Source organism: Prionailurus viverrinus, chromosome C1 (assembly GCF_022837055.1).
Source record: "Prionailurus viverrinus isolate Anna chromosome C1, UM_Priviv_1.0, whole genome shotgun sequence".
In the NCBI taxonomy this organism is placed as follows: Eukaryota; Metazoa; Chordata; class Mammalia; order Carnivora; family Felidae; genus Prionailurus; species Prionailurus viverrinus.
In genome coordinates, this window is record NC_062568.1 from 142840786 (window position 1) to 142984964 (window position 144179).

At 44.2% G+C, this 144179-nt stretch overlaps 1 protein-coding gene across 3 annotated transcripts; it reads left to right on the top strand.

Annotated features, from left to right (window-relative positions):
- Window positions 1-450: 450 nt before the first annotated feature.
- On the top strand, window positions 451-76031 carry LPAR3 (lysophosphatidic acid receptor 3). Of its 3 annotated transcripts, none has more exons than XM_047868817.1 (4): window positions 451-629; window positions 11605-11705; window positions 26106-26862; window positions 75131-76031. In XM_047868817.1, exons 3-4 carry the CDS (start codon window positions 26127-26129, stop codon window positions 75457-75459), a joined length of 1065 nt encoding a protein of 354 aa, XP_047724773.1. In that variant the 5' UTR covers window positions 451-629; window positions 11605-11705; window positions 26106-26126; the 3' UTR covers window positions 75460-76031. The 3 variants fall into 3 exon arrangements, with proteins under 3 accessions (XP_047724773.1, XP_047724772.1, XP_047724771.1); XM_047868816.1 differs by lacking the exon at window positions 11605-11705 and adding an exon at window positions 18597-18676; XM_047868815.1 differs by lacking the exon at window positions 11605-11705.
- Window positions 76032-144179: the final 68148 nt, after the last annotated feature.

The window sequence follows — 144179 nt, forward strand, 5'->3', positions numbered from 1 at the left end:
GGGCTGCCCGCACCCTGGGGTAGCTTTGAGGTTCAAGTTTTAGAGCAAGCATTTGGCCTGGCAGTGAGCCTGCCTCCCCTGGGAAGGTGGGTGTGGGCTGCACTTACCCAGAGCCACTCCAAACATATCTCTCCCCGACGAGCGAGGAGAGACAGAGGGACAGCGCTTTAATACCGGGCTCCGAGGTATGGCTCTGTAAGCCCTGTGGGTCCTAGCCGACTTCTAGTGGGCACCATCACTCCTCCAGGCCGGCCACCCTCCTGGGGACCAGTCCCAGGCAGGAGGGGATCTGTAGGAGAGCCCCTGTGCGCCGATCCGTGCCTCGCCGGTGGGGGGCGCTCTCTCGTGGGAACAGTCGGACGCCAGGGGCAGGACGGGGCAGGGCGGGGACGCGGCCCCTCCGCCCCCTCGGCGCCACCCCTCGCTCCGCCAAACTTTCCTCGGGCTCCGGGCGTGTAGCAGCTGCCACTGGAGAGGAGGGGCGCCGCTGTCGGCCCGTCTAAACCTTCACTGCTCCCCGCTCCCGGCCGGAGCCCGGCACCCGGTCGCCTCGTTGCGCTCGGCCCCGAGGGCATGCAGCAGCCGCAAGGGCCCCCGCTCCCGGGCTCGGCGGCGGGCGAGCGTGAGCGGTGAGTGCGGGCGCCGGGCGCGCGGGGAGGGTTCCCCGGAGCCAGGGCGGCCGCTTGGGGAGGCCGAGGCGCACCTCCGCCGGGCCCGGCACGCGGTCTTTCGGGTTTGCCTGGCGTCCAGCCGGGCCCCGAACCTACTCCAAGCACCTGGGACAAACTCCGGGTGGCGCATCTTGCCCGCCCCCACTTTTTGTCTTGGGGGTGAAAAGCAACCGGGATGCAGGATCCGCGTTGCATGTGCTGTGGGCTGGTGGGCTGGGCGCCGGGAGCGCGACGCAGGCTTCGCTCTGCCTTGGCACAGGTGCTGCTTTTCCAAGCCCAGCCTCACAGCCCTTGATGGTGAACTGAGTTTTTCCCGTGGAGCCCAGGGATTTAACCTTTTTCAGCCTCGGGTTAACGCCCGGGACGACGGTGTGGCAGGATATAAAGCTCGAAGTCTGCAAGGCATAAAGATTCGTGCAATCGTTGCTATTAACAAACTGGTAACACTGGGGGTGGGGGGGTGAGGGGTGGTGCTTGGTGAGTTAATGAAGGTCCCCGTGATCCCCCTCACCAACGGAAGACAAAAGTGCTTTGTTCTGTAGCAATGTTACTTTATTGCTTTCCCTGAGCAAGTTGTGACTACCCAAAATTGCTTAGAAGTTTCTCAACTTGTAATTGGAGTAGTGACTGAATATTGGCACACAATTTAGTCTTATAAAGGTAATCATTAAAACGGGCCTCAAAAGCAATTTTTAACTGAGTAATTTCCACAGAATATGTCCCTGTCATTTGTTATTGTCATTGCAACACATTTCTCCCTCCTCACTCCTTTGCTGCCCAGAGTATTACCTGGTCTTGGAATGTTACTTTAAAAGTTAAGGGCCACTTAGCTTCTTAGGGTAACTACTTATGTTGTTGTTGTTTTTTTTTTAATGAGTTGGATGATGAAGTAAATGCCAGCTACAAACAGATGATCTCTTCTTTACCAGCGAGTTATTAGTCTATGCATTGCGTGGCGTTTCATCAATGCATGGACTTTTTTATTGTTAAGGAGAGTTGTTGCACTTTCTGGTGAACGATCTATCAGTAGTTGCTAACCCTGCTTTCCCTGAAACTTGGGACCCAATTTTGTGTGGTCTGAGTCCAGTGAGTTAGAATTTTTTCAACTAGAAGTTATACAGTTAGAAACACACAACTTTGGCTCTGTTAACATCATGCTTATCTAAACAAACAGGACCATTCTAAAAAGACCAGCAAACAAATCCTGCCAGTGAGGTTTATGTACTTGAGATAAGCTTCCAGAGTTGTCTCTTGTGCCTTGAGACTATGGAGCTAGTATCGTGTACTAGGACATGTTAGATCTGGACTTCTAAGCTGCTGGCCATATCTTCTATTGACCGTCACTACTGCGTAACTAGAAAAGTAGATCATTTGGGCACATTTTTTGTTTTCTTTTTTCATCTTTCACATTTAAAACTTTGTGCCTTTGATTTAAATATAAATGACACATCCTGTCTTCTAAATCTGACAAATGCATAAATCAGCTACCAGCCCCTGTATGTTACAGCAGATCTATTTTAGGTATCTGGTTGTTGCATAGGATGTTTGGTAGAACAGATATGCCTGTGGTTTCTATGAATGAAGACTGATCTCAGAAGACATAGAAACATGTGATTGTTTCTGTCATGAACCTATCTGAGAGTCTATAACATGTTCATGCTTTCCCTCATTTTTCCAAAACCCACACACAGGACAAATGCACACAGAAGTGTAGCCAGGCAGCAGTCGAGGCACATCCTGCTCAAAGTCTTGCACACATGCCCAAGGCTGACTGCTTTGCCCCCATGTTTTCCATCTTTTTGATGAGGGGGCAGAAATCACCATAACTTAAGTCCAACCTCTTATTTCTTTGGGGTGGGGCAGGGGGAATTGCTGTAACTCAAATGGGAATGACTATAACTCAAATTACCTATTAGCCATTCTCCTTGGAGTGTACATTAGTTCAGAATGCTTTCTGGTCTGTGATTATACCCAACAGAGTGGTTAAGTCTGATTGCAAGCTTCTAAATGGCAGAGCCAGGGGCCCAAGGCATTATTAATGTGGTGTAAGGAAAAGAGCAGGGCTTTGCCGTCAGACCAGCCTTTGTTCCTGGCCAGGCTTTGTGACCTTGGATACTTGCTTCACTTCTCTAAGCCTTAATTTCCTTGTCTGTAAAAGTGAAGATTATGTCCACCTCCGAAAATTAGAAGAGAAAGCACTCAGCACAGTGCCTGATATACAGGAAGTGCTCCTTAAATGCTGGTTGCCATCTTTTCCTCCAAGACTGATATTTGTCTAAACATGGGTGCAAACGCATGTTGTTCTGGTGAGAGTGCCAACAGAGATTCCCGAGCTGTAGGTGACTTAGAGATGTTCCACCCACTTCCTTGCTTGCTTCCTTCCTTCCTGGGTCCTTTGTTCTTCTTTCCATCATTCCTCCTGCAGGCACTGAGCCTCCTCCTCTTTGGCCTTGCTGATCATTTGTTCCTCATCCTGAATTCTGCATGTATGTGGAGGAGTCCCCTGGAACTTAGTCCTGCCAAGGATGGGAGAGGTGGAGGTGAGGGGCGGGGTGCTGTCTGCAGAAACCCTGAGAGTTGACCGAGTTAGGCAGTTGGAGAACATGGGTTTGGTTCTAGTCCCAGCTCCACTTTGTGAGGTCTTGTGACCTTGGATAAATCGCCTGTCATCCTTGGATCAGTTTTCTCATTTACATAACAGGGATAATAACTCCTTTTCTACCTACGTGCATGTGTTGTGGGTGCCGTTAAGCCGTCTCTGTGAAAGAGCTTTGTGCCTGTGAGGACCACATAAACGTTGGAATTAAAGAGGCAGGGCCTCCAGATGTGGGACACCCTAGGCAGGCTGCATGGGGGTGGTAGGGTCTCCATACGGGTGTTGGGTGTGCTAAGTGCTCATTGCTGCAGTCCCTCCGGAGCCTTCTCTCCTGCCCTCCCACGTCGAGTGAGACTTCACGGAGGAAATCCTGCCAGAGGTTGCGAAACTGTGCTATGGGGAACACAAATTTCAGGACTGAGATGACCTAACACTGTGTGATCGAAGGCACAAGGCAATGTTCCGAAGAAGCAGTAATTCCCTCTTAGTATTACCTGTACGGTCTGCTCATCTCAGTTCTTGGTAGACAAGAACACAGAGCTAGCTAACCAGCCAGTGAGTCAGAAGAGCATGGCCACGCAATCACCAGACATGGACTTGGGGTGCCTGATGCCATCCTCACTGGCATGTGCCTTCTTGCTAACTTAGGTCTCTACGGTTCGCTCTGCAAAGCACTGCCCCAACTCAAGGCATTTCCACCCCACAGACAAGCTAATTATTGAATTCATTCTGAAAGATGTGTGGTGCTCTGCCTGATCTGCCTGGTGGGCCAGGTCAGTAGTGCCCAACGAAAGGAGGGTCCTGATTTCCTGGGTTGCACTTGTCCCTCTTCACTCTTGAGGCTGATGTCCTTCTCCTTATTCCTCTTCTCCCTTCATCTGCTGGCCCTGCCTCTGCAGCACTTGACCCCTCTCCTCCTGTCCTGCCGCCTGGTACATGAAACTCCTTCCTTGCCTGTGACCCCTGACATCACCCAGCTCCCATGGACCTTGCCTCCTCTCCTTAGGTGTGAATCACTCATACACCTTAGGCTGGGCCAGACTAGGTGTCACTCTGGAAAACAACTTGCCCAGTACAGCCTGCCCCACCCCTTTCTAAAGATGTTAGCCCCCCTAAATACTCATCAACTAGTCCTGTGTCTTCACCTCCAGGAGGTGCTCCTGGCCCTGGCCTTGACTTAGCCCTGTGCAGATTCTGTGACATCATCAGGGATGGCTTGGCAGATAGCAGGGCTGGGTTGGAGGGCACCTTAGTCTCTGTGTAAGTGCCACCCGTTTGCCCAAAGGCCCTCCAAACAAACAAGCAATCTACACAAAAGCAGTGTGCTTGCTTTGTAAATGAAGCTTTGAGGCTTCCTTGGTCTCCCGTTACAGATAAGCTGCCCCAAAGCCCTTCCTCCACAGAAATTCTGGAGCTGCTCCCAGATCGACTCAGATCATCTAAATCAAAGGTGGGCAGTGGAGTCAGTCAGAGGCATTCACTCCCCAAGGAGAGCTAAAGAAATCCAAAGTTAAGCCCTTGCCGGTAACTGGTTATTGAAGACCGAAACAAGAGACTACTTTTAGAACTCACCGACTCACGTGCCTCCTGCCCTGGTTGATTTTTAGTAGGTTAGTCCTTTGAATGGGGGCCCTTTCCCTGGGGTCATATGGGTCTGACAAAGAGAAAATAAGTATAATCATATCCTATATCCCCATGGCATTTGAATTGGTTAGAGTTCTCCAAAGAAACAGAACCAATAGGGTATAAATAGATGTAAGTGAGGATGTTTATTATAAGAATTGGCTCATAGGGTCCTAGAGGCCAAAAAGTCCCATAACGTGCCATCTGCAATCTGGAGAACCAGGAAAGCTGGTCGTGTAACTCAGTCTGAGTCTGAAGGCCTGAGAATCAGAAGCACTGATGTCCAGGGACAGGAGAAGATATAAATCCCAGTTCAAGCAACAGGGAAGATTCCCCCTTCTTCTGTCAATGGAAGATGACATCTACTCACATTGGGTGATGGCGATCTTTAGTTCACCAATTCAAGTGCTAATCTCTTCTGGAAACACCCTCAGGGACACACTCAGGTAATATTTTATCAGCTATCTGTGCATCCCTTAACCCAGTTATGGTGACATGCAAAATTAATCATTGTAACACCAAATCAGGAAATTGATGTCGGTACAACTCTACCATCCAGTCTACAGAGCCCACTCATATTTCTTCAGCCATCCCCCAGATCACTCTTTTCTTGCTTTATCTAGGATACACATTACATTTATTTGTCGTGTCTCCTCTGGAATAGTTCCTCAGACTTAATCTGTTCCTAAGATCCTTGCATTTGTACAGGTCTTACATGCTGTAGGATGATTCTCCAGCTGGGTCTAGCACGTGTTTCTTCAGAACCAGACTCAGGTCATGTGACCTTGGCAGGACTTTGCTCTTCTTGGTTTATCACATTAGGGACACAATGTTGGGGCACCTGGGTGGCTCAGTCGGTTAAGTTTCTGACTTCCCTCAGGTCATGATCTCACAGTTCGTGGGTTTGAGCCCTGCATCGAGCTCTGTGCTGATGGTGCGGAACCTGCTTGGGATTCTCTCTCTTTCTCCCGCCCTCTCTTCCTCCCTCCCTCCCTCCCTCCCTCCCTCTCTGTGCTCTTCCCTGCTCGTTCTCTCTCTGCCGCTCAAAAATAAATAAAGGAAAAAAAAAAAAGGAAGGTACGCCATGTCAAACTCTCGCTGCTGGAATATTGGCCTTGAGCACCTGCTTATGTTGGTGTCTGCCTGCTCTCCTCGCCTTGAATTCACCACTTCTTTCTTTGAGATTTATTGGTGTTTGTGGGGAAGTACTCTGAGGTTATGTTAATAGCCTGTTCCTCATTAAACCTCCACCTACGGCATAACCGGTCATTGATGACTTCTGCCTGAATCAGCCACCTCTGTGAAAGTTGCCACATGGTGATTCTGTATTTCCATCACTCCCACGTTTATTCATTGGCATTATACTGTAAGGAAGAATTTTCTTTCTCCCTCCTGTATTTACTCATTTATGTTAGAAAGCATTCATGGATTCCTTTTGTATCCAAAATGTTGAAATCTGTTACCGTCATTATTTATTTTGATGCTCAAATGGTCCTCATTTGACCAGTGGAAGCCCCTCGAAGCTGGCTCCTGTGTCCTTTTGATCTCCCCATTATTCACCGAGCATTTTAAAATGTTCTGGTACCACAAGATATTCCAGGCTCACTTTGTACTTTCCCTGACCTAGTTAGTCTCCCTTTTGGTAAAGAATGGTATTTAGAAACTAAGATATGGACGATTGATGTGCCCATTGTTACTGGAGTGTCATTGTTTTAGGCCTCTTGGACGGAGCTAGGAAATATATGTATATACATATGCACGCATATACACTCGTCATTTGTCTACATTAGGCCATATGTTATAACATCATGAATTCATAACAAATACTCCAACTCCAATCCAACACCCAGGGATCTTTCTACTTTTACCCCTTTATATCTTTGTACGTATATTCTCTGGCAGTTAGAAACTTGTGTCTAGCTTCTACTGAAGCCTATCTTCATTATTTTTACTTACATTTTACTTGTTTTTACAGCATTTTACTCTTAGTTGCCCATGGCCCAACCACAAAGGCCATGCTGCCTCCTCTGTGCCTGACTCTGTCCCCACGGCCTCTTGTCCTTGGCTGCCAGGCCTGCTAACCCATGCGCCTAAGCAGCTTTGTTATCAGCCTCCAGCCCCTTTGCTCACCAGTCTCTGTTGCTCCCTAACGTGTTGCCCGTGCCTTGGTGCCACTCCCCAAACTGCCTCTCATCCTACTGCATTCTCCCTCACAAGCTGAGCCCTCAGTTCTGGGGAAGGAAGAGAAAAGAGAAAGCAAAGGAAGCGTGAAGAAGATGGGAATGAAAGCAAAGATCGAAATAGTATAAACAAAGCTTTTGATAACATATTGCCAAATCGCACTCCCCAGAAGTTGGATCAATTTACGTTCTCGCCAGTATGTTAAGGAGATGCCATTTTCCCTCTAGCTTTGCCAACACTGAGTTTTGTTTGCCTATTTAAACGTCAATCTGAGAGCCCTTCACTTTTGTCTCTGTTATAGCTCACACCATATTCAACTCATGGAAGTACTACACTTCCAGTTCTCATCTCACCCTTTAGATTGGGGTTTCTCAACCTTGGCACCGCTGACGTTTTAGCTGCACAATTCATTGTTGTGGGGGCTGTCCTGTACCTTGTAGCATGTGTAGCAGCATCCCTGATGCTAGTAGCACTCCCAGTTGCGTCTGCCATATAAATGTCTGCAGGTATTGGGAGATGTCCTGGGGCAGGGGTGTATGGAGGATTAGCCTCGGTTAAGGCACCCACTGCTCTAGATTACGAGCTTCCTGCGGGCATTTGACCTCTTTTTTTCTTTTTAAATAATTTTAAGTTATTTTTTGAGAGAGAGAGAGAACATGCAAGTTGGGGAGGGGCAGAGAGAGAGAGAGGGAGAGAGAATCTTAAGCAGGATCCATGTCAGGCGCGGAGCCCAATATGGGGCTTGATCTCATGAACCATGGGATCGTGACCCGAGCTGAAATCAAGAGTCAGATGCTTAACTGACTGAGCCACCCAGGCGCTCCCATTTGACATCCTTGTACGTGTTTGTACATCTTTGCCTGTCTTCTGCATATAATGAGCACTGAGGAAATGTTAACTGGACAGGGATGAGAGGAATCAATGGTTGGGTAGAATTCACTATGATAGGACAGTGGAACTTACCCATTACATGTTTGTAACTCTCCATGTATGCGAATTCCATGAATATCTAACAGAGGGAAAAGAAAATGAATGTCCACAGGACTAGGTCATTACTGGTCTTTCTCAGTTAATTTCCAGTCTAATTTCTTACAAGTCAGATGATTGAATTCTGTGGTCTAGTTCAAATGGTAGACTCTATTGTGTTGATGGGGAAAGTACAGTGCTGTTGGAGAAGGTGTTTCTTAAGTTAGATCATTCAGGGTGTTAGAGGTAAATCCAGTTGCTTGTTTTTCTGAACTTTCTCTGAAACAGGCAAACTGACTAATCATTGCTATTTTTTGTTATGTATTTAAAGTTTTATTCTGTCATTTTCATTTCATGGTATGGACTGTTTCCCATAAGCTTTTGTCAAAACTTATAAGTAGAGGTATGCTTACAAATTTTGTTGCTGTTTACCATAATCATATTCTGTTTCTTCTAGAATCAGTAAATGTTTGCAAAAGGCATTAATGTCATTATGGAGAGCAAACCTGAATATTTCATGTCTCGTGGGGGCATAGAATTAAGTACCGAAAAAGGGCTCCATTAATCAGTGTGGTCCAAGGACCCTGGGCCAGAAGGATGAGTGCTGGTGAGAGAGAATCAGTCTGTCCCAGTTTTAGTTTTCTTCTCTGGAACGTGGAGAATGCTACCCTGCCCATCTCACCACAGGATCAAATGGGAAGAGATGTGAACTCACTTTGAACACTTCTTCTGGACCTGGAAGTGGGCCGAGGTCTTTCCATTGGCTATTTCATTCACTTTGTCCTAATCACCCAGTGGCCCAACAAGGTAGAGCTTGTCTCCCCTTTACACCAGAGGAAATGGAGGGTCAGAGAGGTTAAGTAACTTTCCCAAGGCCCTATTGATAATGGCTGTAAAGGAATGAATCCTAAGTGTCAGATTTAAATCTGCCAACAGTCTTAGAAATTAGATACTATTATTATCCCTATTTTACAGATGAGGAAATCCCTTACTTAGCTTGCTGGTGAGTAAGACTTCAGACTCAGGCCATGTAGCTCCAGAAGCCATGCTCCTTTGCATGTGGACATCTAGTTTCCCCAACACCATTTGTGGAAGAGACTGTCTTTTCCCCATTGTGTATTCTTGGCACCCTTATTGAAGGTCAGTTGACCATACACGCATGGATTTATTTCTGGGCTCTCTATTTTGTTCTGTTGGTCTAGATGTCTGTCTTTTTGCTGGTAACATACTGTTTTAATGACTATAGCTTGGTAATACTTTTTGAAATCAGAAAGTATGCAGCCTCCAAATTTGTTCTTTCTCCAGATTGTTTTGGTTATTTGAGGTCCTTTGTGTTTTATATTAATTTTAGGATTTAAAAAAAATGCCACTGAGATTTTGATAGGGATAGTTCTGAATCTTTAAATCACTTTGAATAGTATGGACATTTTGACAATATTGAGGCTTCTTTTCTGTTAACATAGCATGTCTTTCCATTTATTTGTGTCTCTTATTTCTTTTATTGATGTTTTGTACTTTTCAGTGTATAAGTCTTTTACCTCTTTAGTTAAGTTTATTGCTCAGTATTTTACTCTTTTTGATGTTGTAAATGGGAATGTTTTCTTAACTACCTTTTCGAATTGTTCATTGTTAGTGTATAGAAAGGCAATTGATTTTTGTGTGTTAATTTTGTATCCTGCAATTTTTCTGTATTCACTTACTAGTCCCGACATTTTTGTGTGTGTTTGTGTTTGCATGCAACCTTTAGGGTTTTCTGTGTATAAGATCATGTCATCTGTGAATGGACACAATTTTACTCTCCTTTTCTCATGTGGGTGCCTTCATATCTTTGTCTTGCCTAATTGCCCTGGCTGCGACTTCCGGTGTTATGTTGAGAAGAAGTGGCCAGAGGCTACTTGTCTTGTTCCTGATCTTAGAGGAAAGGCTCTCAGTTTCCCACTGTTGAGCATGATGTTTGCAATGGGAGCCACGCTCTTTGTCCACTCTGCTCACCTGCTCACCTGTTGGTGTTTGAACCTAGACGTGAAGTCTGGGTTCTTTTACCACACCGTGGTGTCTCTGCTCTCCCTCCTCTACCTCCTTCTCCATCCCTGCCTCCCTGCTCTGTCTCGGGCAGCAGCAGAAGGAGGTGGCAGTGCCTGAAGCCTAGTCACCGCAGCACTGGGCACATTCTCAGGCAGGGAGAACTTCGTTCCTGGCCTGTAGTTATTTTAGGGTAGATATAGGATGACTTTGTCATCACTCGTTGTTAAATTGAGATGTTAGAGCACAAACAGTTAAACTTCCAGAATGCTGGCTGTATATTCCATTGATTTTTTTAAGAAAATTTGAGTTATCTGACTTTCTTAGGAAGTACTATTTGCCATTGTATTACTTCCTATGTGCTAGGCATCTTGCCAATCACTTTGTAAACATTGCTTTAATTTAATCCTTCACCATCCCCATTACAGTCACTGTAGTTATGGTGCCATTTTTATAGAGAAAGGAAAAGGCTCTGACTGCATCATCGGTGTGCCAGGTTAGAGCCATTTGTGAGTGTGACGAGTCTACATCTGACTCAGGTCCAGCCGATGCTGAAGCTTCCACTCCTTCCCCGTTATTACCCAGCCCCTCCTATGTGACATGGCCCCCCATGCTTTCCTTGAAAGGGTTTAGTTTATCAGACGCCCCTGGTGTGGCCTTTTCTTATCTAATCTCTCTTTTTTATATACTCGTCATAGAATGTTCCTTTCTTTCTTTATTCTGACTGACCAACATCTGGTATATGATGGAGGAGGAGGGACAAGAAAACCACCTAAAAATAAAACAAGCTCCCATTCAGAAGAACAGGAGACACGCAACAGTCACAGGTGCATAAAAAGAATGAAGCCGTGCTGGGCAGGAATTAAAAGCTCTCTGCCCTGGCAGTGGGGTAATTCTGTGGGTGGTCCCTGCGTTTGCTCTCCAGGAGAGGCCTCACAAGGACCCTGACTTTGACTTTGTTTCCTGTGAAGTTTCTTCCTTGTCCGTCTGTGGCCGTATCTGAAATGGGTGTGGGAGAGTGTGCTTCTTGGGGAAGAGTGAACAGGGGCCTTTCCAGGCCCAGCTGTGGTAATACAATACCTTAAAAAGTTCCCTGGCTTTCTGGTCTGTTCCATTAACCAGTTACCACATCCGCTTGGTTCTTGACCAGGTTCTTAAGCTTGCCTTATTTCCTACCTTCTGTGCTTGGCCCACCTCTGTCTTCCCCCTTCTTTGGTCTCTACCTTGAGATCCTCTAAAACATAGCCATGGGCAGGATGGTGCACCTTTACTCTGATCTTTACTGTAGGCCTGTCTTCCTTTGTTTCACTGGAACATCTTATTGACAGACCTTCAAGAAAGGCTCTGAGTGGTGATACCGTTTTTTGCTCTCTGGGGTCACAGAAGCAGTTAACTTTCCTAATCCTCCAGTTTCAAGATGGTGTCCATTCCTGTACACCTACTTACAAACAATTCTTGCCTGAGCTCATCTCTTTCTTGTAATGCTTTGCTAAAAGCTGCAAGGAAGGAACAGCCAATGCATGTCCACATTCTATTTCATTCCAGCACCTTCACCTAGAGCTGCGGGCTTCTTGGGCAGAGTTTCCAATACACAGTGCCTTGAAGAAGACAGAAGTTTATTTTTCTCTCTTGTTGACAGTCCTGAGGTGAGTGCTTAGGGTTTGAAGGGTCCCTTTCTTCTTGTTTTCCCACCATCCACGAGGGCAATGCTTCTCAAACTCTCTTTGTGTAAAGGCTGGTTTTCTTTCTTTCCAATACAGCAAAAACCAATAGTTGTGTTTTGTGAGCCACTGATCACGCACTTTGTATTTCACAGTAATGTCAAAGTGCTGTAAACATTTCCAGGTGTTTATTTGTGATTTCTGTACTTCTCTCCTTACTGATAGAAACTTGTCCTTGCACTCTGTTGAATCATGCTCCTTTAGCGCTCTGCCCTGGTCTGAATGCTTAGTGCCGAATCACAGAGCTGACTGTGTTCCCATTTGCAGGAAAGTGAAAGAGCACGGAGGAGCACACATGGCATGTTTTAGGGCTAACCTGGAAGTAGCTCACTTCACTTATGTTCACATTCCATTGCGAGAACTTAGTCATGTGGCCAGCCTGGCTGCAAGGAGGCGGGGAATGGAGTTCTTTCCAACTGGAAAACGACTTAGCAGTCTGAGCCATAGAACATAAGCTAAATACTGATACAAAAATAATAATAATAATAATCCTGGGCGCCTGGTGGCTCAGTCGGTTGAGCAACCAACTGTTGATTCTGGCTCAGGTCATGATACCAGGGTTCTGGGATCAAGCCCACATCAGGCTCTGCACTGGGCATAGAGCTTGCTTGAGATTCATTCTCTCTCTCTCTCTCTCTCTCTCTGTCTCTCTCTCTCAAATGAGAAAAAAAATGAAATAAAGTCATGAGAGCAGTGTCAGGGCAGTATACACTTATGGGCAAAGGAGCTAGAAGAATGAGTCTAGTGTCCTACCACACAGAACAGGACTTCTTAGAAATGGAATCTAGGGTCCGGCCAGTCCTTCTTTGCAGCCTGAGGGTCAGAGCCCTGCTGTATGGTAAGGTTAATAAGGGGAAGTTTGCTGGAGAAGAGGCTAAGAACCATTCTCTGGGGGAATCCCAGCCAGCATAGACTCAGGTTTGCAGCCGAGTTAGAATCCCCAAGGCTATATCCCAAGTGCTGGAGCAGGAGCAAGTTGAGAGCCTAGAACACTGCAGTAGTTGGGACCCAGTGGGGCATCAGGGAAAAGGTGGCCCTGCTAGTCTACCCTGAGCCTCAGCAAAACATCCAGGAAAGAGAACATACAAGGGCTTGGCCAGTGTGAGTGGGACAAAGTCTGTCCGATTACAGACCTCTCTGCCAACTTCTGTGTGCTGCACCACGGACAACTTGTGAGGCCTGAGACCACCATCATTCTATCTCCCGGCACTAAAACCCTGCTGTTTAAACTTGCAGCTGTAGTTTTCACTGTGGTCCCGTTATCTCCAAGAGCTGAAAGGAAGATGAGAGTTCCAACCTACATATGTGCTGTCTTCATGCCAACTTTCTTCTTGTTTATCTTGAAGGCAGTTTGGGAGCTTAGAATGAGACTGTGTGAGAGGTGTCGGGGCTTGAGATCATTGTTCAGGAGTCATCCACATAGAGAAGATCATTTAAGTAGTAGTAGTTCGGGCGGGAGAAAGTTTAAAGGGAAGAGAAGGGGAGGCTGAGAACAAGTCTAGGAGTACGTATACTGCAGGACTGATGGGAAAACGGGGCAGCGATACAGAGGGCTAGGAGAAAACACCAGGAAAGAATGGGGTCACAGAGGCTCAGGTGGGGAGTATCAAGAAGGGGATGACTATTTGTCAACTTCCACAGTGGACCAAAGGGAAAGAGGATGGGAAGGAGAGGATTGGGGAATTAGTAAAACTGAACACATTTTTATTTTGTGCTGATTATGAGCAAATACTTGTTTGTGTCTCGAAGAACAGGGAGGCAGGATACCAGCTCTGCTCCCAACAGGTTTGGAAGTGACGTTAAGACAAATAAATTGTAATAAAGTGTGTTGAATGCCATCGAAGAGGTACCTAGTATTTCTCCGCTAAATTTCTTGGGAGAATACCTGTACTTTCTTTTCACTCCTGTATCTCCCGAGCATTAGTCAACACAATGTGATCAAGTTTCCACCTCCTCTGCTTCCCACCAGCTGACTGAAACTGACCAACCCATGAGCCAAACATTTGTTGTGTATCTGCTCCATGCCCCTGTATTGTGCGTCCGGTGCGCAAATTTAAGTAAGAAACTGTTGCAGCCCTTGAGAAGCTCACTGTCTGGTGGGAAAGGCTTACTCTGGGGTAGAGGACACGCCTACAGTGTGACCCCAGGAGTCCTTCCCAACAGTGGCTAAAAGGAGTCAGAATCTAGCGAATAAAAAGTCAGTTCAGGAAAATCAGTGTGTATGTGTAGGAAAGTTCCAGTAGTATGGATTTGTCTTAAGTTCCAGAAGCAAGGATTGCTTCTCATCTCCACCAGCCGTGTTTGTGTTCGTATTGGAGGGAGCAGGTGGAAGAGCGAGAGAGAGGAGAATTCTAGAATAGGGACGACTCTCAGTGCTTTTGAGCCTCCAAGCTTCTGTGCCTAGTCAGGGACTATGTTAGGCTGGTGTCTCCAGAGTCTAAAGATCATCAGGAGCGCCTGGTGGTTCAGTCGGTTAAGTGCTCAATTTTGGGTCAGGTCATGGTCTCCCAGTTTATGAGTTCGAGCCCTGCATCAGGCTGTGAGCTGACAGCCCGGAGCCTGGAGCCTGCTTGGAATTCTGTGTGTCTCTCTTCCCTCCCCTGCTTGTGCCACCCCTCTGTTCTCTCTTTCTCTCTCTCAAAACTGAATGCACGTAAAGATCATCTACCAGTGTAGCATTTCCACCAAGGCTGCAGGCCATAGAGCTTCTGGGAGAGCAGCACTTCCTCAGGATTCCCCACAGCTGGCCCTGCCACTGGGGGATGGATCGGTGGTGCCCACCCATGTGTCACCCTTGTCATATGTCTGCAATGCCTTTGCCTCGCATCAGGCAGCAGTGCCCCCTTGGCTCAGGTTGTCATTACCCTCCCCTGCCCTCCACTGATTGTAAGGGAAAGTCTACTGATCCCCTTCTCTGCAGCATCTGGTTTCAAACCTGGCTAATCCTTAGCCCAACTTCACACTGATCCATGCCATCTGTTTCCATGGTGTGTAAGACCAGCAACACAGGTAGAGCTGGGCTGGGTCCTGGATTACACTGAAGGACATCTGTGAGGTAGACTCCAGAATGCAGGGATCCACTGGAATCCAGTGCCATCACCTGTGTTTTCTATAACCCCTATTGCCGTGGGTAAATCACTCGTTTATTAAGTCCCTATGCGTGGAGAAACTTAGTAGGGTTCTGGTGCATGTACCCAGTAGTAGGGTTACTGAGGGCATCAAAAGAGTTGTGATGCTGGTCCATGCCCTCGGGAATATGATTTATTCCTCTTTCCTTCTCTGGGAGTTGTTTGTTGGATTCACAATGTTAAGAAATGTTAATATTACTAAATATTACTAAAAGATTTAAGAAGCTCCATAACATATTAAAAGCTTGAAAATAACCTGTTTTTGTCATGCTACAGTGTACTTTATTTATTTATTTTTTTTTTCAACGTTTATTTATTTTTGGGACAGAGAGAGACAGAGCATGAACGGGGGAGGGGCAGAGAGAGAGGGAGACACAGAATTGGAAACAGGCTCCAGGCTCCAAGCCATCAGCCCAGAGCCTGACGCGGGGCTCGAACTCACGGACCGCGAGATCGTGACCTGGCTGAAGTCGGACGCTTAACCGACTGCGCCACCCAGGCGCCCTGCTACAGTGTACTTTAAATGACATCTGTATCATCAGCGTTCCACAAGAAACAGATGATACGGTCACACTGGTAATTGGAACAGGGGAAACGGTCACTTGGTAACTGGCAGAGGGCAGAGTTCACGGAAACCAACAAGAGATGGTGCGGTGCCAACCGAGAGCTGGAAGCAGCAAGGAGCAGTCAAGGGGACTGACTCAACCTGAAAGCCAAGGGGAGGGGGAGGCTGTCTGACAGCAGCTAACCAGGCCAGTCCACGGCAGCCCGGCGGGGAAGGAGCAGGGACCGTCAGTGTCTCAGCTCTGCCTTCTCCCGCCTCACAGTCTCTTGCTGTGCCTCTTCGTTGGCTGGAGCTGGAGGGCAGGGGAGCTGCTGATGGAGTCCTGCAGGGTAAAGAGCACAAGGAGAAGGCTGGAGCGGGGGTTAGGGGGGCCCACGGATGAGATCAGGCATATCGCCCAGATGCCTTTTGTATGCATTTCCATGACCAGCCACCTATGTGCTCTAACTACCAGACAGGCCCTGCGGGGTGGGAGAGGGAGGCAGGTTGGGGAGGGCTGTGAGATTCCCACTTGAGTGACGAGTGCTGCTCCCTGACCAGGGCGTAGAATCCCTGCAGGAGACCCTCTGGCTTATCGGTTTAGCAGTAGTGGTGCTCTCTTTTAGAACCTCCGAAGCCTTGGGGCGCTTGGTGGCTCAGTCGGTTAAGTGTCCAACTTTGGCTCAGGTCATGATCTTGGGGCTCATGAGTTCGAGCTCTGTGTCGGGATCTGTGCTGACAGCTCAGAGCCTGGAGCCTGCTTTGGATTCTGTGTCTCCCTCTCTCTCTGCCCCTAGCCCGCCGGCACTCTGTCTCTCTCAAAAATAAATAAACATTAAAAAAAAAAAAAAAAGAACCTGCAAAGCCTTGATTAAAACAACTCTTACCTACTATAGCCACATGCTTTGGAAATATGATTTTCCTTTCTATACAGAGTTTTAGAATTCAGTCAGGCACTAACCTGGGCTGGCGTCATCTCCAGAAGCACAGAGGGGCCACACTGCAGATCGCTATGGACCCATCGCTGGTGACAGTGGGGGAGTATTTGGAACAAACTGTATAAAGCAAGAGACTCTTGAAGATCCATTTTAGGACTGGAGGCAAGGGACAGGGCCATGCAAAGGAGTGAGCAAGGGAATGCAGTATTGCAGTTAGGTTGAGACAAACGGTTTGGACCAAAATTTTGTCTGTTGTGGGTTTTACATCTAAAGAAACCTAATCGCCTTCTTCTTCTTCTCCTTCTTCTTTTAACGTCTTTTTATTATTGAGAGACAGAGACACAGAGCGTGGTCAGGGGAGGGGTAGAGAGAGGGGGAGACATAGAATCCGAAGCAGGCTCCAGGCTCTGAGCTGTCAGCACAGAGCCCGACACGGGGCGGGGCTCAAACTCACGAACTGCGAGATCATGACCTGAGCCGAAGTTGATAGCTTAACCAACTGAGCCACCCAGGCGCCCCTCAGAAACCTAATTTTCTTCTTGTGGAAAGTCTTTGCTATAAGCAGGAACATTGAAGTTTCTCAGGATATATTTTCACAGTGACAGGGTTCTTTGTACAAGATACTTCCTTTAGCTATAAATGTCTACACTTTAAATTATGGCACTTTCCTCCTCCAAACAGTAAAGCATATGATTACATAATGGTCTAAGGATTATTTGCTGTGTGATAGAACATGTTCATTATGTGTGAACATTCATTTTAATCATTACGCTTAGCATCTTTACATTTGAGAGGGTCAGAGGACAAAGTGTCTGTCATCTTTCTAGCCTCGTGGATTAGATGGCACTAAAATTGCATAATAGATAAAGCAAACAATGAAACATTCACATTCTATTTGGACAAGTTAAGTCAGGGAATCTGCTGATCACATAAAACCCACATCTCACTTCTTTGGTTTAGTTCTGCATGTTTTGCTTTCCTGTTTAATCGAGAGGTTTAAGACAGACTTCAGTCATCAGCGACATCTGGGGAACAATACATTCACTCACGGTTGTTTAGTAAACAAGTCGTAGATAGAAGCACTGTGTATATACCGTGGCCTCTTATGAATCCGCCCACTCGATGGAGAGAGAGAGCAGGGGTCGAACCAGCTGCCATACAGCAGACAGTCCTCCTTACCTAAAGGGCTCAGAAGCGTGCAGTGGCAGAGGGACATGTTTATTCTGCCAGGCTCCAGCTGTAGCTCTCCCCCGCAGGTCACCACCGCTGGGCCGAGCACGACCGACCGGAGCCACGGAAGTTTGTCATTTCCCAAATGCACCCCGCGTGTGTCTGCCCCTCCTCTGTGTGGCCACTGCCTGGGAACTATACCACCAGTAGAGGCCCTGGGTGCATTGTGGAGGCCTTGTTGTGTGGAGACGGAGGGTCTAAATCAGAACAATTTTGTATGCCCGACTTTACTATTCCTTCTTAAGAGATACTCAATCACAGACAGTATCCATTTAAATTGAATCTCAAACAAATTGCTTCTCCTCTGTGTGTTTTACCCTAACAGAGTACAGCAACTGTTGAAACGTGAGCTTTATTTATCTTGAAATGACGGAAGCATAGTGAGGTTGATAACATCCTCTCCTCTCTTTTTTAAAATCTATTTTATTTTTAAATGTGAGTGTTGTAATTTTTTTTAATGTTTGCTTTTGAGAGAGAGAGAGAGACAGAGCATAAGCGAGGGAGGGGCAGAGAGAGAGAGAGAGAGGGAGACACAGATTCTGAAACAGGCTCCAGGCTCTGAGCTGTCAGCACAGAGCCCGACGCGGGGCTCGAACTCACGGACTTCGAGATCATGACCTGAGCTGAAGTTGGGTGCTTAACTGACTGAACTACCCAGGCAGGTTCCCTTTTTTGTATTTACAGAAACACTGAGCAGATAGTATAGAGTCCCCTTGTTATACTTCTACTCCCGCACACCGTTCTTTCTATTATTTGCATCTCATCAATGTGGTACATTTGTTATAATTAGTGAACCGATATGGATATAGCATTATCACCTAAGCCCGTATTTTATTCAGATTTTCTTCGTTTTTTACCCTAATGTCTCTTTTCCATTCTAGGATCCAAGACACGTATTGTATTTAGAGGTTCTGTCTCCTTATGTCTTCACTGTGGCAGTTTCTCAGATTCTCCTTATTTTTCTTGACCTTGACAGTTTTTGAGGAGTCCTGATCAGGAATTTCGCAGAATGTCACCCACTTGGGATTTGTCTGAGAGTTTTCTCGTGATGAGACTGTAAGTTGTGGGTTTGGGGAACAGTAGGGTGCCATTCTTAACATATATCAAGATTACAGATTGGCAACATCACTTACCACTGTGGCTGTTGACCTTGATCACCTCCGTAAAGTCATTTGTCAAGCTTCTCCACTGAAAAGTGATTCACCCCTCCCCACCCCCTGCCCTTTCCCTGCTGTCCTCTGGGAGGAGTTATGTTCCCCTCTTTTAGAGTAGAATGTCTGTGTAATTTATTTGGAATTCTTCTGCATGGGAAATTTATCTCCTCTTTTTCATTTGTTATTCAGTCATTTACTCACATCAGTATGCATTAAGAATGTTTATTTTATACACTGGTTTATAGTCCAATGCTGTTTTGTTTTGTTACTCAAATTGTTCTAGCTTTGGCCACTGGGTTGCCCTCTCTTTTGAAGTTATGTTCAAAGAGGAGTCATAGTTTCTGATATCCATACACACAAGGGAGAGGTCTCAATTGTGGGACTGCCCTGCAGACCACCCTGTTCAAGGGTGGTGAACTCTACTCCTCACACCTCTCAACCACTGGGGCTTGGAGCCAGGTCCGTGGAGAAAATAAGAGAGTTGTGAGATCTAAATTAGAGGGTACACAGAAGAAGAAAGTAATAACGCTTGGATTGGGTAAACAGTTACGGGCACACGGACATGTATGCACAAGGATTGCATTTAGTTCTACATTTAACAAGTGTTTTACGGAGTGCCTACTGTGTGCTGGGCACTGTTCCAGGTACTGGGGATGACACACCCTAACAACACAATGTCCTTGACTTCCTTCTCATGAGAGGTAGACCATAACCCCAGTAGATGGTGACAGGTAGTCAGAAATGCTGCAAAGAAGAATGAGGCAGGACAGAGGGCGAAAGCTCAGCAGGGTGGCGTGAGGTGCTCCTTTAGAGAGTGGCAGAGGAGGGCTGTCTGATGCAGTGACATTTGAGCAGGAATGAAGTGGGGAAATGAGCCTGTGAGTATGTGGGGGAAGAGGCTTCTGGGCAGAGGGAATAGCAAAGTCCAAAGGCTTTGAAACTAATGGCTAAAATGAACCTCAGGGATCACATGTGGACTTAAATCTCCCATGCTATCCTGATTTTACTATTAACATGAATTATTAAAAAGAATTCAGTGAGCAAACGTGATTGCTTATGCAGAAGTGGTCTCGTTTCTGGCCATTAGCACAGCAACTGACCTAACCTCCAACTCCCATCTGGCTGGGGTTTCCAGAGGGGAGCAGACTATTCCACATTTGCAGGCCTCAGGAAAAGGAAATATGCACAGCACCCACTGACCTCGTTCAGGATGCCCCCTGTTGTGTCCTAGGAGGAAGGGGGAGCATTATTGAAAGCCAGCTAAAAGGCCAGCAGCACCGTGTCTTATGAGATGTAGCCAGAAATCAAAGCTGCTTGAGTGGTTTTCAAATGTCTTAATTTTCATAATTGTTTCCACATTATGGGCTAGCTGAACATTTTTTCAGAGAATCAAGTTTGGGATGGTCTAAATGAAAGCTTTGCTCATGAAGTTTTCATTTGGATTCCACATATAGACTTCCTAAGCCATCATTTTATGAAGTCTTAAATTACTGAAGTTTGAAGTTGTGGTAATAGCTCCAAAGTTTAACATCTTTTGTTTGGGGGGTCGGAACTAGCCAAATCCTCTAAACCTTTGGTATAAAAGAGAAGAAGAAAAGAGGGGGGAAAGGAAAAAAAAAGCAGCTGGGGATTTGGCAGAATTAAAGCTTCGCAACATTAGTCTTGAAATTGACCATGTTGTGTGGCCCACTTCCCATAAAATTTGAAAACAAATTTTCAGAAAAGTGCCTTTTCTGTGCTTCTCAGGGCTGTTAAAGCAAAACAAAGAAACCCAGGCTATTTATAACGCCTAGATTTTTTTATGGTACAGGGCAGTCTTTGAATGTGTCTTGATTGGATCATTCTGTTTTGGTAATTCTGTAGTGATTGTAAGTGTGACTGTAGTTGTTGGGTGTTTTGTTTGCCCGTGGAGACAAAGTGGACTGGCGTCCATAGGCGTGCGGGCCTGGGAACACAGCTGCCTGAACAGAATCCAGGGTTGTCTCTTACTAGTTGTATGACCTTAGGGAAGGGCGCTTGAGTTTCCTCACCTGCCAGATGGATGTGATAGTATGGGCGTCACTGTTGGGAGGATTAAATAAGATGACCCACCAGGCACAAAGTAATCACTCAAATATTAGCAGTTAGGAATAGTAGTAATGACGTGGACATAGGAAGTTAACTAACCCAAGAACAGAGGTAAGTAGTTCTCTAATGGACATATTTAGTGCATGATACGGAGGTCAGCAATGGTGTTTGACCCTTTCGTGTTAGTGGGAGAAGAGTGTAGGACCGAGATTTATTCGTTCCTCCCACAAATGCTGATGCCACAGATGTGGTCGGAATTGGCAAGATCCCTGTTCTCCTGGAGCAGAACAGTCCAGTGGTGGGAAATGGACCATAAATGATGCATAGACACGGAAGAAAATATGTAGCAAATGATAGATGCCGTGGTGAAGATAAAACAGGGCTCTGTGGTTACTTTGGAGTCTTTGGAGAAGGTGTCTCTGCGGAGGAAATGTTTAGGCCCGGATCACAGAATCCTATTTTAAGCGTTTGAGAGAGTTCAGGAGATAATAAATTGATCATTTGTTATGAGCTCATTAAATTTTTTGGTAATTTCCAACTAAGAAAATATGATCTGTCATTAGTATGTACTAGGGACCATCAATAAGCTTGCAGCATATGACGGGGGGAGGAAAAAAAATCAAAAGCACTAATTCACAAAACTTCCAGTTATTCAATTAAAAAAATTTTTTTATATGTTTTATTTATTTTTGAGACAGAAAGTGACAGAGCATGAGCAGGGGAGGGGCAGAGAAAGAGGGAGACACAGAATCCGAAGCAAGCCCCAGGCTCTGAGCTGTCAGCACAGAGCTGGATGCGGGGCTTGAACTCACAAATCACGAGATCATGACCTGAGCCGAAATCAGATGCTTAACCAATTGAGCCCTTCTAGTTATTCATTTTTGAAGCTCTGGGGTGATTGCATTAGGAAACGTTTTACAGGAGAGATGGGGAAAGGGATGTCCTGATTTGATTAGTTGTCAATGTCTGAGGTTTTACGGTTATGTGACATTTGAGGCAGGAAACCATTTTATTTTCATTATCACTGAAAAACTCTCAAGTGTGCTGTGCTGGTGAGAGTAGCAATAATGAACATAGCGAATCCTTGAGGCTTTTCCTTTGAACGTGAATTTTGATTTTTCACAGCCATATTTGTCAAAGAAAGGTAGGATACATTAAGTGGAGTGTATGGTCCCAAGGCAGAATTAAACTAGCATTTAAAAGTCTCTTTACTTATTTATTACAGAAAATGTAGACCAGAGAAAAAACTGGGAAGAATTTTTTCTAAGTGTTTATTTTTGAGAGAGAGTGCTGGCAGGGGAGACAGAAAGAGAGGAGGACAGAGGATCTAAAGCGGGCGCTGCACTGACAGCAGAGAGCCCCATGTGGGGCTGGAACTCACTAACGGTGAGATCATGACCTGAGTCAAAGTCGGACACTTAACCAACTGAGCCACCCAGGAACCCCAGGAAAGAAATTTTTTAAATGATCCCCGATTCTACCATCCTTAATGAACTATTTGCACTTTGAGATTTTTTTTCCTTCTATTTTTCTGTATCTTGAAAGGATAACTCAAGAAATATATGTGTGTAAAGTTTGAGAAATGTAGATGTGTACATTTTTCTGTAGTGGGCTTTTAAAATGAATAAATCTTTTTATTTCCAAAAAAAGAAAAAAAAATGTATGTGTGTGCATATATATGAATATATATGTATGCATGTGCATACATACTTATATAATTATTTACAATTAAGATGATGGCATGTGTGTGCTTTTTCTCATGGTAAAAACAACTTCATGGTAAATACAATTTTCAGTGGCTGTACAATATTCCATCCTAGGGAATCTTTTTCATAGTTTCCCTGTGTGAACTTTATTTGCTCTCATTGTTGGTTTCTCCCAAAAGTAGGGTTTGAGGCTGGGAGGTAGGGAGCTGTTTGGTGAGAGTTCTGGTTAACCATGTTTTTTTCTGTGGTTTCTCCCTCAGCGTGGTAAGACAAAACTACTTCTCAGTCTCAGGATGATTTTTGTTGAAATATGTTCTACGAATGTGCCATTTGGGGTTTGATGGAAGGAAAGTTGAATTTGAAGATTTTTCAAGTAAAAATCATTGAGGTTTTAGGGTATCATATAATTACAAATTCCACCATATTTATGAACCAAAACTAAAATGTTAAGACCCCTTCAAGAGGAAATTCAGGAAATTTAAAGTGTTCTTGGTGGTATCTTTATCCCAGTGTCTTTCTGACCTATTAATTGATATTGCTGATGAGTTAGTCAAGGATAACATAACTTTTAAATTAGAAGTGTGTTTCTCTTGGGGCATCTGAGTTGGTTAAGCATCTGACTGGGGCTCAGGTCATGATCTTGTGGTTCCTGAGTTCGAGTCCCACATCAGGCTCTGTGCTAACAGCTCAGAGCCTGGAACCTGCTTCGGATTCTGTCTTCCTCACCCTCTGCCCCTCCTCCACTCATGCTCTGTCTCTCTCTCTCTCTCTCAAAAATAAAGAAACATTTAAAAAATTATATATATATAAAAATAAATATGTTTCTCTTAGCTATCTAGAGTATATAGCAAAATAAAGTACATAAGTTATTTTTTATTAGTGAAAGAACACATAGTAATTGCACCATTAAGATTCTTCATGTTCTTGAATGGTTTGTCTTGAATTTCCATATACTTTTAAAATTTTTTTTTTTCAACGTTTATTTATTTTTGGGACAGAGAGAGACAGAGCATGAACGGGGGAGGGGCAGAGAGAGAGGGAGACAGAATCGGAAACAGGCTCCAGGCTCTGAGCCATCAGCCCAGAGCCCGACGCGGGGCTCGAACTCACGGACTGCGAGATCATGACCTGGCTGAAGTCGGACGCTTAACCGACTGCGCCACCCAGGCGCCCCGAATTTCCATATACTTTTAATACTGTTGAAAGCTGAATTTTCTCCTTGAATATTTGAATTGAATTACACTAGATTAGTGTCTTCAACTCTCATATGCAACTGGTGGGATTAGAAATACGATGAGTTTGACAATATTTATCAGAAACCTTTAAATAAACTTATACCCTTTACTTCATGAAGTTGAAATCTGTGGATGAATCCTAAGCAATCCTCTTGGGCAAACTACCTGTTGGTGGTGGGTCAGTTGGGCTGCTTCCATCCAGAGGGGACCTTCAACCCCGACTGTGGGGGTGCCTTTATAAAATAAATAAACAAGGGTTTGGTCCTTTTCTTTAAAGAAAGAAATCCTAAGCAAATAGTTGGCCAAGTATGTAGAGATTAATGTACAAAAGTGCAGCCTTGCTTATAGAGGCTAAATATTACAGACAACTGAAATGTCCAACATGTAGGGATTAAATAAAGTGTGTCATGTTCATATACTGGAACCTTATGAAGCTATTAAAATTATATATTTTTAATTGGGGAAAATTACCATGATACAGCATAGGTATGTTCGCCTGTTGATGGAGTTGTCTGCTGTTGGCAGTTAAACATTGGTGAATGTCTGCCAAAGAGAGTAGTTTTTCTTTTGTGATTAAAATTGAGTCCCCTTTCCTTGTAATTGAAAGACACTAGAACCATTTGCCTCTTGAGACCATTGCCAGTTTGTTTATTTTAAGCATATAAAATGATATTTTACTTCGTATTTGCTATGACAGAGAAGTAGGTACCTAACTCATGTTAAAGTATCATTACACCATTAAAATATAAATTAAAAAGGAAACCCAGGGGGTGCCTGAGTGTCTCAGTTGGTTAAGTGTCTACCTCTTGATTTCTGCTCAGGTCATGTTCTCACAGTTGTAAGATTGAGCCCTGTGTCAGGCTCTGCGCTGAGCATGGAATTCTCTACCCCCCCCCCCGCCCCTCCCCCCTTCAAAATAAATAAAAACTAAAAACAAAAAAAGACAGTCTAAGATATATTTCTGTTTTGTGCCATTTCAAATTGGTATCTGCTCTGCTTATCCTGATTCTGGATATGGTATTGGATTACAGCATTTAGGGATTTCTATCAAGCTCTCACTGTTAGAGCCACATCATTCACACCAGTGGACTGCTAGTGCCTGGGCCTACTGGATCTCTGGTTTTCCAGCTAATACATTGCAGCCTCAGTCCTTGAAAGGGAGCCCATAGTCATCGTAGCTCTCGGTTTCCTGGCTTTCAACTCCAGCTTCCTTTGATGGGACCCTTCATGGCTGTGGCCAGACCACTGTGAGGCAGAACACCTGTTCTCTCTCCACCAAGCATAGATGGATAGGGATCCTTAGGCTCCTCTCAACCCCTCCTTGGCCAGAATCCCTTAGTTTTGGTGTCCAAGAGATCTTGTCCTGAGAGCAGCGTCTTCTCTGCCTGCCTGATACCCCAGTTTGGGGCCTACTTTCAGACATATGTCCTGAGGACTCACCCTCACTTGGCAGGTATGTTCTTACATCCTTGGAAGTCTGCCTAACCTCCAGAGCTCACACCACCCGCTGCGTTGAAAGCCCAGGGAAGGAAAGTGATTTAAACTGATTGAGTCTGAAAATCCAGTAAGCAGATCCCCACTGGTATAATTTGAATTAGGACAATAAGGAAGAAGTGAACAAAAAAAAGTAAGGAGGAGTACTGAGAACAAAGTCTTCAGCCCTGCATCACATGCTTAATAAGTGAGTGTTGTTATTACAGCTTGAGACGAAAAGATGGCAAAAGGAGGATCAGGAGTAGAATCAGAAGTGGTACAAGACCGATCTCTTGGGGAGTCCATTTGGTCGTGTGAAGAGTATCTCAGTACTCATTATCTTGGTGAGAATGTGCCTGGCCTTACCAACTTGCCCTTGCCTAGTGAACGGAATCCATGAGTAAGGAATGAACTGGAAACCACCAGGAGAAAGGATTTACGTGCTGTGTTGTCGTTGTTACTGGTGCAGAGTGGATATTGCAGGGCTCAGAATATCTGATCTGTTGCTGATCCATGATCATTCATTCAACCAGCCAGCCATTCAGGAAATACCGGTCATGAGGGAGCCAGGACAGGTGGGTCTTGAGATTTTAATGGTGAACAAAACAGCCGTAGACCATCCCTCACTGAGCTTGGACGTAGCCTGGGAAACAGACAACAATTACTAATGCAAGATAAATGTTGTGATAGGAGGTCAGGGGTCAGAGTCCTGGAGCAAGGGATATTTACACCGGGATCTGAAGGATTAACAGAAGTTGGCTAGAACACGGGGCTTAGCAGTGGCAATTGGTGGTTTAGCGATTGAATTTGCAAAGAGTGATGTTTGTTTCTTCTTTAAATTTCTTTCTAGGATGTTCGGTTCTTCTCCACAATGAATGAGTGTTACTATGATAAGCGGATGGACTTTTTTTATAATAGGAGCAACACAGACACTGCCGATGAGTGGACAGGAACGAAGCTTGTGATTGTTTTGTGTGTTGGAACATTTTTCTGCCTGTTTATTTTTTTTTCTAATTCTCTAGTCATCGCAGCAGTGATCAAAAACAGAAAGTTTCATTTCCCCTTCTACTACCTGTTGGCTAACCTAGCTGCTGCAGATTTCTTTGCTGGAATTGCCTATGTATTCCTGATGTTTAACACTGGCCCCGTTTCAAAAACTTTGACCGTCAACCGCTGGTTTCTCCGCCAGGGGCTCCTGGACACTAGCTTGACCGCCTCTCTGACCAATTTGTTGGTTATTGCTGTGGAGAGGCACATGTCAATCATGAGGATGCGGATCCACAGCAACCTGACGAAAAAGAGGGTGACGCTGCTCATTTTGTTTGTCTGGGCCATTGCCATCTTTATGGGGGCGGTCCCCACACTGGGCTGGAATTGCCTCTGTGACATCTCTGCCTGCTCTTCCCTGGCCCCCATTTACAGCAGGAGTTACCTCATTTTCTGGACTGTGTCCAACCTTGTGGCCTTCTTCATCATGGTTGTGGTGTACCTGAGAATCTACATGTATGTCAAGAGGAAAACCAACGTTTTGTCTCCACATACAAGTGGGTCCATCACCCGCCGAAGGACACCCATGAAGCTAATGAAGACGGTGATGACTGTCTTAGGTAAGAGAACCAAGGGAGCCATTATTCCCATTCATTCAGCAAATATTTATTGAGTGCCTAGTGTATACAAGGTGCTTGCTAAGTGAATGCAGTAGTGAACAAGAACAGTCATAAATCCCCAATGTGCTTGGTGTTTACACTCTTGCAGGGGAAAACAAGTCAAGTATTGTAATGGGGACAAGGAAAATAATTTTGTAGTACATTTGAATATAAATATATATTATATTATATTATGATTTATATTAATTAATATATAATATACAATTATATGATTTATTAATTAAATTATATATGTATAAAATATATAATTATATATAATTAAATTATATTATATTTATAATTAAAAATTATTAAATAAGTTGATGAGTCTCATTGGGAAAAATAAAGCAGGGCAGGAAGATAAGGAGGCTAAGCAGGTCTAGTTTGCAGTTCTAGCTTCCGCTGAAGATGACTTTTTTTTTTTTTTAATTTTTTTTTTTTTCAATGTTTTTATTTATGTTTGGGACAGAGAGAGACAGAGCATGAACGGGGGAGGGGCAGAGAGAGAGGGAGACACAGAATCGGAAACAGGCTCCAGGCTCCGAGCCATCAGCCCAGAGCCTGACGCGGGGCTCGAACTCACGGACCGCGAGATCGTGACCTGGCTGAAGTCGGACACTTAACCGACTGCGCCACCCAGGCGCCCCTGAAGATGACTTTTGAGCAGACGTGAAGGTGGTGAGGAAGCGAGCTATGTGTGTGTCTGGGGGAGGCCATCTGGGCAGGAGATGCAGTAAGGATAGGAACCCAGAACAGCAAGGAGGCCAGTGTGGCTGGAGTAGAGCAAGTGGGGAGAGTGGAAAGAGAGGAGGTCCAGGAGCTGATGAGAGGTGCTAGGGCCACTCAGATCACATAAGGCTGTGTAGTTATCATAAGGACTTAGGTTTTTCTGAGTGAGATGAGAAGCCATGGGGAGGTTTTGAACAAGGAGGTAACATGATTGGACCTGCATTTTAATGGTACCTTTTTAGATGCTGTTTTGTGAGGGGCAAGGGCAAAGGCAAGAAAATATAAGAGGGCAGGCATTTCAGTACTCACAGAGGTGATAGTGACAGGGACGAGAGGGCAGTTGGGAGGTAGTGCCTTGTCAGATTCTGGATGTTTTGTAAAGATCGGGGTGACAGGATTTGCTGATGGATAAGGTGTGAAGCACGGTGACAGGAGGAGGGAGGGTGGGGCGTGTCATTCATTGAGATGGGGAGGCTGTGAAGGAGGAGGTTTGGGGGGAAGATCGGGAGTTTGGTTTTTAGAATCGTATTAGACATCCAAGTGAGTTATTGAATCAGGAGTTCAGGGATTAAGTCTGGACTGGAGATTCACTGAGAGTCATTGAGGGAAGAGATGGTATTTTAAACCAGAAGAGTGGATAAGCTCACCATAGTGGGGTGAATGTGGATGGTGAACATGCAGAAGAGGACCAAAGAACGATCCTGGGGGCCCTCCAGTGTAGGGAGGGTGGGGAGGCAAGGAACAACCAACAAAAGAGCCCTCCAAGGAGTAGCCAGAAAACCCAGGAGAATATGGCGGCCTAGAAGCTGTGAGAACAGAGCCATCAAGGAAAGGGAGTATCTGCAATGTGAATATTCTTGGGAAGTAGAGTGAGATAAGGTCTTACTAGGCTTAGCTTAGCAAACTAGTAGTTTAAGAAAAAAAAAATTTTTTTTTTTAATGTTTATTTGAGAAAGAGAGAAAGAATGTGAGCAGGGGAGAGGCAGAGAGAGAAGGAGACACAGAATCCAAAGCAGGCTCCAGGCTCTGAGTGGTCAGCACAGAATCTGTTGTGGGACTTGAACTTACAAATCACGAGGTCATGACTTGAGCTGAAGTTGGACACTTAACCGACTGAGCCACCCAGGAGCCCCAGCAAACCTAGTAGTTTTTAGGTGACTTTGAGAAGATCAAATCTGGTATAGCCTGATCAGAACAAAATGAATAAAGGGAGAAGAGGCCTTAGGACAGCAAATTTGAACAGCTCTGAGGACTTTGGCTTTGCACTGCGAGCCCTGTCCCTAGAAGAGGTGTTTGGGTGCAAAGAATTTTCCTTTTGTTTTGTTGTAGTCTGGTCGGCTGCCCTGTCGTTCTAGTCCGGGTTACAGGTGGAACTGGTGCTGTGTGGGCTCACAGGCCTTGTCTTCTGTCAGACAGGCCATTTCTCACCATGTGTGGTGGCTGCAGCAGCGAGGACTGTTGTTGAGAGACCCTGGAGTATGTTCCCGTCAAGTCCCAGTACGAAGGAATTATGAAATGAATTCTTGGGAAACAATTCATATTAGAGGATGTAGGGAATCTGTCGTATGGTATGGGAGTCATCGTGATGCCTCCGGGTCCTGAAATTGCTAGTCAGATATGGAAGTCAGCAGATACATAGCGTGATGGTTAAAATGATTTCAAACTGAGGGTTTGTTTTCGTTAACAAATATTTATATAGTACTTACTATGTGTTAAGCATTGTCCCAAGTGTGTTGTAGATACCATCCTGTTTAATCCTCATGGCGATCTTGTGATACAGGTGCCACTGTTATCCCCATTTACCAGATGGAGAAACTGAGCAGAGCTATATGCCCAAGGCCACTCAGTGATGGATAGTGTCACCAGCACTCACCGTGTGGTTTGGCCTTCAGAGCCCACATGTGTAACACTGTACTCTCCAGCCAGTTTTGATTTATTTGGACTTTTTACTGGTTTTCTCTTTATTCTGTCTTTTGCTTTCACCCCCTCATTCTTCATTTCACCCCTTGATAAGAATGTAGACTAAAAGTAAGAAAAGGAAGGAGTCATATTAATCAGTTTTTCCACCCTTGAACTAGATAGGGTATTGATGTTTTTGGTGAAGAGTGATGTTCAGTATTTGTTGGGATCGTCAGTGAATTCTGCTATTTTCCCTTCTGGATTTGCAAGCATCATTGTTTGTTTGGCCATTTGTCTTGAGAGGTTACCTGCCTGATTAAAGAGAAAGCTTTCTGTTTTCAGCTTATTATATATCATCTACAGTCTGTAATCCTAGGTGGGGAGAACGGGACTCTGTAGGATAGTGATGGTCACTAGCTTCAGGTTTGAATGTAACTTTGTCTGGAACGGTTATGGAAGGGTGAAATACAGGAGCTATGTAGTTTTGGCAGGTGTGGTGTTCGATAAGGGAAAAAAACAGAATAAACTGTGAAATTGCTAAGTAGGATAAGAGAAGTTGTGGCACTTAGATGGAACAATGTGGGGGAATTGGTTAATGGCGGGAAGACAGTTTGGTGGCGAGGACCTGGGGAAGTTCCTTAGTGGTGAGACAGAGGGATCTGGTGGAAGATGAGAAGTTTGGGGACAGAGGAAATGAAACTGAAGAGCTGGGTAGTATGAGGTTTTTAGACTTGGAGATCCTGATTTCTTTGGATTGCAGAAGATATGGTTTTAGCCACAACTCTGTCATTTCCTACAAGGGTGATACAAAGCATATTATTAGCTCACTTTTTCCTGGTTAAATTTCATCATGTGAGGTAGATTAGATGATCTTTAAATTCTTTGCAAGTTATAAATCCAATGATCTTGTTATAACAACAAGTGACCAAAGTCAACACAGAATTCAGTGGGTTGACTGTGTATCAAAGCACAGTCTTTTTCCATGAAAGCGTTTATCATAGTATCTCCTCAGGGAGGAAGATACATGTAAGAATTCAGTTGCCTAACACAAGCGTCTCCCAAATAATAGCATCTCTGAAAAATCAGCAGTGGTAGCATCTGTCATCACTGTAGTCACTGGTTCTATGTATGTGCAAATTAGTAGCTTACTACTTATTTCTGTAATGATTATCTGATTTAATCATTTGGACTTTTCTGCTTGCATTGATATATATGTTGTGGGAAAGATTAATATAAGATTGGAGTTTCTTTTCAATATACCCTCTTTTAAAGATTACAAAGTCAGTCAATTAATATATATTAACTGTTGAACAGCATCTAAAAGGCAAAGAGTTGCATGAATTCAGTGAGCTGAATCTCATTTCAGAGAAGGAAGATGGGATGGACAAGTGGAGTTTGGGGACGGCTTCTCGGAGGGCTTGGGATGTGATCTTGAAGGATGGGTGGGATTTGAGTGGGCGAGGGATTTTAAGTAAGAGAAGTAACAAAATCAAAAGGACAGTAGAAACATCTAAAGCTTGAGTAGTGCCACAAGGAAGGCCTCGTGGAACACTGATGCATGTTGTGGTACAACAGAAAATAGCTCAACCGTGAGTCAGGAAATTTAGTTGGCCATCCTCTTTGGAAGGAGAGAGGTAGACCAGGTGACCTTTGTGTGTATTTCCAGCTTTAATTTAGTATTTTGGTTGCATACAAAGCATACAGAGCTGGTTAGGGAGCAGATTTTTTTCCTTGTTGAGGAATGTGATGATAGTGTGAATTTTAAATCTGTATATGAGTGGAAAGGCATCTAGGCATTGTGTGCCCATTTTAGCAGCCCGGAGGCAGAATGCTTGCTCATTTCAGGGTCATAATGTGTGATGAGCCCTTCACATGAAAGAAGTTGCTTATTGAATGTTCTCATGGAAGAGACATTGCGGACACATGATCCCTGCTTTCCACAGGGCACCAAGGCCTTGCCTAAGAGAGGGTCATGTATTTTGAAATCCTACTTGTTAACAAGGCTCATTGGCTGTAGCAACCAGACAAATGCACAAGAAGCCCCCCATGAAAACCTGTCATTTATTGTCAGACAATACGCCATGTGAACTGTGAATACAAGGATGTTATGTTTCCTGGGAAATGGGCTGGATTTTCTTCTATTTTGCAAAGTCTTAAAAAGTAAAAAGGAAAGAAGTCTGAGGGTATTGTGAACCATACTTTTGAAATCTTCCATTAGCCTTGTCTCTTAGGGTGGTGTTTTTCAAACCTCAGGTTGTGACCTGTAATGAAATCAATTAGGAGATTGTAACTAATACTTTGTGTGTGTGTACAGGATTGTAATATAAAACGTATTTTCTTTTTTTAAAGTTTATTTATTTTTGAGAGAGAGAGAGCACAAGCAGGGTAGGGATGGGGAGAGAGGGAGAGAGAGAATCCCAAATCCCAGCTTTGTGCTGGCAGCACAGAGCCCAACACGGGCTTCGATCCAGTGAACCTTGAGATCATGACCTGAGCTGAAATCAAGAGTTGGATGCTTAACAGGCTGAGCCACCCAGGCACCCCTAGAATGTATTTCTTAACATGGGTTATGGTCAAGTCTGCTTGAAAAGCCCCGGTCAAGGTTTCTTTTCCAGCCAATAATGACTGACATCTTTTAAAATATAAGAAACATGATGGGGGCACCTGGGTGACTCAGTCGGTTAAGCCTCTGACTCTGGTTCAGGTCATGATCTCCCAGTTCGTGAGCTTGAGCCCCATATCAGGCTCTGTGCTGATGGCTCAGAGCCTGAAGCCTGCTTCAGATTCTGTGTCTCCCTCTCTCTCTGCCCCTCCCATGCTCCCTCCCTCCCTCCCCCTCACTCTCTCACTCTCTCTCTCTGTGAGTGTGTGTGTCTCAAAATTAAATAAACATTTAAAAATAAAAAAAAAATACAAGAAACATTATGGCTAAAGGACCTTGAAAAAGGTTGTGGTAACTGAAACAAAGAGCTGCATGTTTTTCTTGTCATTTCTCCCTCCTACCTCTCCACTTAGGTCAGTGCTAAATTCCTCTTGCTTTCTCTCAGGGGAGAGAGGAAAGAGGCGAAGGTGGTAAAGAAACAGTGCTGGGGGTTCTCATGCTGGGAGGAAATAGGTGAAAATTCAGTCCATCATGAGCCTTGCTAGAGTACTAGTAATAAGCATACATGATGTTTCTGCAGCACTGTGTCTTTTTCAGGGATTTATTTATTTTTTTAATGTTTATTTATTCTGGAGAGAGAGCAAATGGGGGAGGGGAACAGAGACAGGGAGAGAGAGGATCCAAAGCAGGCTCTGCACTGACAGCCGTGAGCCGATGTAGGGCTCAAACTCATGAACCTCGAGATCATGACCTGACACTCAACCAACTGAGCCACCCAAGGTGCCCCTTTTTCAGCATTTTAATACATGTTCTCATTCAGTCTCAGGGAAATCCTACAAGATAGGTGGGGAAGATATTATTATTCTATTTTTCTGCCTCCCTTAGATATGCCTTATACTCAGCTATAATTATTTGTGGTTTGGTTTGTTTGTTTGGGATCCTAAGCCTTGTGCATGGTGGAATACCTTCCCCCTTATTCTGTCTGGGAAGCTCCCTTTCATCTTGTAAGACTCAACTCAGGGGCCTGTCTTCTCTGAATCTTTCCCTGCCCTACCTAGGTAAATCTGCTTACTACCGCCTTTGGGCCATCTCTATTTTGTCCGTACTTCAGCCAATCCATTTAATTGTTCCATGTTCCATGCCTTCATCTCGAACTAGAGTGGTGCCTGCTTTGCAGTCGGGGATTGTACCTTATTTATCTACCTTTACGTATCAAACGTGTAGCACACTGACTGGAACATATTTGTTGAGATTATAATAGAATGAGTGAGCGCGCCTGGGTGGCTCAGTCTGTTGAGTCTCTGCCTTTGGCTCAGGTCATGATCTCACGGCTCTTGAGTTTGAGCTCCGCGTCAGGCTCTGTGCTGACAACTCAGAGCCTGGAGCCTGCTCCGGATTTTGTGTCTCAGTCTCTCTCTGCCTCTCTCGCTCTCTCAAAACTAAGTAAACATTTAAAAAAAAAAACTATAATAGAATGAGTGAATTAATGAGGAGATTGAAGTTAAGGGAAGTTAAGTGGCTTCTCAAGAGCTACAACTACAAATAGAAACCAGGTTTCCCCGCATCCAGCCTGGCCTTTGGCAGGCTCTGGCCGTGATGTGCCTGTGAGTGGCCAAGGAATGGATGGGTCTCCCATTTTATAATATGGGAAACAGGGGTCTTGGAAGGGTGAGTGGTAGTGCTGTCTTGGGAAGAGAAAAACAAATGAATACTTTTTGAGCTCCTACCATTAGGAGGTCTGGGTGTTACCTGCTTTGGGGATTTGATTTCACTTACCCCTCATAACAATGCTGTGCAGATCTGTTTTGTTGATAAGGAAATTTGGATGGACTTAAGCGTCTTGCCCATAGACCCATATTGGCAAAAATAATAACAGTTAACATTCAGGATGTACTATATGTGGTTCTGAGCCCTTGGCACATTCTGTTCCATTTAATCTTCATGACAGCTCTTTGAGGGAAGTCCTGTTATTATTACTAATTGAAGAAACTGAGGCCCAGGAAGTTCAGTTGCTTGCCTAAAATTAGTAGCAGAGCTGAGAGTCAAGTTCAAGCAGATTGGTTCTAGGACCCCACTCTTCAAGGTTAATTAGCTTCACATAAGTGATAGGGATAGAATAACATCAACCCTATTCATGAGGTTTATAACTTGTGTCTCCCTTGATTTCTGTTTATGTCTGTAAAGTCACTTGAATTCTCAACATTTAGCTGACTCTTGATTTTTTCTAAAGATTTTGCAGTATGGCAGTGACAGTTACGACTATCTCTCTGCAGGGAATGAGAGCCGCACGCTCTTGAAACTTTATGCAAGATGTAGATGGCAACACCAGGGGCCTGGGAATAGGGAAGGAACCAGATTTAAATCCTGGCTTTGCCACTCCAAGTTATGTGACCCTGAGCAATTTACACAACATCTGTGACTTGGCTTCTTACACATGGGGATGATATCAGTGCCTCTGGCATGGCAAGGTTTTGAGGATGCAGTGAGATAATGCACATACAAGCACCTAGTATAGTGCTTGGCACATAGTACGTGCTCAGTAAATATTGGCTATATTGGCTTTAGTTTGACTCTGAAGAGCCTGGCCCTGCATTTAAGCAGAGTGCCCTTTTCCCCAGTAATGTCACAGGTACTGTGGAGAGGGAGCCCGGAGGCCTACTGTTGGTGCCATCGTGATAGCAGGTTTTGTGATGTGGACAAGTGGTCGGGAGGAAGTTGACTGGGTATGTTTCTTCCCAGAGACTGCCTGACAGCTGGCAAATAGCATCAGCTCAGTTCCCGGAGACCGAGGCCAACCTAAATGTGTGGTCACCACAGAACAGAAAGGCTCTGAGTTTGCATTATTGGTCTCTGTAAACACCGACCCCCACCATGAAATGCTGTTAATGATTCCTATCTCTGACAGATGATCTTTGCATTAATAATTCATTTAACTTTTGCAACATTTATGAATAAAACATCCTAAGTGAGACCCTGACCACTAAGTGTTAGCTTAGTAAGAATCCTGTAATACAGCACCAACATCTTTGTGTGTGATCTAGAAGACATTCCTCATAAGAAACTGTCCCGTCTTGCTAATGAATCCTACCAGAATGCTTTCTTAGTCAAGTACTGTTCCCACCTATACTAGTGCTGGGAAGTTTGTTCTTCATCTGAAAAGAGCTGAGACCAGAAGCTAGGCCTTTTGATATTATTTATAGGTTTCATCAGTGAAATATCCTTGCTCAATTAAAACAAAAAAAGTGTATCTGCTCCTTCCCTGCTCGTACTCTCTCTCTCCCTCTCTCTCAAAGTAAATAAAAATGTTTTAAAAAGTGTACACACATGCATACACGCACAAGCACACGCACACACACAGAGGCCAGGAGTCGAGAAGAGCTAATAGAGTCCCAGGAAATTCTAAAATATTTGTTCTCAGCATTAGTAGCCTTTCCGTGGCTTCTGCATCACAGAAGCCTGCTCTCAATGTTTCGCTGCCTTGCATGCCTGAGTTATCAGATACCTGTTGAAAAAAACAAAGTTAAACCTTTGCTTTAAGAAATGTTGAAATGATCAGATGGTTGGCATGCAGTAGCCCTCTTGTTGCTGTGCAGTCATATCAGACAGAGAATGACTAATTCTTTTCAGAGTCAAGCCATCCAGGCACCAATACTTAGTACATTGAGTCCAGGGGTGTTCAAACTTTTGTTTTAAAACAGCTAATCAAAGGAGTGCCTCTTTTGCAGAGACTTGATGTGTTTCCTGGTATTGCAACAGGTGCCTTGGGGGAGAGAGGCGTTTGATTCCAGGGCAAGCTGTAAGTGATCAAGTGGCTCTTGGTTGTTGCCCTCCCACAATACTGTTTGACCCACCCCCTGCGTACTGAGCAGGGACATGGTGATCGGGAAGACCTCACTGTCTGATGTTACAGGGAAGACAGCTTCAAGTTAAACCCCATCCTTGTATGCCACTGAATCCCACTCCATCCCATCTTTTCAGATTGCCTTCATTTCTTTTTTCTTTTCTTTAAATCAGGCTCTTTTTAATTAACGTTTATTTTGGAGGGAGGGAGGGAGGGAGGGGGGGAGAGAGAGAGAGAGAGAGAGAGCGCGCGTGCACACAAGTGGGGGAGGGGAAGAGAGTGAGGGAGACACAGAATCTGAAGCGGGCTCCAGTCTCTGAGCTGTCAGCAGCGAGCCTGATGCTGGGCCTGAATTTACAAACCGTGAGAACATGACCTGAGTCGAAGTTGGACGCTCAACCGACTGAGCCACCCAAGCGCCCCAGATTGCCTTCATTTCTTAAGACCCCTCCCTCTGAGACATGTTTAGGGGTCTTTTCCTCCCCTCTGCCTCTGTCTATGTAGCTGTTTGTTGTCTCCAGTCTGGCTCTTGGTTCTTTTTTTTAACCTCCCACTTGACTGCTTCAGATGCCTCCCTCTGCAGTCAGATCAAAAGTCATTTTTTCCAAATCATTGTTCTCATTTCCAGTATAATCAGTGCCCTGCCTTCTTTCTTCCATTTCTTCCATACACCCCTTCGGTTCTGTGACGCTAAATTCACTCCGCTTCTTATATTCCCCAATCAGACTTCCTCATTCACAACTGTTTTTCTGGCTTTTTTTTTTTTTTTAAGAAACCTGAGACCTTCCTCTTCAGCTGGAACAAACAATTATTAAATATTTCCTGAGTGCAAGGTACAGAAACACCTCTCAAATTCTACCTTTGTGTTTTCCTCCAGCTTTTATTGAGGGGTAATTGACAGAGCTGGATATGTTTAAAGTATCTGACATGATGACTTGGTACTCATACACATTGTGGAATAATTACCAAGATAATTTGCACATCCATCTCCTCATAGAGTGAGATTTTTTTTTTTTTACAGTGAGAATGCTTAAGGTCTACTCTCAGCAGCTTTCAAGTACACAGTATCGAATTATTAACTGTGGTTGTCATGCTGTGCTTAGAATTTACAATTTTTATAACTGAATACTTGTGACCTTTGACCTACGTCTCCCCATTTCCCCTCCCCCCTGATAAACACCATTCTAGTCTCTGTTTCTATGAAATAAGCTTTCTTTCCTCCTCTCCTTGGTTTTTTTTTTTTTTTTTTTTTTTTCCTTAAGATTCCACATATAAATGATAGCATGCAGTGTTTGTCTTTCTCTGTCTGGCTTATTTCACTTAGCAGAGATGTTCCACTACCCAACTACATCCAGTGCTCCTGCCAACACCCAGCCAGCCTCCTAGAAGGTTTAGACTTCCAGATCTCAGTAATACCTTCCCTTAGGGCCTCGATTTCTGCCAAAGGAGAGTGTGGCCATGGCATGTTATTCAGACCATTGAATGTCATACCTACACCAGTAGGTCACATCACTGGGCTGACACCTGGAGTAGCATGGCAGGTACTGACCCATGGTAGAATTTTATCAAGTGCATGTTAACATTGTTTGTATCTTTAGAATTTCAGCTGGGGGCCACTGCATTCGGTGCGTAGCCAAAGCAAACTGGTTGGGTGGGAATTAGGAGTAAAGGTACTTGCTGGAATCATGGCCTCTCAGACCTTGGGAGCAACACAGAAGCTGGGATAAAGGGCAGGTGAACCAGAAGTATTGGCTGGGGGACACCACAGGTGAGCAGCGCATCCATCTGCTCTGACAGCTTTCCCTCTGTTCCAGCCACCCACTCTCCCTCACCACCAGATTGTCGGTATAACTGCAGAGTGTGACAAGGAAAGACCCTGTTACCTTGAAGAATCAGTGTCTGTTGAGAGATGTCCAAGTTCACCTTATAAATCATTGCTAGTATTATGGCCAGCGCTCAGGACTTCCTAGTTCCTGCTTCTTCTAATGGGTCTCCCTTCTTGCCTTGGTGAAATATACCTGTCATTGGATGCCTATGTTACCATGATATATGCCAAGAGTTGTTTGTTTTCATCAAGTCAGAGAGTTCATGGCCCAATACAGGGCCTGTTTTATCCTTTGATTTTCTGAACAGGAAGAGATTTCTGGTTTTTATATTTCCTCATTGTGAACATTTACCAAGTACCTACTGGGTTTTAGGCAGTATACTACTATAAAACGTGGCCTCTACCCTAAAGGCATTACGAATTTGTGCCTGATCTGATATTTTATGGTTTTCAGGAGGTGACCAGGGTTTATGAATCGACAGTTGGGTCGTGTGTGAGATAAATTACACAGAGGCAGATCTGCTCTGTTGGCTTTTGTATGTAAGACTTAAGGGGAACCCTGTTTATAGGCTGATCTGGGGAAACAGGAAGGTTACCCCCAGAAAAGATAACTAATAGGATAACTTAAGGAACAAAGAAACATACAAAAGGGCCAAATGAGGGGCCCAGGCAAAAAATGATGTGGGTTTGGATGGTCTGTGGGGGCTTCCTTGTAGAGGCAGGCTTTGAGCCAGCTCTCAGTATGGCAGGTGGAGAAGAGAGGGTGAAGCATTGCAGATAAGTGGAATGACAGGATAGAAGACAGACATATCTCTATCTATATATCTATATCTGTATATCTATATCTATATCTATATCTATATCTATATCTATATCTATATTTGTCTCCAGGGAAACCATACTGGGGCCAGGAGTGGGAAGGAGAGAAGGGCAGACTGATTTCTGGAAAAAGGGGTTTGCGTAGTAATGACAGTCTTGTTTGAGAGGCATACTGGGGTCAGAGTGGAAGGCCTTGAATCTTAAGATGGTGTGGACTTTATTGTCAAATGTCTACAGAGGCCAGGAAGATGATTTTGGTCCATGGATTGGGCCTGGGGTAGGTACAAGGCATTAGGGAGGGGTGGCACCTGTGGCTAATGGGATAACTTCAACTTTTGTTAAAGGACTCCACAAGCCAAATTATATTTGTGGCCCGGGCCACAGCTAAACTGCCTTATCTGGCAATGGAGAGCCCTTGAAGAGGCTTGAAGGCATTGATGGGTTGAGAGGAAGGTAGGAGTTGCCAAATGCAGAGTTTTAGAAAGATAGGAGAGGGTTGAAGAGGGAGAGATCATTTAGGAGATTGCTGGAATTGGCCGAAGGCTCTGTGGGTGGTATAGCTCAGAAGCCACAGGGAAGGCAGAGCTGGCCCCTTCCAGAGTAGGATGGTTCAGCTGTCCGCAGCAAGCCAAGTAAGTAAGTGCACACCAGCCAGGAAGAACAGCCGGGGAAGCCCAGCAAGGAGAGCAGACGGGGAGCAGACCAGTGGAACGTGAGCTTGCGGAAATCTGGCAAGAGGCAGAGATCCGATAAGCAGATGGCCAAGGTCAGAGAAACTTGGAAGCAGGAAGCAGAGATCCATCCTGGAAACCAAGATTCAGGGGCAGGAATTCATCCTAGAAACTAAGGCTTCTTAAAGCCTTTGAGCGTTGCCCTTCCTCAGCTCCCAGCCGACCTCACCTTCCTTGCTGGCTCTAACCAAGAAGATAGAAGTCACCTGACACAGATGCTCCTGTTACCCCTCCTTCCACCGTCTTAGCCAACCTGCAAAGGCCTCCATTCTTACCTTCTAGCTCTCTATGAGAGCCCATTACTCCCAGCCTCCCCAGGAGCCTATTCTCAAATTCTTGCTCTCCTGTGTATTTGACCATTAAATTATAGCCCCTGACCTTACATGTCTTTCTTAACTACTGTACTGCCTCTCTTCTTCCATTTCTTATCCAATTTTCTTACCGCCTCAAACCATGGTAATCTAGCTTTGCCCCTATTAAGATTGTGCCAATGAAGCCACCGTTGCCCTCCTAACTGCCTGTTTCAGTGATCTGACTGGAACTCCTTATTGCACAGCTGATTCATGCCACCTGTTGATGGCATGAACATCTCTGTGTCTTCAGTTCCATCTCTGTCTCTTGCCAGTCCCTCCCATCTTTGGCCATCCCTGAAATGCCCTTGTTCCTGTCCCCTGTGGCTGCCCAAGTTCTCTTAAGGTGACCTTCCTCCTGTGGCATGGACCAACGCTTCTCCGTGAATGTCGCCCGAAGCTGTGTCTCCATCCTTGGGGCCTCTGTCAGGAGATCCAAATCTCTGTCTCCAGCTGCCGGTCACGCACACACGCCCAGATGCCCCACGGGCACTTCAGACTTCACATTCCCCTCTAAACCTGCTCCGTGGGTTGTATTGCGTGTCTATGGTGGAGGTCCCATCTGCCTTGCCTTCCAACCTGGAACACTTAGTATGGTCATCTTTCCCACCATCTAGATCCCATTAGTCACCAAATCAGCCTGAGTGGTATCTCAGATCTTATTACATCCCCTTAAACTAAGCCTCACCATCCTGCTTACCAGGATTCCCTCCTCCCAGCTTTGCCTGCCCCAGGCCTTCCTACATACCACCAGCTGAGGCATCATCCTAAAAAAGCACAATGAACTCTGTTTAATCTTTTCTTGGCCCTTCTTAAATTCCAGATAAAGCCCAAATTCCTGGGCTGGAATTGTGAGGCCACTTTCACAATTCTGGTCCCAGCCTTCTTTTCTGAACATCCCCCTCCCATACAGCCCAGGCTTCTGTTGTGCCCAGCTTCTCACCATTCTGCAGGTGGACAGGTCTGCTTGATGCTCCTTTTGGGTAATATTTCTTTCTTTCTTTCTTTTTTTTTTTAAATATGGGTGCTAGAGATAGACCCCCCCCCCTCTGTTTTTTTCATTCTTTTTTATTTTATTATTTATTTATTTATTTATTTATTTATTTATTTATTATTTTAAATGATTATTTTTGAGAGAGAGAAAGAGTAAGTGAGCACGAGCAGGGGAGGGGCTGAGAGAGAGGGAGACACAGAATCTGAAGCTGGCTCCAGGCTCCGAGCTGTCAGTACAGAGCTCAATGCAGGGCTTGAACTTACTAATGCGAGATCATGACCTGAGCCAAAATTGGATGCTGTAACGGACTGGCCACCCAGGTACCCTCCCTTCTTTTTATTTTTAAAGTAATCTCTACCCCCAACATGGGGCTCAAACCCATGACCTTGAGATCAAGACTCATATGCTTTACCAACTGAGCCAGTGAGGTGCCCCTCTTGGGTATTTTTAGCATGGCAAACTCCTGTCTATCTTTTGAGATCCTCCTCTGGGACACTTTCTGACCCTTTCAGAGTTGATTATCCAGTGCTTCTACAGCCTACTATTTATATGTGTAAAAATATTTAGCCCATTTCATTATAATTTATTTGCTGAATGCCTGTATCTCTTACTAGATTCAGCTTGTCAAAGATCGGACTGTATCTGTCTCCATTTCTGTTGTGCCTGGTGCACAGTAGATACTCAACAAATGTTTATATAGTGATCTAACAAACATATTCACCAGATGGTCCTAGGACAGGACCTGAGCAGGTGCCCCAGCCTCTGTCCTTGTCCTAGTCATAACCACAGGGATGGTCCTACTGCTGCTTAGGATGCTTCTTATCCTATGGTATCATGACATGATTTGCTTTCTGGAATGCAGGCGCCTGGTGTCCTAGTTCTTACCAATGGTCTTTTTGAGCTGGAGGCATTTGAAGAGGGTACCAAGTAAACCTTAAGTGAGTGACTCAAGGCCTGAAAGGAGATTTCTTTGGTATAAATGGGATTAGAGGTGGAGAAGTCTCCAGAGAGCTACATGGTCATTATGGCTTTAATTCTGTCCCTCGAGGGTTAGCTGGTGACTTGGGAGGCTGTTACTTCAGGGTTGCTGACAGGACTGGCTACACGATTCGTGGGCCCCTTATTTTAAAAAGGCAGGAAAAAAGTACCGCTTAAAGGCACTAAGATCTCAAGCTCTTTCCTTTCTTCTGGATGTCTCTGCTCACACGCATGTTCTATTGTCCTGTCAGATGTCACTTACAAACAACAAGTTCAAAGGTGAGCTTACTAAGGATTTCAAGATGGAGACAGCAGATCTTGAAACAGAGCTCAGGGCCCTGGTGAACACAGGCTGTGTGTGACTGTGCAGGCCGCACACACACCAGGCTAGCGCGGCTGCTGACTATAACCTCCTGACCTTAACTAGCCCAGGACCACTTGCAGAGACTTGAATTTATCCTCCCCCAGGATTATGAGGGCCAGCCTTGTGTGTTGTCTCGATCCATCTCCTCAACTGTGAGAGGTGTTTTCTTAGAAGCTTCCTTGTCAGGTGCCTGTTTCCAGGGCAAGGCTCCTTATCACCAGCTTGCAGCACCGACAGGGAGGTAGACGGGCTGTGTGGCTGAGACAGTCCCAGGAGCTCGAATGTACAGCTCATATGTTACTGGGCTCTCAGAATTAGACTCACCAGTGAAGCAAGGACCCACCTGTGTCTGTTGTCAGCTGGGTCCAAGACAAGACCTGTTAAGTGTTTTATCCAGAACAGTCCCCTTCATGACTGGGCTCACTTAAGAACACCACAAATGGGCCTCATGTGAAAGGTCAGAACTTTTTGTGTGACTTGAACAATTCCTCCGTGGAATATCAGTGTTTTCCTTCCCAGGATGTGTTCCAAGCTCCTGGGTCCTGGGACTCCTTATGGTTAGGCCTGATGTTCTGTTGGGGGCTCTGGGCTCCAATACTGAGTTTACTTTGACTGGAAACATGTGGCAAAGTTCTGGTATCTGTGTGGCCACTTGGATGTCCTGCTATGACTCCAGGGACACACAGCAAACTTGTGAAGCCCTCTGAGAGGAGTTCAGTGCTGTCCGCTGCGGCTGGGGCATTACTGGATGCTGAGGCGGCATAGCAGAAGCAAGTGATTGTGGGCTCTAATTGAGTCTCTGTGGCTTAGAAGCTAAGACTCTCTCTTCAGTAGCATGGAATGGAACCTCAGAAGGACATAGAGGTGGTCCTACAAGAGGCTAGTGCTCACTTATGGGGTAATAACTGGACTCTCCTCCATTTGCTCTAACTTGGAAGGAAATACTGTTCCTTTTTTTGAAAAATGTTTATTTATTTTTGAAGGAGAGAGAGACATAGTGTGAGCAGGAGAGGGGCAAAGAGAGAGACACAGAATCTGAAGCAGGCTCCAGGCTGTGTGCTGACAGCTCAGAGCTCAAACTCATGAGCCATGATATCATGACCTGAGCTGAAGTCAGATGCTTAACCGACTGAGCCACGCAGGTACCCCTGGTTCCTTTGTTTTAAGGCAGCTTGCACTTTAGAGAGGTAGCATTGACATGAGCCTAGAGAATCTTTAGGCTTCCTGATTCTTCTTTGCTGGCCTTTATATAATAAGGGATTGTGTAGACCCTTCTGACTGGGGGAGTCTCAGGATGTGGTCAAAGGGGGACAATGCCAAGGACCAGCCACTTGATTCTGGACTTATATCATTGAGGGGGAGGACAGTGCTAGCCTGAGGGTCCCGCAGGAGCAGTATGGAAGTTCTTAAGTTGAGGGCTTTTTTGAATTCCCTTGAGTTTAGGAAGGGGAGGTAACATAGGGGTCTCAGTGATTGTGGGGTAGAGGGACTGTGGTCTTCAGGATCCATGCAGAAACTTGGGGCTCCTGAGCTGAGGCATTCTCTGGACTTGGCTCTGCAGCCCCTCTGAAGCACCTTGGGCTACCCTCTGGGGACTTACGGACCTCAAGAGGCTTCAGGGCCTCAGGAGAGAGCAGCCATCTTGGATCATTCAGAGACTGGTGTGACCAGACACTGGATGTTCAGAGAATACAACTGAGTCAGTACATGTGGGGCTCATGAGCCAGAGACAGCCTTGGACAACAGAAAAGAGAGTAGACTAGGGTCCAAGGGTTCTGTGAGGGAGTCCTCATTCTCTTAAGGTCCTTTGAAGACATATCGGAGTATATTAATGATGTTCCATAGTTATCGGTCAGGGGAGCAGTAGGCTGAGACAACCCTTTATCCAGTGAAAGAGAAAGCTTGGATGCAAAGCTCACAGCACTTATGTCTCCACAGGAGATAAAGGTCTCTGGCATCCCTGGGCTCCTCTTGAGTTTCCTAGAGAGCTCTCTGGGTATTCACTTCACATGGGAAATAGATACGCGGAGACCTAAGGGGACAGCCGGCCCACTGGTCCCTCGGTCCCCTGGATGGAGCTTCTCCAACACCTGCAGACCAGGGAAGGGTCACAAGGTGGTGACAGAAAGTAGTACAGGTGGGAGCTGCCACATTTGCATGGAAAGCACGTATTCCCTTCAGCCTGGCACTGGTCCAAGCTCTGTGGCAGGTGAAAGGCTGGGGTGGCTGCCAGGCTGAGGCCAGGGCTGTCGGATGGTGCAGGCGAGGCAAGGACCTGGCTGGATCTGGGCAGGCTCACAAAGGTCTGTGCCTCCTGTTAAAGGCATTGCTGAGGGAGTGCCACAGACAGATCAGGGTAAAGTGGCAGGTCCTATATGACAGCACAATAGCACCCTAGAATAGTGCCAGCAGCCACCAAGGAAGGGTTGGGATCCAGGCAAGAGAGCTGGAGACAACAGATGCCACTTTCTCCAACAGCCGGCTACAGGAAGCCACCTTGAAATCAGCGGTTGGAAGTCAGGGAAGCTTGACTGCAGGTAATGGGAACCTGGTCATTGACCTGGACTGCGCTGGGGACCAGGATGGGTGCGGATGCATCCTCTGGAGGGACACAGGTCCCTGGGAGACTGAGAGGAGTCAGGGAGAGACCTAGCCTCAGAAGATCTGGAGTACTGGTCAGGTTACCTTGGAGACCTAATTAAGGGGACTAGAGTATAAAGCAGAGACCAGGAATGTGGCCGAACTGAGACTGGGGGCTCCTCAGAGTCTTCCTGATCAGAGGTAGGCTCTAACTGGTTCCCAGTGCTTGGTTTGGAGGGCTGCAGAGAGAGGGCCCAGACTATTCTAGAAATGAGGTTTCAGGAGGTAGCGTGGTGCGTTGTAGCAGGATCACCCGGGCAATGTTTTCAACACATACACAAGCTCTCCCTCCCCTCCTGCACACGCGCACCGGTTTCTGCCTTAGTGGTCTGCTGGTGGAGCCCTGACCTGCATGTTTTGGAAGAAACTATCCAGGTCCCGTGCAGAAACACTTCACAGGCAACGGTAACTATGGTGGCAGTGAGAAAACAGGAAAAATAGATTTAAAGCACATTAAAAGGATAGATGGCTCAGGAGGGTGAGGCATATCAGGCATGAGGGGAACAGCAAAAAGGATGAACCCAGCTTCAGAGCTTTACACTTGGATGACCCAAAGAACAACAGCAACAAAAAAGGGTGGTTCATAAACAAAAGAAGTTCAATGAAATAGACCCAAAGCAGAATCTCTGATATTCCTAGAGAACATAAAATAGCATTTTTAGAAAACATTTGAAAAATACCCCCAAGCCCCAGTCTCTAGGAGAATAAACTACAGGGTATTCCCTCACATTTGCAGATAGCACACTGTAGTGGCATAATTTGCTCTGAGGGGACCCATCTATTTAATACTCTCTCCTGCCTCTATATCATAAAGAAAAAACAAATTTTTTATCATTGTCTTGTTCTCTTAGTTATTAGGAATAAGCTATTTTGTTAGGTTGAAATTAGCCAGTTTGAATTTGTATCAGATCTCATTTGCTCTGACACAAACAATCCCTTTGTGGGTAATGAAAACAATTTACTGGTGTGGTCTGAAGGAGAAAACAATATTACTCAAGCTATTAACACCAGGAGACTTCTCACTGACCTCCCAGAATGACCTGCAAACTGTGCTTCCAATATTATTGCACTCCTGAGGAAGCATGGAATGAAATCTTGCCCAAAAATGTTTTAGAGGGTGCTTCATGTGAGAAAATCATGAAAGGAAGGAAGGAAGGGGGGGAGGGAGGAAGAAAGGAAGGAGGGAGGGAGGGAGGAAGGAAAGGAGAGGGAGGGGGGAGGGGGAGAGGGGGAGGAAAGAAGGAAGGAAGAAAGGGGGAGCTGAGTAAAGGAGAAAGAAAAGGAAAGGGAAGGAAAGAAGGAGGGAAGGAGAGGGAGGAGGGAGGAAGGAAGGAAGAAAGGAAGGAAGGAAGGAAGGAAGGAAGGAAGGAAGGAAGGAAGGAAGGAAGAGAAAAGTAGCTATAAACGAGAGGGGAGACAGGGCTTCTAACATTAACCTGATGACAAGGTTTACTAGCTCCAGCGACACATCTTCAATATCAGTGTCGGAATTGGGCACAGGAATCTGTTGCGGCAGTATCTTGAAAAGAAAGATTGCACGGGGTTCATATTATGTTTTGAGATTCTCTAATTAAAGACTGGAACTTTCAAAGAAGGGCAGACAAGGCATAGCTTTTCTAACCTTAATTCTCTGTGTTAGGCGACTCATTTTAGAGCAGGGACGGCTGCAACTCATTTGTGTTTATATTGCACAAGGCATTGCACATAGTAGGACTCAAGTGATAAGCAAAGAAGTCTTTATTGCTGTGAAACATCTCTAGATGTTTCCAAGGAAGAGAGAAGAATTACTATTATTTAAAAAATAATACCTAGAATGTAATCAGTAGTCTGGTGTTCAGTTATGTAGCTGAAACGTCTTTAAAATGCCTTTTTTTTTTTAAACAGGAACATTTATCTGGGAATGTTTTTTGACAATCTTTGATGATCAGTGAACCTACTATCTTGAATTCGTTTATTATATTACTAGATGCATGCTAGTGCTGGGGAATTGATAGAACTTTGTGATGATGAACTAAAATTTACTTGCCAAGGGGTGCCCGGGTGGCTCAGTTGGTTGAGCATATGACTTCGGCTCAGGTCATGATCTCATGGTTCCTGAGTTCGAGCCCCGCGTCAGGCTCTGTGCTGACAGCTCAGAACCTGGAAACTGCTTCAGATTCTGTGTCTCCCTCTCTCTCTCTGCCCCTCCCTGCTTGCACTCTGTCTCTCTCTCAAAAATAAATGAACATTAAAAAAATTTTTTTTTAATTTGCTTGCTTGAGGCTGAGGAAATTGGGTCCCACCCACCTTATTTAGAAATGAGCCCTCTTATTTGAAGCCTTGGCAAGGATAATAAATAACTTTTAGACCCAAGGCTGCATGGCACTGGTAGAATATGTTGTCCTGCCTGCTTGTTTGTATATAATGGTAGCATGGCCATAACAAGCAAACTTTTAGAAACTTCCCAGTGAATGAAGTAGCCTTTTCTGTAGTTTGGTAAAGTCACTATCCCTGCTTTTTTCTAAAAGCCTCATTTTTCCTCCAAGCGAAGGCATGTTTGTTTTAGCAAAGCCTACATTTTCTCTTCTTCTTTTTAAAAATCTTGACTATTTATTCTGAAGAGGTTTTCCTAAACTATTATGGCTGGGGGTATATAAAAGCATTTACTGGAGCATAATTAAAGGGATTAATTGGCCTTGGACCAACACATTTGCAGGATAAGGAGCATAACAGTTTTTTTCACGGCAGTTTTATTTCATTTTGTAGTTTCCAGGGGTGCCTGTTCCTGCTCCTGACTGTTCTGGTGCCTTTCATATGGGAGGGATCATGGTTTGCAGAGCCCTTTCCTCTATCTCCTGTCTGGGTAATTCCTGGGATAGAGTGAAGGTTTAAAGGTGGCATAGGATTCTAATTCTGCTGTCCGAGGGAGAAATTTCATTTCTTTCCACCCATTTCCTTACCTGTAAAAGTCCTACCACAAATCCCTCCTAGAGTGTATTCTTAGGAGTAAATGAAAAACAATGCTAACAAGGAGCTTCAACAATAATATACATAGCGGCTGCTTGAATTGACTTGGTAATTTCAAAATGTTCTCAAAACTCACCCTGTGAATTTGATTTAGCTGCCCAATAACCCCAAGCAGCAGGCAGGACAGAAATTCCTAGCCTCGTTTTATGGCTCAGGAATAAATAAACCCTAGAGAGGTGACAGAACATGTTAATCTAAATGTCCAGACTGGAGCTCAGAATGTAAATAGTTTTATAAATATTAAAGTGCTTTGGCTCCAGAATTTAAATGTGTTTAAAGCCTTTATTATTTTTGTGATAATGAAAGTAGTCCTTGCTGGTTGCTGAAATTTACACATTATAGAAACTTATGATTTAGAAGGTAAAAGTTGCCCTCAGTCCTCTCTTTCAGGAAGGACAGAACCACTGTTAACAGTTTTGATGTGTCGTTTTGTTATAGACCCTTTCCTGGCAAATAAGTGTGTGTGTGTGTGTGTGTGTGTGTGTGTGTGTGTGTGTGTGTGTGTGTACTCACACACATAATCATGATTTTTGTACAGAAATGTGTTAATATTTATAATAGTTTGCCAGCTTGCTTTTTTCATTTGACAATATATCTTGGATTTTTTTTACATGTCAGTATCAACATATCTAATTCCCTTCATCCAGTGTATAAGAGTATATAGTACTCCATACCAAATTATTGATTATTTTATGGTCTATTCTGATTTTTCATTCTCACAACTAATGCTGCAGTGAGCATCCTTATGGGTACCTCTATACTGTTTTTGTGGACTATATTATTCGAGAATTAGTAAATCAAGAAAAGGCTCTTTTAAAATTTTGTCAGATATTTCTCAATTGTCCTCCAATAGATTATCTCAGTCCACACCCCCCTTCCACATAGTGCGGTGTCTTTCTCCTTATGCTTTCTGTCAACACCAGGTTTTTATAATTCATATATACCTTCAAATGAAGCATTTCTGCTTTAGCACAAGACATTTGAAAGGGTGAAGCTCTCCATCCATCAACCCTTGTCAGGAAACCAAGCGCAGAAAGCATAGGGGACTAAGTGAAAGCTGACGGGGAGATGAACATATATTAAGCTAGAAATTGAGATATTCCGTTCCCATTCATTCATTCTTTCATTCAAATAGTGTTTACTGAGGGCTGTTTTGGGCCAGGTTCCATTCAGGTTCTGGGAACAGAGAGATGAATAAGACGAAGTCCCTGCCTTCATGAGTTTACATGCTCATGTGGGTGAACCATAAGCAGATGAATTAGAATGTAATGTCAAATAGTGTTAAGATCTCTGATGAAAAATAAAGCAGGGGAAGGGATAAAGAGTGGCAGGGCAGAGACAGGGGAAGGGTAGGCTACTTTAGGCTGGGTGGTCCTAGAAGTTTCTCTGCTGACGTGACACCTGAATCGAAACCCACATGCAGTGAGCCCAGTGATGATGGGGGACAGTTCCACTTAGGCAGGGCTGGTGACAGCAAGAGCAGAAGCCCTGACAGAGGAGTCATTTGGCAGATTCCATGGCCTCAAGCCTCACTGACTCTTGATCTGCATCCAGAGGATAACTGGGCTACTTACTTTCTTTGCAGAAGGCCAGGTTCAAGTGAATGGGCTGGTGAAATGCTTACATGTCTTTAGGAGGGTGGTGCTGTTAGTGTGGACTAGAATTTAACCCCTGAAAGCCTTCGAAGTCTCTTCCAGTGTCTAGCAGATGTGGAGCTCCTCACAGCCTCTTTCCCTAGCAAGAAGACCGCCTGTGTGAAACTGATTAACATATGACCCAGGCCCACAGCACCTCCAGCGTGCAGAAGCTTAGGCCAGCACGCTCATGACTGACAGGTCCTTCTTCCTACATCTTTGCTTCCTAAGAACCCAGCTCACTATTAAATGTGTCTTAACACAACTGAAGAGAAAAATCATAATTTAAAACTAAGTTAGTTGGAAGGCAGTCACAGAGAGAAGTGTCCACTCCCTCCTGTGTCTGAGGGTGGATCCCCACCCACCTTCCTTCCCACTCAGGGACCCCAGCATTGGCTGAGAGCAGTGGCCAGGGGACTGAGGAGTAGCTGTGTGGAGGGGAAGAGAGGACATGATAAAAGAAGGCGGTTTTAAATGTGAGGGCAGAAAAAATAGAATTTTCTACAGGCTAGGGCCTCCATAGGCACTGAACTTTGGGCTCGGTCCTGTCATCCACCCAGGCTTGGCTTAATTTCCACAGCGTGAAGACCCAAGATGGGAGTTTACATTCTCCTCAGCACTTGGTCCCCCCTTTTTGACCTCATCTTGTAAGGAAAGGACGAAACTGCCTTGCTGTTCAGCTTACAGAGACTGAAGTGTTGCTTCTTGGGTGTTTTACGTTTCCTGTGCACTAATTTCTTCATGTCTCAACATGTAGTGAATCTTTTTTTCTTTGCTCTCCTCCAAGAGTCTTATGCAAGAAGGCTCAAACAAGAAAAACCTCCTTGTGAACAAAACAGCACCCCTGGAAGACTTTGAAATCCATGCCAAATATGATACTGAACTTGAAATTCAAACATAGGACTGTTATTATTATCTTCTGCTTCTAAAGGAACTCCCAAATCTACCCTCATTTACCTACATAAAGAAAAAAATGTGCTGAGTCATAAGTACTTTAACAGATAATTTTTTTTAATGACAATTTTTAGGAGGGCTATGAATAAACAGACTGATGAGGTTTACAATCTGCATGAATGTTGTACATTTTATCAAAATGAAAACTCATCTACTTAAGTGTATTTCTTTAATATATCTCTTCAAAGTTCTAATTTATGAAGCTAAAGGAGACCTGAGGCAAATGATTTCTAATTCATTTATACCATTAAAAGCACATGGGTAGCCACGCACTATGTTTTTGTTTCTGTTTTTTGTTTTTCTGTTTCTAAACTCTCTGGGAACTTTTTGGCTTTTGACCGTGGATTGTACTTCTTTTGTCTAAGACTCTAAAATTACAGCAAACGATTGATCTGATAGTGGTGGCTGTGACATATCTGGAAGAAACGATATCTTTTTCAGTTTGGGGCCCTGTACTTAAATTTGGAGTTCCATTTGTGTATTAACTATACTTTTGATTATAAAAACAGGAACCAACTCTTGTCGTTTAGGTGAAAAAGAAGAACAAAAGGTCATAGAACCCTAGGGTGTGTAGATAAACATGCCCAAGGAATAGCCTGGAACCAGAGGTTGAAAAGCCCTGTGCTATCCAGGAAAGTCTGTTCATTTTTCATCTTAGTTTCTCCTACGTGCTGATTTTAGTCTCACCTCCTTCTGCAAACTGCTTTTCTTTACCCCCACCCCTGCCACTACTTCTGTTTATAATGTACAAAACATGGCAGCCACATATATGTCAAGGTCTCTGTCTTAATCGCCTTTACAAATTTTCTAGGAAGGGACTCAGTGGCCCCAGCCTGGAATCAGATGCCAACCTTTAGACCATTCACCTCTGGCCAGAAGATGCTGTCTAGGAAGGGGATTTTAATCGGCCCTTTATGGATCTGGTGCTTCAGAGGAACTAATTTTGGTCCAGAGTAGAATCAGATATGCCAGGAGCCTCACCTGCAGAGCCATGTGGCTGGAGGGTGAGTGTGTATGACAGAGAGACAGGCAGACAAAGACAGTGAGAGACAAGGGATGTGATACTTAAATAGAGAGAGACCAAGAGATTAATTGAGAGGGGTGTGCAGCCAGAAGCAGTCACCAGAACAGAGGGAATCTGCTTACTGGTGTCCATTTTAATCCCACAGCATGAAGCCATGCACACCCAATGGCATCATAGTGTAGAGGTATAAGCTTGGAGATTGACAGAGCCATTGAAAATTTTCTAGAATCTCATTGTGGCTTCATCTATTTTTCTTTTCCACTAAAGGACAAATTCCTCTTCAGTGAAATCCAGGGGTTCTCCAGATTTTTAGTCGTAATGGGGTTTTGTTGTCTCAAACATTTAAAAATTAAACCAATAACGGGGTGCCTGGGTGGCTCAGTCGGTTAAGCGGCCGACTTCGGCTCAGGTCATGATCTCGCGGTCCGTGAGTTCGAGCCCCGTGTCGGGCCCTGTGCTGACAGCTCAGAGCCTGGAGCCTGTTTCAGATTCTGTGTCTCCGTCTCTCTCTGACCCTCCCCCGTTCATGCTCTGTCCCTCTCTGTCTCAAAAATTTAAAAAAACTTAAAAAAAAACTTAAAAAAAAAATTAAACCAATAAGTAAAACAAACATTTGTCATGAGGTACCATTGGCTGTTCTTGCAAACCTCTCAGGCAAATAAAAGTGTTCATGATTTTGCTGTTTTTTGTTTTTTTTTTAATTTTTTTTTTCAACGTTTATTTATTTTTGGGACAGAGAGAGACAGAGCATGAACGGGGGAGGGGCAGAGAGAGAGGGAGACACAGAATCGGAAACAGCTCCAGGCTCTGAGCCATCAGCCCAGAGCCCGACGCGGGGCTCGAACTCACGGACAGCGAGATCGTGACCTGGCTGAAGTCGGACGCTTAACCGACTGCGCCACCCAGGCGCCCCGTGATTTTGCTGTTTTTTAAGTTGGATTTAATGTCTGTCACAAATATGGGAAATGGAGTTTTAGGAATTCACTTTTCACATGTGATTTAGAAAGAAAAGATATGAACTTCAATGAATACTTTACTATTTTCATTGCCAATCATTGCCAAAGGGTGGATTGCTGCTCAGAACTAGGGGATAACGTTAGAGTAAAAGTTCTGGTTGCTGTTTCTTCACTAGGAAATTCCTGTGAGCATTTAAATGGGTTACAGACGTGGGGACCGAGGCTTTGGATTGCTCAGCAAAGGGTCAACTCTGAATAAAACTTTTCTCCATTTCTGTGTCTCCTGTGGTGAAAACTAGCCGCTGTTTTCAGCAAATGGGGCCTTCATTTCAGTAATCTTGGAACAGAGACAATGTTCCTAACAAGGAATGCAATACTTTAATTGTTTCACAAAATCCTGTCACGATGTGTATTCCTTTGGTTCTATCTTTTCTTAGAATTTTTTGTTTTAAAAAGACATCGGCTTTTCTTTTAAGGGCACACAACTAAATCCCCTGTCAAAGTCTGAGGATACAAGTTTTTTTCACTGTCAGCAAGTAATTTGTTCAGGGAATTTTCTCCATAAAACAGTTTCTTTGGTCCTAAACATTCTCACAAATCTGAGACGGTCCTGTTAGTCTTATGAAACATTTCCTGGTAACTTTCTTCTAGATTTGGCCCTCCCATGTAGGAGTTTATCCTTTCTATAATAAAGTGGTGTGCTCTGAAAGTTCTGGATCGTTTTCTCTTTAGACTTGGTGAGGAGAATACTCACTCATGTACTGTTGTCATTACTGTTTTTTAAAAGCCTACTGCTGGTTTGTTTTGTAAGGAATCCTTCAGCTCTGTGTCTCTGACGCATTGTAACAAGTCTTTGGATGATGATATTTAATTTTAGAGCTAGCATATATTTGAGGATTGTCACTTGATCTTGGTCAGCTCCTCTTGCCTGGAAAATTGAGCTAATGATATTCATTCCATTTTACAAGTGGTTTGAGGCCCTTCATTAACATGAATGCTACTAATGGCAAACACTTATATAATGATTACATGTGCCAGGAACTCATCGAAGCACTCTACAGATATTAACTTATTTAACTCTTATATGAAGTATATGTTATCATTATCCCCATTCTAGACAGAGCAGTTAAACAACTTACTCAAGGTCACACAGTTAGTAATTGTAAGAGCTGAAATTTGAATGCAGGCAAGTTGCTTCTAGAATGTATTCCCAACCCATATACCATATTGCCGAGGATTGTCATCATTTATTAGTTTGGCAGACATTTATTGAGCTTCATCTAGGAGACCACTAAAAATCAGACGTGTCTTTTTCCTTTAGGACCTGTAGTCTGTGGAACAGAAAATTGGGGAAATACATAATAGTAAGTTTTATGATAAACCCAGGGGGCTCGGGGAGCACTTAGAAGTACATAACACAGCTTTGAGAGATCATGCAAGCTCTATAAAAGGGGAACATGATAATACCTACCTCAAAAGGTTGATGCGAAGATTAAATAACTAAATGCATGAAAATGTTTTGAACAGAACCCCTCACATTGAATGTAAGCTGCTATTTTTAGTAAGCCAAGTGCTGGAAGCTGTGGAATTTTGTGAAGAACTGGGCTATGGATCTGTGAAGCGTGTTGAAGGCAGAGGAAGCTGCGAGGACAGAGACCCAGAAATGAAAGACAGCATGGGCAGCTCAGGGCACTGCAAATAACACAGAGGGCAGAGTAAAGGGTCAGAGGAGCAAGGAGTGTGGGAAGTCAGTCAGGGTGAGGTCATGAAGGACCTACGTGTCAGGCTATGTACTTTGGACTTGTCCTGAAGACTTTTAAGCAGGGAGTGGCTTCATCAGACTTGCATTATATTCAGATTGCTGACCACATTTTGGAGAATGAATTAGAGGGGGTAAAGACTGGAAGGCCATTTGGAAGGTTATTATATTAATCCAAGCTACAGATGATGGTGATCTAAGAGGCGGGTTGGATGTTTGGAAAGAAATTAATGGAATAAGGGACATGAATGAGGCAGAACTGACAGTACTTGGTGACTGTTGTCATGTGTTCTATGAGAGAGGGAAGTCGGGGATGACACCCAAATTTCTGTCCTGGACAACTGAGAGGAAAGCGATCCTATTACCTGTAGCTCGGATCATGTAACCTGTATATATGAGCACAGAGTCTGGAATCATTGAGAATGGGACCACAAGAGATGGTGGAATTTACAGTGAAAGAAGGTGATCTACAGAGGAATCCATGGGAGACCTGACATCAACACTGGGTGGCACAGATTTCTTAGCATTCCTGCAGAGAGGCTAATAACCAGACTGTTGGCACAGGTTTGGTGGCAACAGTGATCCTTATCCAGAGATCCCTTTTGCTCCAAGGATCCGCATCTTGTCCCCTGGCCTCCAGAGTCTTCCCTGGAGGGAGGTGAGTACAACTTTTTTCTCCGGGAGTTGGCCTGATGCTCTTTATACCCCAGTATGTATTAGACCTGTGTTTTACAGAGCTCTGGTGTTCTAGGGAGATTTTACAAAATCACATCATATTATATCACGGGGGACCTTAGAGGCCATCTTGTTCACCCATCCCAGGATGGTATTTCACAAAGAAACATGATAGCACAAAATTACATGTATTGTAAGGATACCATTTCTGAATCATTTTTCTTCTAGCTCCAAATAATATTCTTTTCATCCTAGTTCTTGTGCAAATAGGAATGCAAGTTTCTAACCTTTGATTTTACTGTGGCCCAGCAAAAATGTGGTATGTAGAGCCTCACTACCCTCCTGTTTCCATATCTGATTACAACTGTTAGTATTCCCTTTTCCATGACAATTGACTAATATGAGGTGTGTGTGTGTAATATATATGTAATAGCGACTTTACTAATGAATCATATTGCCATGTTTCACAGTGACAAACTCCTAAGTTTGGCATTTCACATATTTTCTGTTGACTCCATCAGAATTAATGTCACCTTGTTTTTCTCCTAGAATGGGAAAGGACCCCAGGTTCTTTTTGCTGGCCCTAACCTAGCTCAGAATCTGCAGAGAAGCACATCTGCTGACTATGTGGAATCAGCCTAGGGGAATTTTCTGTCTTTCTTTAAATAACTGAAGTGCTGTGTTCATATAAAGTGAGTTAAAAAAAAATTTTTTTTTGATGTTTATTTCTTTTTGAGAGAGAGAGGGAGACAGAGCATGAGTGGGGGAGGGGCAGAGAGAGAGGGGGACACAGAATGCACAGCAGGCTCCAGGTTCTGAGCTGTCAGCACAGAGCCCGACATGGGGCTTGAACTCATAAACTGTGAGATCATGACCTGAGCTGAAGTCGGACACTTAACCGACTGAGCCACCCAGGTACCCCTAAAGTGAGTTTTTAAATTAATAACTGATAGAGTGTTTTTCTTTCAGTGATAGAATTATCTTTTTATTTTTTTTATTAAAAAAATTTTTTTTATATTTATTTATTTTTGAGAGACAGAGAGAGACAGAGCACAAGTTGGGGAGGGGCAGAGAGAGAGAGGGAGACACAGAATCCGAAGCAGGCTCCAGGCTCTGAGCTGACAGCACAGAGTCCAACATGGGGCTCGAAATCACGGACCATGAGATCATGACCTGAGCCGAAGTCAGATGCCCAACTGCCTGAGCCACCCAGGCACCGCAAGACTCACTTTATTTTAAAATCCTCTGGGATTACTTAGGGAAGAACAGGACTCTTACATCTCCTATAACTCTGCTACCTTAGTATCTTTTTCACTCTTCTGAGACTCTTGAGTTCGATTTTGACCATCTTTAAACCTGGAGAACAGGGTCAGTACAAGGATGGCCAACACATCGAGTCTCACTCTATGCCAAGCACTTACCTGTATACTTCATGTGTAATCTGTCATTTGGCCCTTAGGGCAACCCTAGGAGGTGGTATTCTTATTATCTTTGTTACAGGTAAGGGAGCTAAGGTATAAGTGGGTTAAATAAGTTTCATGACAAGTACCCAAGGGTACCTAAAAGCAAGTGGTAGGTCTTGGATTTGAACCCAGAAGTCTGTCTCTAGAGGCCAAGCTGTGAAAACACATTCATATTATCCCTCTGACCAGTGCCATTGTGGATTTTCCAAATATTAGATCCCAAAAGGTCTTTCCTAGAGCAATAATAAGAGATAATGATCATGACAATGACCCTGTGCCTAATGCTGCACTGAAAGGCCTTATATTCGTTCTTTCACTTGGGCCTCACCAGCATCATGATGGGGATTTTATTGCCTCTGTTTTACAGATGAGGAAGCGAGGCTTAAGTTTAAGTAGATTATCCAAGTTTACCAAACTAGTAAATCCTTCAGTATATGTGTATCATTAGGTAACAATATCGGGTAGTCATTGTACACAATAATAAACACATTTGTTTCAGTAAAATAAAAAGGTATGTTGAAAGAGGAAGCATTTAATGTTTTTCCTGGGGGTGACTAAGGGATAAAAATGGCATTTGTGTTATTTGAATATTATGATGCTTTTAGTTCCATTGCTGGAGTGACACGGTATTCTGGACTTTTTTATTTGCCCTTTATTGAATTTAGGGTGTTTGGTTTGTAAAGAGACGGTCTAATTCAAGGAGTCCTCTAAACTTTGAGCGATCTTTCTCATTATCTATATGTGATTTAGATGTTTCTTCTTCACTGATTAACAGTTTATAAATTATTGATTGTTGTTTACACATTTGGACTTACTAATCTCATTTGATTACTAGGATAGTAAAAGTAGCTTTTTAAACAGAGGATTCTTTCAACAATGACATAATGTGGCTTATGTGACTTCTATGAGTTGGATCAACCCAAATATGGAAAAACGTGAACTATAAGAAGAGCTGCAGATTCCTCTGTTCTAGATTATAATAAACCATCCCAATTCAGAAAAGGAGTCCTTAGCTCTCCAGGTACCTGTGATGATAACATGGCTTACAGTTCCTTTGGGTGAGATGCACACTGGGAGTTGTCTCAGCTTTCTGTTCTTACAGCACCAAGGTGCCTGATCTCAAAGGTGTTTGGTGTATTTATATACTAGGCATTTAGCCAGGGGCTGGGGGACAAATGAAGAGTGTTCTTCCTCTCTAATAATTCCTGCATTTCCATTATGCACCCCCTTGAGTTCTCTTCTCTCCATCAGGTCTTCAATCACCCCAACATGTGGGGATTTCTTCTCTGAGTTTCTGTATTATCTCCCCATTCCATTCATTTGCTATGTGTCATTTACTGCCTTAATTATTTTTATCTGTGAGCCCTTTTTGCCATACCAGAGAGCAAACACTTCAAGAGCAGGAACTGCATCTTATTTGCTTAACTCTTACTGCTGAAATGAATAAATGTGTTAATGATTACAGGAAGACACAAGAAAGAGAAGAGCTATTAAAGATGGCGTCTCAAAAATCCTATATAAAATTATAGCCATGCCCTACACAAATCTTTTCTTTTTCTGTTTTACCCTGAAAAAAAAAAAAAAAGAACATTAGCATTTTGTATAACTATTCTTAGATGGGGAGGAAGCACATTTATGATTGGCAACACAGATTGGAACCATGATCATCATCCTTGTCCATAGGAGAGTGTGAGGACTGGTTAGGTGATACTGCATTGTTAGCACAGATGGTCCTCACATTTAAGTTTGCTGCTTGCTTTCCAGGATAAAGTTAAATAAACTAAGTTCAGTCTAATTTTCACTGTCTTAAGAGGGAACTCTATTCCCACCCAATGGCCTGGAATGTTCAGTCTTTCTCTAAAGGAAATTTTTAGCAGCAAAAAAGATTTTTATCTTACCAACTCTAAATTAAATATTCATATATAACATAAAACAAGTGTATGTACTTAAAGTGTGCATGTATACGCATACATCTGTGTACATACATTATACAGGGTAAATGGAGTAAGACATTCTATGTTTTAAGGTTTAACTTAGTTTATTTTCAAACACAGAGTGTAAGAGGTATATGGAATTGTGGGAAAGGAGTGAAGGAAGGGTCTTGAAGAAATAACCAGAAGAAACAGATGCACCTCTAACCCCCTTTGCGGGAATTGGAGGGGCCTTAGGCAAGGCAAGGCTCACACTTTGGGTGGAGACTGTTGGGAGTTATTTCACACATTAGCAAGGGTAAAAAGGGTATAACTGGTCAAGAATGAATCAATGAAACATCACTGCAAATCAAATTGCAGTAAGCCTAGTAATAATTACCTACAAAGTAACCAACTATATATGGGTGAAACGGGCTTTTAAGAGTAATTCAAAGCCACATATATCAGTTGTGCTCCTGGCAAAGTTTATTATCAATTCCAGCCAACAAACTTGCACAGTTTGGGAAAAGGCTATTGAGTAAATTCATAAGGAGGGTCTCCTGAGGTGCTGTAACCTTGAGCTTACCTTGATGGCACAGAAACGTGATCAGGGCCGATTGCCTGAGATATGTTCTGTCTGAAACCAGTACATGGGGCTGAGTCATTTTAAGTGAAAACCCAGCAGAGAGAATATTTAATTTTCTCTTATGTCACCTCTGGTTACTGTCTGTGACATTCCAACTCTCCTTGCTTGCTTGCTTGCTTGAAAATTGAGCACCTACTAAGCATCCAGTCCCAATCAGGTGTCGGAAATCCAAGGTGATTGTGGCAGCATTTCTGCCCTTCAGGTGCTCTCAGTCTAGCTGGCCATGGAGGGACAAGCCATTCATGGTGTCTGATTTGACAATAAGCATGTGGAAAGTACCATGGAAACATGGAATGGGGAACATCTGACTCAGCCTGTGGGGAGTGTCTGGGGAAAGCTGTGAAGAGCAGGTGACAAATGAGCTGGACTTGAAAGAATAAGGAGGAGGTCAACAGGCAGTAAAGGTGACAGAGGCAAGAATATGAACAAAGCATAAGTGTCACTACTGATTGCTTCCTTCCCCCCTATGGTCGGTCCTCTCTCTTAATTACCAAGAGGTTCAGATACTTAATACCTGGCAAGTCCAGTTACACTCAGAGGTTGCCTTTTGCACAGAATCAGAACATTAGAGACCTCCCAGCCACAAGAAGAGACAGCTTGACCAGGAACTTTTCTCCCTAGGAATTGCATAAGGTACTTCTGGACATCCCTGGCTCTGGCGACATTCTTTCTCCTGAGATGTTACCACCTTCAGTCAGATTTCAGTAAAGGTGTTGCAGGTCCAAGGACCATATTATCTCTTTAAGGTGACTTTGGTTTAGGGCTTAATTCCAAGACCAAGTATTTTTCTCTCATTTCCAGATTCTTACAGGATACCTTAATGTCATCTGCATGTACTTCTTACAGTGTCTGTCTTTCCTTTCAGTGTTATCTTTTTTTTCTGTTTCCATTTGACATTTACTAGTGACTTTGTTCCCTTTAAGTGATTTCCCAACATTAAAAAAAAACTATTTATTTTTTAATTTACATCCAAGTTAGTTAGCATATAGTGTAACAATGATTTCAGGAGTAGATTCCTTTAATGCCCCTTACCCATTTAGCCCATCCCCCCCCCCACAACCCCTCCAGCAACCCTCTGTTTGTTCTCTGTATTTAAGAGTCTTTTGTGTTTTGTTCCCTTCCCTGTTTTTATATTCTTTTTGCTTCCCTTCCCATGTGTGCATCTGTTCTGTGTCTTAAAGTCCTCATATGAGTGAAGTCATATGATATTTGTCTTTCTCTAATTTCGCTTAGCATAACACCCTCCGGTTCCATCCACATAGTTGCAAATGGCAAGATTTCATTCTTTTTGATTGCCGAGTAATACTCCATTGTATATATATACCACACCTTCTTTATCCATTCATCCATCGATGGACATTTGGGCTCTTTCCATACTTTGGCTATTGTTGATAGTGCTGCTATAAATATTAGGGTGCATGTGCCCCTTCAAAACAGCACACCTGTATCCCTTGGATAAATACCTAGTAGTGGAATTGCTGGGTCGGTCATAGGGTAGTTCTATTTTTAGTTTTTTGAGGAATCTCCATACCGTTTTCCACAGTGGCTGCACCGGCTTGCATTCCATCCTTCCAGTGTTATCTTTTGCACATATTCTACGTAGGTCCTCCTACTTTACTTTGCTGTATACATAAGCCACCCATTTCCTCGTATTCCTTCTATCAAACTTTGCAGATTTGCTCAATGCTGACTAGGAATATGTTTCCAAATATTTTTTTTTTCTTTCTCTGATGGCACAGTTGATCCATTATAATAAGTTATTAGGTTGTACTTTACCAAATATTTTTTCTTGAATAGAGGCCTGACTGGTAATGGTTTTTCATAATTTCCTATAGGTCTATCCCATTCGGTATTACCAAATTACATTTCACATGACTCTACAGAGTCTATCAGAATTAAAGACTTTTCCTTTCCAACAGAAGGATCCCTAAGAAGCCATTCTCTTAGTGGATGGTCATCAAATGTTTGGATTAGTGGATGAAAATTAAGACTTGGGTTTGTATAGAATCTGGCACTTTGCACATTTGCCCTGAGTAGGAGAGTCTCTTGGAGTATTTGTTAAACATTCAGGTCTTTGGGCCCCACTCCAGACTTAGAACCAGAACCTCCATAAAGGAACTAGAAAGTGCTGTATACATGGAATGTGCCTGCAGATGAATTCAGTGGGCAAAGGCCCCACTTTCATGTTTACTTTCCAGTTGGGGTGATGGGCAGTTAGTAAATCCGTCAGTCAACCAGCCAACAAATAAAGATCAGTGCAGAGAGTGATACAAGGAGACCAATATTTTAGGGAATGGCTGGACTGGGCACGACTTTATTTGTCACAAAGGAAGACCTCTCCAAAGGGCATACTTGGAACTGAGAACTAAACAATGAGAAGGAGCTGGTGAAGTCAGGACCAGGGAAAGAGTTCGTGTCCATCTTGTTTACTTCTGTGTCCTGGGTAATTAGCACTAACATTGGCTCCTCTTGGGGCTCAATAAATTTTTGTTGGATGATACACACACACACACACACACACACACACACACACACGCACACACAAACACACACATACATATGTATATGTTATATATATATACACACACACATGCTCTTGTGGGGAGGAGAAGTGATCATTTGGGACCTTTTGGCTCAGTGAGTATAGTACATCCTCCTTTCTTTACCTGTTCCTCTTGCGATTAATGTAAAACTAGTGGAAAATGTTTTTTAATTAACACTGCGATAATAAACCTCACGTTTTACAGAATTGACTTTTATTGGTTCTCCTTCAAGGTTTATGACATGGTTTTACCATTTCATGATTTTCTCAGACTCTTACTGTGCTTTTTTCTATTGAGCAAACTATCTGAAGGTAACATGGAGTGAAACTCCTATTAAGAGATTTGTTAGGGGGCGCCTGGGTGGCACAGTCGGTTAAGCGTCCGACTTCAGCCAGGTCACAATCTCGCGGTCCGTGAGTTCGAGCCCCACGTCAGGCTCTGGGCTGATGGCTCAGAGCCTGGAGCCTGTTTCCGATTCTGTGTCTCCCTCTCTCTCTGCCCCTCCCCTGTTCATGCTCTGTCTCTCTCTGTCCCAAAAATAAATAAACGTTGAAAAAAAAAAAAAAAGAGATTTGTTAGGAGAGGCAGTCTTGACCTTCTTGTTTTTCAGCTACATAGGATCAGTCTGATGGCATTTCTCGCAGTAGAAATCTAGTGCATGTAGATATATTTGTACCCAAAATAGAAACAAAAATAGCTTCAGTGAGAGCTTTTTATAACAAAAGATATGCTCCTAGCGAAGAAATAAAGACGATAATGAAAGATATAAGGAAGAAGGTAAATAGCACTTGGCTCATGCTGCCTGGAGATTATTTTCGCTAGGGTATTTGGAAATACTGTATATTTTGTGGTCTTTTCTAAGTGCACACATGTTCATACACAATGCATGCTTAACTTCTTTTTAATCAGAATGAATTCCTACTATACCCATAGTGTTTTGTAACCTGCTTTTTTTTTTTTTTTTTTGTAAATTCAACAATACATTATGAACATCTTCTACATTGGTAGTATTATTTTCAGTACTGTTATTGTTTATATCAATATTATTGTCAACTCTTTCAGTGTTTCAACAAGATTGTTTTTAATATATCAAAAATATTGTTTATGTTGAAAACAAGGTAATAATAGCTACACTGCCATAGGGTATCCTTAACATCTCTGTCACTTTAAAAACTCAGTCCATGGTGACCCTGTAGAGAACAGGGTCAACTTCAACTCTTGTGAAGACCCTCAGGCAGTATGCTCTTACAGTATCTTGTGCACACCCTGCTTGGTAATCAGTTACTCCTCTGTCTCCTTTGTCTTGCTATTCCCAGTGATCAGCATAGTGCTAGCATAGTGATTAACATAGCGCATGACACTTAAGTGCTCACCATACATTAATTGAATAAACATTGGTATCTGAGAGCATTCTGGGCGTCCCCACCTAGACACCAGTTTCTGCTGGAATCATGTAACATGCACCTTAGATTTACCATAAAATTCTCTCTCTCACTTGGCACCGTAGAGAGCATCCGTCTTTGCTTTTCTGTTCAGTTACTTGGGACTACACATTGGCCATGACTGAAGGAAGCTCTGCGTGCAACTCAGACAATCAAATGTGAGGGCCAAAAGGAACCTTGCAGGTCATTCTAGTCCAATTCCATTAGTATACAGGTAAAGAAATTGGGAGCAGAGAAACATAACGACCTTTTAAGAAGCATACTGTAGGGTCTGGATTCGGATTGAGATCCCTTAACTCCTTCATGTAGCGAGCTTTTGGTAAGTACTGTATATATGGTGCTTGGCTAAGCACTGGGTATCCCAAGTTGAATAAGACACAAAAGGGATCTTGAGGATCGGCTAGCAGGGCAGCCAGATGCGAATAGGACCGAGCATCATAAATCGTGTGTGTGTGTGTGAGTACGCGTGCATGCGCGTGCACAACAGCGACTGAAGTGTTCTACCGGATTGTGTTTATGAATTGCCTTAGGAAGCACAGCAGGGGAAATAAGCAACACTGAGTAGTCAGAACTACCATTTTCTGGGGAGTTTCTGTGTTGGACACTCCATGCATGATCTCATGACATTTTCACAAAAATCCTGTCAAATCAGTATCATTCCATAGCTCAGAAACTGGTAGGAGGCCCAGGAAGGTGAATGGATTCGCCCGTAGTCAACTCAGTGTCTGCTTAATCTCCAGCCTATCCTCTTTTTACTATAACAGGAAGGTTAAGTGGGTTTCCTCCCAAAGGCAAATTCCATCTGATTGCTAGAGGCAGCTTAGAGCTGTGCTGTGAAGGAAGGATTGGAGGCCATATGTGGATTCAGAAGCAGGTATTGTGGTGGATTAATGATGGCAGCCAGGGGCATAGGAAGGAGGGTGACGGCTCTTGCGTCATGACGTTGTAAGTCCTAAGCTATAACATGCTGTTGCTCTTCCAGGTCCAACTTTCTCTAAGTCAAGTGCTGCTCCTACTAATTCCTGTTCCCTTCCTCTGAATTCAGAATGGTATTTTGTGCCATCTGGTATTTCATCCAGAATCTCATATTCTACGCAAGTCAACTTTTTTATGCAGTGTCCCATACTTTAGAAAATGTTCAACCCTCGTTTTGAAAATGTTCAACCCCATCAAAGATACTCCTTTAACGTCCTCTCAGAACCCCGCTCCGTGCTAATGACAGTTTGTGTGATAAAATATTCTATGCCTGTAGCTTAATAATGTTAACATTTTTAGGTAGGGTGCAACAGAGACCTTTCTAATCTGAAGGAATGACTCCAGCAAGAATTTCAGATCCTTGGGCAGACTAGTTGGGATCTCTCCATCTTTAAAGTCATACCAAGCAAATAGCTGTCACTCTCTCAATACACACAGCTGACCTCACACCTTTTCTTAGATGCTAGAGAGTTCTTGATATACTAGGGAGGTTCTGAGGTATTGTTAGTCCATACATATTATGCTTAAAGAGGAGTCTGGAGGTGGAGATGGTGTTTCTTACTTATTCAGTTTATGATTTCCAGCTGTGGCCCAGAGTTAAACACTAGAATTAGGTCTAGGCTGTGGTTCTAGCTGCTATGTCTCTCCTTTAAATTTTATCTTGTAACCCCTGGGCACTGAGATTTTCAGTTTTCCAAAGCTGGCCACAAATTTAAAACAAGTGTCTAAAACCAGTTGTTAGAGTCAAAAGGCCAAGCAGAAGTGACAATAGTGTTAAATGAATCATTTGTGGAATGCTTAACTGCTCGTCTTCTATTTGAAGAGTCTTAGCGTTTTCTTGCTTTCTGTAGTAAAAATAGGTTTACTGAAAGTATATATTTTCATTCCTTTCACATATGTGACAATCTATTTTCTGAATTATTGGATTTCTGAAACACTGTGGCTAAACGAATATGAATTTAGAGTCAAACCACATCTGGTAGTGTTAGTTTGAAATCATTGAACAAATTACCTGATGCCACAAGAGCATTCCCACTTAAATACTCTGTTAATGTGTGACTTGAACATTATAACACTTCTGACCAAGAATAGCTTTTTACCTTAAAGTTTTTACTTTTAAAATTTCTTTGCAAATAAGAGGAGGGCCTCCCTTGGATGAAGTTCGCAACCTGACTTTTATGTAGAGTTGTAATTTTCTATTTTAGTAAATCAGACAGCCCTGTGGCTTACTAGGTTAGCATTATTGCCTGTGCCCTGCCACTTTTTCCTGGACTGAAAACAAAGGATAACAGACTGAACATATTTAAAATACATCCTCCTGTGTGATGAGATGAGTAGTCCATGTGCCAAAGCGCAACAATTCGGTGTGAGTGATTGCTTTAATTGGTATAGATGTTTTATTTGTGTGCCGCTCACATGTCAGGATTTTTTTTTAATTGCATGTGTGATTTTTTTTTTTTTTAATTTTCAATGTCTGTTTATTTTTGAGAAAGAGAGGGGGAGAGAGAGAGAGAGAGACAGAGCACCAGCGGGGGAGGGGCAGAGAGAGAGAGGGAGACACAGAATCCAAAGCAGGCTCCAGGCTCTGAGTTGTCAGCACAGAGCCCGACGAGGGGCACAAACTCACAAACCATGAGATCATGACCTGAGCCAAAGTCAGATGCTTAACTGACTGAGCCCCTGCACGTGTGAATTTTTAAACAGAGGAAAATATGGCTACAAGCGTGACTAGCGGAATAGAAAAAACTATGAGTCCTGAAGAACAGGTTTCATGCAACTTGAAGTCTTTGTCTTCTGCACATCCTGTCACGAAAACCCCAAGAATGTTGAACTATCTTAAATATAGTCCCGTGAGGGACCCTTCTTCTTAGATGGACTGGTGTTCTTCCTTCCGATGTCCTGTGTAATGTGGGGGTGAAGTATTAACCGGAAGGTTTTTTGAGGTATTTTGAAAACTTCCAAAGAAGAGAGGAGGGCTGTTATAGACTGTCTAACATGATATTGATTAGGGACTTGGGAAGATCTTTTATTTCACTTGTCACCAATATTTTCATTTGTAATTCTATCTTCCTAAGTGTTAGACATTCCTTAATTTGATATTTCTGATTACCTTAAATTGCAGTCATTAAATATCATTTCAGCACTGTAATTGCATATTCTAGTATATGATTCACTGTACTTTAAAAATTAACATTGAACTCATGATACTGGTTTTTGAGTATGGCACTGAAACTAGTTTATTTAATTACCAGAGGAAAGCTCATTTATAGTCTAATTGGACAATTAGCGAGTCTCTTAAACAGGTACTGAAGGAACATAGTGCCTCATTAAAATAAAACCTAATTGCTTCTTGTCAACGTAACTGACCTGTCACTCGGTAATAGAAGGAAATTAGATTTGTTATGCAAATGTAATCATCATGAAAATGTTCACTCTTAGTAGCTGGCACATGGTAGGTGATTGCTTAGTAAATATTTATTAATGGAAGGACATATGGCCAAAGTTGCCACCTACTGCTGGTGACTCCCAAGTCAACATTTCAATTTGGAGCTCTCAAGCTGCCGACTGCCTTCTACACGTCTCTGGCTGGAGGAGCCACGGGTAGTCCACACACCAGATGCATATAAAACCGGACCCTGTCTCCTTCTAAACCTGTCCCTCTGCTGCCCCCTCTGACTGGTTATCAGAGCCACATATGACCCAGTCACCCAGATTCTTTCCTCTCCCTCTGTTCTCATATCCAGTCCTCCTGACCGTCTGCTTATAACCATCTGCTTCTGTCCATCTCCGCCAGCACTGCTCTTCCCATCCTTACCATTCTCGCCTGAATTGTAGCCAGCCTTCGGGGGAGTCTCCCGGCCAGAACAGTGGGTCTCATGCTTGTTACAGTAAAGCATTCCCCAGGGAGCCGGCTCAACCTGAAGATGCCCAGATCTTACTTTCATCAGTTTCTCACTTGGTAGGTCTGGGGAGGGCCCAGAAATCTGAACTTTGAAGAGCCCCCACCCCTGCCAGGTGGTTCAAATGCGGACTTTGAGATCCACTTGTCCATCCCCAGCACTGAAAGCTTCACTCTAAAATTTAAGACGTATCCGTGCTCCTGATCAAAAACCTTAAAGGAACTACCATTCTGCAGCAGTCGTTTTCAAACAGCAGTCAGTGGGACTCCCAGGGGTGCCTCAGTGTGTGTACATGTGTGGAGTGGGGGTCGTAGTGTGAAGAGGTGCATGGGTTCTGCTGTGAAGGGCTTTACTCAACTCCTTCTCACCCCCTGCTGCCCATCTCTGTCTTGAGTCAGAGGAGTTTGGATTTTGAACTTTGACAAGAGGTTTCCTTTGGGAAGTCTGACTTGAAAAAAAAACACTGATCTATAGAAGTGGGTTTTCCTTTTTTTTTTTTTTTTTTTTTAAATCAGGACCCACAATAAGAAATAGTGTGCATTCTATATTATGGCCCAGTTCACACACACATTTTTGTGTGTAACTGAAACAAGTTTCATGAAACATACCCTTACTATACTTGCTGCACTCTGATGTTTTCTGTTCTGTGCCATTTCATCTTTTAGAAAATTGCTGGTTACAGCCCACTAAGTTGATTTCACAGCTCGCTAATGAGTTGCAATGGAGTCTGAAAAACCTCTGATCTAAGCTTTCTCAATGGGATTCCTTTATGAACCACAGAAAGTAGAGATATTTCTAATCTTCCCAAGGATGATATATGACTCATACCATTCTAGGCACTTGGGAGAGAAATTAGTTCATTACTACAATGGACACCTGAGGGCAAAGGCTTATGGGGTCTGATCTTTACAATAAATCCCAACTCCTGAGTGTTTCCCACAGGGCCCTTGCTCAGAGGTGCCTGGTGTGTGTATATGTATTGGGGTGGGGGGTGTGTTATGAAGATGACAGTGAATCGGCAACATGGGTCTGGCCTGTGTCATCTGTCACACTTTACCCATACTTCCTCAGTCACAGCTCTGGGTTAAAACCATTCTGAACTATTTGGAACTCTCCCAATGCATCATGCTGTTCTCACCTCTGCACTGCTGGTCTTGACCTTCAACACCCAGCTCAACTGGCTGCCACTTCGCCTGAGACTTTCCGTGACAACAGTCAAAATCATCACACATAGCATCCAGGTTCCCTGCCTGTCAGCCTGTGAAGGCCGGGACTGTACAACCATTCACAACAGCAGATGTTAACAGCTCGTGCAGTACCTGGCCCTGGGAGGGCTCTTACTAAATTTCAGTCACCTTCAACTGACTCCTCTCTGCTGAGCGTGGGGCTTCATACTTAGTCCTGAGAATACAGACTGTGATGAGGCAGATCCACATGCTTAGAGAGCTTACAACAGGCCTGAGAAAGAGGGCGTGTGTATTAAAAACTACCTCCAGGGGCGCCTAGGTGGCTCAGTCGGTTAAGCGGCCAGACTTCAGCTCAGGTCATGATCTCGCCGTCCGTGGGTTCAAGCCCGGCATCGGGCTCTGTGCTGACAGCTCAGAGCCTGGAGCCTGTTTCGGATTCTGTGTCTCCCTCTCTCTGACCCTCCCCCATTCATGCTCTGTCTCTCTCTGTCTCAAAAATAAATAAACGTTAAAAAAAAAAAAAAAAACAAAAAACTACCTCCAGGATAGCCCAGTGCCCAGGGGTTTGCATGAGGGAGTTCGCCCCAGGTTCAAATTATGACTCTTGTATTTGTTGGCTTCTGGACCCAGGACAAATTCTTGAGCCACTCTGAACTTCAAATCACCATACGTAAGCTTGGGATAACGGTAAGAGTGGCAACCTCACAGGGCTGAGAGTGTTAAATGACCGGTGTGTGTAAAGCCTTGAGCACACTGCCTGGCCCAGAGCTCTCGGGAAATGTTAGAGTGAATGAGGCAGGCAGTGAGCTCGGTGCCACGTGGATGTTGTCGGTGAAAATGCCACGGGAGCTGAGAAGAAGGAAGGATCACTGCGGGCTGGATGAAGGCGGAGGTCCATGGAGGAGGCAGAAATTGAGCTAAGCTTAGAAAGAAAAGTAGACCGTGGATTAGGAGGCAGGAAGGCATTCCCGGCAGGGCAAACCAGAGGGCCCATAGAGGCCAGAGGAGGACTGTGCACGCCTTGCCTGCAATCCAGCTTTGCTGCTAGTGTTTGCACGTTTATTTACGTATAGGATGTGCTCAAACATTTTTCCAAGTGGAAGCTGAAGATATTCATGTGTAGAGGTGCTTATTTGCTTATTTTAAAGAAATCTGCCCCCCCTCTCTCTTTTTAGTTACTTTTTGCTATGTATCTGTGAAGTCTACAGTTTTGCTCACGGGGTCGGCTTGATTAAACTCTTTGAGTCAGCATAGAGAAATGGTTTGCAAAACCGGCTGTGCACAGTTACCCCCCAGGGAACTTTTGAGTCCTACAGATTTCCACATCCCACCCCCGACGTTCTGACTGTTGGGTCTGATGTGGGACCAGGGAATCTGCATAATCAAAAACCTGCCCTGGTAATTTGGATGACCAGTCGGGTTTGGGAACAGTTAACTCAAAGTACTCATCTCCATAGTTTTTAGCCATACTGTCTGATCATTGTGTCCAGGAAACAAACAAGTCAAATTTGTTTGAATTTTATGAGAGGTTGAAATTCCTAGTCTCGTAGAATGTGGCAATTTTCTACTTGGAAAAGAGTTCAGAAGCCACTTAACCATCTCTCTCAATTAGGAAAAATCCCTTCCCTTTGTATATCTCAGGATGGTCTAGGCAAAGGAGGTAGTCAGCTGAGGGAAGGCTCTCTGCTCACTGAAGAACCGGTTCCCCTGCTAAATAGCTTCATTACTTAGAAAAAACTATTGCATCCAAATTTTGCCCCTTTGTACTTTTCCCTCTGTTTCAGGGTGACCTTTTGCCATGGCGCAGGATAAGTCTGCACTTTCTTTTTCTTTTCTTTTTAAATGTTTTATTTACTTTTGAGAGAGAGAGAGAGAGAGAGACAGAGACAGAGTGCAAGCTGGGGAGGGGTAGAGAGAGAGAGGGAGACACAGAATCTGAAGCAGACTCCAGGCTCTGCGCTGTTAGCCCAGAGCCCGACGCGGGGCTCGAACCCACAAACCGCGAGATTGTGACCTGAGCCAAAGTCGGACGCTTAACCGACTGAGCCACCCAGGCGCCCCTGCACTTTCTTTTTCTACATGATGGTCTTTCAGGCTTTTGAGGCGGTTAGCACATCATGTCTTTCCTAAGCCTTTTCTTCTCCAGGGGGAACATACTTGATTTTCTTTCTACTGGTTCCCAAATAGGCACCTTGGATCCATTTCTATTTGTTAATGCCTGATTTAAAAAAAAAAAAAAAAAAAATGTTTAGGACTTGTCCTGACCTCTCTTTGAAAACTCTGATTCCCAGCTGGCATGGTCTGAGCATTGAGTTTAAATACTCAAAAAACATTTGCGTTAGCTTTTTCTTCCAAAACTTTTTGGAATTTGATAGGGGACTGACTGATCTATATTTCCCAGGGTCCATCATCTGTCCCCTTTTTAAGGAATAGGCCAGTTGCCCATCTGTTTGTTTTTGACATCTCCTTCATTCTGTAGGAATTCTCCAAGATGACAGATTCCCAAGGCCAAAACCATTGCCAACATGTTCTTCTCCTTTTAAATTGTTTTGGGGGCCTCATAACTAGCTGTCGACCTACATTAACCGCCTCCCCCGCCAAAGAACAAACTGCTAGGTAAACCGTGCATCTACCCTGAGATGTGTTTGGTGGGAGAACTTGGCTGCCGAGTGGAGGAGTCAGGAAGCGGCGTGTTTCCCAGGCTTACTGCCCTGTGTGCAGCCATCACCTCAGACGGCATGCCGAAGCACGGGTTCTCTGGCAGCTCAGGGCGTTTCGGCTGCTCCAGCAAAGAAGGCTTGCGTTCTGTTGTTCTTGGAAACAGTATAAAGAAAAGGTCAGCAGATTTTTGTTTCTTCTTACTCCTGCGGCCAGCCTATATTTTTGTTGGAATTCTTTCTCCCTTCTTTCCCCCCGTCCCTTCCTCCATTCCTTCTTTCTTCCCTCCCTCCCTTCTTCCCTACTTTCCTTCCTCCCTTCTTCCCTCTCTCCCTTCCTTCCATCCTTTCCTCCATCCTCCCTTCCTTCCTTTCTCCCTCCCTCTCTTCCTCTCTGCCTTCCTTCCTTCCTCCCTTCCTCCCTTCCTCCCTGCCTGCCTGCCCGCCTGCCTGCCCGCCCGCCAGGAAATCTTTATGCTAGCAAACCAAAGAATGACTTAATCATGACATATGCAGCTTCACAGTCAGACATGACATACCATAAATGAAGCTTCACAGGCTAAAACTACCCTTCTGCCTTCCCCATCACTCTAGTAATAAGATTCTGTGTCCATTGCTGAACAGCCTAGCATGTGGACGAGAGCACAGGCTCTGGTACCAGGATGCCTGGGTTTAAATCCTGGCTCTTCCATTTATGAGCAGTGTGGCTTTGAACATTTTACCTTGCTTCGCTATGCTCCAGTTTCCTTGGGTTTAAAATGAGAGTAGCATTGGTATTTTTAGATAGTGTTAATAATACTAATAGGGTTGTCATGAAGAGTAAATGGTTAATTCATATAAAATTCTTATAATCATTGCTCAATGATAGGTTTGGCAAGTGTTGATTGAATGAATTATTTTATGCAATTCAATACAAAGGGAGAATATGTATGAATCACTGCATTATGACAAACAAGGCATCACTTTGGAGATTTATTTAGAGTCTTCAGGTCCCCTGACTAATCTAAACCAGAGTTTCATGCTGGGGGAAAAAAACAAAAAACTTTTGTGATTTAAAAAAAAAAAAATCCCATTTTAAAAACTGTTTTCAAGGGTATCTGGGTGGCTTAGTGGTAAACGTCCTACCTCAGCTAGTTTCATGATCTCACGGCTGGTTGGTTCGAACCCCACATCAGGCTCTGTGCTATGACAGCTCAGAGCCTGGAGCCTGTTTCTAATTTCGTGTCTCCCTCTCTCTGCCCCTCTTGTGCTCATTCTCTCTCTCTCTGTCTCTCTCTCAAAAATAAACATTAGGGGGGGCGCCTGGGTGGTGCAGTCGGTTAAGCGTCCGACTTCAGCCAGGTCACGATCTCACGGTCCGTGAGTTCGAGCCCCGCGTCAGGCTCTGGGCTGATGGCTCAAGAGCCTGGAGCCTGTTTCCGATTCTGTGTCTCCCTCTCTCTCTGCCCCTCCCCCGTTCATGCTCTGTCTCTCTCTGTCCCAAAAAATAAATAAACGTTGAAAAAAAAAATTAAAAAAAAAAATAAATAAACATTAGGGAAAAAATGTAAAAAAACAGTTTTTAGGAAAAGATGTTGGCAATTTACTTTTATCCTTTTTTGTCATGTGTATGTGTTTGTGTGAAATATATCATTCAGACAAAATTATATAAGATATATCTACAGTACAAAGAATAACACTTAAAAGAATAAAAAAAACAAAAAACGTAAAGAATACCTGTGTACTTGCCACCCAGTGTAATAGAACGTTACCAAGATCTTTAGGGTGGCCTATGTGTCCTACCCCAGTGACCCTCTCTCCTATAGAAATAACCGTATCCTAAATTTCATGTTAATCGTCTTGCTTTCCCTTTTGGTTTTACCACATATGGATGTAATATTCGACATCAAATTGTTTAGGTTCGCCTGTTTTTTAAAAAAAAACAATACCACAATTAACATTGAATTTGATTATCAGTGTTTTAGATTCATTTCCAGTATCTTCTTTTATTCTTTATTTGTCCTACTTTGCTATGTTTGACCGTATCCACTCCCCCCCCCCTTTTTTTTTTAATTGAGATCTTTTTTTTTTTTTTTCCTTTCCTTTGGTTCCATTCTTCGCCTTCCATTGGTTTGGAAGTTATATACTCTATTAAATTTTGACATGCATATTTAACAAAGCATAAAGTTAATCAATATTTTTCCCTCTTTCCCATTAACGCAAGGACCTTGGAACCCTCCTACCGGGATTTCTTTGGAATCATGCAATTTCACACAGAAAGGAGTCTTCACCTCAAAATTGGCAGCTACAGCTTTTGATGTCTGGTTTTTTTAGTTCTTGTCCTTTGACAACATAGTAATGCTCTCTTGGGAATAGCAGAGAACAAAAAATGTTACCGTTATGGGAAATAGAGACCGTTGGAGCTGGATGGGGCCTTAAAGATTATCTACACTAACATTTTTCAAACTTTCTGACAAAGCCCAACAGTCAGAAATAATATAGTTTACTTCATAAGCAATACACACAGAAAACATAGTATGTAAAACTGAAACATTGCATGAAACAGAACTTCCCTTGGTCTGTACATACACTCTGAGCTGTTCCATTCCATTCTTTCATTTAAAAATCCCCAAACTTGTCCAAATCCATTAAATTGATTGCATGCCCACGAAGATGTCCTGGCCCTAAATTTGAAAAACCCAAAACTTGCCTACAGTCCTCAATTTATGGCTTAGGAAACCGAACCCCAGCCAGATGACATGGGTCTCCCAGAGTCGTACAGTAAGTGAATGTTAGGAGCCATTATCTGATCTCTTATCTCCAAGGTCTTTATTCACATATGTCAGCCAGACCAAAAATGATACAGGAGGGAATGAAAAGGGAAGCCTTGGTGAGCTGGAATTAGGAAATGGGGACTTAAACCCTCCTGATAACTCCTAAACATCTAATATGGCAGATGTCTTTGACAAAGCATCTGATGATAATCACTACTTGGCGAACCCAACTCCATGTTGGGAACCACTTTCCATTACTTCTGACCCCTCACAACCACCCACACAGTCAGGAGTGTTATCCTTCTTTTGTACACGAGGGAATGGCCCAGAGAAGCACAGTGATTCGCCTCATTCATGGAGTTCATAAAGAGGAGCTGGGCACACCTGTCTGACCCCAAAGTTCATGGCATTTCACAGCCTCACCCGGCCTTTTTACAACTCTTGACTTGCCTATTGTATCTCTCAGAATGAAGATAAAGTGACAAGAGGGATACAGTCTAGGACTAATTCTAACCAGTAGGAATAACTAGTTGGTGATATGATTACAGACTTGCTTGTTTATTCTGTCTCCTCAGTAGCACTTTAGCTCCCGGATGCATAGTCCTTGCCTCATTCAGTGCCTAGTACAGTTCCTGGCACATTGTTAGCTCACAATGAATGTTTATCGAATGGATAAGCAAGAACATTTAGAAATGATAAGGACTTCGGGGAAAAGAAACCATATGGAGAATAACTGCCAAGGTTCAAAATTAGATGTTTGATGGTGACCTACTTACTTATAAGCTGTCTGATGGTGAGCTGGTTACTTCTCTTGTGCCTCAGTTTCCTGGGGATGATAATAGGGTCTACCTCACAGTGTGGTTCTGTGAATTAATAGAGGAAAAGCATTTACACCAGCGCCTCACTCATAGTAAGCATTGTATAAATGTGAGCTGTCACTGTTATCTGAGGTTATGGCAACTAAGGGAATTTTGAACCTAAGTCTCATATTTTAGGAAAAACATGTCAGAAAGCTTAGTGGTAAGCTAAGTGTGATCAGATATCTGGCGACTCAGAAGAGATTACCCTTCGTGTGCACTTGGTGCTAAAATTGTGCTAAATAAATTGGCTGCAAGCACATTTTTATGTCATCATGAAACAGATTTCTTTCTGACAACAAGAACAAAAACCTAATCCAGAGCAGAGTATTAAGTAGGTGGCCTATGAATATATCAAAAAGCAGACAGTGCTTTCTAACTGTCAACATAGTTTTATAAAGAATACAATTTGTGAACAGGTGACTTAAGAGACCAGGAGAATGCCACAGATGCAGTGTGTCTTATTGTCAGGAAAACATTCAGAACATCTGATTTAAATTCCTAATGTTTATTTATTTTTGAGAGAGCACGTGAGTGGGGGAGAAGCAGATTGAGGGGTAGACACAGAATCCGAAGCAGGCTCCAGGCTCTGAGCTGTCAGCATAGAGCCCGACGCAGGGCTCGAACTCACGAGTGGCGAGATCGTGACCTGAGCCGAAGTCGGATACTTCTCCTACTGAGCCACCCAGGCGCCCCAGAACATCTGATCTAGCAAACAGCAGAGGTGTGAGGCCTCCCCACACAGACTCCTGGAACTCGGCCTCGTTTTCTCCTCTGCAAAGTGTGTGTCATGACTGCAGCAGCCTTCTAGTGTGGTTCAGAGAACTGACGGAGAGAAGGCACGAGTGGTGCTTAGCAGGAGGGAGGTAAATGTGAGCCCCTAATTAGGAGCCCCGGGTAAGCCGATAAGGAGTTGAAAGAGAACGTGGTTAATAGGCAAGGACGTGCCCAGCTGTTTGCCTCTAACGAGCCCAGGTCTCAAGTGCTCAGAGGAAGGGTGGAAGTTTGCTTTGCAGTTGTCAAAACAAATCCTTAAGGTCCCTTGATGCCGCTGACTGAAGGCCGGGTGAGAAGAAATCTAAATAAGCAGCCCGGCTTCCTTTTCTGTCACTGCAGGGGCCTTCGTCGTGTGCTGGACCCCGGGCCTGGTGGTTCTGCTGCTGGATGGCCTGAACTGCACGCAGTGTGGCGTGCAGCACGTGAAAAGGTGGTTCCTGCTGCTGGCGCTGCTCAACTCGGTCATGAACCCCATCATCTACTCCTACAAAGACGAGGACATGTACAGCACCATGAAGAAGATGATCTGCTGCTTCTCTCAGGAGAGGAACCCGGAGAGACGCCCCTCCCGCATCCCCTCCACCATCCTCAGCAGGAGCGACACGAGCAGCCAGTATAAGGAAGACAGTATCAGTCAAGGCACGGTCTGCAACAAGAGCAGTTCCTAAGCTGTGGGTGTCCCTGTGCCCACCCAGGCCTCCTCTGGGAGAGGAGCTGTTAAGAATGGCTGCCTGCCTCTGACAACACCCACCTACAGTGTTATTTGAGGTCTAAATTAATCACTGGCAGATTTTTTAAAAATCACTTTACATAGTTTAAAAGCATGAGCAGTAAAGAGGGGACACAGCGCGTTTAGAGAAAATGCACAAAAGAGGGAAGACAGCACAGCAGATTCCTGAGTGATGTCCTGTGAACCACTCAGAGGACCATTCTGGGCCCTGCCGCCATCTTGTAGCCATTCTCTTTGTGCTTTAAAAGGATGTTGTTCAAGGGCTTAGACCAAGATAAATAACGATGTTACTTGAGCCACTTGCTATAGCTGCTTGGAAAGACTATGTAGTTCTCTCTGCATGCATTTAAAATTTTTTAAATGCTTCAGCTATATTTGTTTCCTCAAAGAAACCGTGGCCAGTAGCTAGGTGTTCAATAGGAATCTCAGAAAAACAAATCAGTAAGGGCTCCAGATTAGACTTGATTTTTAAATGAAAGAACATTCTGAGGAAGAAGATTTACTTAGAAACAAAAAAAAAGGGTAAATGTTAGAAACTTCTCTTAGAGCAGGAAAAAAGGCCTTGATGTGATCGCCGAAGTGTGCATGGGTGTGTATACACATCTGTGTGTTTATACATTTCTAATTTGTAGTTAAAGACCTCAAGGACAGTGGTAGTGAAATAAATTCACTGGCCATCTAGACTTTTCAGTCTAGAACTATAGCTGTAGAAATGACCTGTTGTGCTCTAAAAGAAAAGACAAAGAGGTGATTCATTTGCAAACAGACATACAGCAAAGTAAAAGGTATATTGATAAGTGGGCCTGAATTCCTTTCATATAGGACCATATATGAGCTTGACTTGAGTCCTTATTTTCAGTTAACTCCATACCACTGGTGGCTTGTCGGATTTTAGTATATGGAATAATTTTCACATTTCATATTTTGCTTACAGTTATTGACATATTTCTGGTACTTGTCTTACATATGGACTGAATTTTGATCTGAGTTCTCTTTTAAAATTTTCGCCTTCAAATACGTAAGCAACATGAAAGGCAAGTCAGTAAGAAAAATAAAAAGCTTCAGACACACGGGCTACTGACCAAAGTTTTTTATATAAAGCATTTAGAATATATTCTGATTTTAAAATAAGAATAACTTCAAGGCAGATATTATAATATTTATGTAGTTTGCAAAAGAAGTTTACATTTTTTTTTGCTATTGTGATGTAACATTTATGTGCAAGAACTACTTGTAATAAAAGGATTTGAAAAGTCATGCTTTTAGATATAATGGCCTAAAATAGAGTATTATGATTTGAGGTGTAGATGTCACAAACTCCATGTAGTAAGTGGAGTATATCTGAAGCTTATATCAAGAACACCTATAAAATTAAATAAAGAATTTGTTCTCTCTTGTTGAGGTGCATTATTGCTTTGTATTTTCTAAGTAAAAATATAGTCTGTGGTAACTATAACACACATTTCTATTGCAGAAGAAAAATCAAATTTGCCATGAAGTACATACTCTCAATGTTTTATGTAAGCATCTCGAATCTACAGCTGGCCAAAGGGTGGAGGATTGAAATTGAATCCCAGTCCCTGAATAGCTACTAAGGGATCTTTAAAGGTTTCATTTTGAGGAAAGCACTGTTTTTAGTACCCTGCAGCAGAATGTAGTGTTCAGAATAGTGTCTGGAGGGGATCCAAGTGTGGGAAATTCGTGATGGAAATATACAGCTTTTGTTTTTATGTGCACACTCATATCTCAGTGATGGCTCAAGAGTAGAGAGGTCATGTATATTTGGAATTGACAAGTGGCAAGGGTCACAGGGCTCCCCTAGAGCATGGCAAGTGCATCTCTTAGTTGGAGAAAAAAACGAAGAACCAACGCTTTTCCCCTCAAGCCTAGGACCCCAAGCTTACCTGCAAGTCATTGAGATGATGGTTCTAAAAGTTCGACCTAGACCTTTTCAGACCAACCCTTGACTCAAAACTTGGGTTCCTCCCTAGCCAAACAGGATTCAATTTCCTTAGATTTGTAGCACTGCCCAAGGTGTTCACATATCTCTGTGTTGGTGAGAGGATTTGGTTCTTTGTGAAGCCTGCCTGCTTGGAAAGAGAGCATTTTTGGAAATAAATTGGTGAAATTTTTTGGTGAAATATTTTTTGAAGTGAGTGGTAGACTTGGGGCCATAATGTGATCTTTAGACGCCCTAAGCACTGAGATGATTATGGCCTCCATTTGTGTAATTCCAAAGACAAACAATACTGAACCACAGAATAAATGTAAACCTCTAACAGAGCTCTAATTGCCCTCACAATCAGCCCTTTGATGCTTTTAATAAACACTAACAATCAAAATTTAGAAATTTCGCTGCCCCTGTTTTACCAGGCATACTGATCGTGTGCACAGCCCATGATCGGATGACTCAGGATCCAGGATGAGGCGAGGTCAATTGTATCAGCATCAGGTAGTGGGGGGTAAGGGAGACATGGAGGCAGGTGGTACAGCTGTGTTCTTCTGATGCCACCCCACACGCTATAGGGCATGTCATGCCCCAAGTCTGTAGACTAATTTCACAAGGTCGAAAGTATTTTGTGCTTATTAGCCCATTAATTCTTCAATCATTCAGGGTGGGGGAGAAGAATGCTTGGCCCTCTTTTAATTGATTGAATAACCATAATGATGTTAAGCCTGTGAAGACACCGTGAACGTGACTTAACGAAAATCTCAAGCCCTGTTAGAACCTGGAATAAAAATAACCAAGGTGTTATTCTACATGATGATCCATCTCACGGTGAACTAAAAAGAATTTAAAACTCGAAAACACAGATCTGACTTCTGGGATGCTTGTCAAAGAATTATATCCCATTGGTGGACCACTAAATGTGATATTAAATTGGAAACCCCTAGGGCTCCTTCCAATTTTACACACTGTCTTTCAGGCATAGGCATAGGGGTTAAAATCACTTGACCTGAAAATTTTTTTAAGTGAGGAAAATTTTATTTCGTGTGAGTGATGCTCTCCTGAACGCATCACTTAATGTAAAACACTCATAATTTAAGACCAGTTTTCACAGAATAGTGTTAGAATGGGAGATGCTGTTGCTGTGGGGGTTGGGTTTTTTGGGGCCCTAATGCTGTATTTTATTTTTACAGCATCCTCACCAGTGCTTTTTAGAGTGTGCTTGCTCCTAAATTAACAGATGGCAAACTATTAATGGCAATGATTACGAGTTCAGAGTGTTTTATCATAGATTACTTCTGAGCTAAAGGTTTAATAGTGCAAGCAATTGCATAATGGTCACCAAAATCACACGTGGAGGTTCCAGGGGACATCGGTAAGAGTGTGGGTCACTGTATACAAGGCAGTGCCTTTGCATGCCAATCCATGAGCACAGTTTGCGATTCACTGGGGTCAGCCAGTCTTGGGATATGCAGTTCTTGCCAGCTTTTTAGAGAGTTGCAATTTTGTACAGCCAAACTTTATAAAAATTTTCTATATCAGCAACTTCAAGTTTGCACAATTCAAATTTGCATAAACCATCTGTGTTGTATTTGTTACTGAGATTAGAGCCTGTACATTCTATATTAGTATACGGTTATATTGAAAAAAGTAGGGAAAACTGCTATCCCTTCCTCACGATACTCGCATCTGTTGGAAAAGCATCTGATACCCTAATTTTGTTAGAACTTTACTACTATCAGGAAACTGTACTAATGTATATGCATGTCCACAGTATGGTTGGCACAGAGTTCTTCAGTTCACCACCCGTGCAAATGTACATGACAGCCATCTTAAAGAAAGCGCTAGATTGAAATTCAGGATACCTGGGTTCTAATTTCTGCTCTACCCTAAATGGTCAATGAAACTCTATATAGGATTAATTTACCAAATGAGGGGCTTAATGATCCATAGGGACATGTTTAGCTCCAAAATTCTATTATTCTATACATCACCTCCCAGATATGAATCATGGAAAGACCCTAAGTCTTTGGATTCTTTGAATTTCACTCCTGGTGTGGGTATTTCAAAGAGAAGGAACTGTGCTTTCATTTATTACAATGGTTCTCAAGCTTTAGTGTACGTAAGAGTCACCTAGGGAGACCATCTAAAATCTATGAGATTAAGGTAGGTGTGAAATGTGTAATTGTAAATCTATTAATATGGGGGGAAAGGATTTCTGGAATAAAACTGCTCACCAAAATGGAGAACCTTAGAGACCTGATGGCCTGCTTATGTGTGCTAAAGTGAAACTTAAATGTGAAATGTGTGAGCTGGTGTTTACTCCAAGGCAAATAGAAACATTTATTTTTACACTTAACCAACATCTTCGAACATTTCCTAGATGCTAGGGAACAAAAAGTCCTACCCTTAAAAGAATTAACAAAATCAGGGGTGCCTGAGTGGCTCAGTCGGTTAAGTGTCCGACTATTTTTTTTATTTGATAAACGTATTTATAGTGAAATGATTACTACAATAAGGTGAGTTAACACGTCTATCACCTCACAGTTACTTTTTTTGTAAATGTGGTGAGAGTATTGAAGATCAACTTTCAGCAACTTTCAAATATACAATATAGTATTTTTTGCATGTTTGTTTTGAGAGAGAGTGCAAGTGGGTGAGGTGCAGAGAGAGAGAGAGAGAGAGAGGGAATCCAATCAGGCTCCATGCTGTCAGTGCAGAGCCCGACACAGGGCTTGATCTCACAATCAAGTGAGATCATAATCTGAGCCAAAGTCAAGAGTCAGATGCTTAACTGAGCCACCCAAGTGCCCCAACAATATAGTAAACTATAGTCACCGTTCCTATTGTATGCTAGATCCCTAGAACTTACTCATCTGACATGTGTAACTTTAGACCAATATCTCTTCATTTCTCCCACCTCCTGCCCCAGGGAACCACTATTCTACTCTCGGTTTCCATGAATTCAGCATTTTTAGATTCTACATATAAGTGAGGTCATATAGTATTTGTCTTTGCCTGACTTATGTTACTTAACCTAATGCTCCCAAGGTTCATCCATGTTGTTGCAAAAGGCACGATTTCCTTTTTTGTGGTTGAATAATATTCCATTGTGTGTGTATAAGTGTCCAACTCTCGATTTCAGCTCTGGTCATGATCTCTTGGTTCACAAGTTCAGGCCCCCCATCAGGCTCTGTGCTGACAGTGTGGAGCCTGTTTGGGATTCTTTCCCTCTCTCTCTGCCCCTCCTCTGCTCACATTCTTTCTCTCTCTCTCAAAATAAATAAACTTTAGAAAAAAAGAATTAAAATCATAAACATATATGCAAATAATCCAAGAGAAATCAAGTGAAAGGGAGCTGAAAATGCTAAAGAGAGACATGAATGGATGTAGCCATCCTCAAAGTATCACTTGGAAACATTGGTAATGTTGATGTTATATTTTTAAGGTCTTGACTCTGTTGTATAATTCTTTTAAAATTTTTTTCAAGTTTATTTATTTTGAGAGACAGAGCACAGAGGAGGGGCAGAGAGAGAGAGATTGAGGGAGAGAGAGAATCCGAGGCAGGCTCCACACTGTCAGTGTGGAACCCAATGCGGGGCTGGAAGTCACGAACCGTGAGATTGTGACCTGAGTGAAACCAAGAGTCGGACGCTTAACCGACTGAGCCACCCAGAGGCCCCTGTTGTATAATTCTTGATGTAGAATTCCCCAAGACCTGGGGGAAGAAAAGGAAATCACATAAAGGGGCTACTTTTGGGGTTAAAATCAGTTTACAGCTTGTGGGTTAGGGATCTGGTACTGGTAATCTAAATTAGACTTGTGTTTCTCTTAGGTGAATGCCTGATCACAGGTTTATATAAATTGGGAGATGGGACCTATCAGTCAGCCTTCGGTTAGGAAACCAGAAACCATTCTAGGTACTTATAACAGGAAGGTATTTAAAATAGGCAGTTAGGTACTTATAAAACAGTTGGAAGGGCTAGAGGAGAAAAGGTAAGGGAAGCCAAGCCCATAACTGGCTCTCAGGTCGGTAGCTAACTTTCTGGGAATTGCTGCCACACATGGGGGGCTCAAACTTTTGGACATGCCCCCTGAGGCAGGTAATTTGTGACACACAGAGACCACTGCAAAATCTACTGCTGCTGCTAGAGGAAGAATATGGCCTCAGCTTCCCTTCTGCCTTCCTCATCTCTCATAAACTTCTGGCACTGGCAGAATCTAGATTAGGGTATTGGCTGGCTTTGTATTCTGGGAAGTATAGTTCCCAGGCTTCCAACCTTTCACATTCAGGGGAGATAGATGAGATTTTCAGTCAGAAAAAGATTTGCAAACTGCCAATCCAGGAAAAAGGAAGGAGAGGGGGCTTCTTAGCTTCTGAGAATTCCCCCTTTCTACAATATGGGTCCTTTGTTTTTTGTTGATTAAGGGTAGAAGATAATAATATAGTTAGTTCTGGACTAAGAGGTGAAAATGCACTAAAACATGAAGTGTTGGTACATATAATTTACAGGTTCCTGTAAGATCTTATGGATCTTCTGAAGGCTGAATGGGAATGAGACCCCCCCCCCAAAAAAAAACCCATAAAAGCAGAGTTCACCTATTATTGGCTCTTCATTATCCAAACCTATGCTATCAAAGTTGAGAACATGAGATAGAAAATATTGGTGTCAGAGTTGATATACAAACACAACAAAGATAGCTCTATTTAATCTCTCCTTCAGGTCCAGATGGTGTGACTAGAAGAGGATCTTGAAACAGGCCAAAGTAGGTGTAAGACTCAGATTTGTGAGGTCATTTCAAAGTCAGAACTCAGTGTCTGAACCGATGGCAAGAGATCAACCCCTTTCTGGACTAGAGCAGTCCTAGATCTGCTTCAGAGTCTGTGGTTTGCCTGGTGGAAAGTAACACCGAATTCTCTTCTTTTGACAGAAATAAGGGCCCGGTACAGGCATCTTTGTGAGAAAGGTATAACCTAGGGATTATCTTGATTTTACAAATGAGGGGAAACTGAAGACCACAAGATTGAATGAGTATGTAAGATACACAGTGACCAACTCAAGGATCCAACTTAGCTATTTAAAGTTCTTCCTCAGCTTTTCTTCTCTATTCTGAAAACATTGCTTAATAACTGTATATGACTTCAGAATCAAAGAGCCAATGTTAATTAATAATGGGTTAGCCATTTTAGGGCTTAAGAATGTTTATGCTCTTTGAGCAATTCAGCTTCTGAGAATGCATGCTAAAGAATGGTTCTAAATTAAGAAAAGGCTTTGTGCACAAAGGTGGTCAAAGCAACATTTACAACACTGGAAAGTTCTAAACATTTTAAATAGTAAATGTAAAGCATTGTGGTCAAGTGCATGGATTCTGGAATCCTATTGCCTACATATCTCAGCTTTTTCACTTGCTACAAGCTATGTGACTTTAGGCCAAGATCCTCTTTGGGCAATTGCATCCATCATAGGCTTGTTATGGAGATGAAAGAAGTTATATGTCAAATATTTAGCATAGTACCTGGCACTGTGTATGTGTATTTATTGTTATGTATGCAATGCTATTTAACATTCTTTTTTTCTTTTTTAGAGAGGAGACAGCGTGTGCACGAGTGAGTGGGGGAGAGGAGCAAAGGGAGAGGGAGAGAATCTCAGTCAGGCTCCACACTCAGTCAGCACAGAGCCTGAGGCAGGGCTCGATCTGGACCCTAGAATCATGACCTGAGCTGAAATCAAGACTGGGACACTCAACCAACTGAGTCATCCAGGCGCCCCAATAAATTAACACATTTTAAATTATCAGTTTGGTTTATCTAATATTGAAAAACATGTATGATGGTGATTTGCCGATGGACTGGATATGGTAACAAGAGATGCATCTTAAAGAGACTTCCAGCGTTTGGGTCTGAACACTACAAGAGTAGAATTTCTTTAAAAAAATTTTTTTTAATGTTTATTTATTTTTGAGAGAGGCAGAGACAGAGCGTGAGTGGGGGAAGGGCAAAGACAGAGGGAGACGCACAATCCCAAGCAGGCTCCAGGCTCCAGGCTGTCAGCACAGAGCCTGATGTGGGCTCAAACCTGCAAACCACAAAATCATGACCTGAGACGAATTTGGATGTTTAACCGACTGAGCCACCCAGGTGCCCCATTTTATTTCTTTTTAGACAACAGTTTTATTGAAAGTTGGGAGCAGAGCTCCCTTCCCTCCCAGTCAGTCCTGGCCACGTGGGCCTCAGGGTCCACATACGAGTCCTACAGGCAGAACACGGGTTGGGGGTCAGCGGCCAAACACACGCACATGCAGAGTGGCGAGTGTTGAGGCCTGGGTTTCACGTTCTTCACGGTGACTAGTGGGCAGTGAGGTGAGTATCCCAGCAGCCAAAGTCGCAGGTGATTTTCAACCAACGCCGACCAACCCCCCAGCTACCACCCAGCAAAGCGTTCAGGCAAGGGGTCTGGGGCACGAGGAGTAGACCTACCCACAGCCTCCAAAAGTAGAATTTGTTTTTACTGAGATGGAGAAGTTGGTAGGAACAGAAGATATGGGGATAGGTGGGAATCAGGAATTCAGTTGTAGAGTGACATTTGATGATGCCAAGACAAAACCAGGTGGAGGTGTTGGGAAGGCAGCTGGAGAAACAAACCAGTCCAGGCTGGAGATGGTAATCTTGGAGTCACCGGTATATGAATGGCACTTAGATGTATGGGGTTAAACTAAATCGCATAGACCGTGAGTGTGGATAAAGCTAATAAAAGGTCTGAGAACTGACTCTTAGGGATTTGCAACGTTCATTTCAGAGAAATGAAGAGTCTGTTAAGAAGACAGAAGGAGCAGCCAGTCATGTAGGAAGAGAGCGAAGTGACAGTGAAGACCAGAGTCATCAGTCGTGTCAGATGCTACAACGTGAGGTTTTGGCCTTGGAGGTTTTGGTCACCTTGACAGAGGTGTTTCAGTGCAGTGGGGGGGGAATGAAAGCCTGCCTGAAGGGAGTCCAAGGGAGCCTGAGAAGAAAGCACTGGAGACAAGTGAGGACTAGCTAGTTTCAAATTGTTGCTCTTTTCCTAAAAAGGGACCAGCAAAGCGGGACAGTCCCTGGAGGGACATGGGCAGTGGTGGGGGAACTTATTTTAAGATGGGAATTATTACAGCGTGTAGTTGCAGGTGGGGATGATCCAGTAGAGAGGGAATCCGTAATGATTCGAGAGCGTTGTGGTGATGATTGCTGGAAGGAATGAGCTCCAGGATCTAAGTGGAGGATCTGGTCTTTCACAGCGACAGGGACATTCCATTCACAGTAAGAGGAGAGAAAGCAGGGTATGCATGCAAGGAGTTGGGACATGTGCTGATGGGGTGCGTTCACGGTTTTCCTCCTATCTAATCAGTGAATGCTCCAGATCCTTAGCAGAGGGCAATGATAAGGCAAGAGGCGTTGAGGGGGGTTGAGCGGAGAAGAGGAAGTGAGACGTCCCTGTTGAGGGGAGTGGGACAGTGAGTGGACCAGGGAGCTCAGTAGGACCGCCAGACCAAGCCCACCTAGTGACGCTAGTGAGCCCAGATTTAAGACCATTCAGAGAGTTCATGTATTTCCCTTTGGCCTGTCTTTCGGCTCAGCTGCAGAGAGCTGAACTGTCTGTCAAGCAATGTCTGGGCTTCATCCCAACCAATTAAATCAGAATCTCTGGGGCTTGGACCCAACCATGGCGTGTATGTGAAGTGATTGCCCTGTGCAGCCAGGGTTCAGAACCATGGGTTAAAGCAAAAAGGTAATGGGAAGGTTCACAGAAGAACCTGAGATCCAGGACATCCTGCTGTGAAAAATTCAGTGTCTGTTTAATTATTTAAGTGTGGGCTAAAAACTTAACTGAGAAAAGGAGCCCAAGAGGGGGAACTAACAGTGAGTGGCTACAATGGGGTAGAAATTGTGCTGTGCGCTTCACACGCTTGGTCCTGAAAAAGATACGAATTAGATAAGAATCTTGGAGTTAAGAATTTTAGCCTCTGCTTTATAGTAAATGAGCTGAAGCTCAGACAGGTGATGTGAGTTGCCCTCAGCTCCCCTGCTAATAAGCAGTAAGAGCCAGGATTTGGATCTGGACCAATTTGCTCCCAAGTTGTTGCTCAAGATTTTGTGAAAGATGTGAGACTTAAGCTGTGTGTTCAAGTAGTAGGAGCATTTTGATTTTGGATGTGCAAGAGGGCTTCCCAGCTGGAGGGACACTCTGAGAAAAAAGACCCGAAGGCAAGAAAGAACATGATGAATACAAGAGATATTCAGGGAGACAACACCTCCTGCGGCGGGTGGGTTGAAGTAAATAAGAGAACAAATGATTCCACCAACCAACAGATAAATGAGTTGGGGGAGTGTCTGTCCTCCGTGGCCAGACAGCTGGGCAGGCTGCCAATGTACTTGGGGCCCAAGGAAGCTGCATCGCAGAATTGCTAAGCAAATGTTCCCTGCATTGTTTGTACAATTCATTATTTTTAAAAAATGATAGCTGTTGGGCTCCATTGAGATAAAAGATGGCCTCTGAGTATAATCTCATTATCATCTGTCACCATGGCTGGGGAGCTTTATGTGTCCGCAGAATCTCAGAATCTATATTTCTCTAGCTTTAATCTCAGGGTCGATATCCCAACACAGCACTGCTCATAATAAATAGCTAGTAGTAAATGATAAAGTAGGCTACTGTGTTTTATTTTATTTGGCTTTCAAGCCAATCAATTTTATAGCTGTCTGTTTGAGGGCTGAAAAAAACTTCTGGGGACAGCAAAGAATCATATGAAAAACTAGAACACGCTGACAAAATGAATCTTTATCTCCCTGGCTTCTCCCATGGAAAGACGCCCTGGGTAGACTGTTGATTATGCATCTAATAAGGCAGCTGCTCATGGAAATGATCCTTTTGATTGGTTTGCAGACTAACTCGGTTTTATGCCCCTTTGGCCAGTGATATAGCTTCTCATATACACTTGTGTGGTATATTCACTGATGACATTGGTTTGCTTGCCTTCTGTCAGCGATTTTTTTTTTACTTTGAGAATATGGAAAATCATAATTCATGAAATGGTAGCAAGAGAGAGAGAGAGAGAGAGAGATGAAAAATAGAATAGCATCTGTCCTCAACAATACTGCTAATTAAAAAGCAGAAGTTACCCCCTTTCTGCCTAGTATTCTTCTTGGAGCTACATGTGGTTCAAATAAGGTGGCAAGTGTCTTCCCTGTCCTGGGGTAGAAAGCCTACACTTTTGAGGGGTTTTTTTATGTTATAGGGGAAAAAAAAGAAATATCAATGATCCAATAAAAAATATGCCATACACTCACCAAAAAAGGCAACTTCTACATGTAATTGCTGTGCTTGTCTGCGTTTCAGTTGCTGACCAAAAAAGTCCATTTGGTTCAAGTTGTTCATCAGTACAGCAAGCACTTGATTCATTCATTCTCTGAGCAAACTTTTGTAGAGTATCTAGTGTGAGCCAGACAGCGTTCTGGGTATTGAGAAAGATGTCAAGGGAAATACGATGGACCCTGAGTTCAAAAACAGCTTACACTAGTGACTAAGGCTCTTCCACTAGATAATCATGGGACAAGGAAGGGGTTGCCATCACTGTCCAAAACGTATGACCAGAGTTATGACTATTCAAAGTGCCATTTGGGTTGCCTTTGTACAGCTGGCAGGGTACGGTACGAAATCCATTACTGCCATGGAATCAACAGGATTTTCCTAAGAACCAATGAACGCGAGGGCATTTGCATGTGATGTGTATATTTTGTGTAGCTTATGTAAATGAGTTATAGGCACACTTTACAAAAATTATCATTACTATCCTGAGGTGTATTTCTTGATTTTTGTTTCCTTTACTATTTTTTAATTTTTAAAATCCATTTGATTCCCCTGTGGAAGTCTACGCAGAAAGGCAAAAGATGTTTAGCTAGAGAGGAAGAGTCAGGGGAAACTGGGAGAGCTGCAGCAGATGTAACCTAGACTGCTAAGGGGCTCACTGTCATCACACGAAGGACATTCCCAGCGTCGAATACAAACTGGAGCACCGTGCAGGACACGGCTCCTTCGCTTCCAAGGCAGCATGTTCTCTTGATTGCCCCTTCTCCGTCTCTTTTGCTGGTTTCACTTTTCTCCCTGGCATCTTAATCATGGCAGGGTCCACCACTGGTCCAGCTCTCTTTTCCTTCTCCCTTCACCCTTGGTCATATCATCAAGCTACATGGCTCTGAGTAACCATCTATATACTGGCAACTCCCAAATATATATCTATACCCAGGACCTCTGTCTCTCTCCAGCTCTAAACTCATATAGAAAATACCCCTTCAATGTCTAGTAGTCATTTCTTCCGACCCCAAGCTTGCTCTACGCATAGCCCTCCCCATCTCAGTCCTTCGGGTTGCTCAGGTCAAAAATCTTAGCGTCTTCTGTCACCTCTCTGTTCCTCGCCACCCACACCTAATATATCAACAAATAGCGCTTTTCAGCATAAAAGCAAAATCTGACCACTTCTTACCACCCCCAGTACTATGTCCTGGTCTTTTGTCTGGATTCCTACAGACCCGCTGATTAGTCTCCCTGCTCCCCCCCTTTCCCCTCTTACTATCTATTCACACTGTAGCCAGAGTGATCCTTTCAAAATTCAGGTCAAATCACATTATCCCTCTGCTCTTGGCCTGGCAATGGCCTCCTGCCTTATTAAAGTGATGCCAGTGACCTTCATTATTTAGTCCTGTCACCTTTCTATCTTTTCCCCTTCCACTCCCTGGCTCACTCACAGCACTCCAGTTACACTGTTGTCTTGCTTGTCCTTGAACATGTCAGCGATGCTCCCACCTCAGGGCCTTTGCATTGTTGCTTCCTCTGCCTGAAATGCTGCCTCGCAGCATTTCTGCGTATAGCTTACACCCTCATCTCCTTCAAATCTTTACTCCAATGTCTCCTTCTTCATGAGATCCTCCCTGACCACCCTAACCAGTTTTCAACCTACCCCACTCCTGGCACTGCCCTGACCCCTTTCCTTGCTCCATAAGGTTCCCCCCACTAGAATTTAAGCTCCATGAAACAGGAGTTATTGCCTGTCTTGTTCAGTCATCATCCCAAGCACTTAGAACACTGCCTGGCAAATAGTAAGTGCTCAACAATTATTTGGATATAAATAAAAATGAATGAATATATAATACACAGGAAGGAACCTCCTTTTAAGGAGTATTTCTATCAATACCAGATATCAAATTTGTGTTCAAATAGTCCCTAAGGGAACATGGAAACACTCTTCTGAATAGTTATCAGACACACAAGTTCTAGTATTCCAATCACTAACACTTTTGGTGTGTTTGTTATAAACTGGGCCCTGTGAGAAATACTCTACACGCATCATCTCTTTTAGCATTCACAGCCCAGTGAAGTAACTTGGAATGATGTTACCTCCATTTTATATCAGGGGTGCACCGGCTCAAAAGGACTAAGGAGTTTTCCCAAGCCACCCAGCTCACACATAGAAGAGTTTCTTTACCACTCTACAAGGCCACCTCCTTTCAGTAAAGACCTAATGTCGAATTGGTTCTTTGAGATTCATTTTTCAACAGTTTGTTCCAAGTCCTAAGAGAATCCCTAACCTATTGTTTGAAATTGGCAGTGGAAAGATCTGAGAAGTATGACCAACTAGCCAGACAGAGCCATAAGACAGACACAAGACTCATTTGGATACTGTTTTAATAACCCTTGATACTGATGATTCTAACAGATTGGAAGGATATGAAAAGAATCCAGGATTCTACCAAGTATAAATGTCTTCAGAGATAACCTGACAATATATTTATATATGTTAAGAGTCAATAAATGCAAAACGTAATCAACTAAAGTGTGTAGTCTGGGTGGGAGGAGGGTTAGTGCAGAATTCTGGGAGAAGGTAAAGAAATCCAGTAACACAGAATGTGAACGCAGGGCTGCGAATGATGAGATGAGCTCGGCTGAAAGGCACTTGTAACCTTGCTTTAAATAGAACTACTCTGTTCCAGTAGTGCTGTTCCCAGAGAGACACTCAGTTACCACCTCTGGGTGTTCTGAGGATCCACTGGAATGGCAGCCTCTTTGTGTATAGAATGGGTTGAATGGTTCCCCCCCCCCCCCCCAAATGTGTCCACATCCAAATCCCTGGAACCTATCTATGTTCCCTTCTTTGGAAAAAAAGATCTTTGCAGATGTAATAAAATTAAAGATCTTGAAAGAAGACCTTCCCCCAGTGGGCCCTAAATCCAGTGATGAATGTCCTAATGAGAGATAGAAGAGAAGACACACAGAGAAGGTCATGTGAGGCTAGAAGCAGAGGTTGGAGTGGCTTGGCTTCCATAAGCCAAGGAAGACAATGCCTGGAGCCACCCAATGTGGAAGGGCCAGGGAGGGATTCTCCTTTCAGGCCTCAAGAGGCAGCAAGGCCCTGCTGACACCTTGATTTCAGACTTTCAGCCTCCAGATTGAGGGAGAATAAGCTTCTGTTGTTTTTTTTTTTAAAGAAATTTTTTTCAACGTTTATTTATTTTTGGGACAGAGAATGAACGGGGAAGGGGCAGAGAGAGAGGGAGACACAGGATCGGAAACAGGCTCCAGGCTCTGAGCCATCAGCCCAGAGCCCGACGCGGGGCTCGAACTCACAGACCGCGAGATCGTGACCTGGCTGAAGTCGGACGCTTAACCGACTGCGCCACCCAGGCGCCCCAAGCTTCTGTTGTTTTAAGCCACCCAGTTTGTAGTAATTTGTCACGGCAGCCCTAGGGAACCGGTAAAATGCTTAAGTATCACTCAACTCCAGGCTGGTTTAGATGTAAGTATGGGTGTGTTTAAGGAAGTCAACACATTGTAAATATTTTGTGTGAGGGAGAAGCATACATTTGGTATATCATGTGCCCGTAATGTTTAAGAAAATTTGACCTACTATTAAAATGAAGAGAACTTAAACTCTATAACATATGAATAATTGCTTTAGATTTTTAAGTTATACTTTTACTAAGTTTATACATACAGTATTGAAATAAAAGAAATTAAGGGGGCGCCTGGGTGGCTCAGTTGGTTAAGCGTCCGGCTTCGGCTCAGCTCAAGATCTCGCGGTTTGTGAGTTCGAGCCCCGCGTCGGCTCTGTGCTGACAGCTCAGAGCCTGGAGCCTGCTTCTGATTCTGTGTCTCCCTCTCTCTCTCTGCCTCTCCCTCGCTCATGCTCTGTCTCTCTGTCTCTCAAAAATAAATAAACATTAAAAAAATTTTTTTTTAATTAAAAAAAAAGAAATTAAGGTTAGCCCTCCTTGTAAGTTTGACTTATTAGTGTTCTGTGTTATTTGAGCACTCAGAAAGTTATATTAGTTCAATCAAAACATTGAAGTAATAAAAAAATAGAATGCATTGATTTATAAATACAATTTAAAATGCTTGAAGGTGTTAGCTTAGAAATAGGATCACATATTATTCAAAGGCCTTTAACATAGTTTAAATATATATGACAGGCTATATATACTATACAGAGAACAGTCAGATTTGATGCAGAACTTAAAAGCTTCAGGAAAAATTAGTTTTTTTAATCTGTAACCTTAATAAATTGAATATTAATTTTTAAAAACAATGTTAACCTCTGAATAGTTTTTACTGCCTCAGAACCACTCGAGGGCACCAAAAAGCTCACATTTAATAGAAGCGACATAAAAGAAACTTTCTAACTGTGTCATCCTTCAGGAACAGGGCCACGGGAGGCAGCCATCAGGAGTGAATCAGTGTCTGGACAGTGTGAAGGTGATCTGTGCTCTGGTGGGAACAGCAGAAGGCCGTGAACTTCGCTGGTGGGTGCCTTTGTTCTGACTCAAAGTGTTCCTTGACACGCGGAGGAACATCAGGTCCAAAGGCCTCTAGTGACTGAACAGATAACGTGAGTTCCCTCAAAGCTCGGCACCACTCATCCCTGCCTCTCCTCCCCAAGACAGTGCAGTGAGTGTGGCGTTCAGGCAAGCATTCGATGTTCTCTTTCTTTATTAGTTTGATTTGAGGAACCAACTCTGTCCCTGCAGAGAAAACTCTAGAATGATCATGTTGAAATGGTAGCCATTTCTGGGTGTAGTACTTAATGTACTTAAACACCCCCTCATTGCTGCATGTATCATTGGTTTCCTTACGTGTGGCTGGTGGTCCTAACATTTCCATCTGCTTCGACGTTGGGCCTTTGGTCAGGTCCGAGAGGTATGGCCCTGAGCACGTGCTGTCATGAACCGAAATACAGGGTGTTGGTCTTCGCTTTATCGGTAGTCTGAAGAATCACAGTGGGTGACTGAAGGCCTGTAACGTGGAAACCATAAAGAAACAGAAATGATTTTGTATGAAGAAAATGAAAGGGGACTTGATAATGGTCTTAAATGTATAACCAGTTTTAAGACTATCCTTAGTTCTGTCCACTTTTTTTTTTTAACGTTTATTTATTTTTGAGACAGAGAGAGACAGAGCATGAATGGGGGAGGCTCAGAGAGAGAGGGAGACACAGAATCTGAAACAGGCTCCAGGCTCTGAGCCATCAGCACAGAGCCTGACTCGGGGCTTGAACTCACGGACCGTGAAATCATGACCTGAGCCGAAGTCGGACGCTTAACCGACTGAGCCACCCAGGCGCCCCTATCCACTTCTATCTTATATTCACTTGAAAGTTCTTGGGCTGCTCCGGGGACTTGTAGAGGACAGCAAGGTGGAGGAAGCAAGGTGGTGGGAGGAGCCTGGGGCTCACATTGCCAAGCTGGCATCACTCAGCAAGCCCTGCAGACAGGTGTTCCCCAGCGCTGGATGCTGTCTTGACCTGGACCGCAGAAAGCTTAGCACTCTTTCTCTTCTCTGGCCTCTACTTGCCAGTTCTAGAAAAATAAGAAACACCCCACTTGCCACCTTCCACTACCGTAGTAAGAGAACAAGAACGCTGGTTTTTATTGGGTTGAATCAGCAGGGTGTTTTTGTTTTCATCTCCATGGACATGACTCGGTCGGAAATCAAAGCACAGTAAACCAGCGTTTTTATTACATCTCGTTGGAAGTTGTCCGTGAAGCCTCTTTTGAAAAGTTCAGTGTCCAGTTCTAGCTGAGTGATGGGGAAGAGGACACATGTGACTTCTCTGTGAAGTCTTCCCCATGCCTCCTCCTGGCTCCCCCACGTGAGCTGGTTTTGCTGCCATCTTTCTTCCATTGATTTGACAAACACTGGTTTGGCACTTGCTATACTGGGGACATAAAAATAAAAGGTTTAGTCTCGGATCAAGAAGCTTTTAGTAGAGTCAAGCGAGAGAAAAATAAACAGATCACCCACGGAGTAAAAAAGAAACATAATTTCATGGAAGCGGCAGGGCTTCTGCGTATCGTCATGCAAGGCGTGCACTGCACAACCCTGGAGGGGGGTAGGGTGCCTTTCACACTGCAGTCAGGTGAAGGCACAGCCACCTGTGGCAGCTCTGGAGGCAGATAGGAGGGGCCGCTAATCTGGGCAGATGAGGAAGAACAAAAGGCGGGAAGACGCCACGGCGGTTCCTGTGTTCACATCTTTCTGTAAGCCCCTTCCACCCACAGTGTGGCCAGACCTGTGACTTCATTTTAGCTAATATAAGTCAGCAAAGGTGATAGGATGTCCCTTCTAGATTGTTACATTGACTAGAATGCCCCTGTTGCTAGGAGTGCCTCTCCTTGGCCGGCTTTGAGGAAGCAGGCTGCCTGCTACGAGCTTCCCTAGGGAGAGGGCAACTGGCAGGGAATTGCAGGCAGCTAATAGCTGACAGCCGGCAAGACCCTGAGGCCTTCAGTGTGACAGGCCACAAGAAGCTGAATGCTGTCAACAACTACAGGAGCTTGGAAGTCTTCAGATGAGAACCCAGCCCTGGCTGTTGGCCCGACCGCAGCCTCGCGAGAGACCTGGAAGCAGATGATCGATCCAGCTACGCTGTGCCCAGACCCCGATTCCACAGATGTGAGAAAATAAATGGGTGTCGTTTGAAGCTGCTCATTGGGTGGTGATATTGTTATGCAGCACTAGATAGCTAATACAGAGGGTTAGGGACAGCAGCTCAGGTCACCTATACACTATGTTCCCATGGCGCTTTGGAAAATGCTCAGAAGGGTGGAGGGCAAATGTCCGTCTTCCCTCTTGAAGCCATGGACATTGTCTTATTCACCTCTGAGCTTCCTCATCTATGAAATAGGGTAATAACAGTACCTACTACGTAGGGCTGCAAGTTAGATAATTTAAGCAATGTTATTAACACAGTGACTGTCTTAGTAAGTGCTCATTAAATACCACCTCTAAGCCTCCAGGGCTTAGTACAGCACCTGGTTCATACTTTATAAATGTTTATTGCATGAATGGTTCATTGCAAGAACTGAAGGACCGTATATCAGCACCTGATGGCAGTAGGAAAAGTATCAGCAGTTTGGCCACCGTCCCTCAGGGTCAGCCAGAAGGAACCAGAGATGTACAAAACCATGGTGTCAGGGTGACTAAGCAAACCCAGACAGGAAGAAGCCTAGTCAAGGGAGCTTCTGTTGGGAACTGCTTTCTGGTTCTGCCCACTGCAGACACCAGATTTTTGACCGGGATAGATATGTGGGTTTCAATCAGTTCTTTTATTCAGGTTTTATGAATCTACACTTTGTGTCGAGAGCCATAAGCGGTTTACATGCCTATCTGTAGGCACACCTCATTTTATTGTACTTGGCTTTCTTGAGCTTTGCAGATACTGTGATTTCTTTGCTTACAGATTGAAGGTTTGCGGCAACCCTGTGTTGAGCAGGTCTGTCAGCGCTGATTTTCCAACAGCATTTGCTCACGTCGTGTCCCGGTGTCACATTTTGGTAATTCTCACAATGTTTCAAACGTTTTCATTATTACTTTCTTCGTTACGGTGATCTGTAATCAGTGGCGACAGCTCACTGAAAGCTCGGATGATGGTTAGCATTTTTTAGGCAATAAAATATTTTTTAATTCAGACATGCACATTGTTGTTTTGGACATAATGCTCCTGGACACTTAATAGACTGTAGGATGGTGTCAACATAACTTTTGTATGCACTCGAAAAGCAAAGAAATTATGTGACTTGCCTTGTTGCAAAATTCATTTCATTGCAGTGGTCTGGAACCAAACCTGCAATATCTCTGAGGTGTGCCCGTGTAAGAAATATATGAGAATCAGCAGATTCTGAGGTGACTTTTTAATTCCTCCTTTCTACGAATCTGATAATAATCTTTAATGCTCCCCTTGCTACTTCTTTCATTCATTATGCATTCATATATTCCACCCACAAACATTTATTGAGGACAGCTCTATGCCAGTCTTTGGGTTAAGCACTTGGAATACAACATTGAGTCAAACAGCTGCTCACGGTCCTGGGGCTCATTAATGACACATCCAGTTGGAATCTCTTCTGTATGTTTTGAGCACCCCACCCCCACCCTGCACCCTTGCTGTTTGTGCTGTGCTGGCGTGTTCTACTTTTATTTGGGGGTCCTTAGTCTTCTTTGCAGTCTTTACCCTTTGCTTATGCACTTGCATCAAGAAGAGTCTTCATGTATTGAGTCTTCATCAATTAAATTCTGTGTAAGGTTCTTCTCCCTCCAGTAAGCTTCTCCCCATGGGACTAGGCAAGTGATTTTGCAACTAATAGCCTCTTTAATCTGGATGTTCTCTGTGATCTCTTTTCTGATGTTTTCTCTGAGGAGCTGGGGAGATAAGAAGGCCCTTTGATGGTTAAAAACTCTTTTATTGCTTGGAGCATGAGCTTAAAGTGGGTCAGGCATTGCGTAACACCCCGCACTTATGGACACTATGGAAAGAAGATGGTAGGATACCCTACCTAACTGAGCCAAACAGCTCTATTTAGTGGCAGCTTGGGGGTGAAGTAATGACCAACAGGAGCATGGTGAGCAGTAAGGAGAAAGCCCAGCCACAAGAAGTTTGATGTATCTTCAGGTGGTCACGGAAGACCAGCACCTCGACACCTCGGTCTCACTATTGCTGATTTTTTAGCAAAAGCTTTGGATCCACCAAGTGGAATTGTGGACAGCGGCAGCCTTGCTTTAAAGTTTGTTGTCTGCTTTTAAAAAACCAAACCATATGGGGCGCCTGGGTGGCTCAGCCGGTTGAGCGTCCAACTTCGGCTCAGGTCATGATCTCACGGTCCGTGAGTTTGAGCCCCGAATCGGGCTCTGTGCTGACGGCTCGGAGCCTGGAGCCTGTTTCCGATTCTGTGTCTCCCTCTCTCTCTGCCCCTCCCCTGTTCATGCTCTGTCTTTCTCTCTCTCAAAAATAAATAAGCGTTAAAAAAAATTTTTTTTTTAAAAAACCAAACCATAACTTGAGCAGCCATGAACCCACCACACAACCTAAGCAATAGGATGTTATCAATGTCATTGAAGCTCCCTCTGAGTAGGGTTGCCAGATTTAGCCACAAACAAGCAACAACAACAAAATACACCCTATTAGCTTTACATTGCAGATGAACAATAAATAATTTTTAGTAGAAGCGTGTCCCATGCAATATCTGGGGTATAATTATGCTAAAAACATTATTCATTATTTAAATTCAAAGTTACCTGAGCCCCCCTCTTTTTATCTGGCAACACTGTCTTGCCAGTCACAGCCCCATGTCCCTTCCCTGACAGATAATCATTGCTTTTCAATTTGGCTTTATCATCCCTTTGCTATAGAGTTTATAGCTTACCATATACATATGTATATGCATCCCTAAACAAAATATTGCTTTGCTTGTTTTCCAAGTGTATTAAAATGCCGTCTTTCATGTATTCTTTTCCTCTCAACATTCTATTTCTGAAATTCAGTTATGCAGTTGCTTCCTTTTTACTGTTACAACCATTTTCTGAATCTACCACAGTTGATTTGTCTCTTCTCCTGTTGAGTTGTGTTCAGTTTTTTGTTACTACACACTGTGCTGGCTCAAACATATCATCTGATGCTCATGCGCAGAAGTTCCTCTAAGGCATAGTCCTAGGAATCAGAGGACATGGGCTGTCACAACTATACTAGAGGTAAGTGTTTTCCTCAAAGTGATTGCATCACCCAGTACAAGTATTTTGAAGATCGCATTGTACTACTTAAAATCTTCAGGCTTTATCCAGTCTGGTAGGTATAAAAATGCCTCTCACTGTGATTTCATTTTGCTTTTCCTTGATTACTAATGAAATTAAGCCACATTTCGTATATTGATTGGTCATTCATGTTTCCTCTCCTGTGAAAAGCTTTTCATTACTGTTGCTCATTTTCTCTTGGGTTCTTTGTGGGGTTTTTGCTGATTTTTAGGTCTTCTTCCTGGATCCTGTATACTAATTTTTAGTTAATTCGATGCATGACAAATATACCTTCTCAATTTTTAGTTTGCCTTTTTACTCTCTTTCCAGTGTTTTTTGATAAAAGGAAATTTATAATTTGGTTTTCTCTAATTTATCAATCTTTTCTTTATGGTTTGTATTTTCTGGGTCTTGTTTAGAAAATACTTCCTTACCTAAAGTCAAAATATTTTCCTGGGGCACCTGGGTGGCTCAGTTGGTTAAGCGTCATCTAACTCTTGTTTTTGGCTCAGGTCATGATGTCATGGTTCATGGGATTGAGCCCCACATCAGGCTGTGCTGACAGTGTGGGGCCTGCTTGGGATTCTCTCTCTCTCTCCTCTCTCTGCCCCTCCCTCTGCTCACATGCATATGCTCTCACTCAAAATAAACATTAAAAAGTATATTTTTCTATATTGACACAAATTTTTTTTTAACGTTTATTTATTTTTGAGACAGAGAGAGACAGAGCATGAACGGGGGAGGGGCAGAGAGAGGGAGACACAGAATCGGAAGCAGGCTCCAGGCTCTGAGCCATCAGCCCAGAGGCCGACACGGGGCTCGAATTCACGGGCCGCGAGATCCTGACCTGAGCTGAAGTCGGACGCTTAACCGACTGAGCCAACCAGGCACCCCGACACATAAATTTTTTAAGTTTATTTAATTATTTTGAGCGAGAGAATGCAAGCGGGGGAGGAGCAGAGAGAAAGGGAGAGAGAGAACCCCAAGCAGACTCTGCGCTGTCAGCACAGAGCGTGACACAGGGCTTGATCCCACCACCTGTGAGATCATGACCTGAGCCAGAACCAAGAATTGGATGCTTAACCGACTGATCCACCCAGGTGCCCGACACATGAAATTTTTAAGGTTTTTCTTTCCACATTTAAATCTTCATTTCACCTGGATTATAGTTTATATATGATGTGAGAGAGGAATCCAATATCTCTTTTTTCCAATATGGATAAACTCTTGTTCCCCCACTGTTTATTGAACACCTCATTCCCTTGCCATCCAGCTGCTCTAGAGTGCCAGTAGATCAGTTTTCATATATTTATGGATCCATTTCTGGGCTTACCATTCTCTCCTTTGATCTATTTGTCTATCCCGTTTCTAATATCACATTGTCATAGTTAAGTCGATTTATCAATCTTGCTATTTGGCAGAGCTACCCCATCTTACACACACACACACACACACACACACACACAAAGGCGTGCACAACCTTGTTCTTACTCAAGAGTATCTGAGTACTTTGACTCTTCGTGGGGCTTTGCTTTTCCGTGTAAATTTTGGAATCGGATTAATGAGGTCTGTGATAAACCGCTGAGATGCCGATTTGAGTTGCATTGAATTTGGGGAAGGTCGACATATTTATACTGAGTCTCTCTACCTGAGAACATGGTAAATCTCTCTGTTAGTTTTGGTCTTCTTTGATGTTTTTCTCCATAAAGGTCCCTTTATTTTATTATAGTGTTGTTTCTATTGTAATGGTATCTTTTAAATTACATTACTATAATTTTTATGGCTGCTGTCTAGAAATGCAATTGGTTTTATATACTTAGCCACTTTGCTAAGTTAGCTCCTCAATTCTAATAATTTGGTTATAGATTCTTTTGAATATTCTCTATAGGCAACCATATCAATCTGCTAACAATGATTGCTTTATTCCTTCTTTTCCAATTTGTATACCTTTTATTTATTTTCCTATTTACGTTTTAGTCATGAAAATCACTAGAATAATGTTGACTATAACAATGGCATTGAGCGTCTTCAACTTGTTCCTGGTTTTAAAGGGAAGGCTTGTAAGTTTTACCGTGAAGGATCATACCTGCTATACGTGTTTGCTTTTGGCTTTTATCCTGTCAAAAAGTTACCTTCCTCATTATAATCTTCAGAGTTTCTGTCACAAATCAGGATGCTTTTACTCAAATGCCTTTCCCTGCATTTACTGAGATGATTAAATGTTTTCCTCATCTGATCTGTTAATATAATACATTAAATTAATTGTTTTTGTAAATTAACCCAACTTTGCATTCCTGGGATAAACCTAACTTAGGATGATGGGTCATCTTTTTTGTGCTCTGCTGGATTGGTAATAGTTTGTTTAGAATAGTTTGTTTTTTGCAGTTTTACTTATGATTAAGTTTAACCTATAATTTTCCTTTCTAGTTCTGTTTTGTTTGATTTTAGGATCACTGTTATACTAATCGCATAAGATGAATTGGAAGAATTTAAGATTCAGTTGTAATTGAAGCACCAAGATTCAAGATACGAACTTCCAAAGTGAGATGGTAGGCCAAGATGCCTTTTCAAAAGACATATCTAGGAATTCGTTCCTTGGCATTAACCACCCCTCATCCTCTCAAGCATGTGCATGGCTTGAGAGAGGGAGTATGATGGAAATTTTGCAAGAAAATTTCTTTGGCAAACACTGCTGTTATGAATTGAGACAACTGAAGAGGGATTCGGTAGTTCCCCTTGGTCCTTTGCAGTGAGGGAGGTCTGGGGGGCCTGTGGCTGGCTCTCCTCTGAAACACAGGAAGCAACAACAGGGTTGGCCTGCTGCTTTGCCGATGGAGTGAAAGAAAGGTGTGCCTGGGCTTGAGTCAGTCTGCATTCCCCAGATTTGCCTGGGCAAAGGATCCATGAGTGTTTCCTTGGCTCAAGTACAGCCAGATGCACACAAAGGAGCTGGCACGGGGTCATCTTATATGGTCTCAAGTAGAATTGGGTCAGTTGGAGAGGTGAGCAGGCTTCATTACAGGAGAAGCTGGATGCTGCTTTTGGGGGCATTAAATGGGGGTTAATAAGCAACGCCCAGAATAGAGTGTATTCATTTAGATCAAAGGAAATCAGCAGTGATGGGGTAAGAAAAGAGGTTTTGCAAAGTTCACACGAAAGCCCTCCACGAGAGAGAGAATCCGCTTCAAATATCCAGTAGGTCCAGAGAGAGCAAAGCACTCTGATAACAGTACCAGTTAAGTAAGGACTTTCTCTTCTCCTCCTTCTCCATCTCCTTAACCTGGAGAGGACCAGAAACAGCAGTCAGGGAATGGGGGTCTGTCATTTAGGAAAAGCCCACCCTTTCATTCTCTGCTCTGTGATGCTAGCGCCACAGCCCCGTAAGCTACATTTCTGCTTTGCCAGCTTTTCCCCGTTGGGCTCTGCTGCTCAAGGTACCGGAGGGGGACTGGAAGGCTGGGGGAGCAGAAGGGCTGTGCTCCTCCCTGCCTCCTTCCTGTCTGGTCCTGTGAGTGTCACAGCGTCTGACCCCATCAGGGGCAGTTCCTCCCATGGCAGCAGCCAGTTCATTCACAGTTTCAACAAGACTTGTAAGGCCAGGCTGCTCACATCCACCCCTTCTATCCCGGAACAGGACCACATCCACTTCAAAGTTTGAGTCTGGCCTCATGGGCTCCTTCTCTGAGCTCAGACACACCAGCACCAACCAAGTATCACTTCCTCCTCAGGGTCGAGAGTTTCAGCTCTGCAGGCTTCCTTGTCTATGCTTTGAAGTTTCAAGAATGCTAACATCTTTCTTTCATTCCCTTAGCCCTGGGGATGGTAGCTGCTGTTGAAATCGTGACACTTAAAGATACCTTAGAAGTTTCTTCTTGTCTCATCAGTCACCTGGTTAGTGACTTCTGTTCAGTTAATTTTTTACATTATTTTTTTCTCAAATCGCTGGTAAATTTTCAGTCTCTTATAGATGGTGCAGTGGTGGTGGTGGGATAGGGGTGGGGGTGATTGAGAAAGGGGGAGAGAAAAAGAGAAGACGCTGACTCCATTTCCTTCCCCCAAAACAGGTGGTCAGTCTGCCACAGCCTCTGAGTTGGGGGAAGAGAAATCCTAACTTTTAAACCGAAAGCCTATCTTGTATTGTACTGGTCATTTTACGTTACTAATTTGAGTCTGGGTTTGTGTCTATAAGTAAATAGAGACATTTCTATTACTCATTAATAACCTTAAAAGTCAAGGGGCTTGCCTGAGTTTTCATCCAGTGTCAGGGGAAGGATTACCTTCACTGAGAAAATTTAAAGGGACAGTAGGAGACAACCACTTATTTGATGACATCCCATGAATCCTACTTAATTTAACGTGCTGGTTATAATCTGAGGCTGTAATTGAAATGTCTCCTAGAACTCACAAGTAAAACTCTCAAAGCCTAGGATTTCTTTCATGGGAAGATTTCTGCTACTGATTATGTAGGCAGCCTATTTCTTTCTGGTTTTTTAATGTTTGTTTGTTTATTTGTTTGTTTCTGAGGGTGAGTGAGAGAGAGCATGAGCAGGGGAGGGGCACAGAGAGACTCCCAAGCAGGCTCCCTCACTGTCAGCGCAGAGCCCAATTTGAACTCACAAACTGTAAGATCTTGACCTGAGCTGAAATCCAGAGTTGCCTAGGCACACCCTATTTCTTTTAGAGTCAGTTTGGTAAGTATTTTGGGGGGAATTTCCATTTAAAAGGTACATCTTCAAAGTTATTAGCATAAGGTTTTTCTATCTTATATTTCTATTATATTTGTGATCTTTGTGTATTCTTCTTTTTCATTCCTAATGTTATATATGCCTTCTCTCTATATATATCTATTTAAATGTTTATTATTTATTTTTGAGAGAGAGAGAGAGAGAGAGAGAGAGAGCATGAGCAGGGGAGGGGCAGAGAGACAAGATGACACAGAATCCAAAGCAGGCTCCAGGCTCTGAGCTGTCAGCACAGAGCCTGACTCAGGGCTCAAACTCACAAACTGAGATCATGACCTGAGCCGAAGTCAGACGTTTCACCGACTGAGCCACCCAGGTGCCCCTATTTGTGTCTTTATTCAATCTTTGCAGGGGTTAGTCTCTTCCAAGACCCAGTGTTTGGTTTTGTTGATCATCATTATTGTATCTGTTATCTGTTTCTTTAAGGCTATTATTTCCATCTTTTTACGTTCTTTGGGAATATTCTGTTAGTTTCTCCCTTCTTACATTTAATGCGTTTCTTGCTCATTTTAAACCTTTCTTCTTTTTCCAAAGAAACATTTAAAGCTGTGTGTCTTCTTTTATGTGTACTTTGGAGACCTCATCATCACCCTTTGCCACATCTTATTTCCCTGATCTGAGTGAGTTCACTACTTACCGTAAATTTTGGGCATAGTGTCATGCAGGTCTTATTTTTCAAACTTTATAATATTATTTCGTTCTGTTGATGTTTTTCATTCTTAAATTCTTTATTGAAGCATAATACAGAAAATATAAACATATATACATACTGTACAGAAAAATGTACATGTCATAGTTATGAAGCCTGCAAAAGTCTCACCCATGTATCCTTTGGTTAGGATTTAAACACGGAGATAACGAGCAGTTTTTTGTTTTTTTTTTTACGGACTCGAAAATCCATACAAAGATAACCAACTTGAAGTGTACAATTTAGTACACTCACAGTGTTGTAACAACTACCACCTCTATCGAGTTCCAACACGTTTTCATTACCCCCAAAGGAAGCCCCGTACCCGTTAAATAAATAGTCAATTCCCATTCCCCTCTCTTGCCAGCCCCTGGCAACCACAATCTGCTTTCTATCTCTGGATTTTAAGTGTGCTTTTAAATTTCTGGATGGGTAGAGACTTTACGTTATAAGTTTTACTGATTTCTAACTTAATTGTGTTGCAGTGTTATGGTACTGGTTCTTTGAAATTTGTGAAAATTTGGTACTGCTTTATGCCCTAATTCATCATCAGTTTTCATAAATGTAATACGTGATTTGGGAAAGAGAGTGTATTCTCCAGTGGTTGAGTGCAGTGCTCTATATAAGTCCTTCACATCACACTTGTTAATTATGTTGTTCAAAATCTTTATAACTATTCTGAATATTTTTGGCTGTTTGATCTATCAATTACTAAGAAATGTGTGTTAAATCTCTCACTCTAATCAAGGAATTGTCAGTTACTCCTTGAAACACTGTCAGTTTTTTGCTTTCGCGATAGGCTTTTCAGGTAACACAGAGAGGCACTAATCAAAGCAGAAACTTCAAATGTGCCACATTTGCAAAAAGACTATCAGCTGCCTCAGTCTGTTCTGCCAGATTAACCCAATTTGGTCGATGTCTTCCCAGAACAAGGTGGCCCTTGCTGTCACTCTATGTCCCACCCCCTCTCTTTTCCTTCCTCCCATTCCAGAAATGCATTTATTTAAAATCAAAAGAATGGCCTAAGATGGAGATGAACAAAAATACTCCAGATCCTTGGGACTTCCTTATTTCATTTCAGCAACAAAGTTAAAAATGTCTGTCAGTTGTCGTTTCCCTAACCACCATCCCACTTCACGGCTTGCCATTTTCCTCCGGGGTCACTGTGCGCCAAAGGCAGTATTAGATCGAGGGTGGGACAGGCACTGTTGGCATCTCACGTCTGCGGATTCCCCAGGGTTGTGCTGTCTCTTCATCGGGCAGCGAATGATGAATTGTGAGTCAGTCCACATTGGGGGAAGCCTCTATCATCCCACAGCTGAACTCACTCCGTTCATTTGCTACCTTAGAACAGGAAAGAGAAGCATATGTAGCAAATCATTGGGCTGGGTCCAGCATCTTTATTCCTCATTACCTTCTACATCTAATACAATTGCTCACTGAAATAACTACTGTCTTCACCTGGTGGCACCATTCTATTTTGCTTATAAGACAGGCTGGCAGCAAAACCTCTTTCACTGAGCTTGGATTCATTTCCCTTAGCAGATGATTTCAATAACTTCACATCATTTTTCATCTGGCAAGTCAAGGGAAGCCAAGTTTTGAGAGAAATAAAGCTTGTTCCTTGGAGTGGAACCGTGCCAGGGAAGGTGAAACAACTTCATTTTCCACGCGGACATGTGGGCCCTTCTAGTTTTTGCGCAGAGAGCTGCCTGGATTTGCTCAAATCAACTTGTGGTGCTCATACTAATTGGTTGTTTGAAGCGGGCTGTCCAGCTGGCAGCCGTTTGGGCCGCTAGAATGGCCCTGGGGTTGCTGATTCACTTCTCTCCCAAAGACTGAATGGCCTATTATTTGAAAGGGAGGACGGAGCCAACCCAGTTTGCCCTGGCTTGCTGCGGGTGACCTAGGAGGCAGGCCGCCTCTCCAGGGTTTCTCCTGAACTTTGAAGAAGTCGTTTGCACCTTAGTGCAATAAACTAGTGCCTCAGCTGGTGCCCTGGAGCCTGGAGGTCAGAGACGATCGGGAGCCCGCAGGGACAGTGGATAGTGTGAGACAGAGACACAAGGAGAAGCTGGGGTGTGTGAACCGGTCAGCCGGGATAGTTTACAGTCCTCTGCATTTGTCCCCTCACCCAGGACCCTCCTCCTACTCATTTTCCTGAGCTGAGAAGCAGTGACAACGAAAGGGACTGTGGAGCGGATGATGCCAACTATTATGGTATTTTGTATTTTATATGTGGTACTTTAATATTCATTTGTAGAGCCTTGTAGAGCCAATCAATGCATAGAGATATATTTACTGGGTGTCTGCTATTTGCAAGGAATGGTGCTAAGTGCTGTGAGGGAAATATAATAGAAATCTAAGATCACTGCCCTCACACTCCTTTTAGTCTAATTAGGAGGCCCAGATGTAAGCACAAAACATTGAAGAACAATACGAGAGTTCAGTGAGACCAACGTAATATACATAAAGAAAACGCCAAACTTATTTCTCATAGCAGATAAATTTCTATCCACCTCTAGAGGTATTAATGAGTTGAGTCCTCAGCAGAACTATCTCTTAATAATAATGAACATATGCAACGTTACTGAGAACTTACCAGATGTAGAGCATGTGTAAGCAGTCTACCCTTTGTTTTATTTCACCTTTAGAAAAATCATTAAAATGTAGCAAAAATCTTTTTTTAATGTTTTTAATGTTTATTTAGTTTTGAGCGAGAGACAGAGCATGAGCAGGGGAGGGGCAGAGGGGGAGGAGCAGAGGCAGAATTGGAAGCAGGCTCCAGGCTCCGAGCTGTCAGCACAGAGCCAAACGCGGGGCTTGAGCCCATGGACTGTGAGATCATGACCTGAGCCGAAGTCAGGTGCTTAACTGACTGAGCCACCCAGGCACCCCATGACAATCTCTACATTTTTTTTTTTTTATTTTTTTATTTTTTTTTATTTTTTTAAAAAAATTTTTTTTTCAACATTTATTTATTTTTGGGACAGAGAGAGACAGAGCATGAACGGGGAGGGGCAGAGAGAGAGGGAGACACAGAATCGGAAACAGGCTCCAGGCTCTGAGCCATCAGCCCAGAGCCCGACGCGGGGCTCGAACTCACGGGCCGCGAGATCATGACCTGGCTAAAGTTGGATGCTTAACCGACTGCGCCACCCAGGCGCCCCTCTACATTTTTTTTTTAATGTTTATTTTTGAGAGGGAGAGAGAGACAGAGTGTGAGCAGGCGCAGGGAGAGAGAGAGTGGGAGACAGAATCTGAAGCAGGCTCCAGGCTCTAAGAGCTATCATCACAGATCCCAATGCAGGGCTTGAACTCACAGACTGTGAGATCATGACACTTAACCGACTGAGCCACCAAGGTGCCCTGACAATCTCTACATTTTAATTGGCATGTTTAGACTCTTTATATTCAATGTAATTTTCAGTGTATTTGGATTTAAGTCTAGTATCTGCTTTTTATTTCTTATTTGTGGCATATATTCTTTTTCCTGATGTTCTACCTTAATTTATTAAAAACATTTTTTTTAATGTTTATTTACTTTTGGAAGACAGAGAGACAGAGTGCAAGCAGTGGAGGGGCAGAGAGAGAGGGAGACACAGAATCTGAAGCAGGCTCCAGGCTCTGAGCTGTTAGCACACAGCCTGACACGGGGCTTGAACCTACGGACCGTGAGATCATGACCTGAGCCTGAAGTCGGACACTTAACTGACTGAGCCACCCAGGCCCCCAAAAATGTGGAAAAAATCTTAAAAGTGAAACATGATTCGGGTTTAAAACTAGATGTTGCAATAGACATTTTGAACTTTAGCCTTGACCCAATTGATGTCAAAGCCTGGAACTAAGATTCTTCTTTATGTTGTAACATGATTCATGTTGCATCTGAGAAGCTGACCCAGGTCCAGGCCATAATTGGGATATAGACCCACACGTGTATAAATAGGACTATGTCCTGCGAGGACATGCTGGGGCATGTTCCCAATTGTGGCACTGCATGATAGGGGGTTAAGGGCAGGAGGCAGCAACAAACCCTTGTTAATAGGAAAGCTTCATGAAGAGAAAGAATTTCAAGAGAAGTAAAAACTCTATTTACAGATTAGGAACTAAGGTAGAGATTGACATTCTCACCCTATAAACATTCGACCCCATATCTCAAGATTAGATATCCATTATCGAATTCGTTTAACCAAGGAGCAACGTGAATCTCATACGGCCGGGAACATCTTGGAATACCAGAGTATAAAAACCATGATCGTTATAAAGGCTCGACTCTTCAGTGTTCTCAGGAGGCTCCCTCTGGGCAAGTACTGGAAGGAGCAAATAAGTTGTAAAACTGCACCCATCACCCGTTTCCTTCAGACTCTTGTCCTTAATGACCAAGTCAGGCCCCATCTCCTTCAGGAAGATTCCTCTGTGCTTCCATTTATTGCAGTGGCGTTTCTGGGTGTGACTGAACCCTAGACTCTGTGCTCCCTAAGGATAGAGACGTGTCTTATTCATTTTGTATCCCTAGCGCTTGGCAGAGAGGTTGGCACATAATAGGTGCTCGATAGATGCTTGTTGAACTGAACTGAAGAGGAAAGGGTGGTTGGGGTCCCAAGTGAGGGTCTGATGTTCAGGTTCCCCTGGGAGAGATAGGGATAGGGGGAATTGGGGCTATATGGGTGTGAAGTGACTCCCAAGGAGGAGCGTGGTGTGTCACAGATTACTCGGCATCCCTTTCCATGGGAACCTCTGCTTTCCGTGGGCTAACCTCCATGCCCACTGGAGATATGTCCTACTGTAGAGAGGCCGTGTAGACCTAGGCCCGGCCCTCTTCTGCACACTGGGGGAGGGTAAAAATGAGAATAGGTGTTACCGACCTAAGTGGATTAAAGATGAGGATGGGGAAAGAGGGAGGACGGAGGTCTAAGTCACAATCTAAGATGCTATGGTGGGTTGTGACCACCTGTACAGCAGTTATTATGAGGAAGCCCAGTGTGGAAAAATGGAGGGACAGAATCCCCGAAATCCCGTGGCTCGCTGTCTGCCAGCAGTTAACAATAAGAATCACAATGAGAATAATAAACACTTACAGAGGGCTTCCTATCAGGGAGGCACAGTTCTATGCACGTTATTTATTTACTAGGAATAGCTGGGGAAGAAGAGGTCCAGGTCCGTGAAAGGGCTCTTCGGAAACATGCTCACTACTCAGAGAAGGAATTGGCACAGTTTCAAACATCTCCTCAGGGGAGGGCAAGATTAGAGTGAAGAAGGCACATGTGACCCTGAGGTTGGCCTCGAAGAATTAGAGAAGCCACTGGCCTGTGCCCCCGACCTGACACAACAGCTAAGCCTCCAGTAGGGGGGGCCTTTGGGGACCTTTTCCGCCATGCATCCCTGTGAGCTTAGGGCGGATCCTTTGCAGGGGCTCACCCAAGCCCTGGCCCCTGGAATCTGCCTGTCAGGATTAAGCGCCCTGCTGGGGAGAGTATAAATATGGATAGAGCATGGCATCTTTAGACATTGTACAAGAGCAAAGGGACAACCAGGTCCAAATGATAATATTTTGAAAAGCCACAGGGAGCTTCTGCTGCTGTTGGGTTGGAATTGTTCCTCTCTCACGTGATTAAAGAAGCCCTTGTGGGTTTTTTCTTTTCCTTAGAGACGTAGCAGGGTTTCCCCCCTCCTACTACAGCGCGGAACGATTTCTAAGGTTTCTAAGTGCACTGCATTTACATTTACTGCTCGTTCGTTCTCTAAATGAAAGGCAGGCTGAAACACATTAATGAGCCTCCTGATTACTGCAGCCCTTGAGAAATTAATTAACGACAATGCAGCATACACTTAACATCCCTCCTACTCTCCGGGACCGGTGCGGAGCTTTCATCCGCACCCAACCAAGATCACCACGTATCTTCAGCCACGGAGCGGAGTGGCCTTTCCTGGTACACTTTGGATTGCTTTCCCTAGGGAATGCCGTTCCCTGGATAATTAAGTGATAGCATCTTTCTCACGGCCTGGAATTTTCCTCCCTAAACCTGGTCCGTTCCTCATAATAATGGCCAAAGCTTAAATGTTGCTTAATTTGTCAGGGACTAGTGTGTGTGTGTGTGTGTGTGTGTGTGCGCGCATTTGCTTATTAAATTTCATAATAATCTGGGGTAGGTACTACTATTCTCCATTTTACGAAGGGTGAAATAAAGGTACAGAGATGGCAATTAAGTCACCTGAAGTCACATAGCTAGTAAGTGGCAGGGCCACCATCCGAACTCAAAGGGATTGGCTTAAAATCCATATCGTAACCACTAATCACATCCACAGCTACCCCATGCATATTTGTATTTGGGGTCATTTTGGGCTTGTTAAATCTAAAATGTGCTTATTGAGATGTTTTCTCACTCATCTGGACTCAGGGTGCTTTCAGTTCCACTTCTGTCTTTTTAAAAGTTATTCTTGGGGCGCCTGGGTGGCTCAGTCGGTTGGGCGGCCGACTTCGGCTCAGGTCACGATCTCACACTCCGTGAGTTCGAGCCCCGCATCGGGCTCTGAGCCTCAGAGCCTGGAGCCTGTTTCAGATTCTGTGTCTCCCTCTCTCCCTGACCTTCCCCCATTCATGCTCTGTCTCTCTCTGTCTCAAAAATAAATAAACGTTAAAAAAGTTATTCTTTTTTTTTTTTTAATTTTTTAAAGTGTATTTATTTATTTTGAGAGAGTGAGAAAGAGCACAAGCAGGGGAGGGGCAGAGACAGAGGGAGAGAGAGGATCCCAAGCAGGTTCTGCACTGTCAGCGCAGAGTTCAATCCCAGGAACTGTGAGACCATGACCTGAGCCAAAACCAAGAGTCAGATGCCTAACCGACTGAGCCACCCAGGCGCCCCTGGAGAGAGATCTTTCAGTGACCTTGCTTTGCCTCCCCAAGGCAGTGGAAGAGCCAACACACAAAACTACTGTTTGGGTGTGGATGAATTCCAGGGCGATTTTATAGCCTTCAGGCTTTTCACATCTAGGAGACAGGAATTGAGCTCCACACCAAGCTCTTTGTTTGTGTTTTCTCTTCTCTTCTGGGGAAGGATGAAGGAGCTCCTTCACGAGAAACATATTCTCCTGGGGATACTCTCTTGTCACTGCTGAAAAGGGTAGAAAGAAGTAGGCATGATCATTCCTGTTTTGTAGATGAGGACTCTGAGGCTCTGAGAAAATTACTGATTTATCTGCTCAGGATCAGGCAGATTTTTTTTTTTTTTTTTTTTTTTGGTCTGACTCTGCAAAATTGCAGAGTTACTGATTCCAAATTGGTATTCTTTCTACCAAACCGCACTGTGTCCATGTGGTCCTGCTAGATGAGGCATTCACCAAGATGGCTGTCCTCTGATAATCACTTCTGATCTCAGGGCTAACGTAAGAACAAAGCAGTCTTACATTTCTGAGCTCCACATGCCAGGTTCTTGAGAGAGCACTGCAACTTTGTGGCACCCCTAGGAAGCCCGGGAATAAAGGTGGGAACAGAGTGGCATTCGTGGGCATCCTGGGAGCAACCACATTTGCCTTGTAAAAGAGAAACAGCGGGGCGACTGGGTGGCTCAGTCAATTAACCGTCTGACTCTGGATTCTGGCTCAGGTCATGATCTCACGGGTTTGTGGGTTCAAGCCCCAGGTTGAGCCCCACTGCGCTGTCAGCGCAGAGCCTGCTTGGGATTCTCTCTCCCTCCCTCCCTCCCTCTCTCTCTCTCTCTCTGCCCTTCCCTGGCTCATGTTGTCTCTCTCTCTTTCAAAAATAAATAAATAAACTTAAATTTTTTAAAAAAAAAGAAGAGAGAAGCAGCAAAGACTCAAGAGACCACCCAAAACGCAACTTTGTCTGGACAATGTTTCTAAGTAAGAGAGAAAACAATCATACAAGAAAGCGGTTTGCATGATGAGCAAAGCATCTTCCGTGCAGCTGGCAGTCAAAAGTATTTCCTCCACACTAAACCCTGTGGGTCTGGGAGTGCTCTCCACTACAGCAGCATAGGGCACGATATCTTAAAGGTTAGGAACGTGGGTGTTTGGACTGAGACCAGACCCAGGCTCAAGCCTCAACTCTGCCATGTCCTAACTATGTGATCTGAGGCAAATTAGGTCGTGCTTCAGCTTCTGTTTCCTATCTGTAAAATAGAATAATTCTACCTGGGTCATAGGACTGTTGTGACAATTAAATGAGACAATGCATTAAAGCAGCACAGGGTGTATGTAAAGTGCTCGATTACATACATAGTAAGCACTTAACAGTAGCAGCTGGTTTTAGTGTCTGCCGTGCTCTTTGCCAGGTTCTTCCTTTTGCTGAGCACCTGCTGTTCCCTCTGAAATGCTCTCCGTTCAGGACTCCCTGTTCAAAGGGCGGCCTCGTCAGCAGACCTTCCCTGGCCACCCCACCCAGAGCAGCCCATAGCCTTCCCCTTTGCTTTATGCTTTCCATGGCACAGATCACTACCAGCTGCTATATTATATATTAATGTGTTTATTTGTTTCTTGTCTGGCTGCTTCCATAAGAACATCAGCCCCATGATGACGGCAACCGTGTTGGGTTCACCTCTGAGGTCTCGGTGCCTGGAGCGGTGTCTGCCGTGTGGAGGGGACCGTGTAAATGCATAATGCAGGCAGCTGAGTATAATGCATCCCTTCTGAACAGATTAGGATTCTAGATAATGATGCAGCCTAAAACCAGATGTCAGGCACGGGCGCTGTTGTTTATGTGGGACAAGCCTCCAGCAGAGTGCCCGACAAGGCCTGACCCGCTGAGGCGCTGAGCTGTGCTCCAGTGAGCCCTGCGGCCCTGAAGAGCAAAGCAATCCAGGCTGGAGGGGATCTGAACCGGCTCAGCCATTTTCTTTGCTTGGAAAGTTATAGCCTGAAGTGACTGCTGCGGGAGCTCCCCTCCCTGGTCTGCTTCCCGCCCTTCTCCCTCCCTCTCTCCCTCCAGGAGTCATTACCGATAGTGCAGCTTCCTCAAGGAAAAAGAGCATGTCTTAAAAGTAACCTGTGGCCATGGATAGTTTACTGCTTTTAAACTCGCGAATTATTTTTTAATGGCAGCACACAGCTCAGATCACGGTTTTCAGTAAGCAAAAACAAAAGCAGGTTTTGCTCCTGGCTCTACCTGGTGGCTGCTGAGATGTAGCAACCTGTGTCCCTGATGTTATGGCCCCGTGGATGGCACCTGCTGGGGAGACATGATGGGGCTATGTGAACAAAGAGTTTCTGTCTAGGGGAGGCCAGAGTAACCAAGGGGCAGTGAACGGTAAACATTCCGGCACTGCCTCACCAAGGTTTCACACATCCCATTAAGATCCGGATAGAGAGTGAATTGGACATAATAAGGCACCTCAGAACCCCTAGTGGAGACTGATTTAGAGGCTCCTTAGAAGAGCATGGAGTTTCACCAAAGTGCAAGGCTTGTAAATTCTAAGTGCTTTCGGAGATTGCAATGAGCAGATGTGTGTTTCCCAAAGCCTGCCCAGAGCAGGGACATTAAGCTACAGGGAAGACTAAGTTAAATAAAATAACAAATAGCAAAAAGGAGAGCATGCTCCTTGAACTCCTTTGACCTTGCAATTCCGATACTTCATGTTAGAACTGAGCTTCTTTGTATCCGCACTGAGCAGTGAGCTTGGCAAGGTAAGGATTCTGGAAGCCGTCTTTGGTCCTTAGCTGTGAGTTATTGTCTGTGGTGTAGACATTTTTCTCCATGTTAATATATATGCTACGTAACGAAACTATCTACGGTAACTCTGCTGGATAGGGTGCGTGAATGAATGCAATCATGCATTTGGGTGCATGGAGACCCCAGACTGTCACTGATGATGTGAGGTAGGCCCAGAAGTGCTCAGGGCAGCTGTTTTCCCTTAGCCATACCATGTGAAATCACAACTCTGTGGCCCGCTGACAAACCTAGCTGGATTTCCTGGGCCTTGTTCAGGTCTGTGGCTATGGATGGGCTGCTGCTTCTTTTGATTGATTGATTGATTGATTGTAGCCCGAACTTAGAGTATTTCTTAAATAAACATAGCTCCTTTTTTTTTCAACGTTTATTTATTTTTGGGACAGAGAGAGACAGAGCATGAACGGGGGAGGGGCAGAGAGAGAGGGAGACACAGAATCAGAAACAGGCTCCAGGCTCTGAGCCATCAGCCCAGAGCCTGATGCAGGGCTCGAACTCCCGGAAAACATAGCTCCTTTTGAAGAAAACATCTGTTTGGGATGTCCTGGGCAAGACCATGCCAGAGGACTGGCCTTTCCTCAGACGGCTATACTCTCTTAGGGACAAATAGAGCTCCCACTGTGGGAAATTAGGATACTGACAATCTTGTCCTACCCATCTTCTTGGAACTTGGACAACTTGACCCATGCCCCAGATGTTGGTCCCCCACCAGGCTGGGCAGGCAGACATCCGGGACCACGAGGCCTGAAGCCTGGCACGCGGATTTAAGAGTATACAGAAGAGCTCCACGTTGTGACTTTCATTTCGAAAACAATTGCAGGTGGTGGGGGATGCTTTCCCCACCCTCTTCCCTTCATCTCCTTACCCACAGAGGAAATACTGGCTCCTACTCTGTGCCCTCCCCACTGAACACAATAATTACTTCTAACTTGTCACCTGTAACACTTTATGCTGATTCCCCCTGCCCCCATATCTCATATCTCCTCTTGAGGACCCACAGGGCTCCCTGAGGCTGGCACAGAGCCTGGAACATAGTATTCGATAAAACCTTGTTCACTTATTTGTCCGAGGGCCCTTCCTCCTGAGGATGGCAGGGAGTGTTTATAGGCACAGGGACAGCCTCTGCCTTGCAATAAAATGCAGAGAAATGCATGAAAGAAGGCCAGGTGTAGAAAGAACTCTGACATGGTCGCTTGGATCAGGAATCCTTCCAAAAATGTCCATACCCAATCTCGAGAGTAAGGATGGCTCAGGTTGTGGGGATGCAGCTTAGCCTAAACAATGGCGTGTTTGCTCCTGCCCCACAAGGACCTCCATGGAATCCCTGGAGACAGAAACTTAGGGCCATGTCTCCGCCGATGGAGAACAAATTCACCTTTGACAAGTAAACTCCCTCAGGACCCAAAATATGTTCGGTTACTAACCCTGTGTCGATAATCCTGCTATGGAAATAAGCATACCGTGTGTTGCAGGCTTCTGGCCTCTTGGCGCTTCCTTGATTGAAGAATGTAAACCAATGGTGGCAAAGAAAGGAATAGTCTTGCAGGAGAAAGACAAGGCACTTTGGAGTGTGAGTACCAACGGGGTTTCTTTTATCGTTGGACTTCTTGGCCAGTCAGCCTCCGGGCCCGTGAAGGCTGTTACTTTGTGAGATCAGAGTCAGGTGGGAGCTGGGTGGGTCCTGCATTTGACCTAAGGAGGATCCTGGGAGAGGATGTCCGGAGGCGGACTCTAAGGCGTTTTGCTCCAGGAAACCCAGGCCTTTCCCAAACCTGAAGCCAGGATCCAGAGCCCCTTTTCTGAAAGCTCTGAGACATGGCTTTGGTTATTATTCTTCACTGTGGAGTTACCTGCCTGCAAAGAGAGGTGTGTGTGTTGGGGGGAATCCCATCTACACTGCCAGCCAGGCCCAGGCCTTTCCTGGAGACGGTTCGAGGCCCACAGAGCTTGAGGAATTCTGCCCCTCCCGCCCCCACCCCAGCAGCACGGCTTTTTACCTGGGACTTTGGCCACTGGATGCTTTTTTAAAGGGTAGAATGATTTCGTTGCAAACAAAAGGGCATTCAGGCTCCAGGGCCTGGGATGGGCCCCCAGCCTCCTATGCCTGGAGCCAGACCAGACAGCATCCTCCACCCAGGCAGCATCCTCCCTCCTGGGCCCTGTGAGGAGGCTCCATGCACAGCTCAGGACAGGTGGCTGCCTCCCAGCGGAGAAAGACTGATAGACCGCCCCAGGCAAGGCTGCTCTGTGGGAACAGAAAGCCCAGGCATCTGCTCCTGGCAGAAGTTCCAGGGTGCCCCCACATCAGGGCCCTTGGTGTGCAGTCAGGGGAGGCTGATAGGCTGAGTGCTCACTGCCAGCCGAGGAACACAGAATGTTCCTTCACAGTACAGCAGGTCCATCTGGGCGGGGAGCCCCTCCACAGTGGACCTCGCTGGGACCGTGCCTTTGCCATTTGGAAGGCCACAGGCTTCCAATTTGCCATTTGGAAGGCCATCGCTGTTCGCTGAGATGCCCCTCTGTGAGGCCAAGAAGGCTGGCCCCATTGTCCCGCTGCCCTCCACTCCCCTCCGGATCCTCTCCACCTGCTACCTGTCACTTGTGCAAGGCATTATCTTTCAGGAGTCTCTCTTGGGACTGGCCAGGAGGAGAAAGGAGGACATGAATCTTTGGAACACTTATGAAAGGCACCTGGCCCATCTCCTGTCGAGGGTTACGCTCTTCTCTCCTGCAGAAAGGAAGAAACACATCTATGGAGTACCCACAACTGCACGGGCAGAGAGCCTGCTGTCACAGCCATTAGTGTCATCATCATCATCGTCATCGTCATCAAAGAGCATCTTCTAAGCACCTGATTGCCAACAACCAATAAAGAGGGAGACCAGGTGGGAAGTACCTGAACTTGAAGGGAAGAGGCCTGGATTCCCATCCCAGCTCTTACTTCCAAGGAGCTCTGTCACTCTGGGCACAAGGGGCATGGTTCCCCTTGCCCCTCTCAAATTCGTCACTGCTATCACAGATACAGACCTCACCCTCCACATTTCCCCAGCCCATGCCCACTGCAGGCATGGCTAACCAACCACTATCCCATGGAGCCTCAGAACATGGCCTCAGAAACCTTCACACAGATCTCCCAACAGCCATTGCTCACTGACTTGAAGGGCGCTCAAGTTGAAACCTATTAGCCATTGCTGTCCTGAAGGAATTTATAACCTGAGAATGGAATTCTGTACCAAGAACAGGCCAGGTCACTCAGAAGAAAAGAAAAACAAAAAACTTAAAAATCAATAAAGCAATAAACCCACCTGAACAATCTGGACTAGCCAGGTGAATGATACTTAGTTACTAGGCAAAAGTAACCTCACTGAATTGTTTTGTTTGGATAGATCCAGGGTTAAAGATATTGAAACACACCCCAAATCAGAAATGCGCTCTCTTTATTTCACAGATAAGGAAATGAAAGCCTCAGTGGTTGTGACTTCCCAGGCCCCCCATCTTGGTGGTGGCCACATCAAAAACCCAGCTTTTCTGGTCCCCAGCCCCATGGTCTCTCTACCCAGTGACCACATTGTCTTGCTTGGCAGGGGAAACACACACATACACACATGTGCACACACAGCTATTTAAGGTACAGGCAGGGGCGCCTGGGTGGCTCAGTCGGTTAAGCGTCTGACTTCGGGTCAGGTCATGATCTCGAGGTCCGTGAGTTCGAGCCCCACGTCGGGATCTGTGCTGACCGCTCAGAGCCTGGAGCCTGTTTCAGATTCTGTGTCTCCCTCTCTCCCTGACCCTCCCCCGTTCATGCTCTGTCTCTCTCTCTGTCTCAAAAATAAATAAACGTTAAAAAAAAATTTTAAGGTACAGGCAGTTAATGGTTCTCAATAGTGTTTGTGGTGAAAATTAATGAACCAACGGCCCCTCATTGAGACCATGAAAAACGAATTTCCAAGCAGAATTGAACAGGGAGTCAGAACTCCTTTGTTTTATTGTAACCCTGCCACTCCCTATTTGCATACGTGAGGAGAGTCACCTAACGCAGTTTTGTCCTTGCTTTTCTTGCCTGTATGAAGGGCACCAACAATGCTGTTTGTACTTGCCTCGCCAGGATATAGAAACTAAAAAGCAAAAGATTTGGAGCTTTTGGCTCCAGGTGATCTGCAGTTACCGTGAGAGGAACGATGAGCCGTCAGGTAGTGGCTGTCATTCTGGGATTAATGGCAACATTTGGCAAATGCCAAGATGTGTGGGATAAGTGCACCACAGCCCAAGGATGACTCAGGTGATTCAGCCTGGGGTCAGGCTGACTTCAGAAGTGATCTTCATTTAGATGAGAATGTCAGGAAAAGGGAAACTCCAGAGGGACCTTCCAAATGGGAAGGATCGCTGTTCCAGGTCAGCAGGAGACCCAAGGGGTCCTTCCGTCCTCTTTCTGCTGCAGATGTCTGGAGGAGGGTTCTGACAGCGGGGCCAAGGCTCAGGATGGAAGCACTACATGCATGCTTAATGAGTGTTAACTGGGGAGCAGCCGAAAGCATAAGGACCAGCGGGTAACAGATTAGCACACAGGGAGCAACCCAAACACATCGCCTCCCGATTGCATTTATCAGAGCGCCTCTCTGGGTGTTCCTGACATCGGGAGCCTGGCTTTGTAACCACATGCCCACCACACCACAGCCTGTGCCATAGGAAGTAGCAGTGTTCGCACAAAATATCTTCCTAGGACATGAATTAAATATGTGTTTCTCCTTGGTCTGGCAGTTTGCCGCACTCCTGCAAAGAAGGGCAGAACCTGCTTTGTTCTCTTGCTTCAATTGAGGCGAGACCTGAGAGCAGAAAGCCTTTTAGGAGAAAGAGTCCTCTGGGTTGGCCACTAGATGGCGCCAGAGTTCTACCAATGAGCCTGGGGATGGCCCAAGGACCTTTCAGGGAAATTCTGAAAAGGAATTTATAGTTTCCAAGAATTTCAAAGGAGGATGGGGCCTAAGAGGTCATCTGGCCCGACCCTATCATTTTAAGACCAGGTAAGAGGAGCTCAGAGAGATAAAAGAGCTTGCCTGTGTAAACAACCAGTTAGTGCAAATCTGGGATTAGAAATCAGATCTACCTCTGGATCAATCTCGTTCAGTCACACCACCATGTTTTCCTTTCTCTACCTATGCTGTCTTGGATTCTTAGCCACTACTAACGGAAGCAGGAAGTGTTACAATATTGAGGATTAAACACAGGAGGGACAGGAAGAGAGTGGAGTTGCTAGGTCTCTTCCCAGCAGTATAGACTAACCCAAGGGCCTGGGCCACAAAGTACGGAAAATTTGTCTGTGGTCCTGCCGACCCAGGCTCACTGTCTGGGGATACTGTCATCCTGTCCTGCTCAGATAATGACGCTCAAAGGCAGATGGGATCCAGCCTGAAGACCTCAATTGTAGCTCCACTCTGCTCCCACTTGCCAAACTCAGGTCCCTATTCCTAAGCCTTGGTTTCCTGGCTTACTAAAGCAACATGGCAAAGAGAGGGTAAACCCCGCCATCACGTTTCCATCCAAGACCATGGGGATCCGAAAAGTGAACCTGCCCTGGCATTTTTTTCTATGTTCTTTATTACTTTACATATCCCCTACCATTTTCTGGAAAGGAATTAAAGCACACGAACCATAGGATATTTCACAGAGACCAAGAAGTATTTGATGATGATGATTCATTCAACAAAGTCAATCCAAAAACACTTATGCCAAGGTTGTTTTTATATATAAACCTACTTTATATGACATTCCATCAACCAGAAATCACATTTATCTGGCACATCTGCACTTTTTTTCCCAAATAGTAATTCATGTTTTTAATAAATGAGGCATATACACTAGTAGAGAGGCTCAGAATACAGGATCCACCCTGTGTAACACTGGGAATCATGTAACCTCACAAATCCACATACTTCTTATCTCTAAAATTGGAATCATATTTCGATTCTAAATTATCTTATAATGAGAGTGCTACTGAGCATCCAGATCTTGTTTTCTAAAACCATTCTCCAATGAAAGGAACCAGGGCCCATTGGAAGAGTGGTTGATTGTAGAACCGAGTTAGGGAAAATAATGGAGAAATCTGGAGCAGTTGTGTGGTGCAGGGAAATAAGGAAGTAACCTCGAAAGGACAATAGCATGTCAAAAAGGCATAGGAACTAACACGAAAGAGCTTTCAACAGCCAGAGCTGTAACAGTTTGTGAGCAAAATAAAGAATGGTAATATTAGACTATAGCTCATAGAATGAAATAACTATGAGTCAATACAAATATAAATAAATCGATGAATAAATAAATGGGGAAGGGACAGATCTTCTTTGCAGAAGAATTAGAATTATACACGAGGGACACGAGGGACATAGAAAATCACCTTAAAACACCACAGGCAAGATCCACAGATGGATACTAGAATTACATGCAGAAGTTTGAAGGGAAACACATTATTTGAGTAGTCTCAAAGCATCTCTGCCAAGACACTTAGTAATTACAAAGAGAAAACAATAACTTCACAGTGCGGAAATCCAGCCGACATCACCTTCTCCAAAGGATCGTGGTCAGCATCGCCAGTATTAAGACATACCCATATTCTCTGCCCCCTGGTATGATTGAGAAGGACAAATCACTGTTTAAAAGAATGTATGCATTTAAATTCAAGTTAGTTAACATACAGTGTAGTATTGGTTTCAGGAGTAAAACCCAGTGATTCATCACTTTCATAGAACACCGAGTGCTCATTCCAGTAAGTGTCCTCCTTAGTGCCCATCACTTATTTAGCCTATCCCCCCACCCATCTCCCCTCCAGCAACCCTTAGTTTGTTCTCTGTATTTAAGAGTCTATTATGGTTTGCCTCCCTCTCTGTTTTTATCTTATTTTTCCTTCCCTTCCCTGTGTTCATCTGTTTTGGTTCTTAAATTCCACAGATGAGTGAAATCATACGCTACTTGTCTTTCTCTGATTGGCTTATTTCACTTAGCGTAATACACTCTAGTTCCATCCACGTGGCACAAATAGCAAGATTTCATTCTTTTTGATCACTGAGTAATATTCTATTATATATTATACCACATCTTCCTTATCCATGCATGAGTGGATGGACATTTGGGCTCTTTCCATAATTTGGCTATTGTTGATAGTGCTGTTATAAACATTGGGGTGCATGTGCCCCTTTGAGCATTTAAAAAAATTTTTTTTAATCTTTATTTATTTTTGAGAGAGAGACAGAGTGTGAGCAGGGGAGGAGCAGAGAGAGAGGGAGACACAGAATCCAAAGCAGGCTCCAGGCCCTGAGCTGTCAGCACAGAGCCCAACGCAAGTCTCGAACCCACGAACCGTGAGATCATGACCTGAGCTGAAGTTGGACGCTCAACCAACTGAGCCACCCAGGTGCCCCATCTAATGAGCATTTTTGTATCCTTTGGATAAAAATATCTAGCAGTCAATTGCTGGGTTGTATGGTAGTTCTATTTTTAGAGGAACCTCCATACTGTTTTCCAAAGTGGCTGTACCAGTTTTCATTCCCACCAACAGTGCAAAAGGGTCCCTTTTCTCTGCATCCGTGCCAATATCTGTTGTTGCCTGAGTTGTTAGTTTTAGCCATTCTGGCAGGTGTGAGGTGGTATTTATGGTTCCGATTTGTATTTCCCTGATGATGAGTGATGTTGAGCATCTCTTCATGTGTCTGTTAGCCATCTGGATGTCTTCTTTGGAAAAGTGTCTGTTCATGTCTTCCGCCCATTTCTTTACTGAAGTATTTGTTTTTTGGTTGTTGAGTTTGATAAGTTCTTTTTATAGATTTTGGATACTGATCTTTATCTGATATGTCATTTGCAAATCTCTCCTCCAATTCCATTGGTTGCCTTTTAGTTTTGTTGATTGTTTTCTTTGCTGTGCAGAAGCTTTTAATCTTGATGAGGTCCCAATAGTTCATTTTTGCTTTTGTTTCCCTTGCCCCCAGAGACATACATGTCTAGTAAGAAATTGCTGCAGCTAAGGTCAAAGAGGTTGCTGCCCATTTTCTCCTGTAAGATTTTGATGGTTTCCTGTTGCTCATTTAAGTCTTTCATCCATTTTGAATTTATTTTTGTGTATGGTGTAAGAAAGTGGTCCAGTTTCATTCTTCTGGATGTTGCTGTCCAGTTCTCCCAGCACCATTTGCTGAAGAAACTGTCTTTTATTTCTATTGGATATTTTTTCCTGCTTTTTTGAAGATTAGGTGGCCGTGCATTTGTGGGCCCATTTCTGGGTTCTGTATTCTGTTCCATTGATCTATAAGGACATATCACTTCTAAGGCAGTCTTGATAAAAAAAGTATAACCTCAAACTAATTCTAAGAAAATGTCAAACAAACCCAACTTGAGAGACACTGCAAAAATAACTGCCTGGTACTCTCTGAAGTATCAAGGTCATGGAAGACTAGGAAAGACCAAGAAGCTGTCACAGACAGGAGGAGGCTGAAAAGACAGGCCAACTAAACGCAATGCGCAATGTGGGATCTTGGATTGGAGGCTGGAACAGAAAAAGGACATTCGTGCTCCTGGCAGAGAAAACAGCATAAGTAAAGAACATGGGGCCAGACAAGACGTGGGCCCCTCCACCTCTGGTAGGAGGGGGCCTGGATCAACCTCTGTTACCCCATGCTGTACAAATATGAGCACTTTTTAACATGTGCCATGATGGCAAAGAAGTTTGGCAGCACTGAGGTTGAGGACCAGACCAGTGGTGAACCTTTTCACTGCCCCTCCTCCTTCCGTCATGCAGATTGGGCAAGGACCAAAGGAGCCTCTGAAATTAGTAATCCTGATCAGGCTGGGCCGGTGTGTTCTGGGGGAAGACCCCACACATCTGTAGGCTCCGGTTTGGGCCTAGTTTCATTTTGGGGAGACAGTGCAGAAGTTATTTAAATATACAGTAGGAAAGACTCTGGGATAAAACACATCTGTGTTCAGATTCTCCTCAGAGCTATGTGATCTTGTGCAACTTACTTAACTTCTCTGATCCTTGATTTCCTCATCTGTAAAATGAAGATTAATAATTGCACTTACCTCTTAGGGATGTTAGCTGGAAGGATCGAGTGGGACATGGTAAGACGGCTCAATTAACAGGTTGTTTGCTTCTTTCTGTACCTGTCTTTGGTGGTGTTGGCAATTATGGCAGGTTACCCCGGAGGCATTAGGCTTCTGTCTTAAGTGAGAGTACCATCAAGCTGAATGGAATAGCTCAGTCTGTTCTGATTGATACACATCACTAATGGGGTGCCTGGGTGGCTCAGTTGGTTAAGTGTCCGACTTCGGCCCAGGTCATGATCTCACAGTTTGTGAGTTTCAGCCCCACATCAGGCTCTGTGCTGACACTCGCAGACTGAAGCCTGCTTCAGATTCTGTGTCTCCCTCTCTCTCTGCTCCTCCCCAACTTATGCTCTATCTCTCACTGTCTCTCAAAAATGAATAAACGTTAAAAAAATTAAAAAAAAAATACATTACTAACAACACCACAAGTGGCGTCTCTGTGCAGGGAATAGATAATAAACATTAAAAGTTCAACACTGGTTTAAGGGAGAACAAAACCCAAAACAGATCAGAGGTCGGAACTCAGATAGATCTTGGGGGTGAAAGAGCAAAGTAAAGATGAGACAAAGCATATACTGACTGTTTCTAGTCTACATACATCCTCTCCTACTTCCCTAATAATGAGCTCAAGTTGTGTGCAGGGTGGCAACACACCAGCCAAAAGACTACATTTCCCAGCTTCCCTTGCAAACAGTTATACCCAAATGACTAACTTCTGGCCAATGAAATATAAATGGACGCTACTGGGTGGAACTTCCAGGAAGGTTCCTTAAAGAGGAAAAAGAGTTGAGATGCATTCCTTTTCTCTTCCTCTCTTCCCTCTGCTTTTTATCTGGAATGCAGGCTTCATGGCTGGAGTCGTGACCAATCTTGGAACATAAGGCAGCCTCAAAGTGGAAACCACATGCTAAAACAGAAAGATAGAAGAGCTTCAGTTCCTGCTGACACCACAGAACCACCAAACCAGGGCTAGACCACCCACCTCCAAACAATATATTCATTAAACATTATTTCCAGTCTAGAATTAGCAATAAATAGAAACTCCTTACTGATACAGGAGTACGGAAAGACACGAGCTAGAGGAAAATGTGGTGACTTCTGTTGACCATCACAATGTAAAAGTTAGAGGATGAAATCTCTTCGGTGGTCTTCACCTGCAGAATTTCAATGCACAAGAAAGAAACCTTGGAGGTAAGAATGGAGTGAAAGCACACACACACACATACACACACACATCCTGATTCATTTGCATAGATGAGGGATAGCAGGCTATGCAGGAGAAGAACAAGTGATAAAGTGATATTGTCTGGGCTAATTGATCAGAAGCACGGTATGAGCATCTCGCATTGTTCCTCAATCCTTGCTTCAACATCTATTCCCTAATTTAGCAATCTCTTTAGCAAATGAGACAATAACTATAGCCATAGACATCAGATTATCTTGGCTCGTTGAAGTCCCAACAGAAGTTGGTTATTGTGAACGTTTCTTTTTTTTTGGGGGGGGGGGAGGAGAGGGCAGTCCTGTGGGTATAATAAAAATCATCACTTTTACTTTGTAGTAAGCAATTTTCTTAAGACTCCTCTGTGCAAGTCATTTCTTTCCTCTTGGATAAAAAACAGTCCTATTATATAAAGGACTTGTGGTAAATTTAGGTGTTCCATCAAAGCAATAGACAAGTTTGCTCATGCTGGGCTGGGAGAATACTCAATTGCATTCTTAGCCTGGGTAGAAACCTCACTGGGTAGATTGTAAAACATCGCTGGTTACAAGTTTAAAATAAAAAATGCCAATTCCCATAAGAGTCTGATGTTCAGGTTTGGTATTATACAGACAAGAAGCTTCTAGGCCTGATGATGGGTAAGAGGGTATTCTGCAAAGACTCTGGGGTTTGATTACTTGCCCATCCATCCATCCATCCATCCACCCAAAAACATTCACTTAGGGCATCCTACATGCCAGGCATGGAGCTTAATGATGAATTAGACACATCCCCTGCCCTTGGGGAGCTCCTATTCCAGGAGCCCAAATAAGGATATAAACCACTCAACAAATGTAGTCGAGCCTCTGAGACCTCACTGTATTTCTCAGCACAAGCATAAATTAGTGAGCTAGAGATATTGAAAAGTAGGAAGTTAAAAAGCAAATAACTATAGATCCTAATTTCCCCCATGTATTGATTATTACTATTTATGGAATGATAGTTTTGTGCTAGGCACTTGACACGCACTATCTCAGTTAATCTTTACAATGATCCCCCCCTGAGACAGACATTTGTATCAGCAAGAAGTTTTAAGTCACAAGACTTTGGATTCTATCCAAGTATTCAGCTCTCAGTGGCCTAAACCTTAGAGTCATTTAACTGTCTCACGAGGGGAGAGGTGAGCAGTTCCAGGGTAGTCGAGCTGCTCAGTGGTGCCAGGGTGATGGGTGAGAATTTCTATGTTCTCCTGACCTTCTTTTCATGGTGACATGGGTATAGCAGCCCTAAACATCGCATTCTCTGCATCCAACACAGAAAGAGAGAAAAGTAAGAGAAACTCCTCCCATGTCTTTTATTACTGAGAAAACTATTTTTCCAAGCTCCCTGGGAGACTTCCACTTTCAGCCCATTGGCCAGAACCGTATCATCTCCAGCTACAAAGGGGGATGGGAAAACATGTGTCTGTTATACTCCGCTCTTGTGTGAGGCAGGCAAGGAAGACGGGGCTGGGTGTGTGCCATCATTATCTCTTTTTACAGACAAGGAAGCCGAGACGTGGGGAGTTTTTACTTATACTTGCTCTAGTCACACAGTTGGAAATGGCAGAATTGGGATTAAAACTCAGGAAGGTCTGGTCTGGAGCCCAGACTCAATCACCCACATCTGCTATACAAGACTGCATCGAGTTTAATAACTTTGCCCATTAATTGTATTTCCCTGCTCTTTCCATTAGCCTTTCATTGAGGTCTGATGTTGTCCATTCTTTGTATAAGGCAGGAGGCATCTGCAGTGTCTCCCCAGCATCATGATGGAACGGAAGTGACTGTTGAAATAATAAAATCCCTGGGAAGGGAGGAAGTGAACAGATGATAGTGACATGAGTGTGGACCAGGCAGTGTGGTGACAGTAAATTCAGCACAGCAGCTAGAAAACTGCCGTGCAGGCAGGGATGGCTAATAAATGTTTGCTGTTCAGCAGAAGTTTTGCCACTGAAATGAAGTTTAAGGTGAGGGGCAGATCTTGGCCATCCAACAAACTGGCTTAGCATGTAATGTGCTCAAGGTACATTCAATTTCAGTGATTTCTCCTCCCCATAATTTTTAATTCTGCTTTCATTGGGAAATGCATTTTAATTTCTAAAAAAGTATGCCAGGACTCAAATGCCCCTTAGCCATGGTGATTCAGGGGTTTCTTCTAGCAAATGGGTAAGGAAGAATGAGTGGGAAAAATAACTCATTCACTGTATCTGCCAAGCCCCAGGCGAGGAGCCAAACTTGAGGCATCACAGGGAAGAGCCTGGGGGGTGGGGGGCAGGCTCAGGAGTATGGGCACGGAGGGTCCAAGCTCCTTGTGAATTGTCTACCTGGAAGGTGCAGAAGTGCCAGGTTATTCCAGGAACCGCAGCTCAGGAGTCAAGGTGACCATGAACTAGACGGGACCAGTGGGAAAAGTGCTAGAATAAAGAGATGCTAGCCACACAGTCCAGCTGGTAAAGAAGGCCAGCCATACCATCCCCTGGTCCCACCTGGCTCACCTTCACCCTGGAATTTGTGCCGTTCTGGGTGCTGGGTGGGGGAGCGGGTGGACGTGGTAGGCGGAATAATGACTCCCCAGAGATACCCAGTCCTAACCCCAGGAACCTGTGAATGTTACCTTACTGACGAGAGGATCTGGCAGATGTGATTAAGCTAAGGATCTCAAGATGGCAGGATTGTCTTGGGTTATTCAGGTGGGTCCAATATAACCTCCAGGGTCCTTATAAGGGAAAAGGGTGCAGGAAGAGGAGGCTCAGAGAGAGAAGATGACGTTCTGCTGTCTTTGAAGACGGAAGAAAGGGTCATGAACCAAAGAATGGAGGCAGCTTCTAGGAGCTGAAACACAGGAAGTGGATACTCCCTTAGAGATGCAGCCTTGCTGACACGTTGATTTTAGCCAGATAAGACCCGTCATGGACGTCTGACCTCTGGAACCGTGAGAGAATGAATGTGTTTTGTTTTAAACCACTCGGTTTGTGTTGTTTGTTACGGCAGCTACAGGAAACCAAGACAGGAGCAAGGATCCAGCTGCATGCTTGTAGACAAGGATGGTATGGTCAAAGTGCCGTGGATGTGGCAGGGAGGGGGTCTGTGTGAGGACACAGCCTCAGCTGCCCTGTGCCCTCTGTGCTCCCCTCCATTGCCGGCTACCTTTGTAAATTATCCTTGCCATGCCAGACCCTTTCCCCCAAGCATGTGGGAGACTCCTGATTGGAGCCAGGCACCCACCTCTAGTCTCTGTGCTGGAAATACACAAAATAACTTCTTTCAGGGCTAAAGGGCTGATAACTAAGCTTTTGATTTCGGAGCTTCTGCCCATTTCCTGGGTCACACTGAAGTGCCCCAGTATGCTTCTCTTCCAAAGTGTTTTCCTTGCTCTAGTTTTAAACAATTCAGCTAATGGGACCGTTCTTCCCCCCCCCCCCCCCCCCGCCCCCCGCCCCCGTCTCTCTCTGGCTTCCTGGGAGTCTTGGTTCATTACATCCATTAGCACTTCCCTGTTTCTCCCCCAGCAGGAGATTTTCAAACGCATTAGTTCAAATGGCAGCCGCCTCCCTTCCAGCAGAGTGTTGGCATCTTGGACCTTTTCTGGTGCCCTCCGGTGCACTCCCCTCTCCCTTGGCAGTGGAGACATCCCAGGTGTCCTCTCTGCATTGTGAAACCTGTTTCTGGTTAGAGAAAGCTGTGTGCCCTTGGGCTTTACAACGAATGCATTCCTTTGCAGTGGTCGTTCCCTGCTTGGGAAGATAATCACTTTCAGAGCCCATGGAGAAAGTGGACAAAATACCCAGGATGCGTTAAACCTGCTTTCAACCTTAGCTCTGGAGTTTTCCTTGTTTTACCTGAGTTGACTGTGATCACAGGGCCCTGCATGCACTGCCTGACTCAGGTTAGACGCCTCATTCGGAAGTGTCTGAACAAAGGGGACTCTTCTCCAGCTTCCGGCACAAATTCCCGTGCTGTGGGCACCCAGTCAGATAAGGATGGGCAGAGGTAGATCTGGTTTATTGCAAGAGCCATTTTGCTCTCTGAATTGCTGGATGAAAATCCGACCATGCTTCATTGTTAAGCATCCAGAACACATTATTAATTCAATGTAGAGGACAGCATTAGGCAGGATTGGCTATGCAGATAACCAGCAGCATTGGAGGTTCAGAATATTGAAAACTAAGATTTCAAATAATAATAATAATGCCTTCATAATTCCAAATGTCAGTGGAAGATACTTACGCCAACTGCATTTTGTTTTTAAGATCCTTTTCTCATTATTTAGCTAGAACTATGGATGATAGAAACTTTTATACAAGAGGAAGCCTCCACGAATCTAGGGGCCAAATGTCGATGAAGTCCATTGGAAGGGAACAGCTGAAAAGCTGGCTCCTGACAACCATGAACATATTACAGTGACCAAAAAATATATACAAACAACCAGCATTACGTTATATTAACAACAGCAACAAAAAGAAGTATGTGTCCTTTGGAAGCTTCTAGTGAAATATTTTTTTTAAATTTTTATTAAAAAAAATTTTTTTTTTAATGTTTATTTTTGAGAGAGAAAGAGACTGAGCACAAGAAGGGGAGGGGCAAAGAGAGAGAGAGAGAGAGGTAGACACAGAATCTGAAGCAGGCTCCAGGCTCTGAGCCATCAGCACAGAGCCCGACTCAGGGCTCAAACCCATGAACCGTGAGATCATGACCTGAACCGAAGCCAGAAGCTTAACTGGTGCTGACCCCAGGCACCCCTGAAATAATTTTTAAATGGCATGCGTGCTGCCACCCACTCCTGTGACAGTGGCAGACATCAGTAATCAACCACCATACTTTTCCCACTAGACCAAACTGTTGCATCAAAATCCTTCTCTGCACCATCAGGGGACAAATTTTGCCATGCAAGATGAAACTCCAGTCTGCAAATTAGCCCCCCATTAGAAACTTCATTCAAAATCCCTTTAGAATCTGAGGCTTTAGCTCAGTAGGATGCCTACGTGTATAGAGCAGTGTGCTAGGCACTGGGGCAAAAGGAATACAAGGGATGTTTTGTTGAGCTAACCAGAATTTGTAAGATAGGGAATATCTTTCTGGGAAAGATAATATTTCAGTTGGCCCTTTAAAGGGAAAGAGGGAATAGAGACCATAAGAAAGGGGCAAGAGTATAAACATCCAAGAGGATCAAAAGAATGCTCCTGGCATAATCCAGGTCCCATGAGGATGGGGTAGGAGATACGACTAGGAAAACAGGCTGAAGTCATTCTGTGAAGGGCTTTGAATGCCATACTAGGAGTTTTCTGAAGCAAATGAGAGCTGATGATGGTTTGTGAAGAGAGACCCAAAGCTATCTGTGTTTTAAAAGGTAACTCTTGAGGTGACTGGGTGGCTCAGTTGATTGCACGTCCGACTCTTGATTTTTGGCTTAGGTCATGATCCCAAGGTCATGGGATTGAACTCCACATTGGGCTCCATGCTGAGCATGGACCCTGCTGAAGATTCTCTCTCTCTCTCTCTCTCTCTCTCTCTCTCTCTCTCTCTGCCCTTCTTCCCTACTTATGCTCTCTCTCTAAAACAAAAATTTTTTTAAAAATTTAAAAAAAGAAAAAAAGGTAATTCTTCCTGCAACATACGGGTAGGTTTGCACAGGGTGGACCTAGAGAAGGGAATCAAATATCTTAAAGGAAATGATGTAATCCCGTCATCTCCCTCCTTCCCTCCTGACATTACCAAGCCTATGGTCAGCTCATTCTTGGATCGATAACGTTGATCTAGATGCCTCTTCCCGAATTGTGGGAGTGCCTCTCCTGCTTCCATTCTCCCATGAGTCTGGAGGCTGCTGGTGACCTGTTCTACCCTAGGCTCACCCACCAGATTGTAAGCTCCTTGAGAGCAGGGACCTGGAGAAGCCCCTTGCCATGCCAGAATCAGCCTCTTCCCCACCCACAGCTAATGCCCCACAGACATCTGCTGAACTAATTCACTGTAGGGTCTTCCTCTTTTTATTACATACACCCCTACTGCACATTCTGCCCCCGCGGAGCAGATCTTGCTATTTTCCAAGCAGGAAAGCCTATTCCCAGGCTCCTCTCTCTAATCCCCTTCCACCTGAATGGAAGCTGTCTTCCCTCCACTCCCACAGAAACCCAGTTCACGCTCTTCCTTTCTAAGAAGTCTATTCTGAACAACGTGCAGACCAGCCCCATCATTCCAGAGCTTGGGCTTTATGAGTGCACGGTGCACGCTCCTTATGTGCCCCTGCCCACAGGGGAAGCTTTGCTGCCCCTTTGTTTCCGAAGGCTTTGTTAGCTCAGACTCACAAAATGTTATAACTAGAAGCAGCTGCACACAGCCACCTCCACTGCAGTGTGGTGGAGGGACTGAGGCCCTAGTTTACCCCGTTTGTGAGTGGCAGAGTCAGAATTAACTTGGTCTCCTGACCTCTCCACCATCTATAAAAACTCACAGCTGTCTCTCCTATTCACTGAGTACATGATCCGTGAACTTTCTACAAATAGTTCTTAATGGAGGTGACAACCGTATATAGATTACCGACTTTGAAAGAGACATTTTTTTTTCAGATAAAATCCATTTTACACTACAATGGCGCGGAACATGATTTTCAGTGCTTCCGAAGGCACTTGACAGTCTTGTCTCATGGTGTTTGCATAGATCCCATTGCTGTCGCGGTGTTGGCAATGGGGTCCCTGCAAATTACCACTGCAGGGGTAGAGTTTCTAGAAAGGCCGTCTAGATGAGGTAACCACTATAAAACACCAACCACAGGCCTGGCCTGGTCTCAAACTGGTTTACTTTGTTGTTGTTGGTGGTGGTGGTGGTGGTCTATCTTCCTGTTTCCAGATACTGCAGCTCAGGCCTAAGATATACCATTCACCCCAAAGGGTCCAGAAGATACCTGGGCTGGGGGGACTGGACTGATGGTTGACTTTCACTTAAGTCCCAGCTCAGAGCCAGGGGCAGTGCTGGAGACTTCCAGATCTCATTTATTACTCTCAAACCCAGCGAGGCAGGCATTGTCTGTGATTCAGGGGGACTTTATTACCTTGGTCGCACGTCAGGGCCTAGTTGTCAGCTACACGCTACTCTTGGGGAAAGTGTTATAAATTGTACCTTGTATTCATTTGTTTATCTTTGCATTATGCCTACTGTGTTAGAACATAAATAATTTGCATTAATTGGTTTCCATAAAAGGGGTTAATAATAGTTCCTACTTAATAGTGTGGTCATGAGAATTAGGTGAGGTAACATATGAGATATTCAAGAACAGTGTCTCACATGTGGCACCCACTCAAAGTTTCTCGTAAACTGTAATTACGATAACGGCAGTGGTTGATATTGTTTTGGTTTGTTTAATGTTACATGTTTTCTTTCCTTTTCAACACGAAGCTAATTTTTTCTAATAACAAAAGTAACACAAGGAAAACATGAGACTAGCAATAAATCTTACTAAACACTGTTACTACCTTGGCTAGATTATTTTAGATCCTTTTGGTATACATATGCATGTAAATGCAAGTACACATTCAGAACGTGTTTCCAGGGGCACCCGGCTGGCTCAGTTGGAAGAGCATACGTAGGACTCTTGATCTCGGGGTTGTGAGTTTGAACCCCATGTTGAGGATAGAGATTGCTTAAAAAAAATTAAAAAAAGAAAGAAAGAAACTTTCAAAAAAAAAACCCCACTTATTTCCAGAACATTATAAGCTATCAAGAATTTAACCCCCAAAGTACCCATCCATTGGCCACTTATTCATTTATCCAACAGCTATTACTGAGAATTGATGTGCCCGGCACTGTTGGATAAGGTGTTGAGCAAGGCTGTGCTGCCTTCTCAGAACTTTCAGACACTTTTCATAGCTTGAAATGAGTGACTTTGAGAAGCATGTAGGATTTTTGTAAGAGAAACAAGCCTGGCTGGCTGATGGCAGAACAGACTTGCAGGCTCCTTCATTGGATACTCCTCAAGAGCCTGGAGGAAATTCACCCCCACCCCAGTGTGCTTCTACTTCAGCACCCCCCCTTGTCACCCCCCGCGTGCTCTCATACCTCCCCTATCTCTACCCTCATGCACTCATACCTCAGACCTCCCTTCTCCCCACCCCATGCACTCACACTTTAGCCCTTCCCTCCTCCCCACCCTCCAAGCACTCACACTTGGGGCCTCCCCTCCGCCACCCCTGCCCTCCTCAGCCCTCCTCTCCCCCTCCCCTGACCTTTCAGCCTTCCCCTCCCCCCACCTCCAGGCCCTCACCTGTCAGCCCTCCCCTCCTTCCCACCCCTCCAAGCATTCATAACTCGGACCTCCCCTCCCCTCTCCTCCCCCTCCTTGCCCTCACACCTCACTCTCCCCTCTCTGCAACACACACATTTATCAAGGCGGTAGGGTTGGCCATTTTTCCCACTGACTTTGTGAGAAGAAAACAAAGGTCTTAATTTTTATAGGGGAACATGATCGTCTCAGCGAAAAGCTCATTCACTGATTAAATAGAAGAAAAGCAATAGGGGTACTATTTACTGCTGGCAATTAATCAGACTTAACCCATCTGGTCGAGGCCAGCACGCGTACCCAGCGGTGTTCAGGGAGCCATTTAGGCACTTGGAGCCCCCACCAGGACTGCCGGTAAACTCTGCCCAGATTGCCGGGGAAGGAGTAGTGGGTGTGTATTATTTATGTTCCCCTTTCAAAAGAAACCCAACAAAAGAACAAAGCTTCCCTTCTGCTGGCAATGTTAGCAGCTCCAGCATATGGCGCTCCCTGGCTCTTTCTGCTGAGGAGTGGGCGACGGGGCTGCGCGAAGGTACCGCCGGCAGCCATCTGCTGAGTGCCACCTTTTCACTCTGGGCTGAATTCTAACTGTGAAGCAGCACCTCAGGAAGGAGGGGCGGGGACGAGAGTGGCTTGGATGGAAGACACGATTTTGTGACAGAGGACATGTGCTCGTCCAGATTGCCACTCATCGCGTACGTGGCCCAAGTCCATTCTCCAGGAGAGGCGTGAGGTTGTGTGTGTGAGAGGAAAGATGCTGAAGGGCAGGGGCGGAAAGAGAAGGGGAAAGCGGGGAGGCAGGGGACAGGGAGGCTTGGACCCTCCGAGTGAAGCGATTTGTAGGTTCCTGGCCACCGTTTCTCTGTCAAAGATATTTTCGTATCTGCAGCCTCTCTCACGGATGTTTATGAAAACAGTCACAATGAAACCAGCCGCGATGGGTGAAGACTGTGTTTCAGGAGTGACTGGGGCCACACAATTAACGTGTAGTTCAATGTGGCATAACAATAATCCTTTTGTGCTCAGGGTTCTGAAATGAAAGACCTGGAGAAATCCATGCAGGGCTTGTGACATTAGCCTGGCCCTTTTTGTGCAATCAGCTTTGCTTCCGTGGCCCTGTAATCTGACATACAGCAGAGAAGAACGCAGCGGTAGAAGTCACAGAGCACTGAGCTGGTGTGTGTGTGTCTGTGTGTGTGTGCGCGCGCGCGCGCGCGCGCACAATTGCTTGAGGCAATTAAAAATACTTACAATGTGTGATTTTAAATGTCGCAGACTGCATGCTGTTGTGCCCAGAGGGACTTGCCATTGTCTAGGCACACTGATGCTAAGAAACATGCATAGACACGTGCACATTTTAAAAACCAACACGAAACACTTATGTGTCCCTGGAGATGATAAAATCCCCTGACGACTGGTGTTTTCTTGGCTCAAATTCTGAGCAGTGGAATTTATTACCTTAAGCTAAGATTAACTGGGTTGTGTCAGAGGTTTTTTTTCCCCCTCTTTGTTTCTCCTCCTCCTGGAGATCCAGGAATCTTACTGACTTACTGAAACTGTCACCTCACACCTGTGATAGTCATAAGACGAGCCCTTTTCTTCTTGCCCCCAGCAGGCCCAGAGACCAGAGCCTTTCAAGGGTTGCTAATCCCTCAGCGAAGACAGAACAGGTGGAGATGGCATCTTCCTAAGTTAAAAAAAAATAAAAAATAAAAAGGAGGAAAAAAAATTAGAGGAATTTGAGCACTGACATTTTCTAAAGGGTATTTCTCTTTTAGAGTAGAAGTGACATGATGCTCCCTGGCCTTGGCCTCTACCTTCTTCCCTGGAGGAACTCCCTGGAGGGTGGTGCAGGGACCCTCAGCCCTTGTATGTGGGATGCCCTGGGAAGTATCCCATTTCTGCTGCTGGGAGGGGAAATCTGGTTTCTGTTACTTCTATTTCTGATGTGCCCTGTTCCTGACGTTTGTCTTGGGGAGCTCGTGGAGCTGCCTTTCTTCCCAGCCAACGAATAAAATCTGAAAGTATAAAATTTAATTTGCAGGCAACAGGAGAGAAGGAGGAAATGCAGTATTTGTGTATCCTCATACGTATTCCCTAATATTAGATCCAAGTTTGGTCCCGGAGACAGTCCGTGTCTCCTGTAGGGACGCTCTACTCCACAGTGAGATAGCTTTGCCACTTGGATGAGGCTTTGTCAGAAAATGAGCTGTGCTTCAGATCCCAGCGCCTCAGCATTGGGGGAACTTCAATCCCTTAAAGCAGGGGTCTGCATGCTTTTCCTGTAAAGTACCAGATAGTAAACGTTTTAGGCTTGACAAGTCAAGAAGCAACATGTAGCAACAGTTCTCCCTGAAAAGCTAACAGACCTCTGGACATTTTTACAATTTGCATGTTAAAATGTAAAAGACATTTTTTAGCTCTCAGACAATACAAAACATGTGGAAAGCCAACATCTGCAGTCCCCTGGCAGCCTCCCTGTAAGTGACTGTCCCCACTTTGCTTCCACCTTTAAGCCATAGGACACTCGCCCCCTCTCAAAGTCACCCAATCCACTGAGGGGCAGCTAATAGTTTGAGAGAACACTTCTTTGCATTGACTACAACTTGCCCTCCTGCCTTTTATCATTGAAGAATTATGTGAAGAACCGATTTTAATCATTTTAAGAACTGATTTGAATTCCCAGACAAAGCATTATTATTATTTATTTATTTATTTGTTTTATTTATTTTTGGTGAAAATCACCTTCTATTATTTATTCCCCTTCCTGGCAGCCATGTTGTAACCTTTTCTTAGTGTGTTGGGGTCCTTATGAAATAAATGATTGAGGGGCTGCTGGAGTTTGTGGAGCTCTTTGCGCTGATACTAAATGTGCCCGCACCGCACTGCTCTGCGAATTCATGTTTCTTTTTTCAGTTAGTCATCCTGATCCCTTATTATAGGGATTTCACCCATGTCCTTTCTCATCATTGTCTGTGTGCCTACTGAAGCAGTCCCCCCTCCCCCCCCCCCAACCTCTAATTAAATGCTTCTAATCTTCCAGTGGACTCACCAGGAGAGAACAGAGAGCCTAGGAGCCCTGGGGCCTTTGGTACTTGACTCAAGTACTTTCATCAATGAAGTATTTAAACCACTCAGAGGCAAATTCTTCCTCTTTCTCCCTCTCTCTTTGCCTCCCACTCTCCCTTAATGCCAGCTAGGTTTTTCAGTAAATGTGAAAGTTTGCCCAAAGTGTTGACTGCCATTTGTGTAGTTTGCTGATTATGAATTCCTAAGGGCAGTGACTTTCTTTCTCAACATCTTAGCCTTAGATCCTGGTCCAGTGCTTCATTATTAGGAAGATTAGGATAATATATAATATGGTTTAGTAACCAAAAGAAATCAACCCTCAGGGACATAACAGAAATGACCAGCTTCTGGTATGCTATCTATTTCCACAGATCAGTCATTGACTGTCATGAAACCCAGTATGCAATATATGTAATGCATATATATGTAAATGCAATATGTGTATGCAATATATGTAATGCATATATATGTAATGCAATATATGTAAATGTGACCATGCTGTGCTGGTCCTGCTGCTATACTACGTTCAGGGCTCCAGGCTTGGCTGTGTGGATGTGGTCTCTGTTTGTAGCTCCAGATTCTGGGAGGTAACGGTGAGCTTTAACTAATTACACCTCGCATCACCCCCAGGAGGTAGGTAATGATTATAGATGTGCTTGGCTGAAGTAACTCTGAATGTCTTAATAATCACTTAATAGAATCTTATCATGAGAAGCAAATTGCATTAAATGGGCAAATGAAGTTGACTGTGAGAAGCAGAGTTAGGAAATAAAATGCTATGGGGGTTTTTATATGGGAAAAATCCAATTAGCACCTTTTTAAAACAGTTGGCCCCATGGCTTTTTCATATCCCTCACAGTGCCTATCACAGGGTTATGCCCTGAGTGAATACTTTCTCAATCAATGTGAAAGAAATTATAGGTAAAAAAAAAAAAAAAAAAAAACGTAGGGGGGGGTGTTGTGAAGGGTACGTGGGGGATGGGGATGCAGGTGTGAATGCCATCTGAGATCCCAATTCTACTTAGCAGCAACTAGCAAAATGATTTGATGGTGAGGCCATTGGGACAAGCTTGACAAAAAAGAAACACTTTTTCCCCTCATCTTACTCTTCACCACAATGGCTATTATGCAACATGCCAACCAGGTAAATTGTGTGTACGTGATGGATGTGCCCTTCATTTATCCAAATCTGGGAAACCCTAATGTTGAAAGAGCCAAGCCTGGGTATCAAGGCAGGAAGATCACAAAGTTGGTGAAGAGAGAGCTCAGGTGGGGTAGGGTCCATGTACACACCCTAGGGAAGACGGCTGGAATTGTGTCACACTGGAAGATAGGGAGACCTCATGGAAGCTTCAGTGACACTCTTGTGATCCTGAAGATAAAGAAGGCAGGTGAACCTTACTCAAGTGAATGATTCTGGGGAGTATCGTGGTCAGTAACAGAGCTGGGATTTCAAAACAAAACAAAACAAAACAAAACAAAACAAAACACAACCTGGAAGGTGGCAGAAAGGCAAGCACAGAATCCAGACAGCATGTCCAGGATATACAGACCCAGCATGGTGTGTAGGGAGATCAGCATGAAGTGGCAGGGGGTGGGAGAGCCAGGTTCAGGGGGGCAGACAAAAGGAGCACCCAGAGAAGGAGGTCTGTGCCTGACACTCAAACTGGACCCCAAGTTAAAACTGCACTCCAGAAATAGCACACGGTCTCACTGAGTCCTTAAGCCTAGATTGTGTATGTAGACATATATACGCACATATATTTACGTATGTATAGGTAAGTCTATATATCTGGAAAACTCTCCAAGAGAGTCCTCCAAGAGGACCTCCTACATAGAGGTGCGTAGAAAGGGGATACGAAGAGTGAGCCTTCGTTTTTCCCACACGCGGTTCTGTGTTATTTGATTTCTTCCTTTTTCCAAGGAACACGCCTTCAGGTAACGCAACTACCACCTACTCTGTTGAAAAAATAAAATGGGGAGGTAGTGGAAACACACGCCACTTAACAGAAAGGGCGCTGGGGCTTTGGTCTTTGCTCAGAGAAATCGCCTCCCTTTTTACTCGAAGCACAAGACGGACCCTACAGCTGCTTCCTAATGTTGAAGAGGGTTCTGGGATTTATTTTTCTCACAATGCAAAAAAATGTTTACCTTTGCCTTTCTCCTGGAGGCTCTCACAGCTCCACCTCTATTAGGAGCCTTTTTTGTAATCATTGCTTGCCAGCATTTCCTTTACTTAGCACTTCCCTTGCCCACTGCAGGGATGCCCTCCTGCGCCGCAAGGCCTCTCTAAATCAGCCTTGTTTCCTCATTCCTGAGATGGAGGTGCCGCTCTGGCCATTACCGCCTAATGGCATGTTCTGTTGCTTATGTTTGTCTCATATCTGTGATGGACAGACCTCGGGGATGCATTTTCACGTCATTCTAATTGAGCACGGAACATTCTGTTTTCCTGCCTTGTCGGGGTGACTAATGAGACAAAACAAGCAGGTGCGATGAGCAATCAGGGTCGCTCTCCTCGTATGGAGGACTGTTGGCCGCAGAGGGCAGAGCAGCAGAGGCGGTGATGGGCATAGGGAATGAAGAGGTGACGCAGGCTTGTCCAGCATCACCCAAAAACTGGAGTTGCCGGCTGCAGACTCCAGGCCAGCGCTGATTCTGTCCGCGACAGCTCAGCAATAACAGCCTAATGGGTTTTCCAGACCTTGCGAGGGGTGCTCAGATGTGAATCACCGATGCTTCCAGAATGCAGTTATGTCTCTCAGCAGTGCAGATTTCTGCTGACTCCTTGGGGAATTTTAATAACATGTCATTTAACAAATTAGAAGGTGAAGCAAATTAAATACAGTAAATCAAAGCAAAGCTTGACAAACAAAGTAGATGCAAGCAGATCTTTTCAAAGCACGCAGATTTGAAAATGTAAGGTTTCCAAACCATTAGCAAAAAAGGGAAAAGTTACCATAGCAACTCCCAAAGTCTGCCTAGCTAGCTAGCCTCGAAAGCCTTCAAATGCCCCGCCCTGTGCAGGGGAAGAAGTGGGAGATGTTTGAGGACAGTAAGAACAGTTTTTTTTTTTTCTTTTTAAGTAGAGGAAATAAAGAAACAAGCTTGGTAGATTACAATTCACCTTTAAATGCCAGAAACAGCCAGCCCTCTAATGCAGATTTCAGGAAAACAGATGCCTTAGGTAATATGGTGACTGATCACTTGGTGGCGCTGTTGTTCCACTCCTGGGTTTTGCAGCGGCTTGTCCCTAGCTAGTCCTCCCTTCCCAAGCAGGTGCCCTAACATTCTGTGAGCTGCCCTAACATTCATGTATTCACGACATATCTATAAAGTAGGTCTGCCAGGTGCCAGAGACTATGTGGGTTTCTCGGGTAACTTAGTGAACAGAACAGTTTGTGGAGCTCAGAGAACAAGAGAGACAAGTGATGAAATGAAATAATTGCACGTTGTGGTCAGATCAGGCTCCTAAGATAGAAAATAATGGTGGGCAGATGCCTTTATATAAACTGGTCAGGAAGACTTTTCTATGAGTTTGTAGGCTGCACCCCACCACCTCCCACACGCTATGGGATGAAGGAAGAGAACCAAGCAGAGGGACCACCCTGGTTGGAGCATAGCCGAGAAAAGAGGACGGTGGGGAAGGATAAGCAGATAGGGCCAGATCATGTGGAAACTTTTAGTCCTGGCAAGACCTCATTGCAGGTTTTATTCTTAGGGCAAAGGGAAGCCTTTGAAAAGTTTCAACGGTAGAGTGAGGTTATTCAACCTAAATAGTTTGCTTTTCACATTGTGTTGTAATTCCCATTTGATCACCTTTGCTTTAGATATATGTAAACACTTGGGAAAAAACATATTCAGTAGTAGAACATTTCACATTTTTACACAGCAATGTTTTTTAAATAATATAACCTCTAGGATATAAAGCTTAAAAGTTTTGCTGGTGGGGCAGAGTTTAAGAAGCTGGACAGCAGCAGACAAAATCTATGGTGAGAGAGCACTGGGTTTGGATGAGTCAGAAAGCTGAGTTTGCCACCCCTCCTCACAGCACTTCTCATAGTATGTTGTCATTACTCTCTGCCTTGTCTTCTGCCCCTTTAGACTCTGGGCTTCTAGGCAATAGACACACACTAGAGACAGGGGTTCCCTTGCGCATCTTACTAACCAGTGATTAGCATGGGAACACAGTAGACTCAAGCACTGGATGGATGGAGGGACTGATGGAGGGATGGATGAACAAGCAGAAGGTAAGAGATCCCAATTCGGGATAAGTGAGACTTCAGAATTTTAGCAACGCTTTCTCAAAGATAAATCAATTTCAACTTCCAGGTACAAGACAAAGCATTTCTCTGGCTTCCTTGCGTATGTACTAAATGTCAATTGAACACCTACTATGTGCGGGACACTGTGCTAGATCAGGGACACAAACATGAGTAGGACATCGTGACAGCCCCCAAGCTACTTACAGTCAATAAGGGACATAAGACCAAAGCATAACTGATCCACAGTTTAGCCACTGTTATATACACAAAACGAGGGGTGGGTTAACGGTGGTAGGTGTTGAGAAGAGGAAAAGAGGATTCTCAAGGGTCAGAGTTAAAGAAAAGCCGCATGAAAGTGACACTTGAGTTTCATCTCAAAGGATGGGAGGTTTCCTCCAGGGATGACAGAGCTCTTAGCCTCCACTAAGAGCTGGAATTGGTGGCTTTTTCCTGAACAGGCCCCGCTGAAGGAAAAAAGAATGCAAACCTTCTCCTACCCCACTCCCCATTTTGTGAGCTCAGGGTGCTGCCTTCCCAGGGTGCTGCCAGCCCAGCTGCCCAGAGCACAAGCTGCAGGCCACCATTGAGGAGAAGGTTCTGGGAAAAATGTTCTGGACTACAACTCCCAAACCTCCCAAGCAGTCTTTGTGGCTTACTGTTAGAGTCTTCAGCTGAGGACACTCTTATGTTTCTACTGTCACATTTTTCCAACTGCAGATCACATGCATTCATGGGTCAGGTAATCGATATGGCGGTCCTCAACATACAATGTGAGCAGCATTTAAAAAAATGGGATAGAGGGGTGCCTGGCTGGCTCAGTCAGTAGAACATGTGACTCTTGATCTTGGGGTTGTGAGTTTAAGCCCCGTGTTGGGTGTAAAGTTTATGGTAACCCACTCACATGGTGCTTTCGACCTTTTGCAGAACTGAGGAGAGAGCTCCCAATTTAAATGTAGATCTCCTCTAGGGCCCATGGATGTATGTGTACATTAATGTCGTAATTTAGTGGAATCAGAATACTCTTGTGCTAAATGTGAACATTTTTTGAAAACAGATGCCTTTTTTGGGGTACCACTAAAATATTCTCAGTCCTCCATCCTGCGTGTGTGCACACATGCCCCCCTATGACTGGCAAAAGAAGCTTTATGTCAACACTCTGAGCAATATCCCTCATCAGGCAGGAAAATACAAGTCAACGTACCACAAAAGGTTTGAGGCAGGGAGTCAGCCAGAGCTTCACAAAGTCACAGAGCCTTTTAAAGTACCTCCATTTCAGGGGCGCCTGGGTGGCTCAGTTGGTTAAGCGTCCATCTTTGGCTCAGGTCATGACCTCATGGTTTGAGCCCCATGTCCGGCTCTGTGCAGACAGCTTGGAGCCTGGAGCTTGCTTTGGATTCTGTGTCTTCCTCTCTCTCTCTGCCCTCCCCAACTCATGCTCTGTCCCTCTCTCTATCTCAAAAATAAACACTAAAAAAAAAAAAAAAAAAATTTAAAGTACCTCCATTTTGTTAGAATTGTTTACAAATATGTGACTACTGCCAATAATACGTTTTAGTCAGATTCCGATTTCTACGTTATTAGTGGCTCATAAAAGCCTTCCAGTGCAGGTCATGAAACTGTGGAAGTACAATTAAATGTGGATAGACCCAAATAATGTATAGCTTGTCATTTAGAGCTCGGGTCACACTGAGAATTCAGCCAGACAGTTTTCCCCTCTAGGATGGGATTGTGGAGAATAACACATTTAGAACAAAGAATGAAACTCATCCTTTCCCAACCAAAGGAAGGCATGTTAGTGATTATAACACAGTATAGCAATGCAGGTAACATCACATGGCCATCTGAAAGTGGTTGCCCCTCCTTTATATAAGATCCGAACCAACCTCAAGAATTAAGTGAAATTTATCATATGCTGTGTGAAACATGGTAAAGTTTGGACTGGAGGTGAGCCCCCCCCCACCCACCCAAGCGTGTGCAGACAGGCAAGTCCTGGGACTCCCTATAGTTCTTACATTGTTTCCACAAATTGCAGACAACTTGCAGCCCGTAAGTTTCTAAAAGGAAAGCGGAAATTGGTCTTTCTTCTGTCAGGGCTGGCTGTCAGTAAGCGACCAACACTGGGGAAATGGATTCAAATGAACATGTAGTCGCTTCTTCACATGCTCAGATTTCCTAGAAATGTTATTCATTCCAGACAAACCAGCACTTACTTTTGGATATGTCAGCCCCTGTTTAGGAAGCGTGTGAGGTAATGTAGCTGTAGGTACAGTGACCGCAAAGATTAGGTTAGAACCCCTCAAGGCGGGTCAGGTCAGGGCTGGAGGCCTGGAAAAAGCCATAGCTGGCAGGCTGGGTCAACCGATCTCGAAGTCTATGTTCTCCACCAGCAGCCAAGGCCACCTCTGTGCCAAGAATCCTGAGACTTTCTGTAGGAGGTTCAGGGAACAGTTTAATGCAAACCTTTGGATCTTAACAAACTCAGGCACCACTTGGCTTCATCATAGAGGACCCCTGGCTCACCTGCTTACTGCTCACCATCACCAGAGTTCTCAGTTGACCTAGATAACCCACACTTATACCATGGCCTCAAGTCTCCATCTGGATCCATCCATGGGGGGTTTTGGAAGCCCACTGGTCTCAGCAGATAAGGCAACAGCCTGACTCATTCTAGACCATCTTTCATCCAAGAGCCTTGGGAAAGTGAATGTGAGGGGTGGGGAAGTCCGAGTTCTCTCTCCCGCTTGATGTAAGGAAATATTTGCTTGTCCTTCATGAGTAGGATTGCTGATGTAAATATCCTGAAATGAAACCACAGGTAACTGAGCAGTGCTGACCTGACTGTGACAGACTCATAAATTTCCCGTATATTATGTCAGTCAAGGCAAAACATTTTTTTAAGATTTTATTTTTAAGTAATCTCTACATCCAATGTGGAACTCAAACCCACAACCCCCGAGATCAAGAGTCACATGCTCCACTGACTGAGCCAGCCAGGCGCCCCCCCGCCCCCCCCCAGTCAAAACATTTTTGTCACAAAATTTAAGCTGAGTAAATAAAAACTGGATGAACTGAAGCTGAGTGAATCTTAAACAATCGGTTGTTTTCAGCCTGTGGTGGGAGTTCACTTGTGAATTCTCATGTAACTCTTCTTTCAAATTTACCATTGAAATTTAAGATGTGGGCACCTGGGTGGTGTCGGTTGAGCCTCCAACTTCAGCTCAGGTCATGATCTCATGGTTTGTGGGTTCGAGCCCCATGTCAGGCTCTGTGCTGACCGCTCAGAGCCTGGAGCCTGCTTCGGACTCTATGTCTCCCTCTCTCTCTGCCCCTCCTCAACTTGCGCTCTGTCTCTCAAAAATGAATAAACGTTAAAAAAAATTAAAAGAAAAAAAAAGAAATTTAAGATGTTAATATGTCATAGCAGGATGCTTGACTGGGAAAGGTGGAATTCCTAAGGACCTGATTCCCTTTTATCTCATGGTGGGAAAGGAGGGTTGTGTTCTGTATATGGCCATCAGCATACAGTCCTGCTTTCTCCTCACCCTTTCACGCTGTCAGCATATTATAGACAAACTGGTGCTTGCAAACAGCTGCAGCCTTTGTTTCAGGGGCCCTCGCCAAGAGTCCCTTGCCAGGGTTTCTGCTTCTTAGGACAGTGTCCTGACTTTAGCAGCTGGGCAATGGGTGGGGCCGAACGCTTCCAGATGGCGGTACTGACAATGTCTGCACCCCCAGAGTGGGTGGCAGGGGCCTGCAGGGCTGCCTCAGACTTGCTGGAGCTGCAGGTTAAACTAACAGATTCCCAGACTCCACCTGAGACCTGCTGGCGGGGACTCTGGGAGCAGGACGGTCCCAGATGGGGCCCCGGGAGCCCATGCCGCATGCCCAGCACACACCACCTGTCATTCTTATTCCAACTGAAATTTGAAAACTATAGTCTGCGGGGAATCTTGCCTGGTTGCACATCAGAATCTTTCAGGGGATCTTTGAAAAACACCGGTTCCCAGGTCCTACCACATACCAACTGATAAGAATTCCACAAGAATTTGCTAATAGCACTCCAGGTGGTTCTAATTTGCAGACAGGGCTGAGAACAAAGCAACTCCTGGAAACAAATTATAACAGTTCTCCAGGTACCTTAGGAGAGTAAGTTCCTGTCCTGGTCCTCTCCTGTGCCCTGAGGCAAGTGTGGGATGAGGCCCTGGGTTTTTTTTTTTTTTTTAAGTTTATGTATTTATTTTGAGAAGGGGGGGGGGCTCCTAAGCACATACAAGTTGGGGAGGGGCAGAGAGAGAGGGAGAGAGAGAGAACCCCAGGCAGGCTCTGAACTGTCAGCACAGAGCCTGATGAGGGGGCTCGAACTCACGAACCGTGAGATCATGACGTGAGCAGAAGTCGGAAGTTCAACTGACTAAGCCACTCAGTCATGCCCCCCGTGGTTCCTTTTGACACAAAGTGGGGTCATGTCAGGGATGGCAGGACAAAACCATAGGATTACTTCTGGGGGCAGATAGTTTCTTCCCTAGAATCCGCATGGTGCTCTCTTAGCTACCAAAGGCTTTCTCACATTATGGAGGAACTATGGCAAGGCTCTTAAATTCTTCACACGGCTACAGAGCAAGAGGACCAGTGAGAATCAAGTTCCTGAGAAGATGTGCACGCTTAATCTTAATAACAACATTGGGATGCAGAATTTGCATTTGATCAAGGTAATTTTTTTTCTTTTGGGTCTTTTCTGTCCAGAGTAAAATATTAGAAATAGATGTTTTCCATATAAGGAAATTTTTTAAAAATGGTTTCTAGAGAAAGTAATATAAGTGGTAAGCAAAAACTACCAGTCTTAAAGAGACTCACTTTTGGAATCATTCTGACTTTTAACATTTAAATCCCTGAAGTTCTATTAAGGATTCACAGAATCCAACAGCAACTGGCTTACATGAGGTGCTTATATAATACAATTTCTTCAGTATCTCCATAGTTACTACCCAGAAAATATTTTTTTGAGCTAATTTTGACTAAATACCAGGCACTATGCCAGGCTAGGAGTACAAAATTAGCAAGACAGATCTCAGCCCTAAGGAGAATGGGGAATGTAGATTAGTAAACAAAAAATAAATAAAAAGCAAGGTGATGTTACTACTGCTGATAATATTCGGTGCTATAGAGTTGAAGGAGCTATTCATAAATGCCAGTCTGCATTGGCCAGTTTGAGCTCAGTTTTGAAGGGTGAAGAGGAGTTTTCCAAGTGGACCCGACAGGGCACTCCAAGCAGAGGAATGAGAGGTTCAAGAAGTATAGACGAGGGGCACCTGGGTGGCTCAGTCAGTTGAGCATTGACTTTGGCTCAGGTCACGATCTCATGGTTGTGGGTTCGGCCTCGAGTCAAATTCTGCTCTGATGGTGTGGAGGCTGTTGGGATTCTCTCTCTCTCCCTCGCTCCCTGCCCCTCCCCCACTTATGCGCGTGTGCTCACACACTCTCTCTCTCTCTCTCTAGATAAAAAAATAAACTTAAAAAAAGAAGTGTAGATGAGCAGGTCACCTTTGGAAACCCATGTGCATTTGTTTCTATTCCTGCTTTTAAAAATCACCATAAACTTAGCAGCATAAAACAACACCTATTTATTATTGGGTCGTTCTGGAGGTCAGAAGTCCAACGTGAGCTAAAATCAAGGTGTTGCATTCCTTTCTGGAAGCTCTAGGGGACAATCTGTTTCTTGGCCTTTTGCAGCTTCTAGCCACTGCCACCTTCCTTAACTCATGGCCCCTTACTCCATCTGCAAAGCCAGCAAGGACAGTTCAAGTCCTTCTTATGTCATCTGTCTGACCCTTTTCTCATCATCATGGCCCTCTCTGACCACAGCCGGAAAAGGTTCTCTGGTTTTAATGACTCATTAGATTAGGTTGGGCCCACCTGCTTCTCATCTCACGGTCCATAACTTCAATCACATTTGCAAAGTTCTCTGTGCCACTTAAGGCAACATATTCACGAGTTCTGGAGATTAGGGCAGGCACAACTTAGGGCTCCGTAATTCTGTCTCCCATACCGTGCATCAATTAACCAAGTGACTTTGACAGATAGGATAAGTAGGAGCTAAATCGTGAAAGGCCCTTATATGTCAGGGTAAGGAGTTTTCAGTTTATCCTTTGGGGACCAAGAGCCCCTTTAGGTTTTAAGCAGGGGGTTTCCCTCTTAGAGGTCTCTTTGGCTATCCTGACTGATCCTAAGAACCGATGGGGGGATGCTTGTTACTAAGACTGTATGCAGGCTTGGGGATTCGGATTTAGTAGGTCCAGGGTGAGCATGCAGGAACGTGTTTATGACCAGTCGGGTTACCAACACATGACTAGAGAGTTGAGTATATAAGACTGGAGGTGAGAGACCAGTAAGGAGGCTCTGCCATCAGTCCTGGGGAGAACTAACAAACACATAAACTAACACAGTGGACAGCCCTGCGGATGGAGACAAGTGGGTGGATTTCAGTAATATTTAATGGGGAATTTGGACAGAACTATTGGTAATCTACTGGATGTGCTCTGGTTAATCGAAAATGCATATTTTAGAGTCAGACAAATGTGAGTTCAAAT

Excerpts from the sequence above, each read along its gene's own strand:
- LPAR3 (XM_047868817.1), top strand. The coding sequence starts at position 26,127 with ATGAATGAGTGTTACTATGATAAGCGGATGGACTTTTTTTATAATAGG. Across the intron at positions 26,863-75,130 it reads GACGGTGATGACTGTCTTAG|GGGCCTTCGTCGTGTGCTGG; the intron begins GTAAGAGAACCA and ends CTGTCACTGCAG.